Below are 141685 nucleotides of genomic sequence, written 5' to 3' on the forward strand. Positions count from 1 at the left end.
TCTGTTGGATGTCCATGAATTCTAGTGTTATGAGAGAGGGAGAAAAGCTCTTATCTACTCTCTCTAATTTTATAAACTTCTATCATGTTGCCTCTTACTCGTCTTTTCTCTAAACTAAAAGGTCCAAAATGTTGCAACCTTTCCGCATAGGGGTGTCGCCCCCTTCCCTTGACCATTTCGGGTGCGCTTTTCTGAACAATATACTATTTCGAAAAGCTAGCCTGCAGTTTCTTGGAGAAGGCAGATCACACTTAACTCACTACTAGGCTTTGCGATTTTTATTCCAATGTTAACTAAACCAAAACTTCAGTGTGCTAAATTCTGTCAGTGAGCAATGCCTGAGGCTACCTCATAAATTCGTGTGTGTGTGAGAGGGGGAATAAATGCATTTCATGACAACGGGGAGAAAACAAGCAGGGATGTTGTAGCTTCAATGACTTAAGCTTCACTGGTGTGTCTTCAAGTGAGATACGAGTCAAGCCAGCATAAGGGTTGATGACAATCAAGTGGTGTGTGTGTGTGTGTGTGTGTGTGTGCGCGCAGCTCTTAAACCTCAATTTTAAAAGAAAAACAGAAAGAAGTTGTCATGACTGGTTGATAAGGAATCTATAAAAGTGCAGGCGGAAAAGAAAATACCCGAGCAGGCAAGTGAAAAAAACACACACGTTTTATATGCAATACAGTACAAATAAGGTAAGACTGACCATGTGGACACACTTTTAATAAGGCTCTGAAAACTAGTCCAAAAACATTTTGCAAGTGTGGATGAAGAAGAGGGTCCCAAGCATGAGGCTTGAGGCTTGAGCCCATTTCCCCTGCTGAGCTGCGACAGGCAGAAATGGTGGTTTGGTACAATTTAGGCATCACTCGTGTGTCAGTCTCCATCTCTCTCTCCCTCAGTATGCACACATATATACAAGCACAGCATGGTCAATCGGTCTTCCTTGTGAATTAAGACACACTCTGCCCCGTCCCCCATCAAGGAAATATTACGAAACCCGGAAAGGGGGGGTGGGTAGGTGGTGGGGGAAGTAAATGGAAAATAAAAATATCAGAACTCCCAGGGGCTAGATGTCCATGCATCACTGCTTTCCATCTAGAACAATTAAGACCACTTCTGGGCCTGGCTTCTGAAAGGAAGGAGGAGGAGATGGAGAGAAAGGCAGGCTTCTCTATAAAGCACTCACAACGGCAGACTGAATTATTACTGTTAACTCTTTACCTTGGGAAAGAATAAGATTGTTCAGCGCCACATTTCGCCTCTTTAAAAAGAAAGACCCAGGGCTGTTCACTGGATCCAAAGCCAGCACGAAGGTAGACCCAGAAGGAACCTCAACGGCCCCCACTCCCATAGCCCCAGCTGGAAAACCTTGCCAATTTCGCAGGCTCCCTCTCCTGCCTTCCCCGGAACAGCAAATTGAGATAGTATAGTAGGACCACCAAATTTACAGCTCTCTGTTACAAAAGGGAAAATGAACTTCTCACACCCTTCCAAAATGCTAAAGCTCCCCCCCCCCCCCGCCCGACGGTTGTGCAGGACCATTATCATTTTTCAAAGCTCTTTTGGATATGTGTCAGAAGGTCTAAGGAAGCGTTTGTGCATTGCTCCCCACTCCAAAGAAAAAGGCAGGCAAGTGGGGGGGGCGGGGAGACTCTGCCTCCACTCGCACCAAAGTCTCACTTGAGCTCCTGGGCGACTGGGTCAATCTGGCAGGGTTGAAAACTAGGGCTTCCCCTCCACCAGAGAAAGTGGTCCAAAATAAATCAAGTTATTCCCGAGAATAATTCACTATGATTAATTATCAGGGGCCCATCTTAATATGTTGGAAGTGAAGTCTTAAACAAAAGCAAAACAAAACAAAAGAGGAGGGCATTGTTTTTTTGATAACAGGCTGAATAAGTGCCTCTCTCCCCATACCCACCCCAAACCTCAGGCTTTTAGAAAGGGATTTTGCAGGCTGTTCAATCCTGGGGGGCATATCTACTAAGTGCCAGAGGAAGCCAAGGGCTACTGGAAACAGAAAACCCTGCAAGTTCACAAAAGACCTCTGCCAGGGAGCCGAACACCTGCCTCGCTGAAAGAGCAGATCTAGAAATGAAGGTCGCAGGAGAGGAGGTGGGGGAGATCTCATGCTGCAGCAAGCCGACCCTTCTTCCTCTGCAGGGGGAAACGGAGAGGTGCAGCCTTGAAACCGCTCAACGCTCCACCTCTGTTGCACTAGGCCAGAAGCTCTCCTCCGAAGAACAGCTCTCTCTCTCTCTCTCCTGCAGCGCAAGTGTGTGAGGGGGCCAAGGCCCTTCAGAATGGAGTCCCACCTCCAGGAAGGTGGCTGGGCGGCTGGCTGGTCTTTTTGAAGTCCACCTTTCTTGGAATGCCCAGCCAGAGCCCAAACTCATCTCCCTACACCCCAGTTACTTCTGCTGCTGGCGCGGTTGTCGAAAAACATTAGTGTCCAAGGAGACCGGTACCTGGAGAGTAAATGGAAGGGGGAGGGGGGAATTTGGAAAGGCGGGGGGAGAAAGCTTAGAAGAGAGCAAAACACGGTGGCAGGTAAAAATAAGGCTGGAGGGAAGAGAAAACAAAGCCTACCTTTAAATCCCTCTTCGGGCATGCAGACTGCAAAGGAAAGCAAACAGGTCAAGGCACATTCTGAGGTGTGGAGGAGGTTAGGGCCTTGTACAGTTAGACCCCTGGCCCTTCTAGTTCAATATTGCCTACAGTGGCTCTCCAGGTTTTCAGGCAAGGAGACTCTCCCAGTCCCAACTGGAGATGACGACTGAATGCTGGGTACTTCGACATGCCAAGCAGATGCTCTACTGAGCTACAGCTCCCCACAAGCTTCAATAACGTCTTCTTGGCAGCTTTCCCTGACACTTGGGGGGGGCACCAAGGTCTCGTTCCCACCCCTTGACAACCATGTGAGTCAGTCTCAGACTGGACCCTTTGCTCCAGTTACCTCCTCCTGCCTCCCCACTCCAATAGGTAAAAATGACTGGGCGGGAAGAAGCAGGGATTATTCCAGAGGAGCGTGTGTGTGCAAACTCCTCCTTACCTTGCATTACATCATCTATTGCTGCATAGTCCACAATTGGTTCATCTGCCTGTCGGAAGAAGGGAGAAAGGGAGACATGAGAAGAAGAGCCCTGTTAAGCCAATTTGGATTATGTGCTTTCAAAAGAGAGACAAGGCCTCCTGCTCCATGTCACCAGACGACATTCCCAGGCCAAACACTCCAGATCCAGAATAAAAGCAAAGAAACAAGGCGGTTCGTCCCCTTTTGGGAACCTGGCTTGAACTGTTCACAGCTGTGGCAAGGAGGGCTTTAGGGTGGCTTATCCCTACTGACTTTTTATAAAGGTGTCTGCAATAGCTTCAGACAGGAAAGGGGCTGGTCCACTTAATTATCTCTGTCAACAGGAGTTCCAGCAGTTGACCACTAGCCAGCCATCTTTTCTTCCCAGAAGTCAAAACCAGCACTTACTTCCAGTGGCTCTTCTTCAACCATTGTTTTTTGCCTTGAAGTTAAAGATCCAAATGAGTTACAGACCGGGGCGGGGGGGGGGGGGGAGATGACAAGTTAAGGTAGTGTGTTCTTGGCTTCCTTTTTGCGGGGGAAGGGGGGATCTGAGCACAGGCCAAAATAAGGCCTCAGGTGGGCACTATGACCAGTCAGGGATGGATGAATGAATGAATGAATGAATGCAGGAAGGGGTAACTGGTGACCCCAAAAGTGTTGTTGGTCTACAAATCCCATCAGCCCCTGCTCAGCCAACATGAAAGCATAAAAACAGCCCTGCTGGATCAAGCCACTAGCCCATTTTGCCCAGTATCCTGCTCTCACAATGGCTGACTAGATGCCCCAATGGGAAACATACAAGCAGAACCCGAGTGCAACAGAAACGCTCTCCTCCTGTGATTCCCAGTAACTAATATTCTGAAGCACTGTTGCCTCCAGTAGTTGAGACAGAGCATTGCTATTGTGGATAGTAGCCATTGATATGGTCCCTGCCCCTGAACTTCCTAGTGAAAAGTAGGTAGGCTGGAAGTTTTGGGCACAGAGGGAGCCAGATTGCATTGCAGAACAGAACCACTGGCCTTGCTACAAATATCTTGGTGGGAGGAGAGCCACACCTAGCGGCAAGCAACTCTCCCGGCTTACCTTTAATAAAACAACGGACTCCGGAGTGACTCCGAGGCTGCCAAGCGTCGCCGAGTCGTCGGTGAGTATTGCCCCATCGATCGACAGGTTCTGGTCAAAAGGAGCAACGGAGAAGGCGTGCATGATCTGTGTGCCAAAATGAGGGGCAGGAAGCGCAACAGTTGCAGGAAGCAATACAAACACAGGTGGCTTTTAAGAAATACGACACCCAAGTGCTTCTCCTCACGACACCCAAGTGCTTCTCCTCCGTTTCTCTCCCTCTCTTGCCCCAATCTGTCACCTCCGCTTTGTCCCTTTCAGCCCCAACCCACAGCCAATGGGGCACTCCTCTGCTTCCCCCCCCTCACTTCAGGGGGGGGGGAGGAGGATACAATATCTTAAAATAAGATCACAGATCTTAAAAGAGTGATCAGAACCATCAAGGTGAGCATCACCCTTTCTCTTTTCCCACTGGACGGCCATCTGTCAGGGATGCTTTAGCTGCAATCCCTTGGAAGTCACTTCCAACTCTACAATTCTATGATTCTACGGATTCCCAAATATAGCTTTGGGGGAGGAAGGAGGCCTCAGGACTCAGGCAAGCCACCTCCAGGGCTCAGGGCAAAGTCCGCCTCACCTGAATTTTCAGGTCTTTCAACGTCTGGTTCGCCGACACCAGGAGGGCTTTCTCCCCGCGGACCTTCCTGTGCCGCGTGCTCCGGCGGATCCCCTGCTTTTGGTAAACTATGTAGTTTGGGTGCGACATTTTCTGCCGTTTCGTGTTGCTGTTGGCCTGGAAGCAGGAAGGCAGCTCATTGGACTTGACGGCCAGAGCGGCAGGTTTGTTTCCTGACTTAGCAAACAAAATCCCTACTCCCGCCCCCCATGTTATTATCTAAGAGGCTCTAATGAACTGCAGTACCAGACCTGGGGAACCTGTGTGTAGCTCTTGAGATTCTGTCTGACTTCCAAGTCCCATGAACCTTCAGCCAGCTGGAATTGGCCACACATTTTTAAGAACTGAAGAGCCCTGCAACTGGATCCCGCCAAAGCGGACCCAGCTAGTCCAGCTTCCTGTTCTCAGCGTGGCCAACCAGGTGCCCATTATGGGAAGCCGGGAAGCCGGAACCAAGCACAAGAGCCCTCTCCCCTCCCCAGGTTTCCAGCATCTAGTCTTCAGAAGCATTGCTGCTTCTGACTGCGGAGGCCACCCAAGTTGGTGGTCATCCCTGCCACCTGTGGGAGAGAGTTCCGCAGTTTAAGCACATGCTTTTAAGTCTGGCCTCAAATCGTGTGCTTCGACCACTTGCTTTCAGCGGTTCCAGGGTGCAGAGATGAGGAGCAAGTTCACAATCCACAGAGGCCCAGGAGGAGGAGGAGAAACAAATGATCTTAAAACAAAAAAAATGGTGACCAAGGACATACCTGGTTAAAATCTGGATCCTGCTCCCCTTCCAGGCGGGCCTCCTCTCGCTCCTCCTCTGCCTCAGAGCTGCTCATGTTCAGCTCTGGGGCAGCATCCTTCATGACCTGGACATGACATCAGAAGCAAGGGGAAAACAAAAGAAAGGAAAACAGCACACCTGTGAGTCACCTTTAGAAAAAAGGAAAAGGCACCCGAAGTCAGAGGTTGTCAGGAGTTCACCACAGCCACAGAAGGCTCAAAAACACGAGAGTGGCGTCATAAGGCTGCTGGTAGATGCTGGTCTCTACCTCAAGATTGGGCAAGGAGAAATCTGTGTATATGTCTGAGTTTCTCTCTCTCTCTCTCTCTCTCTCTCTGTGTGTGTGTGTGTGTGTGTCTGAGTGAAATAGAGAGGATTTGACTAAGTGACGTGGGTTGTGCTGTGGTCTAAACCACAGAGCCTGGGGCTTGCCGATCAGAAGGTCGGTGGTTTGAATCCCCACGATGGGGTGAGCTCCCATTGCTCGGTCCCTGCTCCTGCCAACCTAGCAGTTTGAAAGCATGTTAAAGTGCAAGTAGATAAATAGGCACCGCTTGAGCGGGAAGGTAAACGGAGTTTCTGTGCGATGCTCTGGTTCACAAGAAGTGGCTTAGTCATGCTGGCCACTTGATACGGAAGCTGTACACTGGCTCCCTTGGCCTATAGAGCGAGATGAGCATGCAACCCCAGAGTCATCCGCGCCCGGGTCTAATGGTCAGGGGTACCTTTACCTTTTATGTATTTGACTACAAAATGTGAAGCCTAATCAGCTTTGGGGACTTGCTTTGAGATAAGATCTTGCAACACCAAAGGCCCATAAACGCACCTAATCTTCTAGCAATGGCCTGTTCACCCAAATTGACTGCTTTGCTATTGCCCTCCATTGCTTCCACTGTCACTGTCTTTCAATTCTCTCCCCACTCCCTAGGTGTTAAAAATACAGGACACAAATGGCATGGAAGCCTAGATCGGATCTTCCCTGCCAAGAGCGACCCTTGGCAAGAACCAGCCCGACTGCAGCCGTTCTGTTATGCTGGCCAAGGTGATGCTGTTTGCCCTTCAACATGCTCTGTTCCCCGACACAAACAAACCCCTCTGCCCTTTTGCAACAGCAGCAGCTGCAAAGGAAGAAGATCCTGCATGCAGCCTCTCCAGAAACCTGCTCAACAGGATCTTGTGACCTTCCCACACTAGGACTTAATATTCTGCTGTGATCAGCTGGTTCCCAGCACCTTGGCGGAAACACCAGGACATATGTCAGAAGAGGGGAGAGTCATCATGTATTCCTGAGGTGGGTGGGCATCTTTCAGCAGCTCCCTGAAGTTCCCCCAGGACCATATAAAGCTGGGGAAGGGCTGAGCCTCAGTGTCCCGGGTTCAAACCCTGACAGCATCTCCCATTGAGGCTGGGAAAGACCCTGGAGAGTCATTGCTGCCAGTCAGTGTAGACAATGCTGACCTAGATGACCCCAACGATCTGGCTCAGCATAAGGTATAAGGAAATTTCCTATTCAAACCAGCCCTTTACTCAGAACCATGAGGACTAGAAATCTGGCTTTGTTTACAAGAGGAGTGCTTTGCATGCAGAAGGCCCCAGAGAAAACTCTCCCCACGTTCTTATAGCTTGAGACTCCATCTCTAACCAAGGAAGCACACAAGCTTGATAAACACCTTTTGTTTGCTTCCCCCTGCTCCCCTGCTCAGCTGTTCAGAGATATACTGCCATTGGCCATGGAGGTTCCATTGCAGCTCAACAGTCCCTCCCCAACGTTTCACCTAAGAAGTTCCTGAAGTCCATATGCAAGTGGCCCCAACAGGATTGTGCTGTAACAGAGAACTCAATGAAGGCTGGGATATCCCAGTTGGTAGAGCATGAGACTCTTAATCTCAGGTTAACTGGTTCAAGCCCCACATTGGGCAAGATTCCTGCATTGGACTAGAGGATTATCGTGGCCCCTTCCAACTATGATTCTATGAAGGCCAGAGAAGGAAGGAGGGATTAGGCCAGAACTATGAAGCAGATGGCGCTGTGGGTTAAACCACAGAGCCTAGGACTTGCTGATCAGAAGGTCAGCAGTTCGAATCCCCGTGACGGGGTGAGCTCCCGTTGCTTGGTCCCTGCTCCTGCTAACCTAGCAGTTCGAAAGCACATCAAAGTGCAAGTAAATAAATAGGTACCGTTCCAGCGGGAAGGTAAACGGTGTTTCTGTGCGCTGCTCTGGTTCGCCAGAAGCGGCTTAGTCATGCTGGCCACATGACCTGGAAGCTGTACACCGGCTCCCTCGGCCAATAAAGCGAGATGAGCGCCACAACCCCAGAGTCGGCCACAACTGGACCTAATGGTCAGGGGTCCCTTTACCTTTACCTTATGAAGCAGAGAGAGACAGAGAGAGAGAGAGAGAGTGCACAAAGGAGAATACACAGGGGTGGGGTGGACAGAGTCTCTCTACCTTTTTGTTGTCCACCACTTTCCGCACGTAGATGGTGGCCTGGGCATATTCCCTCAGGTCCCTCTGCTGCTGGCACAAGAGCCCTTCTCTGCATTCTGAGCACAGCTCTGGAAGGTTGGGGAGCAAAGAAAGGAAAAAGGCCGATGAACTACCAGCGGGGTCTGTTTCTACAAAGACCAAGCACTTTGGGCAATGTCACTAAACCAAGAACAACCACAAGCCTTTATTTATTTACTTACACACACACACACACAAAAGTACAGATCTTTCAGAGGTAATCTTCATTTCTTCTTCATGTACAGTGGTACCTTGGGTTACATACGCTTCAGGTTACAGACGCTTCAGGTTACAGACTCCGCTAACCCAGAAATAGTACCTCAGGTTAAGAACTTTGCTTCAGGATGAGAATAGAAATTGTGCTCTGGCAGCGTGGCGGCAGCAGGAGGCCCCATTAGCTAAAGTGGTGCTTCAGGTTAAGAACAGTTTCAGGTTAAGAATGGACCTCCGGAACGAATTAAGTACTTAACCTAAGGTACCACTGTAATTCTTTTTACAGTGGTACCTCTGGATGCGAACAGGATCTGCTCCGGAGCCCCGTTCACATCCTGAAGCGAACGTAACACGCACATGACGTCATTTTGAGTGTCTGCGCATGCGCGAGCGCTGAAACCTGGAAGTAACACGCTCCGTTACTTCCGGGTTGCCACGGAGCGCAACCCAAAAATGTTTTTCCTGAAGTGTATTCATCCCGAGGTATGACTGTATTTATTTCTTTTTTCTTTTGATAAAAGTAATAATCATAAATAAATAGGAATAAAAATGTGCACCCCACCGCAATCCATTCCATTGTAACTATCCAACCTCCCAAAATTTCAACACCTCTTGTGATGGTTTGACCCCTTCCCGTTTTAACAGTACCAATTCTACAAACACTTTCCATAATTTCTCCTGCGTATTCCCCATCTTACCTTAGTGGCACATGCTAATTTATCATTAATAGCTACATCCCACACCTCTTTATACCATTATTCCATTTTATATTCTGCTTGCCCCTTCCACTTCCTAGTTATCATAATTTTTGTAGCTGTCAATAAATTTGTGAGCAAGTCCTTCACAGCCTGTGAACCTTCCACTCCATTGTGAATTGATAATAATGCTACCTCAATATGGCTTACAACACAGACCAATACCAAAATCCTACAGCATACAGTATGTTCTGTATTGTATAAATTCATATTCATGTTATTATTATCCATTACCCATTTGATTCCTGTAATAAAGGAAGTAGAAAAACAACTAATAACGAAATAGCTGCAATAACAGGAAACCAGCATATTATAATATATTGTATTTTTCGTTCTATAAGACGCACCAGACCACAAGACGCACCTAGTTTTTGGAGGAGGAAAACAAGAAAAAAAATATTCTGAATCTCAGAAGCCAGAACAGCAAGAGGGATCACTGCGCAGTGAAAGCAGCAATCCCTCTTGCTGTTCTGGCTTCTGGGATAGCTGTGCAGCCTGCATTCACTCCATAAGACGCACACACATTTCCCCTTACTTTTTAGGAGGGAAAAAGTGACTCTTATAGAGCAAAAAATACGGTACCTGGTTCAAATCTGAAGTGGGTTTGGGGTACATGCAGAAATCCCTTTATGACGTCTTGTCATCCTATATTTCATCGATTCTGAATTTGCTTTTCGTTATACTTATTTGCATTTTAACGTGTCTTTTGTATTGTTAGTCGCACCAAAAGCTCAAAGAAAAATCACTATAAAAAATAAAATTCTAAAGCCACTAGAAATTTCACAAAAAAACCCTGCTTGAAATAGGAACCAGCCGCAAAAATATATATACTCTGGCTCTACGAAAATGTCTTTGTTCCATCTCCAAAGCACAGGGGTTGGGCGGGAGAAGCTGTCATCTCTGAAGCACAGCAGCTGCCTGAAATAATTTTTGGCCCAACGCTCACATAATGCAAGTTAATGGTCTTGTGCACAACCTCAGCATGGAACACAGCCCAGGCAGTCGGGCATGTCTGCAGGTCATCTAAAAATAAAAGTGGAATACCTGAGCTTGCAGCCACCTGCAGAAAAAGCGAATGCCAGAACCGAGTGGGAAGAGAAGAACATAGTGTGGAGTTCGCACAAGCCAGTGCTTTTTTTAACGTTTATTTTTTGAGGTGGGGGAGACAGAGGAAACTTGCTTGCTTACTCACCAGGTTCGGTGATGAAGAGCGGTGCTTCGGGGCTGGCGTCCGCGGGCTGCCTCCTGATGACTCGAATGGCGTAGTCCACCACGAACAGCTTTTGGATCTTCTCCCACTCGCTGGGCCATATCAGAGCTATACTGTGCAAAGAAGCAGAACATGCTGCCTTACTTGGAAAGGGGAGGGCGGCCTCACTCTTCCCGCAACACTCCAGACCACGTGCACCGAAAGCAGCAGGCAAGGGGATCCCAGTTAAAGAAGTACTTTTGAAAAGCCTAAACAAACACCACCCTGGTTGGTTGGTTGGTTGAATGAATGAATGAATGAATGCAGGCTGCTTGCCCACGTGAGTCTTCATTCCAGAGGTGGCTGCTTGCTATTTAAATTTATTCAGAATCATGAGGACTAGAAACTTGCTTTGTTTTTAAGATCGGCAGCAGAGCACCTGCCTCACAGGTCCCAAGTCCTTGCCTCAGACAAGGATAACCTTGCCTGCCAGTGCAGACAATACCGAGCTAGACAGGTCAAGGGATCTGACTCGGTAGAGATGGCAGCTCCCTGAGTTCCTATGCTGGGCAGCCGCGCACTGAACCCATGCAAATCCACCTCACTGCCTGCACGCCTTACCACCACCCCCCAAAAAAACCTGAAAAAGATGCAACTACTGAACGGAAGCAACTCACAGTTTAGAATCGTCTTTGGTCATGGAGGCAAACGTGAACATCAGGCCGCCATGTGGACAGAGAAGATCCCGGTTCCCGACCGAGGAGACGGGGCTGCAGCGTGTAGGCCGCCTGGTTGAAGGTCAGAAGAAGAGGCAGAGATGGCAGGCATTGCATAGCAAAAGCCATTCTGACAAGCAAGAAAGTAGGGTTGCTACTTTCAATTTATTTTAACCAGACTAGAAAGAGGGAGAACGTGTCAGCTCTAATAAAAGGGGGAAGGGTCTCTAAGCTCAGTGGCAGAGACCCTGTTTGCATGCAGAAGGCCCCTGTTTTCAAGGACTAGCAAGAGCGATCTGGGGCTATGAAACAGAAGCTGTTTCACCCAGTAGTCATAATGACACCTGGCTGGGCATGTGGGCCTTTGGTCTGGCCCAGCAGCCAGACTCACTCTCCCTTTGTCTTCTCACCTCACGAATTTCCGCCATTCTTCCACGAAGAACTTTGAGACGACGTACAGCTCGTCCACCTCCTGAAAGACAGTTTGCCAACTTTTGTGAAATTCAGACTTTCAGAGAATTCCTTGTTCCCCTGCAGAACGTTATGTGGAGGGCATGAAAAGAGGAAGACTTCAAGGGCTGCTTCCAATAGCAGCCTTTCCCCTGCCGATTTAAAGTTCTGTCCCCGAAACCATTGGTTAAACGTTGCTGCCCAGAGGAAAGTTTTCAGAAAAAGCCACGCAGCATTCATCAGACTTCCTGAGAAGGCTGTAAACAATCACTTGTAACCACGGCCTGTAGTTTGGTTTTGTGGGTTTACTTAGGAGGGGCTGAATGCATGCCGCCTCTGGGCATTCAAATAGACTAGTCTTACATGCCCTGGAGTCCTCCAAGAGTTCTCAACTACAGCTTCCATCAACCCAGCCAGGGCTGATGGGGGTTGCAGACCAAAATATATTAGGGACAAGCTACTTAACCTAGGGCCTCTCTTAACCTAGGGCTATATTAGGGACAAGCTACTTAACCTAGGACAGCGTATTCAAGGACAGTCACAAACTGTCGATTAATGATCTTCACCACGGGCACTACTGCCCAGACGCAGAAATAGAGAACTGGTTTGGAGGCTGCTGACTGGATCTCAACAATGCAGCTGAGAAGCAGCTCTCAGGAAAAAACCCTTCAGCGCCACAGACAGAGGTGGCACCCCTGACTGATATACACGCATCCCCCATGGGGGGTACATTCCTGGACTCTGCACACAGAATTTATTTCATGGTGGTGCACATAAATGCAGTTGCGCACGAGTGGATGCACATAACTGGGGCATGCCTGTATATTATACAGTGGTACCTTGGGTTACATACGCTTCAGGTTACAGACTCTGCTAACCCAGAAATAGTGCTTCAGGTTAAGAACAGAAATCGTGCTCCAGCGGCATGGCAGCAGCAGGAGGCCCCATTAGCTAAAGTGGTGCTTCAGGTTAAGAATAGTTTCAGGTTAAGAACGGAGCTCCAGAAGGAATTAAGTACTTAACCTGAGGTACCACTGTATGTAGTTTTTAAGTTGATTTAGGTGGTTTTATTTGGTTCCAAACTGCATTGTTTCGCGTCATCTGCAAGCCACCCTAGGAACTTTTGAGTGAACGGCAAATTATAAACCTAAATAATGTTGTATTGTTATGGGTTGTATTCAGCTAAGTCCTACTCACAGTAGACCCCCTGAAGTTAATGAACATGAGCCGTGTCCATTAAACCAGATATATTTGTAATAATATTTGCAAACCACTGCATCTAACTGTGGGGGGGTGGGGAGTGGTTTACAGCACTAAAAAGCATAAAACCATACAATAAAAAGCCACACTAAGAAACAGAACTCAGTTAACCATTGTGGATGACTTCTTAATTGCCTGCATTGGCCTGGCAGGATAGAAGTGGTTTCAGCAGGCATTTAAAAGTGGACACAGAAGGCGGAAGGCACCCGCTGGATCTCTGGAGGCAGAGAGTTCCACAGGACTGGGCTGGTCTGAGTACAGCTAGCAACGGAAACAATCCATCATCTACCAGTCGCCATCGTGAAAGCACTTAAGAGGCTTTTGATGATTACCATATTTTTTGCTCCATAAGACTCACTTTTTCCCTCCTAAAAAGTAAGGGGAAATGTGTGTGCGTCTTATGGAGCGAATGCAGGCTGCGCAGCTATCCCAGAAGCCAGAGCAGCAAGAGGGATTGCTGCTTTCACTGCGCAGCGATCCCTCTTGCTGTTCTGGCTTCTGAGATTCAGAATATTTTTTTTCTTGTTTTCCTCCTCCAAAAACTAGGTGCGTCTTGTGGTCTGGTGCGTCTTATAGAGTGAAAAATACGGTAAGCAGTCTACATACAACATATATATGTGTGTACATGCATATATTGACAAGAAGGCGACCATAAGTAACCTCTGCCCCTGCAACTATATGCACTCATTCTGAGACACGCACACAAGCTACCATGAACTACTGGACTTCCTACCTCTGGCCAGCTGCTGAGGCAAGGCCGGTTTTTGTCCTGGAAGAGGTTTGGGAGAGATGCCTTCTGCTCGCCAGCCATCATTTTGTGCAGGGCCTCATTCTCTTCCCCTTCCCGTTCCAGAATCTGCAGAAAAACACACACGGGAGTCACTCCCCATCCTGAAACTGGGGGTGGGGGAGCTATGTTTTTTGCTTTACAGCATTGATTCCCTATCTTTTTATTGGGGGGAGGGGGGTCCCTGGTTCCATAAACTCATCCCCAGTGCTGCCTACCCTATAAAAAATCATTACTCAGAACAGCGGTTGGCACGACCCGCTAAGGAACCATTAATTGCACGTCCATTCAAAATCCAGCTAAAACTATTTCGTTTAAGGAAATCAACAAAACTGATGGACCTGCTGCGGAGATACCAGTCCGATAGTCATATCCATAGCCAACGTATCCCTGCTGCGCCCTTGCCTCTCGCCGACCCCCTAGAAAATCCCAGCACCCCCAAAGAGGCGGTACCACCCACTTTGGGAAGCGCGGCTTGAAGTCAAGGGTTGTGGCAACGGTGCCTGCGATTCTTTGGCTGCAGGGACTGTGCCGTGGGGAGCAGTCTTAGGAAATATTGAGCTAGATTGAATCAACTCCGTAGTTTCTTATGCTCACATCTAAATCAGCTCTTGCTTTATTTCTAAGCACTATAGTTCAGTGGCAGAGGACCTGCAGAAGGCCTGAGGTTCAGTCCCTGGCATCTCCAGGGAGAAAAGCCCTGGATACTGCCAGTCAGTGTTGACAATACTGAGGTAGATGAACCAACGAGTCTGCTTAGGGTTGCTTCCTACATAGCACAAACAAACCCAGAACTGTCCTGCAGGCATTGGGCAAACCTCCCTTGCCCCCTCTACGGCTCATTTGCCAGCAAAATTTCCTAGTGTTTGGGTTTCTGGGGCATTCTCGGACACAGAGCACACTCCGCCTGAGGCAGGGAAAATGCAACCCAGACACCTTATAGAATCACAGAATTGAAGAGTTGGCAGGGACCCCCCGGGGTCAGCTAGTCCTACCCCCTACAATGCAGGAATCTCAACTAAAGCATCAATGACAGGTGGCTGTCCAGCCTCTCCTTAAAAACCTCCAATGAAGAGGAGTCCGCCACCTTGCACTGAGAACAGGAGTCTTTGCTGTTTGGGAACTCAGGGGCATTCCGGAAGTAGCGCTGCAGCTTCTCCCAGGCTTCTCCGGAGACCACCCTCCTCTCGTTCTCCGATATGCACAGGTTGCCTGCGGGAGGGGAGAAAACCGCCAGAGAAATGCAGTTGACTCGAGCAAAAAGAGGCACATCTCAATTCGAGGCTCCCCCCCCCCTTTAAAACTCCCCTGGGTTAGCCACCAAAAAAGAGTCCGAAGGAGCCAAACGGTCCCTAATGGACGTTGCTTTTTAATATGGAACAATTGTGAGGTTCCCTTTTGAGCAGCTTTCGGGTGCATGCTTCCTAGTTCATGGATCTGGCAGGAATCCCGGGGCAGGCGGGTGAGAACACTTCAGGTCCAAATTGCTCCATTAAAAGACCAAGCACCCCGGAGACCAGTTTTCAAAGCATTAACCCTTCCCACACATACTTTTTGACAAGCCCCCCAGGAGGAGGAATTAGTTGCCGGAGAGCAGTGGGGCAGGAGAGGAAACCAGAGAAGCTGCTGTCAGTCAGTGTAGACCAGTGTTTCCCAACGCGGGTCTCCAGCTGTTTCCAGACTACAATTCCCATCATCCCTGATAGCTAGGGATGAGGGGAGTTGCAGTCCAAAAACAGCTGGAAACCCAAGTTTGGGGAACACTGGCGTAGACAAAAACAGACAGCTTGTTTTGCTCCTTTAAAAACCAGTCCTTTCTCAGTACCACGAGGGACTGTAATCTTCCTTTGGAAAGCTTTCCTGCCTGAAACCCATGAGAAGCTGCTGCCGGTCTGTGTAGACAACACTCGGCTAAGGTGGGCCAATGGTCTGATTCAGTATAAGGCTGCTCCTTGTGGTTTTTAAGGGAAAGTAGCGCCAAAGCAGAAAGCCAGGGCCATCTAACAAAGTTGGTATTTAGGAAATTCAAGACAGATGAAAGGAAGGCCTTCTCACACACCAAGTAAGTTCACTATGGAACTCACTGCCGCAAGACGCCGCGATGGCCACCAACTTGAATGACTTATAAATCAGAGGATCAGGCAAATTCGTGGAGGATGGGGTTATCAATGGCTGTCAGCCACAGTGGCTATGCTCTGCCCTCCACAGCCAGAGGCATCAATGCTTCTGAATGCCAGCTCCTGGAAAACACACAGGAGGGGAGAGTTGCTCTTGTGGCCCTTGGGGTCCTGCTTGTGAGCTTCCCAGAATGGGCATTTGGTTGGCCACTGTGTGAGAAGAGGATGCTGGACTAGATGGGACCCCTTTGGCCTGATCCAGCCTATTCCTAGGTATCCCTTCCCACCCGGCTCTTATTCTAACCAGAAAACACATCAGCATCCGAGGCTCACAGAGGAAGGAACCACCACATGAAGCCGCTGGATGCAAGCCAAGACTAGCCTCCCCCTCTTCCTGCCCCCCAGGACTCCTTGCAGAGCACACCTATTCCTGCCTCCATTGCAGAGCAGAGAGCCTGCAAAAAAAAAAAGGCCCATTGCACATTAATAATTTGCTATGTGCTTGGTAAGGAGCCACATCATCTCAAGAAGGCCTTCCACTTTCCAGCACAGCTCCTTTCTGTGCAGTCTCTAAGGTTACAGGGCAATTAGGGAGACGTAGCTGGCAATTAAGGCGGAGGAGGAGAATACGCTTTTGTTTTACCTCCTGCTCCAGGGGCGACCCAAGCATCAGGAAATGGGTGTGCGCCAAACGCAGGGGCCAACGCAGTCGCTGAGCCGGCAATTGCTTGAGATCTGGGAGAGGAGCACACTAAGGGCTTCCTTAGGCTTTGCTAATTGCCAGAAGCAATGGCATATGCGGAGGCGGGCATATGCGCCTTGACTTCTTAAAGCAAATTGCCTTTCTGAAGGGCATCCTCCAAAACAAACACTCGCACTGAGATTATGTCTTGTTCAACGCAACCCAGCTATAAAAGCAGTAAGGGAGTAGGAGGCATTTGTATGTGAGATTCTCTCATTTTACAGCCACAGAAAATGGCCTGGGCCTACACGAACATCCCTGGCTGCTAGCATCCTTGGGGGAGCACCTTCTCTCAACAGAACATGAGCCTTCTGGATCCGGCCAGTGGCCCATCTAGTCCAGCATCCTGTTCCTGCAGTGGCCAACCAGATGCCTGTGGGGAAACTAGCACACAAGACTGGAGCACAATAGCACTCTCCTGGGATACAGGAGCATTGCTGCCACCAACTGAGGTAGCAGAGACGAGCCATCGTGGCCTTGAATCTGTCTAATCTGATCTGGGTGTTATCAGTAAAATCCAGGATTCTGCATTCCTGGTGTCAGGGGGATGGGGCAGCCCAGGATGCGAACTGGAAGTCCTCTCACTCCTTTCTGAACACTAAGAATCGGCTCACCCCCCACCCTGCTGAAACACATGGGTATTTTAGGGAGGCCGGTTTTAACCTTACAGGAAAGCCCTGGAGATTTCCTACCCCACTGGAAACTGTTGTTGTATTGGACTAAGTAGGGTGTAGCGGTTCAAGCAGTAGGGCTAGAAATAGGGAAGGGCCTAGGTTCAAATTTGCACTTAGCCGTAGGAAAGCTCATTGTGTTTCCTTGGGGCAGTCTCTTTCTTTCAGCCAGACCTGCCTTGCAGGGCAGTGGTGATGAGAACATTGCTAAGAGGTGGGTGGAGAACTACACATGCCACCCAAAGCTTATCTGAGGAAAGGTAGGGAATAAATACAGTACATAGTGGGGCATATATGTTAAGCCGAGTTTGCTGAAATTTCAGCAGCTGGCACTTGCTTTGTATTTTTTATTTTAGAAGTGGGGGTTTTTTAATTGCATTTTCATGCTGTCCACTGCTCTGCGCTCCCATCAGAGTAAGGGCAATACAGAAACGGAATCAATCATTCAAACAGACATTTGAAAAGCAGCCCCAGCCCTCACCATGGGGGCAGATGATGTCCTCGTTGAACTTCAGGTCCTCTTCCTCCCGCTTCTCGGCGATGGATTCATCTGGAAAGCAAGGAGAGGATGCCACAGAGTGAGAACAGGGAAAAAACCAGGCCTCTTCTGCAATGATTCTGTATTCCGTGGAATACTCTTCCTAGAGAGGTTCGCCTGCCGCCTTCATTACAGATCTTTAGTGTCCAGACGAAAACATCCCTCTTCAAACATGCTTTTGGGCTGTTAAGCAATCTAAGGCCTTGGGGGGGGGCTTTACTGTTTTTTATTATTCTTATGCATTTTGTGTTTTTATGTTGTAAATCACCCTGTGATCTTTGGATGAAGAGCAATATATAAATTTAATTAACAACAACAGCACGCAACAGCAGATGCTGAGGTTTACATTACTGTGTGCTCCCAATGGCCTCCTCAGCTGAAAGGAATGGATTCAGGTGAACAGGGTTTGCTTCCTGGTGTTTAGAGACCTTTGCCACACAACTCCTGAGACACAGGTGGCCACTCAACTGCTCCTGTCTCTGAACTGTCTCTACTCCGGCTGGTCATTTTGGTGCCTCCGGTTCGTGCATTTCCCCTTTTCCCTCCCTGTCCCTTTATCCTTTTGTGCCATGTCTCTTAGAATGTACTTGTGATGCTGAGGGCCAACTTCTTTGTTATCAGTCTTGTGAAAGAGGTGAAGAGATTTGATATCCACAGTGAGTCATGCATTAGGGGACCGATCATGGAACTGACTTTACAATCCTATTTAGGCCATGCATAAGAACCACAGTTTTTGTTTCTTTCCATAAAATTTTATTGAAACTTTTTCACTGTAAAAAAACCAAACTAATCTGAATAAAAATTAAAAAGAGGAGGGAGGAAAGGAAGGAAGGAAGGAAAAAAGTATATACTTGAGACTGACCCAGAAACTCCAGCGGGTGCAGAATGCCGTGGCGAGACTCCTTATGGGGTCTTCGCTGCGAGATCACATTCATCCGGTACTATACCAGCTGCACTGGCTCCCAGGGGAGTACAGGATCAGGTTTAAGGTGCTGGTTTTAACCTTTAAAGCCCTATACAGCCTAGGACCCTCGTACCTACGGGACAGCCTCTCCTGGTATGTCCGACAGAGGAACTTACGGTCTGCAAATAAAAACATCTTGAAGATCCCAGGCCACAGAGAGGTTAGGCTGGCCTCAACTAGAGCCAGGGCCTTTTCGGCCGCGGCTCCAATCTGGTGGAATGCTCTGTCACAAGAGACTAGGGCCCTGCGGGACTTGACATCTTTCCGCAGGGCCTGCAAAACAGAGCTGTTCCACCAGGCCTTTGGTCAGGGCGCAGCCTGACCCCCCTCCTCTGGCAATCTGCACAGAATTTTGCTTATTGGTTGCCATAAATTTGATTTTAATTAATTTTTATAATGAAATGTTTTTAGAATCGTTGGATTATTTTGATTGTTGTTAGCCGCCCTGAGCCCAGCTTCGGCTGGGGAGGGCGGGATATAAATAAAATTTATTATTATTATTATTATTACAAAGTCCTCTTTCAAATTAGATATTTTTTTCTTTTTTTATTAAGGCTTATCTAAATGAAAACAAAAAGAGAAAAATAAAATAAAGCAAAGTCCTCTCTCAAAGGTTGATCTTAACTCTTGTGTCACACAGAAAGGGGGCAAAGTAAAAATAATTGCTGGACAACAATGCTTAGAGAAGGGGTAGGCAACCTAAGGCCCAGGGGCTGGATGCGGCCCAATCGCCTTCTTAATCCAGCCCATGGACGGTCCGGGAATCAGCGTGTTTTTACATGAGTAGAATGTGTCCTTTTCTTTAAAATGCATCTCTGAGTTATTTGTGGGGCCTGCCTGGTGTTTTTACATGAGTAGAATGTGTCCTTTTCTTTAAAATGCATCTCTGAGTTATTTGTGGGGCCTGCCTGGTGTTTTTACATGAGTAGAATGTGTGCTTTTATTTAAAATGCATCTCTGGGTTGTCTGTGGGGTAGAGAAATTCGTTCTTTTTTTTCCTCTTCAAAATATAGTCCAGCCCACCACATGGTCTGAGGGACGGTGGACCGGCCCACAGCTGAAAAAGGTTGCTGACCCCTGGCTTAGTGTGTTGGGACTATGAGCTGGGAAGAGGCCACACTTAAATCCCTAACTTGGCCATGGAACTCATGGGCGGGACCTTGAGCCATTTGCTGCCACTCAGCCTAACTCAGGGCTGCTGGGAGAATGAAATGCGGACAGCGTGGGGAGAACCATGTATGGCACCTTGAAGCTCCTCACAGAGAAGGGTGGGATATAAACGCAATAAAATAAAATACAGTGGGCCTAAATCCAGGGATCTGTGCTCAAAGGCAAAATTAGGCAAAGTCAGAATGACCCCTGGAACCACCCCTGCAGCCTCAGGTCTTGTGAGATTTCTTAACTGTTCTGCAAGATATTGCCGGAACATACGGCAGGGCCTTGTGCGATTGTCCAAGAGCCCTGTAAAGCAAGGCAAATGGCTTCAAAAGCTGCTTCTGCAAAGGAAAATCCTTTGGGTGGCTCCGCAAGATCTTGCAAAAGGCTCCAGAGCCAAGCAAGCAAGGGTCTCCACTATCTATCTACCTATTTATTTATTTGCAATCTGGCTAAAGTTGCAATCAAATAAGAATAATATGTGTAACTTATGGGCCTAGTGTAAATAATAATTCATAGAATCACAGAGCTGGAAAGAACCACGAGGATCATCTAAGTCCAAACATCTGCAGCGCAGGAATCTTCCACCCAAAATGGGCCTTGAACCCGTGACCCTGTGATTAAGAGTTTCATGCTCTACCAATAATAATAATGATTCGTCCTTGAGGGGGATCCACATTCCAGATTTCACCAGCTCAAGAGTACAGGATCAACTGTGGAGCCCCTCGTGCGCTGAGGCCGTTAACAGTGTCGGAGTCCAGCCATCATCCCACTGTGATGGAAAGGCAGGCAGGACTTTGCCCCAATGCTAGGCATGGAGGCTGCAAAGACATGTGTGTCCGTATAAAGGGGAGTGGGGAGGCAGAGACAGGAGGCTACCTTTGCTTTTGGCATCACCGTTCATCCTGCCGTTGCTCTGATCGGCATCCTCGTCTGGGTCATCCAGCTGCTCCAGGGCCAGCTGGCGCCAACTTCGCAGTGACGATTTCCCAACCCAAAACCCGTCATTCCTGAAAGGAGACAAAGAGGCAACACACTGTGAAGATCTTTTTCTTTTATACAAACTTCATTGAAATTTTTAAAAACAATTACCAAGCACAAAGTGTTCAAGCACGTATGCAGTCATCTGCTTGACACCAAAACAGACTTGGGAAATCTTTTACATTACAGGTTGAGCTCCCATCCACTGGGATAATTTCTCCATAGTGGCCATTGTGACTGAGACGGAAGGGAGTTTACTGTACTATTGTACAAAACCCCGCTATAAATCAAAGCCATACCGAGTCAAACTCATATTTCATTTTTATTCCACTTATCATAACTGGACTTTCTGGTTTTGCGGCTGTGTGTCTGGCATGGCACCAATGGCTGGAATGTCAAACCACCACTGAGAAGGACTGGAGTTCAAATCTTGCACATGAAGAAATTATCTATTACAGTGGTACCTCTGGTTGTGAACGGGATCTGTTCCGGAGGCCCGTTCGCAACATGAAAAGAGTGCAACCTGCAGCGGCACATCTGCACACACGCGGGTTGCGATTCGCTGCTTCTGCTCATGCAGCGAAACCCGGAAGTAACCCTTTCCAGTACTTCCAGGTTGCCGCGGGACATAACCTGAAAGAATGTACCAGTGGTACCTCGGGGTACATACGCTTCAGGTTACAGACTCCGCTAACCCAGAAATAGTACCTCAGGTTAAGAACTTTGCTTCAGGATGAGAACAGAAATTGTACTTCGGTGGCGTGGCAGCAGCAGGAGGCCCCATTAGCTAAAGTGGTCTTCAGGTTAAGAACAGTTTCAGGTTAAGAACGGACCTCTGGAACGAATTAAGTACTTAACCCGAGGTACCACTGTAACATGAAGCGGATGTAACATGAGGTATGACTGTAGTTGCTTCAGAGGTCTTGCAAAGACATTTAATTTCCCCCAGCTACATTTAAATATTAAACAGCCTAGAAATGCTTTTAAATAAAATGAATGCAGCTATTGATTTCCAAGCCACTTGCTCTCTTTACAAAAATGTCTCCAGCAAAGTACGCCCCCCCCCCGCCCACTCTCAGCCACACTCTGCACACTTGAAAAGGGGACTTGCTTACCCTTTGACGGTCACCTTCAGCAAGTTGGAGACAGTTTTGTAGTCCTCGTTCAGCTGGTTCTTCAGCCGCAGAACTCGGCACCTCTCCACCACACAGTCCCTGCAGAGTGCTTTGACTGAGGAGGAAGACACGAGCAAAAATACCGCCATCATCCTCTGTACAATATCCCTTGCTGTGCATTCTGGACAAGGTGTCCTTCCATAGGGCAGGGCTTAGATCTAAAGCAGCTGAGACAATGATGCAGCTTTCCTCCACCCAAAGACCTGCTTCATCCAGCTACCTTTCCCCTCTTTAGGCTGCCATCGGGGCATGTTAATCAGACCCTTTAAAATTCCCTGATTGTATCAAGCAGTTAATTTTTCTCCTGCCTGTAGAACGGGAGACATAGGGACACAGGAAGCTGCCCTATACCAAGCCAGACCATTGCTCCATCTAGCTCAGTACTGTCTACACTGACTGGCAGCAGTGGCTCTCTGGGGCGTTTGGCAGAGTGTCTCTCCAAGCCCTACCTAGAGATGGGGATTGAACATGGGCCGCCTTCTTGCCTGGCAGATGCTCCACCACTGAGTTGTGGCCCTTCACAGCTACCAGTGCCCCTTCCACATCCCACAGAGAAGAACTCTGTTTATGACTACCCAAACTAAGGCTTTCAGCGTAGCAGCACCAGCACTTGGGAACATTGTAGGCAAGCACGTCTAGTGTCAATATTTTGACGTTTGCTGCAAAGCTTGTATTGCCAAGTGCGGTTAGAGAGTTAGTCTGATTCTGCGTGGGTCATTTTTTCCTGTTATCTCTGGGGTACCTCCAACTAAGTTTTACTCCAGGCAAACCTATCGAAATGAATGGACCTAACTTAGCTGTAGCCATTAATGTCAGTGGCTCTACGTAAAATAGGACTAACACTGGACAGAACTCTTTGAGATGCTTTAACACTCTTGCATGCAATTTAAAAAAAAAAACAAGTTGGCAGCTTATAAATGCTATTATAACTAAGTGGCAATTAAAGACACGCACACCAGACAGTTCCTGTCTGGAGGAGAGGGATGGCAAAGCGCTTTATGGAAAGGGGAAACCTCAGTCTGAAAGTGTCAGCTTCACTCTCAGCCTTTGCGAATCAGCTTCTCTTGGGTTTAACAGCTTTCATCTCGAGATCCAGCCCTGAGAACAGCAGCTGGCAGGAACGAACTTGGGAGGGGGAGAAGCATAATTGAGAGGAAGGTGAGTTTACCAGCCAGGGCAGCAAAGAGCTCTCTCAGCTGCAGAAAGGCATGGGACCAGAAGAGAGTGTGGAGTAAGCATTTGGAGGTTAACACATGTGCTGCAAAATAGATTTTGCTGGCACTCTGCCACTTGGAAGGCAGTATCAAGAGGAGGAGGTTTCAAGGGTGTGTGGTGGTGGTTGTTGTTGTTAACCCGTCCATTCACCTCCTCTCTTTCCAAATAGTATGCACTTTTTATCACTTGGTTTAATTTGCCCTATTTAAACACTGTTGTTTTGCCCCAGCCACAGGATAAGATTCCATAAGGAACAAGTGGCTCCCGTTGCTCACATCTCCTTTCCAGGAAACACTGTGCTCCTTGGCAGATGCCTGCTAAGCTAAGGAAATGGCAACAGCCGGTGGAGTGGTTCGAATGTGGGAATAGCAGGACCTTGGAGGAGAGGGTTCAAATCCCGCCCCTCAGCCATGAAACTTACTGGGTGAGCTCTGGGGCCAGTCACTGCCTCTCAGCCTAATCTACCTCACGTGGTGGAGATAAAATGCCACCTTGAGCTCCATGGACAAAATGGTGGGATATAAATTCAATAAACAAACAAACAAAGGTTATGTAACTCTAGCGAGAGCATAAAAGCCCTGCTGGATGAAGCCAAGTCCAGTCCAGTCTCTTATTCTCAACCAGGTGCTCGTTATTGGAGACCTGCAAGGAGAAGAATTCTCCCCTCCTGCAGCTTCCAGCAACTGGCACTGAGATGGATTTACTGCCTCCAACCGTGAAGACAGAGCAGAGCCGTCGTGACTGGTAGCTCCTCTAACAAGGCAGGGTGGTCCAACCATCACAAGATGATGCAGGAGGCAAAGGTTGCAAGGAGCTAAGCCATGGGTAGGCAAACTAAGGCCTGGGGACCAGATCCGACCCAATCGCTTTCTAAATCCGGCCTGCGGACGGTCTGGGAATCAGCATGTTTTTACATGAGTCGAATGTGTCCCTTTATTCAAAATGCATCTCTGGGTTTATTTGTGGGGCTTGCCTGGTGTTTTAACATGAGTCGAATGTGTGCTTTTATTTCAAATGCATCTCTGGGTTATTTGTGGGGCACAGAAATTCGTTCATATTTTTTTTTCAAAATATAGTCCAGCCCCCCCACAAGGTCTGAGGGACTGCTGAAAAAGTTTGCTGACCCCTGAGCTAAGCTCTCTTGGGACATGATCCCTTCTGGGGTTTGACTTACCTGTCAGCCTGGGTCCTCCTCCATATCTCTTGTAGAAGTAGTCAGCGACATATTCAGAGACCCTTTTGACGGTGGGTATTTTGTCCGGGTGCAACTTTCCATGAGAGCACAGGCAGGCCGTGTTATCGATGGGCTTGGGGGGAGTCGACTCATCCAGCCACTGCTGCAGCCATTCAAGAGACACGAAGTCATAGGGGCAGCCTGGAAGGAGGAGGAGGAGGACAGGAGGGCTGGGGTGGGGCATCAGCGCCACAAGCCCTGTTTGCTTGGGCTCACCAAAAGCGTCTGCCTTGACCGGTGAAGCTTCATGATCATACATTCCACCCCCTGGCCAACAAAACTCAAAATCTAAACAATCTAATCTTCAACTTGGCAAGAAACAAACAAACTGGGTTGTATCCAAGTCTGCCCTACTCAGAGTAGACCCACTGAAATAATTTATAGTTGTGATTCCTGGATTGGAGGGGGTTGGACTAGATGAACCTTGGGGTCCCTTTCCGACTGTACAATTCTATGAGTCTATTAATTTATATCCCTCCCTCTCTCCCTAGGTAGTCTAGGGTAGAAAACAGATGTACCACTTGAAACAAAAGCATAGCAAGAACTTTGAAAACAGAATAAAGCAACATTAAAAACTATTACAGATAACATCTAAAATAAGTAACTTTTTAAAAAACCCTAAAAGCAATTTGAAACAGTTAAGAACATCCTTTCATCCAATGATCCAAGGGTTGCCTGGAATAGTATTATGCAGCCATGGAACACACCTGGGTAAACAGGAATGTTTTAAAATTCCTCCTGGAAGGGAGTAATGTTGGAGGCAGGCACACCTTGCTAGGGAGGGAGCTGCACAACTGGGGAGCCACCACTAAAAAGGCCATATTGTGGGTCAGCACCAACCAGGCAGCTCTGGAAATTAGTGGACCCAAGTTAGTCTTGTCAGTTAATTTCTACGGGCCTCCTCTGCTTAACGCTAACACAGACTGTGAAAGCATAACACTTGTAAAATAGGACAACAACCTGAACTTCAGAAAATTAACTCCAGCACCCCACCCTCAGAAGGCCCTCCAGCTATTTGGGGGGGGTAAAGCAAGAAAGGGGCTTAGGCCACTGAAAATGTAGCTGCATGGTGATGTGTTGTTGTTTTTTCCTCTCTCTCTCTCTCTCTCTCTCTCTCTCTCACACACACCCACACACACACACCCAGAGCAAAACAGAGGCTCCATCAGCCCACCCACATCCCAGCTGCTCATTTTCTCCCCTGCACTGAGCCAAAATGAGGATGAACAACCTCAGCCCATGGATGCATGAAGGAGCAAGTCATGCGTGTGACTGCTCCCTTAATGTAAGGTAACTCCATGCAGGTGCAAAACTAGTGCAATTACAGTGAAGGCTGGGCTAGACACACTCTATCCAATATACTCGGTCCTGGTTTGTGCTTTTTTAAGAGTCATTTGTACAAGGGAAGCGTTAAAGGACACCAACACCACCCCAGCCTTGCCCACAGTGGAACAGTTCGTTCTGCCACATGTCATCATTTATCTCCTTTCATTTATAGCCTACCTATCTCTCCCAGAAGCTCAAGGTGGCAATGCATAGTGCTCCCCCTTTCCATTTTCTCCCCACAACAACCCCGCAAGGTAGGGCTGGGCTGAGAGGCACCCAGTGAGCACCCACCCATGGCTGAAGGGGGCAGGGATTTGAACCCTGGTCTCTCCCAGGTCCTACTCTGACACTCTAACTACTATACCACACTGGCTCTCAATAAAGTAAAGTAAAATTATCTGAAGTCGTGTGGCATGCGCACGAAAGCTTATACCCAGAACAAATTTAGTTGGTCTTTAAGGTGCCACTGGATAATTACTTTTTTTATTTTATTTATTATGACTGAGTCAGACCAACACCTGAATCTAAAATTATTTAGTTATTTATTTTACATCCTGCCATTCCTGATAAAGCAGCCCAGAGCAGCAAACACGTCAGTGAACAGAGGAGTGGCCATGTTTCTTAATATTTTAAGTCACTGCAGATCGTAAAGCACCCTAGGTTGACAGAAGAACAGGTAGACAAATATCTTGGGGCCCAGCAGCAGTTAAGTTGTACTGTACAGAACATTAGACTATCCGGAAAAACCAAAAAGGAAACTTGGCTGGCACCCAATGTCCACGCAACACGTTGTTCCAATATTTCCTCTTGGGACTTAAGACTAAGGCGGCTGGCCAACTGCTTCTAAGTGTTGCCAGGAGTGATTATCTTTACCAAGAGATGCAGAAACGACTTTAATTTTTCAGGCCGGAACTGGACGCCACAGGATTTGATAAAAGTGATATAAATATTGCTAATTAGGAAGGCTTCATTAGAGATCCAAACAATGGGAGCGGGGTGAATGCAAGGCAAATTTTAAATGCTTTCACATGTTTAGATGTTTTTAGACATGCCCGAGAGAGAGAGAGAGAGCACAGCTGATGTGAATTTGGGAAGATAATTCTTCAAAGCTTCCACTGATGTCTGCTTGCACTGTGTGGGTGCGAGGCAGAGATGGAAGGCACTTGGATGGAGCCTCAGGAGGCTTACTCGTCACCCCACCCTCCAAACCTCGCCTACAACAGTCCTATCCTTAACATGCAATACTGCAAATATTTATTTTTTTAAAAGACAAATGGAAGATCTTACAGACCAGCTTTGGCAGGCAACTTCTGGTAGAGCTCCTTCACCTCCTCGTGCTTGATCTTGCCCCTGGCCACGCTCTGCTTGCGCATCTCGGCCATCTCTGTGCACCACTCCTCAAACTTGCTGTTGTCCCTCTCTACGAGCTCTTGCAAAAAAGCTGGCCAATTGGGGGGAGGGGGACAAGCAACAGAATTAGGACTGAGAACGGAGCCCGGCCCTCATGCCACACAAAAGAAAGAGGAAGCCCTTTGCTACACCCCTAAAGGCCTTGACTGAGAGTCATTCCCACAGACATCCATTCACCCCAGGGGAAACATCTTGTTTCATCAAATTCATATGTTGCTTGATTCCAAAAGAAACCAAAAAAGCAGTTTAACAAAACAGATTTTAAAAATCAAACTATAAATAAGGATTCACAACAGTAATTGCAGACTTTTGAACAAACGTTCATAGAACTATAGAATAAAAACAGATTAAAACCTGCACCAACTCTCTAAACATCTGGGTAGGCTTTCTCTTAACAGAGATGTTTTTTGCAGGTGCCAAAAATAGTACAGTGAAGGCACCTCTCCGATATCAATAGGCAGGGAGTTCCAGAGTGCAGGTGCTCCCACAATGAAATATTGAGTTCTTATAAATGCAGAACAGATATTACGTTGCACCTGCAGTAGTGCCTGTTCTCCTGACCGAGGGAGTCAAGTGGCTGTATATGGGGTTGGAGACCCCCCCCTTTGAGAGGAGACCCCCAAAATAAGAATGTCAGAAGAGTCTGGCCGCAGCTGGAGCAAGCCAAAATGGATCCACCTCTTCCATCATCCTGGTGGCACGGTGGCCAACACAAAATTATTATTATTTATTATTTATTCGTTTTATACACCGCCCCATACCTGGAGGCCTATGCCCTATGCCCTTATGGGACCCATGTGCAACAGTACGCTCTCCACTTATGAGCCACGGCAAATGGCATTCAGAGGCAATTTGCCCCCAATAATAACGCCCCCCCCGAGCCAATGTTTTCTTGAGACTAATTTACAGGTTTCCACCAAAGGAGGATTAAGCTCATGTAAGGTTTCTGATGAAACCACCAAGCTGACTTGCCACCTCCTCAACCAATATAAAACATCTCTTTGGGCGAACCATGTGTAGAGGACATTTGCCATTACTTACTACAACATCCACCCAAGAAACTGATTCATAACAGCCCTTTTCACACAAAGGAAACAAATCTAACCAGGGTGGTCAGTGTGAAATAGCTGCTGAGTGATATTGATGACTCTGTTACTTATAAGGTGGCTCTCTATGCCCTAACAGCTAGGAAGAAAGAACTGGATGGGCAAGTGATCAACTGAAATGGGGACTCAGATAAATTTATACAGTGGACGCTTGGGTTGTGAACATAATCTCTGCGGGAGGCACATTCGCAACCCGCAGTGTTCGCAACCTGCAGCACTGCGTCTGCGCACACGTGGGTTGCGATTTGGCGCTTCTGCGCATGCACCGAAACCCGGAAGTAACCCGTTCCGGTACTTCTGGATTCGGCGCACTGTGCAACCCAAAAACACGCAACCTGAAAGACTGTAACCCGAGGTATAAAACACACCCAGCATTCCCCCTTTGACTCAGCAAGCTACCTATTTGGGGGAAGAAAGAAAACATCACCACCTGTGCCCAACATTTGCTGAGTGGACACAAGGTGGCTTGCTTAGCTTAACATGTGCCCCACAACAGGTTTGCCTGCACACACACACGCGCCAGGCAATTGCCACACCCTGGGTGCACAGAGGGGGAAAGAATGGACAACACACAAGGACACAAAACTCCAACTCCAGCCTTACCTGGAATTTCAACACTCAGCGATTTCTCCCGGGTCTGCAGCCTGTACACCAGCATGTAGGCGTTCCGAGAGCGGTAAACCCCCTTCCCGCATTTGAGCTTCCGAGTCTGAGATTTAGAAGGCTCTAGTGGGGAGAGAGAAGCCAAGCACAAGAGAAGCCCTGAGACATCTGCTCGCTCTCTCTCTCCTGTCAGGGAAGAAGAACCTGGAACGCTCTTCTCCCTAGCTCTCCCCTCTCAACTCACTGATCTGTGACTGGGCCTTTTCAGTGGTGGCTCCTGGGTTGCTGAGCGTTCCATCCTAGCAAGGCATTGCCCTGCATCTCATCCCATCCAGACCCTCCCACCCCACTTGTGCAGCTTTGCCAGAGTGCCAAATTTATTTGGGTTGGTCCCCATGTGCCCCCTATTAACATGTTTATTTCTACATTCTATTTAAGGGATGCCCCATTCACATCACCTGCCAAGCACATGAGGAAGGAAGACAGCCCAGAGCAAGGAGCCAAGACTGAAGGTGGTTACCTCCAAAGGGCCTCACGAGAGCCAGCAATTTGGAGCTATCAGATACACACTGCTTAGCACACATAAGCCTCACCAAACGTGGGTTGCGTAAACATGTTAATGGAGCCGTTTCTTCTGGGGATAATTATGCCAAGGCACAAGAAGCTTTATTGCTGATGGAAATGGCAACTGACTAGTTAACCTTTTGCTGGTCCCAATACACCAGGCATACCCAGCTTTTGGCCCTTTGGATGTTACTGAAACTACAACTCCCATCAGCCTGGGTCGGCACATCTAGGAATGATGGGAGTTGTAATTCAGCAATATCCGAAGGGCCAAAGGATCCCCACAGTGTGTCAATCCAGGAGTGCTCACAGGACAGAGACAGGCAGTCTTCTCTATCCTGTGGCCCTCTAGATGGTGCTGAGCGACGATTCTCTCAATTCCCTGGCCTTGGGGAGTCATTAAATTCGTCATCTAATACAAAATGCCTCTAGGCACCTTACACACACACCATTAAAAATGACCATCGGGTCTAATTCAATAACATCCAAAGAAGATATAACACATAAACATAATCACGTTCTCTCAAATACCTCAGAGAGCAGTTATGCTGAAACCACATTAATAATGGCAAAAGGCAGGCTGTACTAGGGAGAGAATTCCAAAGACCAAAAAGAGGGGCCCGTAACCAAAAAGGCCCTGTCGCTTTCTGACACCCTGCAAACCATTCTCGGGGAAGTGCCTAAGGCAATGAACGCAGGACCCAGGCAAATGCAAGCCAGGACACAGACATCAAGGCCCTGCGCTTTATGGACTGAATCTGGAATTTGGTGAACTGAGCCTGAAAGCATAGAGGCAGTCAGGGCAACTGCACCAGATTTGGACACTTGGAGGGACAGAAAGTGTCTCCCCCATGGCTGCTCCAAATGGTTTGACTCCTAACTGCTTATAGGAGCCAGGGCCTCGTCTGCGTGTTTTCGGTGAGGTCTTACCTAGGTCTTCTTCTGCCCCCAGCTGCAGCTTCTTGCCCTCCATCTTCTCTATCTCTTCATCGTTGAACCGGTACCACTCTCCCGTCTGAGGGTCCTTCACGTGGGCAATGTAGTGGCCGGAGTAGGCGCTCACGCCACGGTGGATGAGGACTGCACTCAGCTCATAGACAAAGATGCTGGCTGGAAGGAGGGTCACAGAATCAGAGAACTGTAGCATTGGAAGGGACCCACGGGTCATCTAGTCCAACCCCCTGCAACGCATAGGGTTGGCGGAGAGAATAGCCCCTACAGCGTTTATGGCGTTACCGGCTTTGTCATTGTAATCTTCTGGGAGGCAGAGATCAGCCTTTTTGTCCCCAACCCCTTGGGCCATGGTTGGTGTACATTGGGATTGGCAGGATAGAAAGCAGGGAGCTCAACAGCAGGGTGGTGCCAGAGTGACCTACTTTTGCCTCTGCCCTCCTCCTTTTTGAGTTCTAGATGGGGAAATACTGAGTTTGAGGATGCTGACAGCAAGTGCCACAAACCTGGACTTGTGGTAAGTAAGAAGGCAGGCAAGGCAGGGTCTGGTGAAGGGCAGTGCCCTGTTTGCCCTAATGGACCAGCCCCAACTGCCACCCCTTCATGCCCAATCACAAGCTGCTACTTGGCTACGTAAGATCATAACCTCACCTTTGTCTTCCATGTAGGGCTCCATGTCCAGCAATTCTGAGAACTCGATGTAGGCGTTCAGCTTCTTCTTGTGGCCTGTTTGCCTAAGGAAGTAAGGAAAGAAATAGCAAACGGTAAGGCTGAGTTTGGCAACTCACAACGCACCTGCGGCACCCCACTTGTCACCTTTTTCCAGGATGACGAGGAACCGTTAGTGAGCTTCGGGTTAAGTCAATCAACCAGCTACAAATCCACCGAACAGTTATCTTGTCCCGTTCAGTTTGATCTGCGGCACTGTTACAGGCGCCGCATAATATCCATTCTGCCTTGGTAAGAAATCGATCTTTTCATGTGGCAGCACCTATACTGACAGCAGGCAGGAGCCTTTTCTGTCCTCTTTTTAGCAACTGCTGAAACCATTTTTGTTTAGGCAAGCCTTCCCAGATGTTTACAAAGCTGATGCAAGTTTTAATCCCTTGCTATTTCCCTTGTTATTTTTTCTTACTGATATTTTTCTTATTGATAATTTCGTTTGTTTTATCTTCTTTTGTAAACTGCTCTGAAGTGCTTGTTGTATTTTGTGAAATAAAATGGGGGTGTAAGCATAGGCCTGCCTCCTTCCAGTATGGAGGGATCCGACCACAGTAGCTCTGAAGGCTCCCACCCTGGGGTGCTGGAACAAGAAGAGATGCTTGCCTGTCAAACACGAAGCGCATGAGCTGCAGGTTGAGGGTGCATGGGAGGCTGAGGAGACGGATCCTGCGGGTGGCATTCTGCTTGCTCTGGCAGGTCTCACAGAAGTAGCGGTTGTCCCCTTCCAACTTTTCTTCCTAGCCAAGCAAGAGACAAATGGAACAAAAGTCACCTGGATGCCCCTGAGGCAGGCTAGAATTTCACCTAGGTGGAAACAGACATCAAATCCACTCTTCAGCTCCTGAATCCATGCATGGAAAGAGTGTCAAGGACGCCTATGGGTCTTCCTTCAGTGGTACTCTGGGAACAGCTTCTATGGCAGGAGACCAGAATTTGGGGGCTGTCACTTGATACGCAGAAGCTGAAACCAAACTGTCTACATCTGGAGACAGTAAACAAAGCAGGACCCTTCTTAATCTCCTTTTTCAGAAAATATCCTAATCAATTTATTCTCTTTGCATATGGCTTTGAGGCTTTTTTAAAATAATCAAGCAGTGCAGAAATCTCATAAAATAAACTTTTTATATGTTAAAAAAAACCCTCAAAACAAAAAATAAACATCCATTTATTAATAATCACATTTGAACCTATTAAAATAGTATTTATAATGTTGCTAATTTGACAGAGACCACACTTAAGATTATCCTTCTGAGGCAGCCTGTTGGAATTAATTTTTATAAAAGCTCCATAGGCACAAAAATCCCCAAAGGACCAGCAAACTAAACGACATATTCAAAAATTAGGGCCAACTAGGACCAATCTCCTCTATTCAGATCCCACCCTTGAGATAAAGCAAAGAGCAGCCAAAAGGAAATTGGCCTCAAACCATAATAGGCTGGAGGATGAAAGTGACAAGGAGAAAACTCCCAAGGAAGAGTTGATACCTTCAGAAACTCTGTGATACAGTCCGACAGTTGCTTGTGGCCCTGGATGTTCAACTCAAGCTCATAAAATTTTGATATAAGTTTGGACTCTCTGCCACACTGGTTGCAGCTGGGGAAGAGGGAAAAAACACAACTGGAGACTACCTCAAGAAGAATTACTTCTTCAGAAATCACAGATATCATTATTTATTAAATCTATTAGTCACTTTTTTCTCACGGTAGCTCAAAGAAACTTACAGTATTTTAAGCAAACACCAAACATTCATATATTATATCTAGTATTGTTTTCCAAAAACTACTATAAAAACATCCTATCCACGCAAAAAGGCCATATATATCGTTATAACACAAAGGCCTGATGAAAAAGGAATGTTTTTGCATGGAGCCTAAAACGGTGGTGCCAGGCAAGCTTCCCTGGGGAAAGCATTCCACAAATGGGGAGCCACCACGGAAAAGGGCCTGATTTTATGTTGCCACCCTCTGGACCTCCCATGGAGGGGGCACATGGAGAAGGGCCTAGGAAGATGATAGTAGGGTCTTGGTTGGTTGGGGAGATGGTCCTTGAGGTACTGGGGTCCTAAGCCACATTAATAATAATAATAATAATCTGGTGGGAGGGCGTTCCACAGGGCGGGTGCCACTACCGAGAAGGCCCTCTGCCTGGTTCCCTGTAACTTGGCTTCTCGCAGCAAGGGAACCGCCAGAAGGCCCTCGGCGCTGGACCTCAGTGTCCAGGCAGAACGATGGAGGTGGAGACGCTCTTCCAGCTATACTGGACCGAGGCCGTTTAGGATTTATAGATCAAAATCAGCACTTTGAATTGGGAATACACAAAGCTAAAGCACCAAAAGACTAAGAAGAGGAGAAACTTACACTGTAACGTAGGCATACTCTCCACAAAACTGCTTTTGGACAATGTCTCGCACATCTGGGTTTTTCTGTGAGGTTAGGGTATCCTCCAACAGGGACATGAACAGCTTGGAAAACTCCTGAGCATCCTAGGAGAACAGTACAGTTGCAAAGGCAGCATTGATAACACAGGTAAATTAACAAACTAACAAAATAAATGAAGAGGGTGCTTAGCTCTTTTGTTATACGTTATAGCTCTTTTGAAGAGGAGGCAAAGCAACCACCACCACCCCTCATTGCATCGATTCGGGGATGGCACTGCACCTCAGCCATGTACAAGGAAATTAAGAATGGAATAGGGCCATCCTCTTCAGTGGCAAAACATCCCTGGTTCACCTCAGCTCAGGGAACTGTGGCTTAGCATTACAGAGGGCAAGTGGATTGATGTGCAGCTGCTTCCACAGAAAGAGCAAGGCAAAACACGCGCTCACACGCACGCACCCGAACGTTACCTGTTGCTGACCTGTGTCCAAACCCAGCGCTTTAACAAACCCTGATGGATCGATATAGCGCCTCTTGCTGTTCTGCAGCAAAGCAAACAAGTACTGGAGGTGCTCACAAATCGTCTGAGGCTCATAATCTATCAAAAGGCAAGAGGATTCCTTCAGAGATTGACCCACCATGACGCATATACTCATATTGGCAATGGTCACCCCCCTCTGCACACACTCTGTTATAAAAGACCTCCCCCTGCCCCACTTTGCTACACATTGGGAGGGATATACACAGCATATCATCTGCTGGCAACTGAAAAACTAACAAGATGTGCCATTCTGAATAACAATTTAAAAAACCAAACCCTTTCAGAAAGGGAAGGTTTCCTCTTCATTTAGATTTCCTTTCTGTCAAGGTTTGTTTGCGACTTTGCTGCTGCTTAGATACTGTGCTGCCCATGAGAATCCACTGTGGTCTCTAGAGGCTGATTCACTGCCTCAGGATATACAGCATTACCTTCAGCAAAACTCTCCTCTCTCAATCTCTATCTGTAAAATGGGAACAAGTACCCAAGCAGCACTGCTAGATTGAGAGGACCACAAAAGCCAATAGCTGTGTAGGGGGATAAAACATCAGGACACAGTAGCAGCCTCCAAGCAGACGGAGCCTTGTCAGAGCAAATCAAAAGCCACCGGCCCATGTGCTAGTGGGCAGTGGGAAAAGTCTGACCAACATACCCTTGTTTGATGCGGTGCCCTCTGCTGTCACGTACTCAGGGCGGGCAATTGGACACAAGTAGAGCGCCTGGCGGAGCTCCAAATTCAAGAACCACATCTGCAGAAAAGTGTTGACGTAGCAGGTGGCACCCAGGTTTGTGAGGCCCACAAAGGCATTCTGTGAAGGGAAGGGGAAACACACAACAGAGGTACAGCGGTACCTCAGGTTACATACGCTTCAGGTTACATACGCTTCAGGTTACAGACTCCGCTAACCCAGAAATAGTGTTTCAGGTTAAGAACTTTGCTTCAGGATGAGAACAGATATTGTGCTCCAGCGGCACGGCAGCAGCAGGAGGCCCCATTAGCTAAAGTGGTGCTTCAGGTTAAGAACAGTTTCAGGTTAAGTACGGACCTCCGGAAGGAATTAAGTACTTAACCTGAGGTACCACTGTATCACCAAGCAGGTCACAAGGGCAGCCCTTTGCCAACCTGGTGCTCTCCAGATGTTTTGGACTGATGGCCAACTCCCATCAGTCCCAGCATCACACAGCCAACACTGGCTGGAGTCAATGGGAGTTGTGGTCTAAAACATCTGGACGGCGCCCAGCAGGCAAACCACCAAGAGGTTACCTCCACAACGTTAACCAAGAGCCTCCAGAAGATGATAGCAGGAAGGTCCTTTCAAGACAATATATCCTGCCTTTAGTGCACTTGACCTGTGTAATAGTTTTTTGTTTTTGGGGTTGAATTTGTAGGACTTCACAGCAGGGATGGGGAACATCTGTGGTCCCCCAACAGCCGCAGTAAGCATAGCCAGTCGTCAGAGATGACTGGAGTTGGGAGTCCAACTACAGTATGGTAGGCAAACTAAGGCCCGGATGCGGGCCAATCGCCTTCTAAATCCAGCCCGTGGAGGGTCCGGGAATCAGTGTGTTTTTACATGAGTAGAATGTGTCCTTTTATTTAAAATGCATCTCTGGGTTATTTGTGGGGCATAGGAATTCATTCATTTTATTTATTTTTTCAAAATATAGTCCGGCCCTCCACAAGGTTTGAGGGACCATGGACCAGCCCCCTGCTGAAAAAGTTTGCTGACCCCTGAACTACAGGCTCCCCAACCTTGGTTTACAGGGAGGTTCAATGTTCCTCTTTATTTAACTATTACATTTTTAACATGTTTCTCCCCGACTTTCCGAAAAATGCCAATATGTCTAACATTTAAACAAACATAGCAGAATAAAAAAAAAGTCAATAAAATCCAAACAATGTAACTATTAAAAAAAAACTAATGAGGAAGAAATACCAAAATATTTTTACAAGCTTCCTGGTACATGGGAGGGATCATCCAAGGGTATTTTTCTCTGCAACAGAATAGATTGAGATGAAACAGTCAGATAAAGCTCTGCTTGCAGTACTCGGTCCCTCTTATTGACAGCTACTTCACGGAACTGGCAAAGGAACTTTACAGCTACCACTAAGAAACCTCTATCAGTTCTGACAAAACAGCCAGGACCACAAAGAAAATTTCAAGCCTTCCAATTCTATAAACCAGAATCAAGTTGAGGATGCATCTTGGGGGAAATAATCATCCTTCACACAGGCTTCAGGGCCAGCACATGAACCCTGGAGTGCCAGGAGACCATAGTAGCGTTACCTTTTTTCTCCTCTCGAAATTTGGATCGTCAATATTGTGAAAGGTGTTTTCATCTATCTCCCCCAGCCAGATGTGCTCACCAATTCCTACCAGGCAGTTTGGGTTTCCTCGGCAGTTTCGCCTGCAAAAGCAAAAAGCAGCAGGATCTGAACCCAATATTCTGACCTCATCACATTGCTATCAACCAAGACCACTTATGTCCTGATGACACCTGTGTGACTTCCAGCACACCTCTCCAGCAATTCGTTGCAAGCGCAGCTTACAAGCCCCACCAACCACAGAGGAGTCCTGAGGTAACTGCAGATAAGAGTGCCAGTGTTGATGATGCTCCCTGACATGTTTCCTCCTTCCCCCTACAAATTTCAACAAAAAGGACAACTTCTGCACATTCCCCGCATTGTCTAGCTGTCAGTTTCTGTGCTGCTTTTGCTGAAAAGTGCTTGTAAATCAGAATTGCTAAAAGGGGTTATCATTTCTAGCATTTCTATCATGTCTTTTCTCCAGAGAACTCAAAGTGGTGTAAATGGTTCTCTCTATCCTCTTTGGTCCCCACAACAACCCTGTGAGGTAAGTTGAGCTGAAAGGAACGGACTGGCCCCCAAGGCCACCTGGTGAGCTTCATGAATGAGTGGGGATTTGAACCCTGGTCCCTCAGGTCTTAGTTTGACATAGTACTATACCACACAGGTTTAAATGACACGGAGGTTGCAAGCATATAAGTTTCAGATGAAACCACTTGCCTCCTGTATCAGGCAAAAGAGGTTTACGGGCACAACAAGCCCCTTCCATAACAACCTTCCATAAACATCTGACTTGTGCTTTTTATTTAAATTAGCATGGAAGTTAAAGACAAACCATGTGTAACTGTACCTCCTTCCATCCCCATCTAGTCACCCTGATGCTTAATAGATCATCTCCTTTTACTTATATGGTGCACATGAACTTACACAAAAGACAAAAGCCCCACCCTTGAGTTCACAATTGAAAACAGGGGAAAGGAGGGATTAGAGGAGAGGAAAGAGTTCAGAATAGGTACAGTGTTGGGGTTCCTCACACACCAACAATCTCAGTGAGGGTCCCTGACAATGAAGAAGCAGAAAATGAGAACTATACAGCTCAGTATTGCCTACTCTGACTGGCTGCAACGGCTCCCCAGGGTTTCAGTCTTTTCCCATGTTCTACTGGGGTGGCAACTGAACCCAGAACTTTCTACGTGCAAAGCAGGTGTTTCACCACTGAGCTGCACTGCCCTTCCTAAGAACTTCTAGAATACCCAGAGAGTCGCTTTGAGTAGCCACGGCAAAAAAGCAACTAATATATTTAATAAAAACAAATAAAACGGTGGGTGGGGGAGAACAGGTGGGGCTTGTGTGCCATAGGGAGCTGCCTTCTCTCGAGTCGCCACGTTGGTCCACCTACCTCAATACTGCCTACACTGACTGGCAGCAGTGGCTCTCCAGGGTTTCAGTTAGGGAGCCTCTTTTTAGCCCTATTTAGCGGGTATTGAACCTGGGGGCTCCTGCATGCTGTGCAGGTGCCCTGCCATTGACTTGCAGTACAAAAGGCTGATTTCCAGGGCGACGCCGACGCCGCCCTGTGGTTCCCCCGGGGCCCCAGCCCCAGCCCAGCCTGCCGGCCCCTGAGGCTTACCTGCAGGCTCCGCGCTGACAGGGCTCCAGGCCGACGCGGTAGGCCGCCTCGATGTGCTCCTGGGTCACGGCCTCGGGGGGCACCGTCTCCGTCCAGCGCCAGGCCGCCTTCTCCAGTTGCAGCCGAGGAGCCATCCCAGGCGCGGCTCCACGACCCCTGAGAGGGGGGCGGAAAAAGGAGAGGCAAGAGGGAGGGAGGGAGGGAAAGAGGGAGGGCGACCAGGAAGCGGAAGCGGACTGGACGCCCTAGGAAGTGGAACCGGCCTCTCCCTGAGCGACGCGAAAGGCCCAAAGCAGGGCGGGGTGCCGGGAAAACTGTTAGCCGCGCCTCGGCGCTTGGCTGTGACGTCAGACGCAGACGCGACGGCATCGCCGCGCCGCAACAAAGGGGTGGAGTGGGGGGGGAAGCGGCGCAGCTTCGCGGGGATTGGCTACTTCCAATCCGGTCGGGGGCGGGGTTACTTTCTTTGATTGATCTCCCTCTTGCTCCTCCCCGTCGCTTCCTTTTCTTGGCTCCGCCCACTTTTCGAGGCGGGGTTTCTGTCCCCCAATCGACCTCGTAGTAACAAGCAGTGACGTAGGCACGAGGAGCAGGGGAGCGGCTTTTTAAAAAACAACAACGAAGGAAAATACACACACACACATACGATCGAAGGCCGTTGATTTTTCCGCGCGTGCGCAGTCGCGTCCCTCTCACCGGGACGACCTATTAATAATACCCACAATGCATTGCGGTTTCCTCAGAAAGCCCTGGCTCCCTTTGAAGGGATTAAAAGGAAGAAAGCAAAATGACAATAAAAACCACACTCTTGTGCAAGGGAAAATAAGAAAAAAAAGAGAATACTGGAAATTCCTGAAGGAAACAGTGAACCATTCCCCAAAACAAACCACCACCATGATGGCAGCCATTTTGGTCCTCTTCTCCTTTCCAGGACCTATTGGCCATTTAGCGTCACTCGATTCCTTCCTGCATCCCACACAGCTGATGACAGTTAGACGCAAATTTGGGGTTGGCTTTTGCATCTCAAACACGCACCAAGGGATTTGGTGTCCCTGTTGGAGAAATTTGCCCTAGGGATCTTCCCCAGAGGTAGCCAATTCCTCTGTGAGCAGAAGGGAATCTGGACACCAAGATCAGGCAAAACCACAAGTTGTTTATTCTCAAGACAGCGCTGCACGGGCAACTCCCAGCTCATGCTGCAAAGAGTTTACAAAAAGTTATAAAAAAAAATACCCTAAAGCCCATCCAAATTCCCTTCCTACAATCTCCTATTGGTTAGGAAATTGCAGTTTACAGGTCCTCCTATTACAGTGGTGCCCCACAAGAATGCCTCGCAAGACGGAAAACTCACTAGACGAAAGAGTTTTCCGTTTTGGAGGCGCTTCGCAAAACAAATTTCCTATGGGCTTGCTTCGCAAGACGAAAATGTCTTGCTAGTTCCTGCGGGGTTTTTTTCCTCCCCCCCCCCCCCTTTTCTAAGCCGCTAAGCTGCTAAAAGCCGCTAAACCGCTAATAGCGCTAATCCGCTAATCCGTCAATGGGCTTGCTTCGCAAGACGAAAAAACCGCTAGACAAAGAGACTCGCGGAACGGATTCTTTTCGTCTTGCGAGGCACCACTGTACATATGTACCCCCACTGTAAACCCCATGTTCATGCTGATTAGCTTTAGCTCCACCCGGGGCAGTTTGACTAATATTCATAGCCCTTTTAAGCATGTGCAATAGCTTTCTAACTGTTCTCCATTTTCCCTCGTGATTCTGAGTCACCTCCACACTAATCCCTTATAGGGCATTAACTTTTGGCTACTCAGTAATTTGTATACTTAACATATTACGTATTACCACAAGTTTCCTTTTTCTTTGCAATGCAAGCAGTTACAACAGCAAGGCGAGGCATGGTCGTTTCTGCTAAGCTTTTTCTTATCCATTTATCCCACATCTCCCAAGTCTGTTATTGTTCAGAGAAGAATTAATGGAGGCAGGAACCAGTAGAAGAACATGGTACCCCAAGAGTGTCTCTCATTGTGCCTCTCAGCAAGCTTGGGTGCAAAGCAGCAGTCAGTCACAGCTCCGGGTCTCTCAGTGCAGCCTCCTGCCGCCATCACCGCATGGAGTTTGGCCTACTTCCTCGTATCCAGAACACCTTTTGATTTCAAAAAGGACACATTTTCCTGTCCACTCTTTGGAGCAGAGCAGAAGGATAGCTTTCTGCATTTCCAATTGACGTTCATAGCCCCCGTTGCAGACCCTTCAAGTGCCCCTAATTTCCCGCTGTTACCAGAGAATTGGCCATTATGTTGTTACAGTGGTACCTTGGTTCTCAAACTTAATCCATTCCAGAAGTCCGTTCCAAAACCAAAGCCTTCCCAAAACAAGGTGCATTTTCCCATAGAAAGTACAGTCATATCTCGGGTTGAATGTGCTTCGGGATGAGCGCGTTCGAGTTGCGCTCCGCGGCAACCCGGAAGTAACGTAGCATGTTACTTCCGGGTTTCGCTGCTTGCGCATGCGCAGGTGCTCAAAATGACGTCACGCGCATGTGCAGAAGCGGCAAAAAGCGACGCGTGCGTGCGCAGACGTGCCGTGGCTGGTTACGTTTGCTTCTAGATGCGAACGGGGCTCCGGAACGGATCCCGTTCACATCTAGAGGTACCACTGTAATGCAAAATGGATGAATCCATTCCAGACTTTTAAAAACCCCTAAAACAGCAATTTAACATGAATCTTACTATCTAACTAGACCATTGATGCATAAAATGAAAGCAATAAACAATGTACTGTGGTCACACAACCAATCAGTAGCTGAACTGGGTTCCACACAGTCACAAAAACAAAACAGGGAAAAAAACGCAAAAACAAAAACGCAAAATAAATAGCAATAACAGACAGACATCAGCGTAACACTCAAAACAGAAGAGTGGCACTCAAATCGGAAGTGTGGCACTCAAAATGGAAGTGTGGCACTCAAAGTGGAAGTGTGTCACTCAAAACGGAGCACGTTTGACTTCCAAAAAAAGTTCGCAAACCAGAACACTTACTTCTGGGTTTGCAGTGTTTGGGTTCCAAGTAGGTTTGCAAACTTTACCTTGGTCTAAGAATGGAATCCAAATGGTGGAAGAGCACCAGCGGTGGCAGGCCTCATTAGGGAAAGCTCGCCTCAGTTTAAGAACGGTTTTGGTTTAAGAACAGACTTCTGGAACGGTTAAGTTTGTAAACCGAGGTACCACTGTACTTGCCAGACTGTATTTGCAGGGAGGTGAAAGCCCCTACAATCCAAAGACAATTGGAAAACTTTCCCCATTTCCTTCCTCCTTGCAGAGTGAAATAAATGGAAAAAGAGGGTCCCGGTAAAAGGGTTCAGCTTCTTAAGGAAGACTGGACCTTCGGAGAGAGCGCATTTGAAGGCTCTAGCCCAGGGGTCAGCAAGGTTTACTGTAGCACCCTGCTTGTGGTTAACGCTTAGCTGGAATGAAATATTCAACGCAGCAATAGAGAAATTAAAATAATAATTTATTTGTCAGACAAATAAATGATAGGCACAGTGGTATATGGTTACCAAAGCTCTGCCCCCTCCAGCCCTGATGGCCAGCACTTATAGTTCCTCAGCCCAGCCCCCTTGCTCCTCCTTTGGCTGCCTCTGTCCAATCAGCCTGGTTGAAATTCCTATTGGCTGTTTGCTAGAACCAATCATAAAAGATACACCCATTTCCTATTACCTTTTATGGGAGACAAAGAGTTATATTTCCTTCTATCCATAAATGGCAGACAAGTAGCCATATATCTTACATTTGCCTCACAAGGCACCTTAATTACCAGATCACCTTTTGCCCCTGTTGCCCCTGCATTCCAAAGCAAATGGCTAAAACAAATGGCTCATGGTATTAAATTATATCTAAACAGAGATCTTGGGTTCACATTCTCACACACCATCAATGAAATAAGAATCTAACATAAGAATCTAACATTTCTTACTTTCTAAATCCTTTGCATAATTACATTAAGCCAACAAATCTCATACATAACATAGATAGCTTTTTAGAAGAAAAGGCCTTTGCAAAGTAAAAAAGGAACTCAGTTAAAAACAGCTTCAAAAGAAGCCTCTTCAGTTTACACCCCCCTTTCCCAGCCAGCTGCTTTTCCCATTAGCTCTTCCCAAAATTTATTGCCCTTTAACTCTCTCAGTATACCTTAAACCTTAGGAAAATATGGCTAGAGTCTGATGGGAGGCACATGGTATTATTTTCTGTTAAACAATAAATCTTACTATTTACCAACTCTTAATTAGTGTTATTGCAGCTTGATTGTATTCTGTAATATGTAGGGTCAGTGTAACATTTGCTCCCAGCCTGTAATTCCCTTTTACAACTTTGAGAAACTTGTCTCCTGCTACTGCTATAAATCAGGGGGGCCCTTGTTCAGGAGAGCAGGAAGATAAACAACTGCCAAAGTACTTAGCCAGCTGGTTTCTGCCTGGCATGAAACATACAAACATTTGCAAATATATCTTTAAGCTCATTTTAAAATACAGGCCTTGATCAGATGCCTCATTACCTCGCCTGGGCTTGTTCACTCCCATGGAGATCGCTCCGTGGGCTGGATCACATCTGTGCAGACATGATTTCCGGCACCACAGAAACAAGTCCCCGCTCCACGCTGCACTGGTATAGTGCAGCGCGCGGGAACTTGCTGAGGGGGCGGCTCGGTTCGGGGGCAGCTTGTGGGACATTTAAACGACCCCCATGGGCAGCTTGTGGCCCATGGGCCGCAGGTTGCCGACCTCTGCTCTAGCTGGTAGGGGTTGAGAGACAGAGACCAGACCAGGATTTATGAAAAGCAAAGCAGCTATAAGCCTGACCTTTATTACAAAATAAAGACTGTTGCCAATAGGGTTCCCACTCATGTAACAGGCGACGGAGGAGAACCCAGAACAAAAGAAGATTCTTACATTTATAACTTTTAATTTCCATACAGAACAATGAAAAACTAGAGATGTCAGACGAGGCGCGGCATGAGGGATTAATCAGGGGGTTGTTTCCTGCTTGGCAGGGGGTTGGACTCGATGGCCCTTGTGGTCTCTTCCAACTCTATGATTCTATGATTCTAGGTAACTGGTATGTTGGAAAGGCTAATCTCTGTTAATCATTGTGTTTGTCGACACTTATTTTGTGTCACTGTTTGGCAGGCAGTGTACACAAAGGTTTTGGGCTGGTTCCTGTTTTTCCAGCAATTTTGTTAATGGCCATGTATTTCCTTTATTTACAGGAATACTTCGGCACTACCTGGAGCGGATCAATAAAGGGAATTTAAGACAGGATTTGGAAAAGACAGGATTTGGGTATTTTCCTGCCTTTCACATAGGTGTGACAGAATAGTCTTGTATGTGCTTTTATTTGAATAAAAGCATTTGCTTAAATTGTATATTTGTGTGTCTTCATTGTAGACTCAGTAGGTGGCGCTGGGTGACTTTCTGACAGGTTTTGCATTCTTATAAAGTCCTAAAATATGACTTTTTCACAGTATAAAACATAACTAAAATATAACATAACAATACTTGGCAACCAATAAAAATACAGTCATGCCTTGTGTTGCGTTAGGTTCATGTTGCATCTTTTTGGCTTGCGAAAGCAGCAAACCCGGAAGTGTAAACTTCCAGGTTTTGCCATACATGTACGTGCAGAAGCGTTCTGTGCGCTTCGCACATGCGCAGAAGCGCTTTATCACGCCATGTGCGTTCGCAGAAGTGGTGCTCTAGTTACGGACTTTGTGGGGTGTGAATGGCACCCCAGAACGGATTGAGTCTGTAACTGGAGGTACCACTGTACACATAAGAAATACATTGGCATACGAGAAAGGTGAATATCGATACTGAAGTTCAGCAGCCAATACAAAGACACAAAAGAAACATCAGATACAAAGAAACAATGAGAGGAAATAAAAATACATAGTTGCTATAAAAGTATAAATCAGGTCACAACGTTTACAACGTAGGATAAAGACAGGTACAGTAGTACCTCTAGTTACGAACTTAATTCGTTCTGGAGGTCTGTTCTTAACCTGACACTGTTCTTAACTAGAGGTGTGCTTTCGCTAATGGGGCCTCTTGCTGCCGCTGCACCGCCAGCACACAATTTCCGTTCTCATCCTGGGGCAAGTTCTCAACTCGAGGTAACGCTTCCAGGTTAGCGGAGTTTGTAACCTGAGGCGTTTGTAACTTGAGGTGTTTGTAACTCGAGGTACCGCTGTACTAGGAACTGGGAGCTTTATTTGCAGTTTTATTATGCCCGTAACAATCATCCCCTCATTGGTGGTTTATTTTTCATATAACAAGAGAAGTATTTGAGGTCAATTTGGGAGAGTCAAAATGGCTTCAGGATTGCTCTCCTGTACTATTTCAGACACGTGGTTTATATACTTGTGTATGTGTTTGACTTCTACATTTATGAACATTGATTCTACATTTGAGACCTTGGAATTCTTATAATAATGTGTACCACCCCCTCTGGTTCTAAGGCGTCACATCAATAAAATAAATGTTCATAAATGAACTGGGTGCACACACGCATAGGTACATAAACCATATTCTAAAATGGTATAGATGAGCAATCCTGAAGCCATTTTGAGTCTCTTAAATGACCTAAAATTATTTCACTGAAGTAGAAGGAAGGAGAGGGGGGAAATACGTTTCCATAATTATATTTTCACTTGTAAAGTAGTAGATTTTTGAAACTGAAACTGCTTGAAATTTAGGGGTTTACCCCTCCCTGTGAAACCAAACTGGCAGGTACCTGTTAAACTGAGCAGACTGTCATTAGAGCATCTTCTTCTGTGTAACAATAGGTGTGAGTTTGTAAAAGGGGACCAAGGTAATTACAAAAAGTGAGGCAATCTGCAAACATTTCCATATATCTTGGCCAATGGGATAAAAGCCACATCCTCTTATTTCTGTTGGAGACCTCCTCTTTCTGTGACATATGTATGATGCCTTTCGGTGGTCCTCAGCTAAGGGGCTGGGCAAACTCTTCAAGAGTCTTTAAAAATCCTTGCAAATATTTGTTCTGGGTCTCTCTCACCTCCTTGCAAGGAGGGGGAAGGCACCTGTTGCAACAGAAAAATAAAGATCTGCCTTGCTCTCACTGGATCCTACCTATTCTCTGACCAAACACAAACTTGGGGGACCCTGGGGGCCACCAGGTGGCACGTTGGAAGATGGTCGACAATAACATCTCTCTGACCCATACGAGGTAATTAAGGGGCTGCTATGTGAAGTATGCAGTCTTCCTACCCCCCAGGAGACGGGGGGCGCTGCCTTGCCAGCGGTGTTCACAATGCACCCCCTGATCCGAGAGATGGGGGTGCTGAACACTTGGCACGACCCCTCGATGAAGTCAGATCTTCCTGACGCCGATTCCAATTAGCGCGTGCTGGTTAGCTTCAGCTCAGAATTATAATTGGAAACATATTATTGGAATGAAGCTAAAGCACATACATCAAGTAATGTTCAAGAGATAAGACTGCTGATTAATGGATCTCTGTGACCGGGAGTGACGGATGGATAAGTAAATCTTCTGATGAATCACCACTAGGAGACTGTATGTTTGGAATGAAGGGGGGTGGGGTGGAGGAAAAACCTTTTTTTTTTCTTTGCACGATGTGATATTAATAACCCTTCACCCCAGATAGAAGTAAGATCGTTGCGTTTTTATTAATCACAAGCAGGAATTCAAGAACTGTGTGGGATGGATTATAACAGCAGAGAGGATTGGTGAACGGTGAGAAAGAGGAAAATTTTTATGACGCAGTTAAAAAAATGGCGTCTCGCCAAGACAGGCTTGCCGGAGAAAGAAGGACAGGGGGAGGAGAATCAGGATCGTTCGAAAGAGAAGGAATGTTGGAACGCAAGCTTGACCTGACAGAGCCTCCTGATTCATTTGATTTATTTGGCAAGCCCAATTTCCGTTCTACTCATGGGTTGTTGTTTAAAATCCAATTATCCACAAGAAAAAGTCAGCGCTCTCCAGCAACGGCTATGCAGCTTCGCTCCGTGGAAGAAGCAGTTGACTCACAGCACCGCGCCGCTTACCCCGTTCCGCTCCGAAGCCTGTAAATGGGTTTCTTTGCGAGTTGGGGGGGTGCAAAGGGTGCCCGCCGAGTCCCACGTTCACAGGCTTCACCCGTCTGTGATTTCTGTAGGGTCCCCGCCTCGCCGTAGCGGTATAGACCCAATTTCCGCGGAGCTAGTCCCTCCGAATCGGAGGGAATCCGCCATTAGCTGATGGCGCTAACCCGGAAGCCCTCAACCATTACTTTTGCTATAAAAAGAAAGCCAGCTCCTTTTCCCTTATGGGTTATCCATGAGCCTGTATAGAGTCCTTAAGTGGGTCCCTATTGGTAGAAGAAAATAACACAGGCCAACCAGAGAATATTGAGAAGCTAACTCTTTGCAACAGGGTCTTCATTCACCACTTGCAGGAGGGAGGAAGAACCCAGAACAATTGTGTGCAAGCCCTTATATAGACTTTTGAAATTGCCCACCCTGTAGCTCAAGACCACCCCCCAAAAACATTATACATACATCACAGACTTTAATTGCTCCCCTGTACTTACGTATGTGTTTGGCTTGAACGTTTATTTTATATTTGACACCTTAGAATTCTTATAACACCTAGATCTCTATTTTTGGAGAGAGGGTGTTATGGGGTTGGGGGCAGAGGAGATGGAGCAGCTTGGCAGTGGGTGTGTCGTATGCAGAAAGCCTCCCCTTAAATACCCACGACCGACCTTCTTCAGTTACTAGTTACTTGGGTTTGGGGCTAAGTCCATTATGAGTCAGAGAAAAATGTGTGTAGGCAGGAACCAGTCAAAGCAAGGCTTGCATGCAGCTCACCTGTGCGCAGCTCACCTGATGATCAACCCCTAGTCTTGTGCCTTCACTTCAGGGGCTAATTGCATGATGGGTCAGAGAAAAATGAGCGGCGGCAGGAACCAGTCAAAGCAAGGCAGATCTTAATTTTACTGTTGTGACGGAGTTTCTCACCTTACATGTTGCATGTAGGTGAGGAGCCAAGACAAGTGTGTGTAACAACTTTTAAAGACTTGAGAAATTGCTAATAATAATAAATATATATATATTTTTATACCCCACCCATCTGGCTGGGTTTCCCTTAGCCCAGAGGTTTTTGACTTTTTTGAGTCCACGGCTCCCTTGACCAACTATATTCTTTCTGTAGCAGCCCTGTGAGGCTCCGGAGCCCAGCTATGTCACCCCTTGCCAGCAGAGTTGGCAGCCTCTCGTTCTTTTTCTGACTCCTTCCCTTGTGGAGTGTCCCCTCTTCTCCTCTCCCCTCTCCTTCGGAGTCCTCTGGACAGCCGCAGCTGCCGCCCCTTCCCTAAAGAGAGGTGCCTCCTCATGCTGCCCCACAGGAGCCTGGGAAGCACCCCCTGGCCAGCTCCAGAGCCACCGTTCGCCTGGGGAGCTTGTAGCCAGGGGTGCTGCAACAAATAGCTGTGCAAACCTTTGGGAGGCAGAGATGCAAGAAGGCATGGGGGGGGGAGAAAGAGGGACAGAGGCCAGTGTTGCTCCCAGCACCCTTGACCATCATTCAAGGCACCAAAGGGTGCCACAGCACCCTGGTTTGAAAACCACTGCCCACCCAACAAGCATCAGACATGCATCACAGAAAGAGGCAGCCTTGTCTCCCGGCTTGTCTCTTGTCATGATACCTGACAATGTTTGCTGGTTGCCCTTTCCTGACCAGTCCGAGCCATTCCCTTGAAATGGTAAAGATTCAACAGTTCTTGAATCTATTGTCACAGATCTACCCTATTTATGTGAGATGTTTATAGTTTGGAAGAATTTGTAAGTGAAAAGAACTATTGGGAAAGGTTTTTCCTTCAACTGCAGAGTAAATATCTGGGGTCATTATGAGGGTCAAGATGGCTTCAGGATTGCTCTCAAAGAACTCAAAGGAAGTGTCTTTTTTTCAGGGAATGTTTTATAATTTTTCAATGGTGAAGGATTGTTTTTTCTCTAGAAATTAGTTTTTATTCAAGATTTTTTGTGATACGAAAAATAAAATAAAATAAATGAGCAAGGAAAGGTACATGGAGTATCCACTTTCAATTCATAGTCTGTTTTGTATGGAACAGTAGCAACGTCTTCAGGCGCAAGGAGAGCCCGGGCGATTTCAAATGTCTCTTCTCCGCAGACGCTGAAGAATATTGCCCTCTTCTTGGCATCATCGGTGACCCCTTTGGCTTCTAGGAGGAAGGTGAAATGGGAGGCGTACGCTTCCCAGTCTCCAGATGCTGGGTTGAACGGCGAGAAGCTGCTGTCGGTTGCCATTCTGAGTTCCTTGTGTCCCGGAGCTGAAGCCTGGATACACGGTGCCAGGCAGCGGTGCGGCAGGTGGCAATGCTGCGGTGCTGTGTGTGGCAGTCAGCTCAGTGGGATCCCACCTTCGTCGCCAGTGAAATATACTCAGAGTCGCAAAGTGATTTCATGCTCTTTATTCAGCTCATGGTGGTGAGGAGGAATGAATGAATGTCCCCTCAAAGTATCTGCTTTATATACATTATTTACACAATGTGCTGCACATGATTGGCTAATTCCGGAATTCTACTGTAAGCCAATCAGGTTGTGGATTCACTTCAATCTGGAGCATGATTGGGTGGTTCCTGCCAACCAATCATACTGCTGCATTGTTCTAGGACCAATCAGACTGCTGCATTCTGAATCCTATTGTTCTAGGACCAATCAGACTGCTGCCTTTTGGATCCTATTGTTCTAGGACCAATCAGACTGTTGCAGTTTGGATCCTATTCGACTCAGTACATAACATAGTCTTTTTCACAGTCCGTTTTTCACAGACGCTATTGTCCTAGACATTGAAGGAGGGGGGGGGGGAGAGGTTGTTTAGGGAGGATTATTGATCTTTCCATTCTGTTGCATAGTGTCTTTGCATCAGCGTCCTCTGGGTCAGTCCTTTATTTATAATTTGTTTGTATTGGCCCTGTGAGAGATGGGAAGGTTCGTTGTGTTCAGTTGACGGCACGCAAATCAAGATGGGTTACCCTGACCCAACAACCTGCTCCTCTACAAACAAGCCGTGCTGCCCTTTTTATTTATAGCACTTTTTTACTCTGTTCCTTGGCTTGGCGCCTCTGGACCTGGAAAAAACTGCAGCTTAAATTACCCTCTCTTTTAAAAAATATGTGTGTGTTGGGGGGGGGGGTGGAATTTATTTAAAAACGATGCAAGGAATGTGGAATACGCGACTGGTGTTCTTGGGCCCTCCTGGTCCCCATGTTGTTGTTGTTTAGTCGTTTAGTCGTGTCCGACTCTTCGTGACCCCCTGGACCAGAGAACGCCAGGCACTCCTGTCCTCCACTGCCCCCCGCAGCTTGGTCAGACTCATGCTGGTAACCTCGAAAACACTATCCAACCATCTTGTCCTCTGTCGCCCCCTTCTCCTTGTGCCCTCCATCTTTCCCAACATCAGGGTCTTCTCCAGGGAGTCTTCTCTTCTCATGAGGTGGCCAAAGTACTGGAGCCTCAGCTTCACGATCTGTCCTTCCAGTGAGCACTCAGGGCTGATTTCCTTCAGAATGGAGAGGTTTGATCTTCTTGCAGTCCATGGGACTCTCAAGAGTCTCCTCCAGCACCAGAATTCAAAAGCATCAATTCTTCGGCGATCAGCCTTCTTTATGGTCCAGCTCTCACTTCCATACATCACTACTGGGAAAACCATAGCTTTAACTATACGGACCTTTGTCAGCAAGGTGATGTCTCTGCTTTTTAAGATGCTGTCTAGGTTTGTCATTGCTTTTCTCCCAAGAAGCAGGTGTCTTTTAATTTCGTGGCTGCTGTCACCATCTGCAGTGATCATGGAGCCCAAGAAAGTAAAATCTCTCACTGCCTCCATTTCTTCCCCTTCTATTTGCCAGGAGGTGATGGGACCGGTAGCCATGATCTTCGTTTTTTTGATGTTGAGCTTCAGACCATATTTTGCACTCTCCTCTTTCACCCTCAATAAAAGGTTCTTTAATTCCTCCTCACTTTCTGCCATCAAGGTTGTGTCATCTGCATATCTGAGGTTGTTGATATTTCTTCCGGCAATCTTAATTCCGGCTAGGGATTCATCCAGCCCAGCCTTTCGCATGATGAATTCTGCATATAAGTTAAATAAGCAGGGAGACAAAATGCAGCCTTGTCGTACTCCTTTCCCAATTTTGATCCAGTCAGTTGTTCCATATCCAGTTCTAACTGTAGCTTCTTGTCCCACATAGAGATTTCTCAGGAGACAGATGAGGTGATCAGGCACTCCCATTTCTTTAAGAACTTGCCATAGTTTGCCATGGTCGACACAGTCAAAGGCAAACCAGGGGAAAACCTGGGGAGGAACCGCCACTTGAGCCCCTGAGGGGAGGAACTACGACTCCCAGCAGCCTTTGCGCTAGGCCCCGCCCCTCCAGCTGGCCGGCCCCGGACCATCAGCTGCAGCTGCTTCGCGCTGGCGGGCAGCGCGCGGGAAGGAGGCGGCTGCCGCTGCGGCGCTGCTCCACTTCCACTTCCTCCTCGTGGAGGGGGGCCATGAGCTCAGGTGAGCCTCCCGGCGAGGCGGGGAAGGAAGGGAGGGGTCTCACCCTTTCCCTGGGATTCAAGGGGGCTCCCGGGGGGGGGGGGCGCCACGGAAGGGAGCAGGTGCTCCTTGCAAGGTCGGCCCAGGAAGGGACAGCTGCTGCTGCTGCTGCTGTTGAGGGGGTCGGGGGGCTGAGCGGAGAGGGCCGCCCGAGCCGAGAAGGGGGGCACATGGTGGGCAGACACAGACGTGCCCCCCACCCCCGGACCAGCTTGGGCTGCCCCACGTCCTCCCACGTTCCCCGAAACTGCTGACTTTCCTCTTTCTTTCATTTTCTTTCGCCTCAGTGAGCGATTTTATTTTCTTTGAGGGGGAGGGGGAGAAAGGGAAAGTTTCTGAAGTTACGCAAAGTGGGGCTTCCAGGGAGCCAAGGACTGAACCGCGGGGGGGGGGCGAGTTTATAAAGGATGAAGGTTTAAAAAAATAATGTATAGTTTTTCTGTTGGGAGGAGGAGGTTTACAGTTGGGAGCACAGAGAGCGGCTGGATCAGGCCCAAGGGCCCCCCTCTAGTCTGGTGGTGGTTATATGCTTTTTGTGTTTTATGCCCCACGTTGAGTAAAAGATTCCTACATTGTTGGGGGTTGGACTAGATGACGCCTGTGATCTTTGGACCAAAGGTGGTATATAAATTTAATAAATAATAATTCAGTAATTGTGTTCCCGCTGTGGCCATTCAGATGCCCCAGTGGCGAATGGGGGTTGGACTAGATGACGCCTGTGATCTTTGGACCAAAGGTGGTATATAAATTTAATAAATAATAATTCAGTAATTGTGTTCCCGCTGTGGCCATTCAGATGCCCCAGTGGCGAATGGGGGTTGGACTAGATGACGCCTGTGATCTTTGGACCAAAGGTGGTATATAAATTTAATAAATAATAATTCAGTAATTGTGTTCCCGCTGTGGCCATTCAGATGCCCCAGTGGCGAATGGCAGGGCCTGAGCATCATCTCCCCACCACCACACACACACAGGCTCCCAAATCAGTCTTCTTTAATGGGGAGTCCCCAGTTGCCATTCTGAAGGTGGGAGTGGACACCACAGAGAGTCTTGCTGAGGCAATGGCAAGTTGGCGTTTGGGGCTTTGGCCCCTCCAATTCCCACCCAGAAGGGCCTCTGGGACAGTCCCTGCAGGATAGACATGAGAGAGACTGATTTGTGGACCGTTCTGGGCCATCTTATGCCTTGAGCGGGGTGGAAAGTGGGTCTTATGACTGGGATTGTATAAGGCTGCATAGCAGAGAATGTCACGGACCATCTTGGCTTGAGGGAGAAAGGGGGAAAGAAAGTTGTTTGTGTTGGGCCCAGCTGTGTGTTACAAACTCTGTCCTGGAAAAGAAAATGTGTTGAGCAAATGCCGTTGCCAAAACTGGATGTCTAGTTGCCATTTTTGACCAAGACGGCTCTAAAGTCTTGTTTTTCAAATGATGGGCTGTCTGTGAATGATTCTCAGTTAAATGTCTGGCTAGTTCAGATGAGATCCTTAAGCTAGGTTAAGAGCTTTGAAGTTTGAAAGAAGAAAAGTCACTTGATCCAGGGACAGCCCACATATCTATTGGCCTGTTCTGACCTCTTTTTCTTAATGGTGACTGCTCCTGCTCAGGCGGCACAGAAAAAGCATTTTGGTTCCAGAAATTCATTCCAATTGTGCAAATAAAATATAGAATTCTACAGGATGGGGTATTAGTGTGTGAAAACAGTCCAGCTCCAATGGTCCTCAGATAGTGGAGATATCTGGTGCCATCCTGGCTCCCTGGCATTTTCACTTGGCCGCAAGTGGTCAAGAGCCAGGTGCAAAATGCGCCTGGCTAATTTCAAACACTGCTGCTCACTAAGAACTTTCTGTCGCCTCTAAAACTGCTGGAGACCCCATAAAGGCCCTTTGCACCAACTCCTGCGATTCCAGCAATGATTGATGCTACCCTTTCAAGCAAATCATGAGGGCTAGGAACATGCTCTTTCAAAAGGGGCAGCTGCTTTTTGCAGGAAGCCATATTCAGTGGGCTGTCAGTGCTTCCCTGCCCTCCTCCTCCCTAACAGGCATGGTGACAGTAATGAAAGAAGGAGCTAACTTCATTCAGCCCACCGTCCAGGGTCTCAGGAATCTGCCACCAGCAATGAGCAAACCAGTTTCTCCTTCAGCTGTGGTTTTCCCCATCAATAATATTCATAGCTATTAAAGCAGCACATGGTCCTCACTGAACAACATGCAGAACACCCAGATTTCCAATGGGAAATTCAAATTTTGATGTGGCCCTTCAAAACTAAGAACCTCACATTCTCAGTGTTTTAGACTCTGTGCCTCTGAAACAGTTTGACTGGCATCAAATGTGGGAACTCAGTTTTGAATGAATGTCTAAATATCCAAGACAGAGATACCTTCAGGTATCCAAAGTACTGTAGTTTGAGATAGGTCTGAATAAAGGCAGTCTACTAGCAAAAGGGTACAGCTTCCTGGCAAGGCATCTTCAGCAAACAAGTCCCCAGCCCCAGACCCCTTTTCTGCACCCTGTCACAGCTTTTGTAGGAGGGGGGAGAGGGGCTGGGGACCTAGCAGGCAGACAACACCATGGTGGCTCTCCAGCTCACCTCCCTTTTGAAGCTGAGCCATGCATTTCCTGGTCCGATTCAACTCTGTTGTCTTGAACTCTTGCTGCCTTGAAGTGCAGCAATTTCATGCAGTGATTGTGGATGCAAGGACCAGGTTGCCTCTGATAAGTTTAGGAAGCCAGATCTGCATGATGGAGGCTGCAGAACCGTGGGAAGGTTTTGTCAGGTAGTTTTAGAACATCATTTGGGATGGGGGTAGGGAGGTTTATATATAAATATATATATATTGGCCTCTATGTTCTAGGGATGCAGGTGTCGCTGTGGGTTAAACCACAGAGCCTAGGACTTGCTGATCAGAAGGTCGGCGGTTCAAATCCCCACAATGGGATGAGCTCCCGTTGCTCGGTCCCTACTCCTGCCAACCTAGCAGTTCGAAAGCACATCAAAGTGCAAGTAGATAAACAGGTACCACTCTGGCGGGGAAGGTAAACGGCGTTTCCGTGCGCTGCTCTGGTTCACCAGAAGCGGCTTAGTCATGCTGGCCACATGACACGGAAGCTGTACGCCGGCTCCCTCGGCCAATAAAGTGAGATGAGCGCCGCAACCCCAGAGTCTGTCACGACTGGACCTAATGGTCAGGGGTCCCTTTTCCTTTACCTATGTTCTAGAAAGCTGACGGAGAATTTTTTTCCCACTGAGCTGTAGTGCCAGATGAGGAGGAGCCTGGTGGTTGTTTTCCTTTTTCAGGTCTGATCTAGCAGTCAAACTGAGTCCATTTCTGTGTTGTGTCCTGTTAGGCATCTCAGAGCTTGCCTGAAGCTGGGGATGAGCCACGTAGAAAAAGGATTTAGAAGAAGAGGTGGTGGCAGTTGTTTATCCTGGGGCTGCAAGCTGGCAAGGGGCATTTTGAGAATGGGACAGACCTTTGGGTGGTTGGTGTGCGGGACCACAGCACACACAGTCACAGAAAAATCTGCTGGTTTTTTAATGGTTTATGAGCCTCTTGTGAAACGGATACCTGTCTCCCCATCTGTTGGAATACTTACTTAGTGAAGAGTAGTTGGGAGAAGGGAAGACTTATAAGCCTTTTTATCTGCTTATGCTGATTCCTACCTATGACCAATTTGCCAGCAAAAAAAAAACTTGACATGTTCATGGTTCTTTGGCAAGAAATCATGGGGAAACTGAAAAACCGGGTAATCTATTTACTGCTCAGCGGACTTTCCTCCACCTTCATCGTCATATTTTTTTTTGGATGCTATGCTCAAGGTGGCTTACAACATAAAAATATTTACATAATCACGCAAGTTAAGAATGGATAAATATAAAGAAATCTGGAAGGATTACTTAAGAAATAAGGCAGAAAGTGGTGGGAAGTAGGGGGAGGAGAGGTGGGGAAATATTATTAAAAAGGTGTAGTTATAGGTATATCAGTACTCAAATCCGAATCGTTAAATTTTGTTATTGTGGTTTTTGTTGTATGTGTTTTTTGTGGTTGCTGTTTGTATTGAAAAAGTGATTAAATAATAAAAAAAGATTTACATATTCACAAACATAAAAGAAGTAGTGATAAACAACAAATGAAACAGACAAAAAGGTACATAACCAAATTGAACAGTTTCTACATTAAATCATAAGAACTAAAAATTAATATCAACAACAGCAACAACCCCCCCCCCCCCCGAATAATAGTTTAAAGGATTCAGGAGAGGGGAGGAATTGGAGGGAGAGATGTCCTCTGACCATGTTTCGGGAGAATGTTGCTTTTAAAAAATGATTTCCACCCAAATCTATATTGTGGACATCCCTGTGAATGTGAATCTGCAGCGAGTCTTTGCTTCCACCTAAAAGATAACAAATGTTAACAAAAAGTATAAAGACTGGAGCCAAGCTTCTGGATAATAATTATTTATTAATTTAGGAATCTCCTAAAAGGTAACAGCAACCCAAAGTAATTTAAAACCCAGTACAAAAGACAACCAAATGTAGGTTTTAAAACAATAGCAAAGAGAGAGAGAGAGAGAGAGAGCGCGCGCAGCTACACCAGAGACTTTTTCACTTAGCTGGAAAAGCTTGTTGAACCAACAACGTCTTCAATTGTTTCCAGAAAGTACAAATAGTGGACACCTGCTGCAGCTCAGCAGGGATTCATGATGTTTTAATAAGATTAATTGGCTGGTAAACAGGCTCGTGTGTACGGAGAATCTTCCTGGCTCCGCTTGCCTTTGCAGTTCTGCCCCCTGCCCTTATGGCTGGTTGCCTCCTTTTGCCCCAGAGTAGTGTTTCCCAAACTTTGGGGCGTCAGCTGTTTTGGGGCTACAGTTCCCATAATCCCAGACTGCTGGTCCTGTTAGCTAGGGGGTGATGGGAGTTGTAGTCCCCAAATAGCTGGAGACCCACATTTGGAGAAACATGGCTCTGGAGGGATTTTAGTGCTGAGGAAGAAAAAGACTGTGACAAGCATGGGGCTACTTCAGTCCCCTGTTGTGTTCCCACACACCACCAAATTCTGGAGGTGCCCCTGCCCCTGCCAAAGACTCTCCTCCAAACCCTTCCTACCTGCTCTTTCCTCTCTCCCCCCGGGTACACATCACTGCTTTGCAAATAACACTGTCTGCCCATTTTGCTCATTTGGAAAATTCCACCTGATGAAACCGGTTTGGTCACTGGTGGCATATATGGGGCTGGCTGGGGGCGTCGTGCCCGGTCAACCGTGTGGCTTTTGACCTGAGCTTCCTGCTCTGTGGGTGTGTCAGGTGTGCAAGCTTCCTTAGCAGGGCAAGCCAGCCAGCCGGCTGTCGACAGCAAATGGCACAGATAATCTGCGGAGCAACTTGGAGCTCCCCTGGTCTGGTGCCAGCCTGCTGCTTCCTGCAACCGTGTTTGGGAAAGGGGTGGGGCTGGTGGCGGATAGGTAGCACAGCCTCAGGTGCAGTTCGGCCACGTCTTCCCTTGGAATAATAGGACAGAACCCCAGGAGAAACAAGTAAGCAGGGATTTGGGGTGGGAGCAGGTCAGCCCCCAAGGAAGGTAAGAGCATCCCTGTATCCCAACAGCCTTTTTGTGAGAGGATGAGAGCTGGTGAAAGGCGGAGGTCTGCTGGGTCAAGACTGGCTGGAAGGCCAGGCAGCTTCACTCAAGCTCTTCCGCCTTTGTCCCAAGACCCCACCTTCTGAAATAAGGAGTAATAGTCAATGAAGGAATTGGAGAAAATGTGGACTATGGCAGATGAAGATGATGGACTTTTTGGAGCTAGCCGACCCGACCAGAAGAGTCCGCGACCAGAAGGAGGAGGAGTACCAGGAGGAATGGATGAAATTTAAAGAATATTTAGTTAAATATGTTAAGATTTGCAAATAGAAATACTTGCAAATACCAGATTGGCTTAGGATTTAAATATGTGATGTTATAGAATAATATGTTTAAAGTTAATATGAAAAGTAAGAAAGATGTTAATTGATTAAGTAAATTTTATGAGAAATTAGCTTTGGAAAACTGTTACAATGATATACTGTATTTTTCGCTCTATAAGATGCACCAGACCATAAGACGCACCTAGTTTTTGGAGGAGGAAAACAAGAAAAAAAAGATTCTGAATCACAGAAGCCAGAACAAGAAGAGGGATCGCTGCACAGCGATCCCTCTTGCTGTTCTGGCTTCTGGGATAGCTGTGCAGCCTGCTTTCACTCCATAAGACGCACACACATTTCCCCTTACTTTTTAGTCTTACAGAGTAAAAAATTTGGTACATTGAAATTCAGCCAGGGGGATTCGAGGAAGTCACTTAGCAATGTTAATAATAGCAGAATAATTATAGTTAGGATTTATGTTTGTTTGTTCGTTTATAAATTTGGAAAATAAATACAAAAATTTGAAAAAAAGAAAAGAAAATGTGGACTAGCATTGGCTTTGCTGCAAGTTCTCTGAGTAACAGAGTGTCTTTGCAAGAGCAGAGTATATGAATAAATGTGGACTAGCATTGGCTTTGCAAGACCTTGGCTGCTCTCCAAGCTAATTGAAACGGGGCTTTCAAGATCTTTGCTCTTCTCCCTGTTCAATCAGACCCACTCATTCTCCTTCATAACTCAATTATTTTACAGCTCTCCCGAGACCTTGGTTCCTTTACCAGGGAGAGGGAGCAGGGGCAGCTTTCAATAAACAAGCAAGCAGGCAGGCAAAAATTACATACCACTTACCAGAATGAGAAGGATGCGGGTGGCACTGTGGGTTAAACCACAGAGCCTAGGACTTGCCGATCAGAAGGTCGGCGGTTCAAATCCCCGTGACAGGGTGAGCTCCTGTTGCTCGGTCCCTGCTCCTGACAACCTAGCAGTTCGAAAGCACCTCAAAGTGCAAGTAGATAAATAGGTACCACTCCGGCGGGAAGGTAAATGGTGTTTCCGTGTGCTGCTCTGGTTTGCCAGAAGTGGCTTTGTCATGCTGGCCGCATGACCCGGAAGCTGTACGCTGACTCTCTCTGCCAATAAAGCGAGATGAGCACTGCAACCTCAGAGTCGGTCATGACTGGACCTAGTGATCAGGGGTCCCTTTACCCTTTACCTTTACCAGAATGAAAGACCCCAGAGCAGTCCTGGCTGGGATTTCAACCTACTCTTTGGTCCATAGCCACAGCAGGATGAAGCACCTTTATGCCTCTGTCCCGCGTTTAGGAACATGATCTCATTCTCTTTCTGATTGCAGACACCAAGAGGCTGCTGGGAGGCCGGCGACTCGGCTACTGTACCCTCAACCAGAGCCCCCCTAATGCCTGCATGGTAGGTACAGGGTGTGTGTGTGTGTGGGGGGGGTGAGGCCTGTCGGTTATGGGAGAGAGAATCAAGGGCAGAGCTCATTTGCCTCTGCTGCGTCATTCTTAAAGGTCCTTAAACCCTGTCTGGAGGCGGTTGGAGGATGGATGGTGGCTAACAGATTGAAGTTGAATCCTGACAAGACAGAAGTACTGTTTTGGGGGGACAGGAGGCGGGCGGGTGTGGAGGACTCCCTGGTCCTGAATGGGGTAACTGTGCCCCTGAAGGACCAGGTGCGCAGCCTGGGAGTCATTCTGGACTCACAGCTGTCCATGGAGGCGCAGGTCAATTCTGTGTCCAGGGCAGCTGTTTATCAGCTCCATCTGGTATGCTGGCTGAGACCCTACCTGCCCGCAGACTCTCGCCAGAGTGGTGCATGCTCTAGTTATATCTCACTTGGACTACTGCAATGCGCTCTATGTGGGGCTACCTTTGAAGGTGACCTGGAAACTACAACTAATCCAGAATGCTGCAGCTAGATTGGTGACTGGGAGTGACCTCCGAGACCACATAACACCGGTCTTGAAAGACCTACACTGGCTCCCAGTACGTTTCCGAGCACAATTCAAAGTGTTGGTGGTGACCTTTAAAGCCCTAAATGGCCTCTGTTCAGTATACCTGAAGGAGTGTCTCCACCTCCATCGTTCTCCCCAGACACTGAGGTCCAGCGCCGAGGGCCTTCTGGCGGTTCGCTCGCTGCGAGAAGCCAAGTTACAGGGAACCAGGCAGAGGGCCTTCTCGGTAGTGGCACCCGCCCTGTGGAACGCCCTCCCACCAGATGTTAAAGAGAAAAATAACTACCAAACTTTTAGAAGACACCTGTTTAGGGAAGCTTTTAATGTTTAATAGGTGATTGCATTTTAGTGTTTTGTTGGAAGCCGCCCAGAGTGGCTGGGGAAACCCAGCCAGATGGGCGGGGTATAAATAATAAATTATTATTATTATTATTATCATCACCATCATCATTATCATTATCATTATGATCAACAACAAAGTTTCCTGGAAAGCCACGTGGATAAGTGAGGGAAGGAGATGGGGCGGGGGCAAGTGTAGTATACCTGGTCCTTCCCCAAATGAGGTTTTGTTGCCATGGGAACCGCTTTGCTCTTTTGCCATCAGGCTAGCAACCTGGACAGTCAATTCACATCCCATCAGGTGGCCAGATTTGGCCTGAGGGCCTCCAGTTGCCAACCCTTGTGCTAGGTTACAGTAGAATTCTTTGTGAGCTGCTATCATCACTGCAATGTAACCAAGATACCATTTAATTGGGCGAGAGAAGTCATTCCCCATCTGAGGAGGAGGTTGCTGGGGTCTCTCTCAAATGCACCTGTAATGGTTATAAGGGGTTGCTTGTGCGTAAGTTACCGTCGCTGCTGGCTAGATTGCCTGGTTAACCTTGTCTCGGCTGACAGCCCTTCACTCCGTGGCCGTTCAATCGCTTGCAGAATCCGTCAGTGGGCGTTTCTTGAATCTCTTCCAGCAAAGAAGTTGTTTGACGCCAAGTCTCCTCCTACTCTCCCTGTGCGGAAATCTTCTGCGCAGGGAAGGAGTGGGCAGAGGTGTGCCCGTGCTCTCCCCGCTAGTTTCGGGTGAAGAGTCTTGGAGACCCCTCTCCGAATCCCCCATCTGCCCCCCTTCTCTACTGGCGTTGCGCTGATTTCCTTCCCCAGGCGATGAGCTTACTCTCTCCCTGCTGGGCCCCTCTCCTGCATCGCTCGAGAGCCTTGACTCCGATGTCAGTTCCCTGACAGCACCTTTCTAAATTGCAAGGGTTCCACCCCCCCTTGTGTGTGTGTTTGTGGAGGTCATAATTGGCATGGGCCTAAAACGCCTGTTTTTGTTCCACCCCCAGGAAGTCACAGGCTACCAAAGCAAAACATGGAAGATCATCCTCTGCCACTTTTTCTCTCTGCTGATGGTGGGAATCCCACTGATAGTTTTCCACTGGAAGCCACACTTCAAAGTCCGGGCCAAATGCAGCCGCTGCCCTCTCCACCAAGCTGACTGGGTGGTCATCCGTGTGAGTGGAATTGGTGGGTGGCGAGGGGAGAAGGCTGGGGAAAGAAGGGGTGGTGCAATGAAGCAGGTGTGCAGGCACACTTTTGCCATTTGTACCCCTAATGTCACATTTTCAGAAATGACCAAGGGTCCTGGTTATAGGGGAATTAAATATATGAATCGCTGTGGACTCAAGTGTGGGGGTAAATGACAAAATAATTGGCTGGGTGCCTAGATTCAAAACATGGGGCTAGCACACAGAAAGCCCCAGCAGAGTTTAAAATCAAGTCACAACTTGTGCAGCAGTACCATATCAGGAATATAGGTTGTTGGACCCTTTTATCCCATTCATGATGCTCCGCTCTTTCTACCCCCCTTTCAAGGAACAGACCACACACTAAGTAAGTTTAAAATGTCTTACTTACAGATTCAAAGGTCTGATACATGTGTTGTTCCATGCAGCTTCAAGGAGAACACCAGCAAAATACTCTTGAGTAGAAAACACAGAATATGGCTCCAAACATGTGCTCTAAGCTTGGGAGCAAACTTACACATGTTCTCCTTCATTGGTTACATGGTGCAGAAAGAGAGAGAAAGGAAGTACAAAGCTTCATTTCTGAGGGCGCGTGACCTAGTTGAGTCTAGGAATGCAGCTCTATTGTCTTAACCCCTTCATATACTAACTAGCCCTATACTTGCTAGTTATGCTTGACTGCAGTTTCCCACACTGGTGGCATGCTGCAGATTGAGCCTTTCGTTCCACGGCGAGACAATAACATCCTTTTTGAGGGTCACATTTGAAAAGAAACCCTGAAGCCTCAAGGCAGTTCAGTCAGGCTTGTCCAAGTCTTGACCCCGCTCCATGCGGAATGTGGCCCTTGAGGGGCTCAACAATTCTGAGCTTCCTTTGTTTGAGGGAGTTGTACCCTGCCTTTCAATAAAAAAACCGAAATTTAAAATGCACAATAAAGCAGATTTACCATATTTTTCGCTCTATAACACGCATCTGACCATAACACGCACGTAGTTTTTAGAGGAGGAAAACAAGAAAAAAATATTCTGAACGAAACAGTGGGTGCATGATTTTTATGGTTCATGCTGTGCTGTGGCCACAGACATGTGATCTGATGGTGAGTTTGGGGTAGCCCAATGCAAAAATCCTGAGGATCCATGTGGATCCGTGCTTTGTAACCACGTTTTAAGTGGGGAGGGAAGCTGAGACTCGGGGATTTGCGAAGTTTTCCCCTCTCCCTCATCCCCAGCCTTTTTTCTTCAACTTCCTGGTTTTCACTGCGTGGCTCAGAGCTCGAGGTTGGTTTTATTTTGCTGCTGGTTGCTTAAATTTTATCTTTCCTGCCGTTCCTCTGCAGCCTCATTGCTCTGTTTAGAGAGCGCACGGACCTTTGCTAGCGTCTGTCCCTCCTCCTGTGTAAGCGGCTGCTGCCCGCTTTGCTGCCATGGCTCTCCTTCCCTCCCTCCTCCCCGGCTCCAGGTCGCTTTAAAGCAAGCAAAGCGAGAGCCTCGTAGAGTGTGTAAGCGGCTCCCGCTTTGCTTGACTGACGGCAGCCATGGCTCCGATCCGTGCATTCGCTCCTTAACACGCACAGGCATTTTCCCTTACTTTCTAGGAGCAAAAAAGTGCGTGTTTTGGAGCGAAAACTACGGTAATCCATGCAATTCAAAAATATTCAAAAAGGTACCAAAACCCGTAACACCCCCCCCCCCCACATTACAAGCAATTCTTTGCTGCCTGTCTGGAAACTGAAGAATTTTTTTGTGGGGAGGGGGTATCAACACTCTGTACATGTCCTGTGAGCTGTGTTTGGTTTGGTGAGTTGCAGATTGATGCCCTCCAACATGGGGTTGGACTAAATGACCTTTGAGGTCCCTTCCAACTCTTCCATTCTATGATTTCAGGTGTCTGGGAGGTTTAAAGCTGCAGGTTTCAAGCCCCCCAGGAAAGAACTGGCTAGCTGTTTGATCAGGATTAGGGCCAGCACCTCAGTCCTGTTCTCCTTTCTTTGATTCTGTGAACCAAACTCTTTCCCCACAGCTGAACCAAGTGCCCTCTGTGCTTCTCTTCCAGGACCAATTTGGCCAGTATTTCACAGCCTGTGTCCGAACAGAGCAGATGGTAGAAGGCAGGTGAGTGGAGGCGTTGGGGGCCACTCTCTCTTGGTCTTGAATTTGCAGAAGATATGAATGAATCAGAAAGGGGCTGGGGGACATGCAAACTGTTTGTGGGTCAGAGGTGTGCCCCACAATAAGTGTCCAAACTCTGGGCCTTTGGCCTTGCAGATGAGGACCTGAAACGTATAAATGGCATTGCAGCAGTTCCAACTTTCAGTGGGTTCACCCCACCCTGTAAAAGACCCTCTCCATAGTGTTAGAAACTCACATATATCATCTAATCGCCAAATGGCACCTTTAACCTAGGTTATGGTTGCCACAATGGAATGTCTAGTTCAGGCGTCGGCAAACTTTTTCAGCAGGGGGCCGGTCCACTATCCCTCAGACCTTGTGGGGGGCTCGACTATAGGGGGGGGGGAATGAATGAATTCCTATGCCCCATAAATAACCCATAGATGCATTTTTTTAAAAAGGACACATTCTACTCATGTAAAAACACGCTGATTCCTGGACCATCCGCGGGCTGGATTTAGAAGGCAATTGGGCCTTAGTTTGCCTAGTTCTCCCCCCCACCCCCCGGGATATCATCATCATCATCATTTCTATACCACTTTCTATTTTAAAGAACTAATCTCAAAGTGGTTTAAAACAAGCAAGGATAAAACAAATTCACGCGTCAAGGAAAATATTTCAGATCCTTGATTAAGTGATGTTTTGCTTTCCCCAGTTGGCAACCTGGCATCTGTAGGATGTGAAACACAAGAGCAGTCAAGTACAACATTCCTAGAGTGAACATGTTTACACATGGGGTGGGATGTTTGTCCAGCCAGCAGGTAAACTTCCTGTTTCCTTCTGGGCTGGGACAGACTTCCTCTGCATGTGACTAGAGGTGGGTGTGGTCTCACCTGTGCAGGTAATGACAAAAGCACAGGGCAGGGCAGCCATCTCTCACTCTTTCACCACATGCATCGAAGAAACAACATCTACTGAGTCAAAGATGCCCTCTTTGCTTCCAGCCAAGAGAGGACAAAGGGACTGTCTTCTTAAGAGATAGATTCCAAGTGTATGCTACTTCATTAAGCTAAGTCTGCCTTCTGGGATCTGATTGTGAACAGAATGTCAGTAAACTCTTTTTATACTTTTGTAGAAGACTGTGTCGTCTCTTTTATTTTATGAGGGAATAAGGGGAAAATACCAGAACAGTTATTATAGAGGCTTTACCGAGCCTGAGCAAAACGCATCCGTTGCAAACTTAAAATTAAGGGGAATGTTACTCTGCTGAAATTGTGGAACTTGTTAACACAAGTTGGATAAGGATATAATCAGACAATATATCCTCTCCTGCATCCCTGAAAATTCCCACAGCATCCAGAGATCTCCACGTGGTTGCAGTTGGACCCGTGCCAGTTGCAAATCGTGCCTGGAGCCTGGCTAATTTCTAACACTGCCTCTCCATTGAAACCCACCCCCAATGCCTTGTTTACATTGATAACGCAGAGTCCAGATCAAGGTTGAAGTCATTCAGCCCATACTGAGAGAGGCAGACTCTCTTTTGTTACGGCTTTGCATGCTTCAGCATGACTTGGACTTACTCAGGAGGAAATGCATTTGGAGGCTAAACCCTCCTCTTCCAAGAGGATGAGATTCAAACTGAGGTCTAAGCTCTGTGCTGTCTTCCTTTGCCTCTTTCCCTCCCTCTTCCTGCAAAGCCTCGAGTACGGAAGAGACGGTGGAGGAGACAGCATCGCTGTGGGTGTGTTTGAGGATGAAGATGAAAGTCGAGACACGATTGGACTCCATCGGAAGGAGGAGGTCAGTTCAGCCCCTTGCACCCCATGAACCCAGAACCTCTCGGTCTGCCTGACCCAGCTGCATAGGTCCCTGGAAAACCTCCAAGTATTCTCCCACGTTTTCCTGGAACCCCACCCTGCGCCGCCTCACAGGCATGCTGTGAGCCAAAAAACTCAGATGGGCTTCCAAGTGCCTCTAGGTTTTATATTTAAATATGCCCTTATCTCAGCTTGAACCCTGCAAGGTAGTCTGAGAGCAGCAGTGGGGAACAAGAGAGACTTGCCCAAGGCTGCCCCCTGAGATGCCAAAGCTCTCTCAAGGCAACCGCAGTGTTAGAAACTGGGATAGAAAAGCTAGGAGCCAAATGGCTCCTGGGACCTGGGTTGTGGGTGCCAAATCAGAACGCCTAAAAATATATATACCGTATTTTTCGCTCTATAGGATGCACCAGACGATAAGACGCACCTAGTTTTTTTTTTTGGGGGGGGGGGGGGAGGAAACAAGAAAAAAAAAATTCTGAATCCCAGAAGCCAGAACAGCAAGAGGGATCTGGCTTCTGGGATAGCCTCTTGCTGTTCTGGCTTCTGGGATAGCTGCTGAAGCCTCTCCCGGGCAGCGGGACGAAGGCTCCCCCTGCCCGGAAGAGGCTGCTCGCGGGTAAGCTGCCCTCTGTCCCTTCCCCCATCTCCCGCAAGAACTGCATGCTCTTTAAAGGGAGCGTGGTTCTTGGGGGCTTTTCTGGGAGGTGGGGGAAGGGACAGAGTCGCACACTCTGTCCCTTCCCCCCACTTCCCGCAAAAGCCGTGCAAAGCCTCCGCAGGACAGCTGGGAGCCTTTGTCCCGCTGCCCTACGGAGGCTTCGCGGGGGCTATCCAAAAGCCAGAACAGCAAGACGGAGCGCTGCACAGTGCTCCCTCTAGCTGGTCTAGCTTTGTGCGAAGCCTCCACAGGGCACGGGGATGAAGGCTTCCTGTGCCCTGCGGAGGCTTTGTGGGCTGTCCCAGAAGCCAGAACAGCGAGATGGAGTGCTGCGCAGCGCTCCAGCTCACTGTTCTAGCTTTGGGCTCAGCTGCGCAAAGCCTCCACAGGGCAGTGGGGTGCCTTCATCCTGCTGCTCTGCAGAGGCTTTGCGCAGCTAAGCCAGAAGCTAGAACATCGAGACGGAGCGCTGCACAGCGCTCCCTCTCCCTGTTCTGGCTTCTGGCTCAGCCCCGCAGCCTGCATTTGCTCCATAAGATGCACACACATTTTCCCTTACTTTTTAGGAGGGAAAAAGTGCGTCTTATAGAGTGAAAAATATGGTTTTGTTTTTTGCTGCCGGGTGAATCAGGGAGTCTCAACAGCTGATTCATACGTCAGCATGGCAGCAAAAAAGACGTGTCAGATCAGCCGACTGCAGCCAGGAAGGTGGAGATGCTTCGCACCAAGGGTCGTGCCTGGACATCTTCATCCAATCGCAAAAGGCTGGTTGCCAGTCGCAAAATGCAACAGGTGCCCGGCTAATTTCAAACGCTGCTCAGAGCTCCCTGCAGCTGGCAGCTGTGACTCTTGACCTGCTTTCTCCTATGTGCCAGTGTATATGCCCCCTTAACCCATCCACTGCCTTTGCATCTATCTCTCTCTTCCGGGTTCCATTCAGAAAATAGGGAACAATGACACCCCACTCATACATTGCTAAGGAGACCAGAAGAGCATAAAATGAAGTTTTTATTTTATTTTATTTTATTTTATTTTTTTTTTATTTTTTTTATTTTATTCACATAATATACATTCTTTACAACAAACAACTCCAAAATAAGCAGACAATTCCATAAAATCACGAAGGGGACAGGTTACCCCACCTAGGTCTCTGTAGTCACCACGCCCCCTTCCAGGCCTCAAGACTTTTCAAATTGCTTTCTCATTTAGCTTTTCTCACAGATGCTGCTGCATAAGCAAAGCGTTCTTTTTATCAGTGCAAGAAAGCTTCAGAAGCTAATGAATGGCTCTGTCAATGCCAAGCAGAAGCAGGCCTGAGAACTGAGTCTTATCTTACCCAGTTGCAACAAATCTTGGACACGCTGATACACAGGCTTCTCAACCCCCTTTTTCCTGGGAAGGGCGCCAGGAGTCCCAAGACAGGAGTTTCTGTTCATGCTCAGGAAAACTCATGAGGCAGGGCTCCTGAGGAGGGGGAGAAAGGGCGGGGGGCCTGGAGGGAATATATGCTGCGTGCAATGGCTGTAAAAGTTGTGCTTGTGAATTATCACGCTAGCTCCTTCTGCTACCCGGAAGGCAGAATAAATAGCTCTTTCTCTGGATTAACCCTTCGGTGTCTGTTTGACTCCTTCTCTCCCCCGGGTGCAATGCTCTTTCCATCCGCGAGAAAGGCCTAAAAAGGCTACAATCATATGTAGCAAAACCATAAGTCTCATGTTTTCATTTACACGGATCTCCTCTCCGATACCTTTACTTGATATTTCTTGAAGTTTTTTTTTTTTTTTTAAATAAAATATTTTTTTAAAAATAATATTTATTGAGTTTTTAAAGGTTACACATGAAACAGAAAAACACCAAATTAAACAAAAAACAAAACAATGTATCACAATAAAAAAGAATACAATAAAAATAAATAATAATAAAAAAATTAAGAAAAAAGAAAAGCAAAAAACACGTCAAACCTTCACATAATTTATCTTTCATTTGCTTGTTTCCTTGACCTCCTCCCACCTCCCTTTTTTGTATTCTAATTAAGTTAGATATTTCAGCAAATCCTTTCCCTCTTTATTTTGTCCTTATAATCTATCTTAATCAACTTCCGGGTTGGGGCCATCGCCGAATGGCGGACTCCCTCCGAGCTCCGGAGGGAGCCTGCTCGGCAGGGGCTGGGTTCTACCGCGTCAGCGTCGCGGGGACCCTCAAAAACCATGGGCGCTGAAACCCATGGGCATGGTGACTCGGCGGGCACCGTTTGCGCCCCCCCGACCCGCGAAGGAGCCTTTTTAAAGGCTACGGAGCGGGTGCCGGGGGTGTGTGTGTGGTGCTATGAGTCCTCCGCTTCCCCTACTGAGCGAAGCCGCAGGCCATTTGGCGGAGAGCGCTGACTTTCTCCATTGAAAATTCGGATTAAAAAGAACAACCCGTGAGTAATTGGAAACTGGACTTAAAAAGGGGGAAAAAATTTAAATTTGGAGCGAGCGGGGGAGGTGCAAAAGGGAAGTCCGTCTCCCCCCTGTCGTAGAGGATTTAAAGCAAAGGATTTAACAACTAAGATCGAGTGTTACCTTATCTTGATAAAGTCACTAATTTCACGCATCTGTTCGGCCACTTCACGATGGAAAATTATAAGACTGGGCTGGAGGAGAAAAGTAGAATGTGAGCTAAAATGCAACCCCCCCCCCCAGGAACCGGGAGCGATCCGCGAGAGCGCCGGGAGAGGAGAAATAGTGGCTTTGACAGCTGTTAAAGGAGCTGTCAAAGCTGAAGAATAAAAAAGAGAATTTTGTTATGAGGACTTTGCCGGTTACATTTGTTACAAATTGGATATAAATTGTTTAAAACAAGGAATAACAAGGTATTTTGACTGTTGGGTGCGATCTGGAAGGAAACTGAGTTACTATAATCCCTCTAGAGGGGTTGTGGGACACTACAAGTATTGCTGGTACGGAATTTGAATTGGACTTTTTATCTCCTGGGAAACTGCAGAAATGGAACACTATTTTGTCTACAGAGGTCTCTACACTAAAGGAGACAATAGATTTATCTATTGAAGAATGGAAGGGACTTGATGTAAAGTTTCGTTCCTGAATAACAAAGCCTCTGTAGGGGATTTAGAAGCTTTTGGAATTGGAACATTCTTGCAGGAGAGCAGGAAAAGAAACTAGAAGAAAGTGAGGAGATAGAATAATAAGAACAACATGAATAACAAGAATTGGACAAAGCTGGAAGTGGGAACATTTGGGACATCCAGATTTGAAAGGTCTAAAGAAATAAAATTGGAGTTTTTACTCTTAAATATAGAGATCTGGATGGAAAAAATGGACCTTTTTGAGACAGAGCTTTTCCAAGATTGGACGCTTGAAACTAAAGATGATCAAAAAGATGGCAAAGACTATTAAAAAGACGGCAAAGTGGATTTGTGAAGGATTTCGGCCTAGACGTGGGATCTCCAGGATGACAACAGGCATTGATGGACATTGGGGAATGCAACCGGGAAAGGGGGGAGGGAAATTTGGAATCCAAAGGGTGTTAAATTATACTTTATTCTTTGTTTTATTTTTTTAAATTATTTTAATCTGTTCTGCATATTAAAGAGGGGAACTCGTGGAAGGGAGCGGGGTCGATTTTAGGGGATGGAAAAACATTCTTAACACTGGGTTAACCATAATAAGTTTAAAATGACTAGGGTCATAAAAATTTCTTGAAGTTTTTAACGGTAGTAGTAAAACATTAAAAAAAATCTTTTCAGAAGAACGTCCTTCGCTACTACCAGTTTGAAGGTTTGCGCTATATCTGGATTGAGAAGTGGGGTGCCTTCTGCAAGGCCAGGTAAGCCTCTGCCTTTGGGGTACACTAAGCTGGGACTTTGCTCCCCCTTCTGCTGCCAGCAGCCGAAATTGTATAGTTTGCATGGGTCTGTGCAAATTTTCCTTGCCCCAAATTTGATTCCTGCAATTTGTATGTAGTAGTTTGTTCTAGCTTTTCATTTTGCTTCTAGCATGTTCTGTCCCATGACTGGTTGTTTGCCGTTGGTTGCCAGAATGCTCTGGAATGTATCCAGCTCAGCAATACAGTGATACCTCGGGTTACAGACGCTTCAGGTTACAGACTCTGCTAACCCAGAAATAGTACCTCGGGTTAAGAACTTTGCTTCAGAATGAGAACAGAAATTGTGCTCTGGCGCCACCACGGCTCCATGTGCTGCTCTGGCTCGTCAGAAGCGGCTTAGTCATGCTGGCCACATGACCCAGAAGCTGTACGCCGGCTCCCTCGGCCAATAAAGCGAGATAAACGCCACAACTCCAGAGTCGGTCACACCTGGACTTAATGGTCAGGGGTCCCTTTACCTTTACCTTTACCACTGTACTTTGATTAGACCCATTGGAATTATAGAACCTAAATTAGTTGTGTCTTCAGCGAGTCTGATCTGAGAGAGCCAAGCATTGAATGCAACCCTCTGTGACATCACAGCAACTTAGCCAATGGAAGCTCAGGGCTCTGAAATAAGGAAATGCCTGTTTTTAACCTGTTGCTGGCAGATACAGGCTGTCTCTTTGTCTCTCTCTTCTGTGTATTTTGCAGTGTGTTGGATGAAAGCTGGACTTTCTCTGATATCCACCTCTCCCTCTGTGGACTAAGCGCTGAAGAACAAGCTGTCAGGTGAGCATGAACAGCACTGATGCCTATCAAAAGGTCATAAAGCTGCCCCTAGGCTGCCACCTGTCTTTCGTTTGCCAAGCGTCTCTGATTTTTGCACCACAGAAATCTAGATTTTACTCTTAATTTTGCACAACTGAGGATCCTGAGAAAAGAGCAGATTCTGCCAAAAGGTTCAGAGGCTGTTGGTTCAAATGCCCGCATTCTCTTTTTGCTCCCCCACCAGCAATGAAATGAAAGGGATGGTTAGAGGGATCAATTAATAAAGGCTGATTTATCTTGGCTTGAGTAACACTAATTATTTCTTTGAAATCCCTCCTTAAATCTATGAAATAAGCAATTCACACTTAATGCTCTACAGTGGTACCTCGGGTTATATACGCTTCAGGTTACAGACTCCGCTAACCCAGAAATAGTACCTCGGGTTAAGAACTTTGCTTCAGGATAAGAACAGAAATCATGTCTTTTGGAGTGGCGGCAGCAGGAGACCCCATTAGCTAAAGTGGTGCTTCAGGTTAAGAACAGTTTCAGGTTAAGAACAGACCTCCGGAACGAATTAAGTACTTAACCCGAGGTACCACAGTAATTTAAACACAGGGGCTTTATTTTGCTTTATAGATGTATATTCCACCATGGGATGGGCGGGGGGGTGTGTGTTATAAAAATGGCTTACAAAATGTCTAAAACTGACACAAGCTGTAGTCACAATAAAACACCAACTAACTGAACATTTGTCGGCACATGCAGTAAAACTCAGCAGAAAAAAAGGCTTTCTAATTTCAGGTGTTTTCAGAATGTTCAGAATGGGTGCTGTGGTGGATTTCGGCATTTGAGGGGCTGTTGTCCAGAACTGTTGGATTAAATCTCGCTTTGGGTTTTTCAGCCTTCACAAGATGCGATGCAATGTGTGTGTGTTCTCCGTGAGTGCCAACCCAAGCTGCTACCTCCATCAGAAGGGCTGCAAAATCTATTTGATCTGGTTCTCTGTGGCAAGGCCTGAGCTAGGAAGGGGTGTAGATTAGTTTTTTTGGTTTGCTCTTCCATGTTTTTTTAAAAGCAGTGCTTTATATCTCTTTGATGTTGATGTTTTCTTGGGGCCTCTCAGCTCCCCCAGCCAGTTTGGGTTGGCTAGAAATGCAAACGGATGCAACCCTCAGCCCCTGTCACAGAACATCTGGTGATATTTTGGATCCTGTGCCAAAACTGACCTGTGCATTCTCTTCTCTCCTCACTCTCTGCTTGGACAGGAGAAAGATTTACGGGCGGAACCTGATTGATGTACCTGTAAATTCTTACTTCAGGCTGCTGAGAGATGAGGTTTGCCTTTATGGAAATAATAATAATAATAATAATAATAATAATAATAATAATAATAATAATAATATAATATTTATACCCCGCCCATCTGGCTGGGTTTCCCCAGCCACTCTGGGCGGCTTTCAACAAAACACTAAAATACAAAACCTATTAAACATTCAAAGCTTCCCTAAACAGGGCTGCCTTCAGATGTCTTCTAAAAGTTTGGTAGTTGTTCTTCTCTTTGACATCTGGTGGGAGGATGTTCCACAGGGCAGGCGCCACTACCGAGAAGGCCCTCTGCCTGGTTCCCTGTAACTTGGCTTCTCGCAGTGAGGGAACTGCCAGAAGGCCCTTAGCGCTGGACCTCAGTGTCCGGGCAGAACGATGGAGGTGGAGATGCTCCTTCAGGTATACTGGACCGAGGCCGTTTCACCCTGGTTTGCTGGGCATGGGGAGGGGAAGAGCTTTTCCTTCCCTGGGAAAATGGGTCCCTAGACAAGACAAGCTGGCAGTGCCCATTTGGATGTACTTTTCTGGTCTGTGGGGGTCATTTGATAGAGAACGGCCTCCCCTGCCCTCACAGAACACACTTCAGTGGGGCAGAAGCTTAGGTTTTGAGGAAGCTGAGCTCCAATGTGGTCCACAAAATGCTTTTAGCTGGGGACCACCTGGGGAGGGTTTCCCCCCTGTGCTGACAGCCACCAGCTCACAGACCGCCCCCCCCCCAGCTTCCTGCAAGTGGCCTTTCATCTTCTGATAAACGTTTTATTAACTCTTCCCTCACCTTCTGCTGTCCTCCCCACTCCAGGTCTTGAACCCGTTTTACATCTTCCAGATTTTCAGCATCGTCTTGTGGAGCTTCGACGAGTACTATTATTATGCTACCTGCATCTTCCTCATTTCTGCGGTCTCCATCGGGATTTCTCTCTACGAGACGAGGAAGGTGGGCTCAGCCTTGGTTGCACAAAGGCAGCGGGGCTGGTGGCCTTGAGTAGGGTTGCCATATTTCAAATCCGGACACAAAGCATTGTTGAGCTTCTTTTTGGACAAAGTTGTTGGCAAAATTGATGTTTTTTGAGCTGTTTTTAAGGAAAACCGTTCCCGTACGTCAAGATTTTCCCAGACGTCTTGCGGTTTTCTGCCCAGACACTGTCTGGGAAATTCTGGTTGTATGGCAACCCTACAGGCAGCCTCAACCCTCAAGCACGGCCCCCTGCAGTGTGGGGGCTGCCGGGCACCTTTGAATGCAGCCTCACCCACCAGTGCCTCTCAGGTGTGGTGTTCCAGTGCTGTAGCTTCCTTGGCTACAAATTCCCTTGGCATTAAAATAGGCCGGGCACTTCTTGGGCACGTGGGCAGAGCAGGGGAGGGGACTCCCGTTGAGCTCCAGAGTGAGGTCTGGCGGCTGGTACTAGTTCTGCCCCTCCTGACACTTTTACCGTCACGCTTGGTCCCTGCAGCAAAGCATCACCTTACAGAAGATGGTGAAGATGGCAGTCAACCTGCAAATCCGCAGAGCCTCTGGAGGTAAGCGAGCAGCCGCTGACAGCTTCCCCCGTCCTTGAGGCTGTTCCCTCTTGGGAAGGGAATTCTCCCATGTTTTGCTCTCTCTCCTTAGCCTTGACCACCCACTTCCTTTGCTCATCTCGCCCCGTAACGAGTTTTGCCGTTCGTTCTGCTTTCCTTGGGTTGCCTCTGTCGCATATTTGGTTGAGTTCCTCTCTGTCTCATCGCAGAATCGTTTCATTCCTCAGCAACCTTTTAATCTGATGTTTGCTCTTGGGTTTTTCCATCTCTTGGGATGACTTCTGGTGGTTCCCTCCCTGTGAGAAGTGAGATTACAGGGAACCAGGCAGAGGGCCTTCTCGGTAGTGGCGCCCACCCTGTGGAACGCCCTCCCAGCAGATGTCAAGGAAATAAACAACTACTTGACTTTTAGAAGACATCTGATCTCAGCCCTGTTTAAGGGAGTTTTTGATGTTTGATGCTTTATCACTTATTATTATTATTATTATTATTATTATTATTATTATTATTTCTTTTGGGAGCCACCCAGAGTGGCAGAGGAAACCCAGCCAGATGGGTGGGGTATCAATAATAATAATAATAATAATAATGCCAATGGCGAAAAAGCAGGGGTGCACCTGACCTTTCTAGAAATTACCGTATTTTTCGCTCTGTCGCTAGGACGCACCTGACCATAAGACGCACCCAGTTTTAGAGGAGGAGAACAAGAAAAAAAATTCTCTCCCTCTCTGCACAGTGCCCTTCAGCGAAGTAGCAGGACAAATGGAGCCCCTTCCATTTCTCCTCCCGCTTCGCAGAAGGGGCGCTGCGCAGAGAGGGAAAGCTGTGCAGCGCTTCTCCAGCGAAGCAAAGCCTGGAGAGCAAGAGGGATCAGTGTGCACCAACCCCTCTTGCTCTCCAGGCTTCAGCAAAAGCAACGCGAAGCCTCCGGAGGCTTCGGGCTGCTATCCCTGAAGCCAGGAGCTCCTACTGCGCTCCGGAGGCTTTGCGTTGCTTTTGCTGAAGCCATGGAGCCTGTATTCACTCCATAAGACGCACACACATTTCACCTTAATTTTTGGAGGGGGAAAAGTGCGTCTTATAGAGCGAAAAATACGGTATCCCTTTAGCTCTAGTTGCAGCCTCCCCGCCTGCTTTTTTTCCCTTTTAAAAACTTCTGAGAACACTTGCCTTATTCCTTCCCGGAGAGGTGTGACCCGTTTTCTCTTTTGGTGGCTGGTGGTGTTGAACAGAGATAGTGACAGTGAGCTCCATGGACCTGGTGCCAGGCGACTGCATTGTCGTGCCCGTGGATGGACTTCAGGTCCCGTGCGATGCCGCCTTGCTGACGGGCGAGTGCCTGGTGAACGAGAGCATGTTGACCGGTGAGGACAGAGCAGGGTGCTGGCTGGGGGGTGAGCTGCTTTAGGGCTTACCACTGGGCTTGGCTGGCTGTTGGCCATTCATCCTCAGTGGGCCTCTTTCCCTCCAGGCGAGAGCATCCCAGTGATGAAGACCTCTTTGCCCGAAGGCCCCCAAGCGACCAGCACCGTCTATTCCCCTGAGGAACACAAGCGCCACACGCTGTTCTGCGGAACGCAGGTCATCCAGGCAAGACCCTACGTGGGCCCTGAGGTTCTGGCAGTGGTCACTCGCACAGGTCAGCTTAATGAAGCACAGAGTGCATTTGATTTAAATCAAATCAAATTAAATCAAATTGATTTAAAACACTGTTAGGTTGTGGGTGAACATATCAGACGACACAGCAATTCTCAAACAGCTCTTGTTTATTCACAGGCCAGAACTGAACTGAACTGAAGGGTTCAGTCAGCCTGCTTATATAGAGCTCCAGTACAACGTAACTGTAGCAATTTTCTAAAACTATCCAATCACTGAACGTCACTTTCGATGCCTTATTTGCATAACTATCTACAGTATCCCCCTGCTGGCCCAGGGTGAGAACTTCAGTACATAACAAACACAATTTAAATCACTAGTCAGTAAGACTTGATTAATTTATTTATTTTTTTACAGAAAGATTCATTCTCGCTGGTATAATCTTAATACGGTCATACCTCGTGTTGCGTTAGGTTCCTGTTCCGTCTTTTCGGCTTGCGAATGCAGCAAACCCAGAAGTGTATACTTCTGGGTTTCGGTGCACGCGCAGAAGTGTTCTGTGCGCTTTGCACATGCACAGAAGCACCTTATCATTCTCCGCGCTTGCGCAGAAGCGCCACTCTAGTTGTGGACTTTTCGGAGTGCAAACAGCACCCTGGAACGGATCGTGTCCGTAACTAGAGGTACCACTGTATTTACAACCAGAGGAAGATTTCATTTTTGGAATAATAAACAATTTTCAGAGTAGTTTTTACAGTCCTATCAAAAATTTCTAATTTGGGTATACTGTTAGAAGTACATGGACAGAAAATAATGAAATTATTGTGAGGTTTAATAAGTTAACATTTGGACAACTTTTCTGCTGTATTTTATTGGAAGGAGAAAAACAATCATTTCCTTAATAATAATTTAAACAATTTATTTAACTAAAACAATAACACTATGGCATATGTATCCATGTTTGTTAACTGATGTGGTTAAACCATTTTTTAAAAAAACCACAGCCTTAGACTTAAACTTAAAACTTAAAACAAAGGCTTATTTCCTGATGAATAGCCTTTGGACTGTACTGTAACTTAAATAGAAAACTATATTTAGAAAGATTTTTCCTCCAAAAGCATTTTATTTTTATTTTTATTTATTTTAATATATAATCTTTATTGATTTAAAATATCTTCTCACAAATACATTACAAATGGTTATAGCAAAGAATGAGGAAAATAAAAAGAACAAAAAAGAGTTGATAATAAGAAAAGAATATCAGTTATAGCATCATAATAAAAATAAAGCAATTTATTTTAAAAATCCGATCTAAATAAAAAAAATCTGATTTAAATAAAAAAAAATCGATTTTTAAAAAATAAAATAAAAACCTGTTGTTGTTTTTTTAAAAAAACTATTGATTTTTATCCACCCTCATGAAGCGAGATGTGCGTCCCGTCCCACCCCCAGTTTTAGTCCCTTGGCTGAAGGTGCTGAGTGTCTTCTGGAGAGCAAACTGCTCAGTGTTCCTGGAGTGCCCTTACTCTCCTGTGGTTGAGATGGCATTTTCTGAAACTGCAGCCTCATGGTCCCTGCCCCCTGCACACTCACAAGGTGCCCCCCAGGGCAAAGCGATTCTGAGCCTGCAGTGAGGGCCTCCTGCCCATGGGTTGGCTCTGCTGCCTGCCAAAGACCTGGGACTGTGGCTGCTGCATTGATCCCTCGAGGTTTGCTGCTGCTGCTGCTGCTGCTGCTGCGGCACTTTGAACTTTTCCCTCGGCGCGTTTTTGGGTTCTGCCTGCCTCACCCCCTTCGCCTCCTCTCTCGCCAGGCTTCTACACGGCCAAAGGAGACCTCATCAGTTCCATCCTTCACCCCAAGCCACTCAGCTTTCGGTTTTATAAAGACGCATGGAAGTTTGTTGGTTTTCTCACAGTTCTGGGTAAGTTTGCGAAGATGTCAGCCCGCGGTTCGGCAGCCATGGAAAGGGCAAACTTCATGCGTCCAGGGATCATGAGGCGGGAAAAAACTGAAAACAAAACTGCTAGTGTCATAATGCCACAAATCTATGGTGTGGTCGCCTTGCGAGTCCTGTGTGCAGTTATGGTCACCGCACCTCACAAAGGATATAATAATAATAATAAATAATAAATAATTTATTATTATTATTATTATTAATTTATTTATATCCTGGCCAGAGATGGGCTCAGGGCGGCTAACACCAGTCAAATTACAGTAAAAACATAAAGGGGGGGAACCAATTTAAAATACAGTGGTGCCTCGCAAGACGAAATTAATCCGTTCCGTGGGGCTCTTCGTATAGCGGTTTTTTCGTCTTGCGAAGAAAGCCCATTGACAGCTTAGCGGATTAGCGCTATTAGCGGTGTAGCGGCTTTTAGCGATCAGCTGTTAAGCGGCTTATCAGCGGATCAGCTGATAAGCGGCTTAGCAGCTTAGGAAAAGGGGGGGAAAGGGGGGAAAAAACCTCAGGAACTCGCAAGACATTTTCGTCTTGCGAAGCAAGCCCATAGGGAAATTCGTTTTGCGAAGCGCCTCCAAAACGGAAAACCCTTTCGTCTAGCGGGTTTTCCGTCTTGTGAGGCGTTCGTCTTGTGGGGCACCACTGTACAGGTTAAAAATACAATTTTAAATTCAGCCTCATTTTAATAGTAGCCCATAGAGCAAAACCATAAGGGGAGGGAAACATAAGGGTCAGACTGAGTCCAAACAAAGGCCAGGCAGAACAGCTCTGTTTTGCAGGCCCTGCAGAAAGATGTCAAGTCCCACAGGGCCCTAGTCGCTTGTGACAGAGAATTCCACCTACTGAAAAGGCCCTGGCCCTAGTTGATACTGTACTGTTGGGAAAGGTTCCGCAAAAGGACAACTAAAGCAATCAAAGGGGTGTTCTGGCTCCCCTATGGGGAAAGGTTGCGATGTTTGGGGACTTCTTAGTTTAGGGGAAAGGTGAGTAAGAGGTGTTGTGATAGAAATTTATAAAATTATGCACAGCATAGTATTGGGAAATGATACATAATGAATTGAAAAGAATGTTCAAAAGTACTTTCTCAAAAAACAAAAACAAAAAAACACAACCCAGAGTCCTTTCTGTTGGGGATAATCCAGACTGAAATTCCCAGGTGTCAGAAAAGGTTATTTATGTATGCCACTACTGCGGCCTGTGTTTTGTTAGCCCCAAAATGGAAAACGAGCGAGGTCCGAACCTAAGAAGAATGGCAACTGGAGTTGACGGAATATGTGCAGCTTTCAGACTTAACATATAGAATAAGAGAACAAGAAGAACATACATTTAGAGAAGACTGGAGAACGTTTATTGAATATATGGGAAATAGCTGAAAACGCTGGCAGCATTAAGATAAATTCAACAGTGCAAATAAGTTTTGATGGATGCAATAATGGAATACTGAATGGTATGGTTTTTGTAAAATATGCAGGGATTTATGATATGCAAAATGAACCATGGAAAGAGAAGAAGGGAGGTCATTGATATCTTAATGATGTAAAAATGAGTACTTTAAATTGTATAACAGAAAATCTAATAAGAATTATATAAACAAACAATCAAACAAACAAGCAAACACATAAATAAATGATAAAATTATGTCCAGCATGCAGAAATGTGAATAGGAAAAAGTTTTCCTCCCTCCCATAATGCTAGAATTCAGGGTTACTGTGAGATTATTCCCCATTGTGGGATTGTGACAGTCAAATCTCCTTTCTCTCTCCTTTGTCCTCCAGCGGCTATTGGTACTGGCTACAGCATCTACATCTTGTATCGAAACAAGGTCAGTGAAGTTCCACGGGGGGCGGTGAGGGTTCTTCTTCGTCCTGCACCCCCATCTCCCAAATTGAGAGGTGCTTCTCACAACTTAAGAGAGGTGCAGTGGCGTAGCGTGGGTTGTCATCACCTGGGGCAAGGCAAGTAATTTGCGCCCCCTAACCCATGGATTTGCGCCCCCTAACCCGTGGATTTGCGCCCCCTAACCCTAACCCCTAGATGTTGCGCCCGGTGCGGCCGGCCCCCCCTGAATCCCCCACGCTACGCCACTGGAGAGGTGCACCTGACGGTTGCGCCAGAGCAAGCCACCGCCCATGGAGGCCTACTGGACCCCACACCCCCTTGCACTTTGTACCCAGCTTTTCCGGCTGGCCTGCCAGGAAAGGCACCCTTTGGGTGTTTTGCTTTGCTTGTCTTAGCTGCAGTTTTGCTGTGCACCTTAGCCCAACGAGGGGATTAAGGCAGCTCCCAGGAACTCAGGAAAACCTCCCCAAACATGGGGAGGAGGAGCCACGGGGAATACCAGCCGAGCACAACCAAGCAAGTCGTTGGCTCATTTATTATTTTTTATACCCCGACCATCTGGCTGGGCCTCCCCAGCCGCTCTGGGCGGCTTCCAACAAAATATTAAAATACCGTGATACATCAGACTTTAAAAGCTTCCCTAAACAGGGCTGCCTTCAGATGTCTTCTAAAAGTCTGGTAGTTGTTCTTTTTGACATCTGGTGGGAGGGCATTCCACAGGGTGGGTGCCACTACCGAGAAGGCCCTCTGCCTGGTTCCCTGCAACTTGGCTTCTCGCAGAAGGCCCTCGACGCTGGACCTCAGTGTCTGGGCAGAACGATGGGGGTGGAGACGCTCCTTCAGATATACTGGACCGAGGCCAGCAGCAAGGCAGTGAAATTTAAAAATTCCAGGGCACCAGGTGAAGGAGCCTGGCGTAATGAAACTTTGCAAACCTGGGGAGAGAACCAGGAAGGAAATGAAGAAACGGTACACCACGGAGAGCTCTCCAAGCAAGAGGAAGTGACATCACTTGGGGGGGTCACAAAGGCTCTGGCAGCGCCTCCAATGACAAGGGGAGACCCTGGGAGGGGTCAGACAGGAAGAGGCGGAACCCCATTCCTAGAGTGTTAATAGGGCTGCCAGTATCGCGCCCAACACTCTGAATTGTTGGTGGTTGAGAATGAGACTCCCCATGGGAAGAATGCTTGGGCATGGGATGGTTCCCTCCAAGGTGTTCCCAGGAGTCCTTCCATCTTGTCTGGCCAAACACACACACACACACACACACACACACACACACACACTTCAGGAAGAGGAGAATAGTCTCCTTGGATGTCTCAGAACCAGGCAGACCCTTTCGTGGAGCAGGGTCATGCCATGTCCATGGAGCTGACGTAGCATTTCAGATATTGCAGGGAACCCTTCAGATGTGGAGAACTTGGCTGCTGGTGAACCATGGGGGCTTCTTGAGGATAGGCTGTGGCTGCAGAAGGCGTTGCCTGCAGAAGGCCGCCGGTTCAATTCCCAGCAGCATCTCCAAGTAGGGCTTCCTCTGCCTGGAGGGCCGCTGCTGCCAGCCAGTGTAGGAAGTACTGAGCTAGGTGGCCAAGGGGCTGACCCAGCTCCCCCGTGACTCCCTGCATCCTTCGCCCCAACAGGAAACACTCCGGCAGATCATTCTGCGTGCCCTGGATGTCGTGACGGTGATTGTGCCCCCGGCTTTGCCGGCTGCGATGACGGTGGGCACCATTTATGCCCAGAACAGGCTGAAGCAGCAAGGGATCTTCTGCATCAGCCCCCCACGGATCAACCTCTGTGGGAAGGTGCGCCTGGTCTGCTTTGATAAGGTGAGGGTCCTAGGGCAGGGTGTGAGGGGGCTGCTAAGCTCACCTGCCTGTTGCCTTGCCCATGCTCTGACTTAGCCTGTGTCTCCCCTAGACAGGGACCCTCACGGAGGACGGCCTGGACATTTGGGGCGTGGTTCCCCTGGAGAACGGTTCTTTCTTGCCCCTCGTCCATGAGCTGCGCTGCTTGGACAGCGGTCCGCTGCTCTGCTGCTTGGCCACTTGCCACACCCTCTCTTGGCTTGGGGAGCAGCTCATTGGAGACCCTGTGGACCTCAAGCTGCTGGAATCCACTGGATGGGTGAGAGAGAGGCAGAGGCGGGGAGGAGAACCAATCCGAGCTCTGCTCTGCTGAGGAAACGGCACTGAGTTTCTGGCTACACCAAGCCATGTTTGCAAGAGCCAAAGGAGGGGCTGGATCTTGTCACACTGGGTGAGGAAAAGAGGAACGGGAGGCCGCAGCTCAGCTGGAGGAGACAGAAGGGAGGCCAGCCCCAACGCTGGGATACGCAGCCATTGTGGCGAATGACGATGATTCTAGGCCCGTTTCCAGTCTGGCGTCTTTCATGGTTGCTGTTTTAAAGGAAACTTGGATTGTAGAGGTGGAGGAAGACCTCTCTGTCCATTCAGACCTTGGGGAACCAGAGCTGATGTCAGGAGTTCGGACCTTCTTAGTCTCCTCCTGCCTCCTGTTAGACCTCTTTCCTTTGTGGTTGCCTCCCTTTGTTGAAATTTAGAGGGTGATCTCCCTGGGGGGCAGCGGCCCTGTTATAGTGGCGGTGGTGATAACAGGGGTCTAGATGGTCTGACAATGCAAGGTGGGCACCCCAGGCTGGGGGCAATGGAGGGGGAGCCTCTGCTTCCTCTAATGCCTTCCTTCCTTCCAGAGCCAGGAGGAAACTGAAGGGGACGCAGCAGAGGCACAAGCGACCCAGCTTTTTGGGACCAGAGCCCTGGCGGTGATGAGGCCTCCACCAGTGGGAGAGCAGCTTCATGGCAAGGTGAGGCTGTGGGGCATTTGCCTGCAAGTAGTTGTAGGTTAAACCACAGAGCCTAGGACTTGCCGATCAGAAGGTCGGCGGTTCAAATCCCTGTGACGGGGTGAGCTGCTGTTTCTCAGTCCCTGCTCCTGCCAACCTAGCAGTTCGAAAGCACGTCAAAGTGCAAGTAGATAAATAGGTACCGCTCCGGCGGGAAGGTAAACGGCATTTCTGTGCACTGCTCTGGTTCGCCAGAAGCGGCTTAGTCATGCTGGCCACATGACCCGGAAGCTGTACACCGGCTCCCTCGGCCAGTAAAGCGAGATGAGCGCCGCAACCCCAGAGCCGGCCACGACTGGACCTAATGGTCAGGGGTCCCTTTACCTTTTAGTTGTAGAGTGTTGTGGAACAGTGCTTGAGGGTGTTTGGTCCCATGGGAGAACAGGACCTGGGCCCCTTTCCCTCATCAGCCCTCCCTTCCCAATGCATGCTGGGATGGCAACACTAAAAAGTGAGCTTGCAGGGTGGAAGACTCTGGCTTCTCTACCCTCCCTCTTGCCAAGAGGCCATTCTGCCATTCTGTGTCCGACTCAGGAGCACCCGGCGCCCGTGGCTATTCTCCGCCGCTTCCCGTTTTCCTCAGCCCTACAGCGAATGAGTGTTCTGGTGAAGCCCACCGGCGGGGGGCCTTCACAGGCGTACATGAAGGGGTCTCCAGAGATGGTGGCAAGCCACTGCGATAAGGAATCAGGTCAGTCTACACATCCTTTCTGGTACTGGCTAACGTGGCTCTTCCTTCCCACCAGGTGTAACTACCTACCTGCTCTCTACTAACCCGCACACAGTACTTGGTTTCTCTTCTGCCTGGGTGTCGTGCCACTTCTATTTTTGCTGGAGCCATTGGGGGTCCAGGGAGGGGTGTGTTGGGCCCAGGAAAACCCAGGAACATCTCCTGAGTAGCTGAGCAGTGATGGGGTTTTTGGCATCACTTTGATGATGGAGGAAGGTGTAGGAATAACGGAGGATGACAGGAGGTTGAAAAAAAGAGGAAACACATTGTATAGTTTGCAGTAAGCTGGGCAAAGATATGGCAGCAAATAATGAGTCTAATGTCCCTGGTTGTTCAGACTCGAGAGGGCTGATGTTGTCTGGCGGCAGCAAGGGCTTTGGTGTCACCCCAAGTGACTAGACGTGGTTCTTTCCTGGTCTGCACTTGGTGGCACTATGTCTCCCTCGGGTGGTGCTTTACTGGTATCTCCTGCAGGGTTAGTTGGAAGTTTGGAGTTGGATTGGTCAGGTCCTGATGCCAGGCCATGCTGGACAGCGGATTGGACTGCTGACCGCACACACGGAACTGGAACTCACAACGGACCTGTAGGGGTAAAAAATAATAGCCTAGCCCTGCCCCCAGGCGATCAGGGCCACGCCACTCCAGATCCGGGAGCTGTTGACAAAATAGTCCTTGGATTGGCAGATGTGCCTGTTTGCTGCTGCAAGTTGATCTGAATTAGAAGCAAGATGGTTAATTGAAAACAACAAAGTGTTTAATTTACACTGAAATTGCCTAGGGTCCTGCAGAAGGAGAAGGGGATCCTCCAAGGGGTGGGTAAAGGAACCCTCAGCAGCCATCTTTGGCATGTGGGGCTGTTGGGAGAGGTCTTCCTTTTGTAGCAATGTATTTCCTCTGTATTCTTTCACGAGAGCCAGTGTGGTGTAGTGGTTAAGAGCGGTGGACTCGTAATCTGGTGAACCGGGTTCGCATCTCTGCTCCTCCACCTGCAGCTGCTGGGTGACCTTGGACCAGTCACACTTCTCTGAAGTCTCTCAGCCCCACTCACCTCACAGAGTGTTTCTTGTGGGGGAGGAAGGGAAAGGAGAATGTTAGCTGCTTTGAGACTCCTTCGGGTAGTGATAAAGCGGGATATCAAATCCCAACTCTTCTCTTCCTAAACCAACCAACCCCCTCTCTTGGCATTGCAGTCCCTGCGGATTTCACCCAGACTTTGCGCCATTTCACCAGCGACGGGTTCCGGGTCCTTGGTCTGGCTTTCAAGCCCCTCGCTGCCATTGGGACATTCGAAGAGGCCCAGGACATGACAAGGTGCCTGGGGACCTGGCAGCGGCTTCCTCTCTGGCCTGGGCTCCCCTGCTCTGCCCAGAGGCCCACTGATAACGGGGGTTTCTCCTTGGGCCGGCAGGGACGATGTGGAGAGCGGGATGGTCTTCCTGGGGTTCCTGGTGATGAAGAACGTTCTTAAGCCCGAGACTGCTCCAGTGATCCACTTATTGCACAATGCAGACATCCGAACTGTGATGGTCACAGGTATCAGATGGGGAGGAGGGCGGGGGATGCCCGTTTCTCTCTGTGTTTCACATTTGTTGCCATCTAGGTGTGGTGACGTGGGTGGCACTGTGGGTTAAACCACAGAGCCTAGGACTTGCCGATCAGCAGGTCGGCGGTTCGAATCCCCGCGATGGGGTGAGCTCCTGTTGCTCGGTCCCTGCTCCTGCCAACCTAGCAGTTTGAAAGCACATCAAGTGCAAGTAGATAAATAGGTACCACTCTGGCGGGAAGGTAAACGGCGTTTCCGTACGCTGCTCTGGTTCGCCAGAAGCGGCTTAGTCATGCTGGCCACATGAGCTGTATGCCGGCTCCCTGGGCTAATAAAGCGAGATGAGCGCCACAACCCCAGAGTTGGTCATGACTGGACCTAATGGTCAGGGGTCCCTTTACCTTTACCTTAGGTGTGGTGAAGTCCAGCACCTCTGTTCCTCTCCCTCTCTTCTTTTCCCCACCACCAGGAGACAACATGCTGACTGCTGTGAATGTGGCCAGGAGCTGCCAGATGGTGAATGCCAAGGAGCGGGTTCTCTTTGTCCACGCCGCCCCTCCTCGTGGCCGGGATGAGCCGGCTGCCCTCAGATTTGTCCCTTCCGAGCATCACCTGGAGCAGCCCAATGCAAGTCCTTCCCTACCCAAACTTCCTCTGTGGGCAGCCTGGCACAGCAAGTGCCCTTGTGGCTTCCAGGGAGGTGGCACGCCCAGGCTGCTTCTAGGATTTGGGAGGGGGAGAGGCGGGGAATGCCACCTTAAAGGCTCCTGGGGCATCTTGCCCAATGTGGTCACCCTGGACCAGCTCTGCCCCTGTCCATGAAAAGAGCTGAGCTTGACCACTAATGGGGCACCTGATGCCAGTTTTCCTTAGAGAGACCTCGCTCCACTTTGCTCCCTTCCTGGTTGCTGGCCTGCTGTGCATCTTGCAGTCAGTGGGGTAGCAGTGCCCACCTCCTCCCTCTCTGTGCCAGCTGCAACCTTTCCGTCACATTCCTGCCTGGCCTTGAGACCAGCCCAGGCACTGGGGCGAGGCTTGGGAAGGTAGGGGCATTGGGAAGAGGCCTGAATATCAACTGCTGGGCTTTTGCAGGGTTCGTACCAACGGGAGAGCTACTTCCTGGAGCAGCAGCACCCGTACCACTTGGCCGTCAACGGGCAATCCTTCGCGGTGCTTTGCGATCACTTTCCGGACCTCCTGCCGAAGGTAAGGCTGGATGCAGGAGCTCAGCAGGATGAGAAGCAGAGACGCCTGCCGCTGCTGCCCAGCTGTCCATCCCCCCAGACCTCACCACATCCTCACCCCAGACCTCACCCCATCCTCTGGCAAAGGGCTTTCTCTGCTCACAGACACCAGATGCACTGAACAGATGCAAGTCTGTAGGGGAAAGACTGCATAGCTCAGTGGTTAGAGCACCTGCTCAGGTCTCAGATTCAATCTCCAACTAGCATGTAGGGCTGGGAGCAGTGGGGTGCAGTGAAATTTTTGTAGGGGAACAGCTTGCGAGGGCAACTGGTTGTGTGTGTGTGTGTGTGTGTGTGTGTGTGTGTGTGTGTGTGTGTGATATCCTGCATGCTAGCATCAGGCCTCCCTCACTAAGCCAGGCAGAAGCTTCCCAGGGTTTTGGAAGGAGTTGCTGAATCTGACAGGATGCTGGAGCTCTGCTGCCTCCTTCCCAAAGTTGGGCAGGCTTTGGGGAGGTGGAAGGAGGGCTTTTGGACCCTGTCAAAGCCTTGCTGCTCCCTCCCTAAGCCGGGCTGAAGCTTCCCAGGCTTCGGGAAGGAGGCACCAGGCTTTAATACTTTAATACTCTCATTTATTGGGAACATTAAGGGGGCTAGCTTAGTCCCCCTAGTCCAATGCCCACACACCACTGGCTGGGAGGGACCCCTGCCTAAAACCCTGGAGGGAGCCACTACCAGTCAGTGTAGGCAGTATTGAGCCAGATGGACCCAGTGGTCTGATGTGGTATAAGGCAGCTTTCTTTGTTCCTGTGTAAGTCCTCAAAGATCTGACTGACGGCATCAGAATGGAAGCTGCTGGCTTGCTTTTTTCTAGAGCCCAATGCTGTCTTTTGAGGGAGGGAGGAGAGGGTTGCCCTGCAGAAGCCCCAAGGGACAATCGCCAGTGGAAAAGGGTCTGGTAGCAGGAGGAGGCGAAGACCCCTCCTCTGCCCCAATGCACCCACCCAGAGCCACGGCCGCGGGAGCCGGTTCAAAAGTCCTGTCCCTGCTCTGCACCTCATGGGGGCGTCTCTTCAAAGCTGGCACGATTGCTTGCTATTATTGATGATCATTCGTCAGTAAGGTGATTGGTTGGCTTCTTGTGCACCTCTTAGAGCTGATGAATGTTTGCAGGGATGTTAAATGGTGCTACATTCACCAGACTCTTATGTGGCATCATGTGCAATGCTGCTGCAAGGAGTAACATTGCTCCCCAAAGTCAGATGCCCCAGAACTTTCCCCTGGCTGGGGAGGAGGAGAGGGGTGTTGAACAAAATTGGCCAGAAATCCACTTGTGTCAATTAAAGATGGCCAATGCTTTGCGCCACAAGCGCCCCCTAGCCCAGGAAACAAGGAAGGTGCCCTATTCCAAGTCTATCCAGCCTCTGGGTCCCATCAGCCTCTGCCAGCCCATCCAGTGGCCAAGGATGATGGAAACTGTAGTCAGCATCTTGTGGAGGGTTTCAAGTTCCCCAACCCTGGTTCAGCATCTCCCCAGTAGGGAGGGGAATTTCCCAGCCTCACCTGCAGGTGTTGCTAAGGAACTTTTGCACCCAAAGCCCAAGAGCCGCAGGCCTCGGCTGTGGCTGCCGTTCCTCGGAGGAGGCCCTGCCATCCCACTAAGTGATCCCCCCTCCTTCTGTGAGCTGCCTTGGACGTATTGTGATTCTCGAGGCAGTGGCAGCTCTGAAACAGATTCTAGAGAGCCAGTGTGGTGTAGTGGTTAAGAGTGATGGACTCATAATCGGGTGAACCGGGTTCGCGTCTCTGCTCTTCCACCTGCAGCTGCTGGGTGACCTTGGGCTAGTCACACTTCTCTGAAGTCTCTCAGCCCCACTCACCTCACAGAGTGTTTGTTGTGGGGGAGGAAGGGAAAGGAAAATGTTAGCCGCTTTGAGACTCCTTCGGGTAGTGATAAAGCGGGATGTTGTTTAGTCGTTTAGTTGTGTCCGACTCTTCGTGACCCCCTGGACCGGAGCACGCCAGGCACTCCTGTCTTCCACTGCCTCCCGCAGTTTGGTCAAACTCATGCTGGTCGCTTTGAGAACACTGTCCAACCATCCCGTCCTCTGTCGTCCCCTTCTCCTTGTGCCCTCCATCTTTCCCAGCATCAGGGTCTTTTCCAGGGAGTCTTCTCTTCTCATGAGGTGGCCAAAGTATTGGAGCCTCAGCTTCAGGATCTGTTCTTCCAGTGAGCACTCAGGGCTGATTTCCTTAAAGCGGGATACCAAATCCAAACTCCTCTTCTTCTCTCTCTGCCTTCTGCAGATATTGGTCCGGGCCACCATTTTTGCCCGGATGTCGCCCGACCAGAAAACTCTCCTGGTCCAGAACTTGCGAGACCTGAAGTAAGTCTGTGGCGTTTTTAGGGGGGACGCTCCACCACCCACCCCCACCCCACTGCCAGGATATTGTGTGGGGAGTTGCAAAGGTGTGTGATGGGTGAGGGATTTGTTCCAGAACCACAGGAAGAGATGGCTTTCTCACTTCTGTGGGCAAGAGCAATGAAAATCCTTACGGACAGGGGAAAGAACCTTGAATTGTGGCTGCGGGGCTGCCATTGGTCCATGGCTTTCCTCTTTGATAAAGTTGGAGAGAAGGTGGTGGGTTTGGTGGGGCGTAGGGGGTGTTGGGCAGAATTGACATCAGGGCCTTCCAGCATGTTGGCCCCTGGTGGAAGCGGGGAAATGAGGCTCCAACTCACCCCTCCCATGTGTTGGTTCACAGCTACTGCGTGGGGATGTGTGGAGACGGTGCCAACGACTGTGGAGCTCTGAAGGCAGCCGATGTGGGCATCTCGCTCTCCGAAGCGGAAGCCTCCGTGGCCTCGCCATTCACTTCCAAGATAGCCAACATCGAGTGTGTCCCCATCGCCATCCGGTAGGTCTGGGGAGAATCGACCTTTCTGGGAGGCTGAGCTTGCAGTAGATGGTCCTCTTTCCCACCATCATCTCAAAAATGGAGCTCTTCCTCTTTAATTGTAACTAGAAATCTTTCAGGGGGCTCCTCTAAAAAAACAGGGAACGCGGGTGGCGCTGTGGTCTAAACCACTGATCGGAAGGTCAGCGGTTCGAATCCCCGCGGCGGGGTGAGCTCCCGTTGCTCAGTCCCAGCTCCTGCCAACCTGGCAGTTCGAAAGCACGCCAAAGTGCAAGTAGATAAATAGGTACCACTCTGGCGGGAGGGTAAATGGCGTTTCTGTGCGCTGCTCTGGTTTTGCGAGAAGCGGCTTAGTCATGTTGGCCACATGACTTGGAAAAACTGTCTGTGGACAAACATCTGTTCCCTCTGCTAGTAAAGCGAGATGAGCGCCGCAACCCGAGTCGTCCGCGCCTGGACTTAACTGTCAGGGGTCCTTTACCTTTACCTTTTACCTAAAAGAGCAAGAGAGGTGCTTTTGGATAATCATTTATTTCCCTTTAAAAAAAAAAAAGTTGTGAACTTAGTGGCATGGACTTCACACATGCTAGCCACTATGGTAAATTTTGATGAAAATACCTTGGAAGAACAGCAGTTGGCAGAAAGGGAAAAGTTTGTCCCTTACAGAAGCAAACCCTTCCGAGTCTTCCTGCCCATGTGCATCACTACCTCCTTAAAACACAAAAGAAAGCTCAGGGTGGGTGTCCCAAGTTTTGGGGCCCTGGTTTGTGTGGGATCTCATTAGAATTGATGTGCATGCAGTATTGGGGGGCACCCTTTATATCTAAGTAAGGTGGCGCTGTGGTTTAAACCACAGAACCTAGGACTTGCCAATCAGAAGGTCGGTGGTTCGAATCCCCGCGACGGGGTAAGCTCCCGTTGCTCGGTCCCTGCTCCTGCCAACCTAGCAGTTTGAAAGCACATCAAAGTGCAAGTAGATAAATAGGTACCACTTTGGTGGGAAGGTAAACGGCGTTTCCATGCGCTGCTCTGGTTCGCCAGAAGCGGCTTAGTCATGCTGGCCACATGACCCGGAAGCTGTACGCTGGCTCCCTCGGCCAATAAAGCGAGATGAGCGCCGCAACCTCAGAGTTGTCCACGACTGGACCTAATGGTCAGGGGTCCCTCTACCTTTAAGGAAATGCAGGCAGGGGAAGAAGCTGAAGCCACAACAGGGCACGTTAGAATGCTCTTTTCTTTTAGGGAAAAACAAACAAACTGTTTCCGATGCCTAGTTGTGCTTACTTTGGAATGATCCCAGTGTAGATTGTTGATGAGCAACGTTTCTTAAGTTTCACTGGGTCTTCCCCACCCTGACACATTGCCTGATGTTAATTTTTCCTGGGAATCTTGGCCCTTTAGGGAAGGGAGATGTTCTCTGGTCACCTCCTTTGCGGTCTTCAAATATATGGCACTCTACAGCCTGGTGCAGTTTGTCTCTGTGCTCCTGCTCTACACGGTAAGGATTGCGAGAAAAAGAAAAGCCTTTGCCTTGAGTTTCCTTCCTGCTCTCGTGTTTCCATGCTCATTGCTGCTGTCAGCACCTTGAGGGTCAAGACATGGATGCTGGTGGTTCTACTGAAGTTCCACTATTGTGCATTTGCAAGTTTGATGGGGCTCCTGAGCACTTTCTGGTTGTATTTTGCAGCCACCAGTGAGAGATGTTTGCACAGTTATAGGCCCATATGCCAAAGACAGCACGGTGGACTTCAAGACGGATGGGATCCTGTATTTGATAGATCCCTCTGGATTCGGAATACTAAATACTCGCTCATATGATCACAGTTGATTATTTCTTCAAGCTCTTCTCCCTTTTGTGGTGGGGAGGCCCGTCCTCCTCTCCAACTGCTTCTAATCTTTAGCATAAACCTGTGCATGCCATTGGGCCACTGCAGCATCCCGTGGCAATGAGTCCCACAGGTTAGGATGTGCATAGCAATTGCAACGCAAAAGCTCTGACCCATCCAGCCCATTTTCCTGTCCCAGGAGAGGCTCATACTGTGCCGCTGTAATCTCAAATGGGAGGGGGGTGTACATGGCAGAATTAAAGGTAGACTGCTCCTGAACCGTGGAGGCTCTGTTTCTTGAAAGTGGGCACATGGATCGTCTTACCACCCCAACCCAGATCAACACCAATCTGAGCGATCTGCAGTTTTTGTTCTTTGACCTGATCATCACCACCACGGTGGCTGCTCTGATGGGCAGGACGGCGCCGGCGAAGGATCTGGGCCCCAAGCGCCCGCAAGGAGCCCTCATCAACATCATTGTCCTGAGCAGCCTCGCCCTCCAGACCAGCCTCTTCATCGCCATCCAGGTCACCAGCTACTACATCACTGTCTCTCAGCTGTGGTAAGCAATGGGCGCAGGGGGTGAAACCAGCATGATGGGAAGTTGAGGAGGAGGAGGAGGTGTCGGCCGTGGCAAGCTCTCAGGCTGGCATTTTCCAGTTTGATTTGGCTGCCCTGCCAGTTCCAACCTGCTGGTCAAAGAGGACCCCTTTTCTCCGGCCATCAAGGCCCAGGGATGGGTGGTTGAGTCTTGTTGTGTCTCCTACCTCTGCCCCAGGTACGTCCCCTTGAACAGTACGGTGGCAGCCCCTCAGAACCTCCCGAATTACGAAAACACCGTCATCTTCTGTATTTCCGGGTTCCAGTACCTCATCCTGGCAGTAGCCATGTCCAAAGGGCAACCCTTCCGCAAGCCCCTCTACACGAACGGTAAGTCTGGCCCCTCCCCAGGGGATTCCTTGACACCGTCCTCCATCTTCACTGCCAAACCTTAGGGAGAAGTGAATCTCAGTCCGTCCCCCACTCTTCTTTCTCTTCCTGTTTGGGCTTCTCCCTCTTCCCCAAGCAGCCATTGACTCTTGTGAGCTTCCCATGGATTTTCGCTTCCATTTGCAGAAGCTGCCCAGCTCGTGCCCATTCTGATGCTGGTACTTTTATTTATTTTTATTATTTGTGAGTCGAGGACCCGCCACCCGCATAGGAGTATAATAAGACACAAAGACACATTATTTTAGGTTAATGGGCAAAATTCGGCCACAACTTTTATTGGTTACAGCATGTGAGTAGTATTGGCTTAGGCATTGGATGAAACAGCAATACCAGACTCCTCCCCGCACAGCCAGGAGTCATACAGTGGTGCCCCGCAAGACGAATGCTTCGCAAGACGGAAAACCCGCTAGACGAAAGGGTTTTCCGTTTTGGAGGTGCTTCGCAAAACAAACTTCCTATGGGCTTGCTTCGCAAGACGAAAATGTCTTGCGAGTTCCTGCGGGTTTTTTTCCCTTTCCCCCCCTTTTTCTAAGCCGCTAAGCCGCTTATCAGCTGATCCGCTAAATCGCTTATCAGCTGATCCGCTAAGCCGCTTAACAGCTGATCCGCTAAGTCGCTTAGCAGCTGATCCGCTAAGCCGCTTATCAGCTGATCCCCTAAGCCGCTAAGCCGCTTAACAGTTGATCCGCTAAGCCGCTTATCAGCTGATCCGCTAAGCCGCTTAACAGTTGATCCGCTAAGCCGCTTATCAGCTGATCCGCTAAGCTGCTTAACAGCTGATCCGCTAAGCCGCTAAGCCACTTAACAGCTGATCCGCTAAGCCGCTAAGCCACTTATCAGCTGATCCACTAAGCCCCTAAGCCGCTAATAGCGCTAATCCGCTAAGCCGCTAATGGGCTTGCTTCGCAAGACGAAAAAACCGCAAGACGAAGAGACTCGCGGAACGGATTCTTTTGGTCTTGCGAGGCACCACTGTATTAGGGTTAACAATGAATGGGAGGAGCTTGTTGATGCAAATACAACTGGAAGCTCCCCCATGACGTCACCGGGGGTCGTGCCATGGCCCTAGCCACCAGCAGGGCATCGGACAGGATCCACGACTGCCGGATTCCTTTAACGGAATACCCAAAAGAGGAGGGGTAGATGATGGCGCATACCCAATCCTCCAACACAGCACACATATTCCAATGCCTCAATGCCAATATCGGAAAGTTGTGATGAATTGCTACGAGGTAGGCGAAAAAACCAAGAGGCTGGTGCCAATTTGCCAAATGGATAAAAAAGTCCTACCAGGCCCCTTGGGCAACCAAGGCAACCAACCGAAGTCCATAGCAAGGTCAATATGCAAAAGAAGCTGACCTAAGAGGGAGGGAGGGCAGGAGATCCGAAGAAAACAGGGACAGGCTGGGAGCAGAGCGCTGCCGCGGCCGTTTAAATGCAGCTAGCCCCGCCCACCAGCTGGCCCTATTGGTCGGCTGGGAGGCTTGGCCGCGGCGCAGAAGCAATCAGGAGCAGGGAGCCGAAAACGCATCCCTGCCCCAGCGGGAGGCTGCTCCCGCTCACAACCCCTCCCCTCTGGGAGGAGGAGAGGCCTTCCTTCACAAAATCTGTTACCTAGCCTTCACTCTAAGGTTGCAGTTAGAACAAGGTAATATGAATCCCCGCAATGGGGTGAGCTCCTGTTGCTCAGTCCCAGCTCCTGCCAACCTAGCAGCTTGACAGCACGTCAAAGTGCAAGTAGATAAATAGGTACTGCTCCAGAGGGAAGGTAAACGGCGTTTCCGTGCGCTGCTCTGGTTCGCCAGAAGCGGCTTAGTCATGCTGGCCACATGACCCGGAAGCTGTACGCCGGCTCCCTCAGCCAGTAAAGCGAGATGAGCACCGCAACCCCAGAGTTGGCCATGACTGGACCTAATGGTCAGGGGTCCCTTTACCCTTTATAAAACCAGAGTAAGCAGTTTTAAAAAAACCACACATAGGTAAAAACCATTCCAAGCAGAAGAGAGCACCAAACACGAGCCCCTTCCCTGCCAGAGGCCGTGGGTGAAGCGGGGCATCTTCTTGGTCCTGATAGTCTGAGCTGGAGGGGTTGGAATACGCCTATGGGGCTGTCTGTGGCTTGTGGAAGGGTGAGACCCACAAGGGCCCATGCTCTTGAAAGTGCCCCTTTTTACGTCGTAAGCCTTAGAACAAAGCTTTCCAAACTGTGCGTCGTGACACATTAGTGTGTAGGTGTGTCTCACGAATGCTCCCCAGGGTTGGGAAGGCGGTAGCTTAACCTCCAGTTGGCTAGCAAAAGGGAATTACTGTCTTGCAAAATGTCTGAAAAGCAGGTCAGTTTGGAAAGCTCTGCCTTAAGAATCACAGAATTGTAGAGTCTGGAGGGACCACGAGAGACATCTAGTCCAACCCTCTGTAATCCAGGAATATTTTGCCCAACATGGGACTTGAACCCTGAGCCTGAGACGTAAGAGTCTCGCGCTCTTACCAACTGAGCCATCCAATTAGACTTGCGGCGTATGTGTCTGCCTGCCTGCCTGCCTGCCTCCCAGCATGTTGTAAGTGCTCATCCTTTTCCTTGCTTCTCAATACTTTCTCTTTGTTCCCCTCCGCCCCGCAGTGGTGTTCTTGATAGCCTTAATCATCCTTTTCGGCCTCATGATCTGGTTAACCCTTTACCCGCTGGGCTTCATGAGATACCTCTTGAAACTGAAGGCCATCGACGACCTGAACTTCAAGCTCGCTCTGCTGGGGATGGCTGCTCTCCACTTCTTCACAGCCTTCATGCTGGAGGTATTGGGTGGGCAGGGGGAGAGAGTTACAAGTCATGGCCAAAAGGGAGGCCGGGGACATGGTGTCTGAGAAAAGGATGGAGGGGGGAGGGACAGGGAGAAGGGAGCTTGCTCCTCTTCCTTTTCCTCCTCCTGCTCCCCTTCCCTAAACACTTGAGTAAAAACAACAACTACAAATTATTATTTATACCCCGCCCATCTGGCTGGGTTTCCCCAGCCACTCTGAGTGGCTTCAAACAAACATTAAAAATACATTAGAACATTAAAAGCTTCCCTAAACAGGGCTGCCTTCAGATGTCTTCTAAACGTCAAATAGTTGTTTATTTCCTTGACATCTGATGGGAGGGCGTTCCACAGGGCAGGTGCCACTACCGAGAAGGCCCTCTGCCTGGTTCCCTGTAACTTTATCAGGGTTAACATTTTAAAAACACATTACTATCACATTACAGTGATAGAAATATTAAAAAAAAACCCATAATGACAGACAGCCTAATAGTAAAATAATCACCATAATTATTTCACAGGCCATAGATTATTTAATAGCCATAGGCCTGGGTGAAGAGTAATGTTTTTGCCTGGCACCTGAAGACGTGTAGTGATGGCGCCTGGCGGGGAGAGCATTCCACATTCAGGGAGCCACCACAGAAAAGGCCCGTTCTCTTGTTGCCACCCTCCGAACCTCTCTGGGATGGGAGAGAAGCGCCTCAGATGATGATAATGATAATGATAATGATAATGATAATAATAATTTATACCCCGCCCATCTGGCTGGGTTTCCCCAGACACTCTGGGCGGCTTCCAACAAAACACTAAAATACAGTAACCTATTAAACATTAAAAGCTTCCCTAAACAGGGCTGCCTTCAGATGTCTTCTAAAAGTTTGGTAGTTATTTTTCTCTTTGACATCTGGTGGGAGGGCGTTCCATGGGACGGGTGCCACTACCAAGAAGGCCCTCTGCCTGGTTCCCTGTAACTTGGCTTCTCGCAGCGAGGGAACCGCCAGAAGGCCCTCAGTGCTGGATCTCCATGTCTGGGCAGAACGATGGAGGTGGAGACACTCCATCAGGTATACTGGACTGAGGCCGTTTAGGGCTTTAAAGGTCAACACCAACACTTTGAATTGTGCTTGGAAATGTACAGGGTGCCAGTGTAGGTCTTTTAAGACCGGTGTTACATGATCTCGGCAGCCGCTCCCAGTCACCAGTCTAGCTGCCGCATTCTGGATTAGTTGTAGTTTCTGGGTCCCCTTCAAAGGTAGCCCCACGTAGAGCGCATTGCAGTAGTCCAAGCGAGAGATACCCAGAGCATGCACCACTCTGGCGAGACAGTCTGCGGGCAGGGAGAGTCTCAGTGTGTACCAGATGGAGCTGGTAAACAGCCGCCCTAGACACAGAATTGACCTGCACCTCCATGGACAGCTGTGAGTCCAGAATGACTCCCAGGCTGCGCACCTGGTCCTTCAGATGACAAGCAATGGCTCCTGATGAAAATTGGCATTCTAAAAAGGGTTAGGCAAATCTGAGGTTGTGGGTATATGAGAGGAAGGGCCCACCTGCAGCTAATAACCATGGCCCTTGAGTGAAACCTGCATGTTAAGGGGCAGTCTACCCCTGTGTGCCAGGTTGGGAGCAGACCACAGAGAGGGAGCTGCTGCCTTCCAGCCTCGCCAGAGAAGCCTCTGTCGTGGGAGCTGCTGTTGGGTGCAGTGGGCTTGGCAGGGCGGCCAGCCTCTCAGGGTCTCTCTCTCTCTCCCGCCCTCTCCAGACCTGCCTGGACTACGGGCTTCTCAACGGCCTCCGGAACCTGTGTGGGAAAAAGTCGTCGAAGAAGCTCTTCAAAAGGCTGGAGAAGGAGCTGAGCCAGCAGCAGCCCTTGTGGCCTCCGCTCCACGAACCCATCTTTGCCACCGCTGCTGCCACCCAAATCACCCCTGTCATGAGGTGACGCTGGGCGCAGACACACATGATGCCTGTGTGGACATGAAAGACGGAGGCGCCTCTTCTGCGCCTTCCCTTGGTACGGGACCATTTTATTTATTTCCACTGGTCGCTACACTGTCCTTCATTCCGCTGCTGCCCGCTTGGCAAAAGACCCCGGAAACGACACTCTTCCTCCTCCATTTAAAGCCCTTGTGTTACCTGCTGCCCCACTTGCCAAGGTGGAGGCAGGAGGCGATCAGGTCCCCCTCCATAGCAAGAGAAGCCCCCCGCCAGCTGTCAGCTCTAAAATCTGAGATCTGTCTGGGAGTGGGAAGAGTTGTACCTCACCCGAGTTGAAAGCTTGCAGACGGGCTAGATTTGGCTTGGTCCGTCTCCTGGCGCGAGATGGGGGCAGGCTATGCCACATTGCCATGAAGGGACCGACGTATTTCCTGCCAGCCATTCTGGGCTTTGTTTTTGAGCCTGGTTGGCAACTGGATTCCGGCTGAGGTTCCTTGCAGCTCTGGAAGAATTCCAAAGAGGAAGCCTTGACTGGTACAATTTTTGTGGGGGCGCGAACCAGGCAACCCTAGCCCAGCCCTCCTGCGTCAGCCAGGTGGGCAGACAGTTCAGCGTGGCTCTGCTTTGCCCCAGTAGAGGTGGGGTCACTCCAGCAGCGTGGGTTGCCCCTTCGCCTGGCACGCATGTGCCCCCTGCCCATCCGGTGCACAAACACAGACCGTCCCGGGTGCCAGAAACCCAACGCTACACCACTGGTCCCTCTTGAAGCACTGAGACCCCCCACTAGTGCCCTGGAGTGTCTTCCTGTGGAGGGGGTGGGTGGGGTGTTAGGAATCAGGCAGCTCTTTCCCTCTTTGATTGGCCCAGATGTGCTGGTCCCATTTCCTCTGTTGAAAAGAGAGCAATGTACTTGCCCAAGTGACTGTATTTCCTGTGGAGAGAGTTGCAAGGAGAATGGAGCCCCCTGTGATTTGGACGCTGTCGTGTGTCCCTCCTCCATGCCAGAATTACTGGAAATTGTAGCAATTTGCACCAGCCTCAAAATGAGAAAGCTCATCAGGGCTGTGTGTGTGTGTGTATGTGTATGTGTGTGGTTTCCAATAGGGCTATCTCCCCCACCCTTATCCCAAGATCACCCACTCCGCAAGAAAAATGTAAAAGGTTACGTGAAAGGATGGATGTGCTGAGAGTGAGAGAACCCAGTTCTGTATGGCTATGAACGAGTCTCACAATAAACAGATGATATTTTCTGGGCAATTCTGTTCTTCCTTTTAACAGATACATATCCTGCTTTGTGATTAGTTCACAGTCTTTCGGAGGGAAGCTAATAACTTAAAGTCACCCTTGGGAAAAGCATAATGTGCAGCTTGCACCCACAATGCTTGAAAGCAGCGGAACAGTGGGGAAGAAAGCTAAATTTGGCTATAAAACTGCGAAAAGAAAACCCAGCTCCAGAGTCAAAGAACTGAGGAAGGAAAGAGTTGCTCTGTTGGGCTCAGCCGGGTCTCTGCTTTCCTGGGAATCACGTGGGGTTGGTACAAAGCAAGGTGAAAGAGTTTGCTTCAGCGAAGCACCTGAGAGGGGCGGCAGCTGGAGGCTGATTAGAAGCTGCCACCACACCCACCTGCCCTTGGGCTCTCATCCTGGCTCTCTTGTGCCTTCCTGGAGGGTCTTCCATTTTGAAAATCAGTGTTTTATGATTTCTGCTCCCTCCGAGGAACAAGAGGATAGGAGGAGGGGGTGATGTCAGGGCAGGGTGAAGTTGTAACAGCACAGTATTCAAAACGGAGCCCTGGAAAGAAGGGTGCATGGCAGAATTGCTTGCTTTGTAGAAGTGGCCGAGGGACAGAGGCATTGGGGGGGGGTTGGCTCAGGTTCTGGGGTGGCGTCTCAGGCAGCTGCAAATCAAGGACAGGCATGTACCAGAAAGGGAATAATAATAATAATAATAATAATAATAATAATAATAATAATAATAAATAATAATAATAATAATAATAATAATAATAATAATAATAATAAACAATAAATATTTATACCCCGCCCATCTGGCTGGGTTTCCCCAGCCACTCTGGGCGGCTTCCAACAGAACACTAAAATACAATAACCTATTAAATATTAAAAGCTTCCCTAAACAGGGCTGCTTTCAGATGTCTTCTAAAAGTTTGGTAGTTATTTTTCTCTTTGGCATCTGGTGGGAGGGCCTTCCACAGGGCGAGTGCCACTACCGACAAGGCCCTCTGCCTTTTTCTCTGTAACTTGGCTTCTCGTAGCAAGGGAACCACCAGAAGGCCCTTGGAGCTGGACCTCAGTGTCTGGGCAGAACGGTGAGCAGCGGTGAGCTGAGGCAAGGATAGCCCCCCACCCCACCCTGTGCCCCCACAACCAAGAGCGGCCCAAGACATTTTGCCACTAGAGGCAAAGGCCAACTCCCAAGAGACTGCAATCTACTTTCACAATTAAAATCTGGCAGTGATCTACCCCATTTTTAAGGGGTTCAGCAGCTCAAATTTGTTTAACTTTTTTTGGGGAAAAATTCCTGTTTTGGGGGGAGTTAAGGGGCAGACTTTTTGGGGAGGGGACTTCCGTTTTTGAGGGGGAAGGAAGGCAAGGGAAATTGGGGTTAAGTCATTCACGAAAACATCGCTATGGATGAAAACAGCCACACAGAGTCTTCCTTTCCTGAGTTCAAACAATGGAGGGCACGACGAGGGGGCGGGACAGGAGTCTGATTTACCAGCGCAGAGGAAAGGGAGCCAGAGATCGACCGCGGTCTACCAAAATTGCAGGGATCTACCAGTAGATCGCAATCGACCTGTTGGACATCCCTGGGATGTTGCATTCCCCCTTCTGCACAAAATCGTGACTAAACAGGGTCCTACATCACACCCTGAGGGCAGCAAGGGAGCTTAGGGGCTGCAGGGCAGGGAAGGTGACACACATTTTGAGTCACTTTCCGCCCCTCGGAATTTGCTGCCTCGTGGAAGGGTTGGTTGTGCCCAAAACAAGGATGGGGTAAAAAAAGAAAAATGTGTGTGAATGCAACAGGGGCCAGCCTCCTCCATATTTCCCTGGCTTGCCTCATTTAAGCACCAGCCACCCGCTCCTGTCCACTTAAAAAGAATGGGAAGCACCCTAAATGCAACAGACAGAATTGTAAAAGAAAAGAGTCCCAGAAAAAAAAGTTAAAAACACCCAGAAGTGATTTCACACTTTTTTTTTCATAATTTCACGTTCTTCTACACCTGTGGGTCACAATTTCACATGTTCGAAGTGTTTTCCAGAATGTTGCTTTCTCCTGACTTGCGGGTCACGATTTCCACATTATGTATGTCAGCGGCTAATTACCCCTAAATGGAATCTCTTATGGAGGTACAGGAAGGCAACTTGATTCTTAAGGCTGGGATCTTCAGCTCTTGAGCATAAAATCCCTTAAAAGTGGTGGAATTGACTCTGAAAGATATGTGAAAGCAGGCTGCAAGTCTCTCAAGGCCACGTTCTGTTCTGACGACCACAACCTATTAGTACAAAAGAAAAGACAACTTCTGCACCTCAGCCTGGTTTAATCACTGTGAAGAATTATTGAAGTGTATCTCCTTATCTCTCATCTTTTTCTTAACAGATAGCCAAAGTGTAGAACTTTCATCCATTCAACTGTGTGTGTGTGTGTGTGTGTGTGTGTGTGTGTGTATGCTAGATATTTCAAATTCGCCTCCTCTTGTTCCCTGGTAGTACGCATGCCCCCACCATCAGCAGAATACACTCCTCAGGTGTGGTTATAAAAGGCAGGCCCCCTTATAAATGGAACTGCAATTCTTTAACTGCCTTGTTTTTTTGGAGACTCTACACAACTGAAGATTCCTCCCTAATTCAGATCTTTGCATGCTTACTGTTGCATAAGCCCACTGAAGTCAATGAGCCAAACTCTATAAATGTGATTAGGATCGTACTCTCAGCTACAATCACACAGTGCTTTATGTAAAACCAGATACCATAGTGCAGGCATGGGCAGACTTAAGATTTGATTTTTTTAAAATCTAGGGCTCCAAGATCTAACCAGAACCAGGTGCAAAAGTCATACAGTTAGAACAATGCAACTGAGCACATTTTGAAATAAAGAATTGGTTTTTAGTACTAGAACTGAACTGAACAGTTCACTATTAGCTTTCTTAATTTCAGAAGCCTTATTTTAGTGCAAAAATCATTGCCCCTATTATTGGAAGACGGAGACCTTGCCCATCTGCAAAACAGCCAGAGCTCTACCAGCAGATCTCAATCTTCCTTCTGCCCGCCTTTGCCATAGTGCATAGCACTCCAGTATTATTCAAAAAGAGTTGTGCAACAGAGAATGCTTAATTCACAATGCCATATAGCAGCCCTTGCCAATGTAGGGCCCTCCAGATGTTCTGTACTACAACTTCCATCAGCCCCAGCCAGCCAGAAGTTGCGTCTCCTGAAAACCTTATTTCAGCAAGCCTATCCAGGCATAGTATAGTTCATATTTGTTATTAAAAGTTTTATCAACGTTATTGCATTTAAGAGTTCTGGTATTAAAGTTGCAGCCTAAAACATCTGGCAGACCTCAGGCTGGTAAGGTAAAAGGTAAAGGGACCCCTGACCATTAGGTCCAGTCGTGACCGACTCTGGGGTTGCGGCACTCATTTCGCTTTATTGGCCAAGGGAGCCGGCGTACAGCTTCCGGGTCATGTGGCTAGCATGACTAAGCCGCTTCTGGCGAACCAGAGCATCGCACAGAAACGCCGTTTACCTTCCCGCCAGAGCAGTACCTATTTATCTACTTGCACTTTGACATGCTTTCGAACTGCTAGGTTGGCAGGAGCTGGGACCGAACAACGGGAGTTCACCCCGTCACGGGGATTCGAACCGCCGACGTTCTATTGGCAAGTCCTAGGCTCTGTGGTTTAACCCACCACGCCACCTGCGTCCCCAGTATAGTTCATATTTGTTATTAAAAGTTTTATCAACCTTATTGCATTTAAGAGTTCTGGAATTAAAGTTGCAACCTAAAACATCTGGCAGACCTCAGGCTGGTAAAGGCAGAGCTTCTCCTGCAACATACTATTTGATCAGCATATTCTAAACTAGACAGTGCTTTAAAGGCACAGATGACCCCTGTAGGTTACTCTCCCTCTGGCACCTCAGTGAACTTGATTTCTTAAATTTGATCCATTCAATTCTAATACATTTATTTCATAGTGCTTTGTATGATCACGTTTTTCAATGGGAAGACTAGGACAGTAGATAGAGGAGCAGAGAATGAGGTGTGAGATGGAGAAAAGGGCAAACGCTTTTAGACTCCACTCTTCCACCGCTAATACTGCATGTATGTCTAAGTGCTGGATATTAGCAATATCACTCATGTACAAATTTGTCTTTCGCAAATCGGGTGCAATGCTTAGCACCATTTCTTTATTGGCAAGTCAAGTGAATTTGTAAAGTGCTATCAAAAAGGGGTGATAACAGATCTGTTATCTGTTCAAATTTTCTTTAGATACTTTAAAAAATAGTGGATATATGCCAGGCCATGAAATCAACTCTGGACAAGTGAACAGTACCAAACCAGGGCTCTTACATACATGTACATGTATGTACACAGGGGGTCCAACTTTTGAAAAGCAAACCTTCCTTATCCCCCACATGTCCCAAGTTTTCCTGCTGCATCATCAAGTTGTGTTTTCCAAACAGGCTCCAGCACCGGCAGAATTACTTGTGGTATCTTTTCAGTGCCCCAATCAAAATGTCTCACAGGAGTGTTGTATTCCCACCCGCCCCCTATTTTTGAAGGTCGGGGAAGGGTAAATAGGCAAGCCTGTGTTGTGAAGAAGGAACAACTTAGGTCCCACAGTTACGGGGTAAAAGGGAAATACGTTGGGTTTCACGTTTGGAATACAAACTGACACAAAAATGGGGTAAAGCAATATGCAGTCAAAAGCAGAGGTCGCTAACCTGTGGCTCTGCAGCCCTGGATCAACTACAGCTCCCATCGTTCCTGGCCATGGGATGTCCTGGCTGGAGCTGATGGGAGTTGGAGTCTAACAACACCTAGAGACCACTGGTTAGCCACTCCCTGATCTGAAATGCAGCCTGGGGTGGATTCAGTCAAATACAGCCCCCACTCTGCCACTGAATTTGGGCATCACCATGCCTTCAAGCCAAACTGAACTGCTTTGTTGGAAGGGACCCCTCAGCCAGAATGTCCTAGGCAAACAAACAACAGGTTTTTCTTGTCCAATGAGCGCTGGCTGAGAAGTCCCTTGAAGAACAGTTTCCCCTAAACACAGTGATGTCAATTTGCAAAGATGTCCTTGGCTGAATCCACCTCAGAGCGCTGCCCTGCTCCCCTCTCCATAATAAAGCCAGTGAAACTGAAAAATACATATATCTCGGGAATAATAAATATTGAAATATTCTTGCCCCCCCCCCCGATTTAACTTAAAACTTATTTAAATAAATGAAATGCTTAAAAGAAAGTGCCAGTAGTCATGTGTTTGATAATGCCAAGCGGGTCCCGACCCCTACACTGGCATTCATGTTCGGGTTTTGACGGGGATGGTCTGCTTGCAAACCGTGGTGCTGCCATGTGCTTCGGGCAACCCAACGGAATACTCAGTTGTGGCTATGAGCAGCATGTCCAAAGTGGTCTCGGTGCATTTGGCAATGAAACGGATGAAGGGTCTGACGTCGCCTTCGTTGGCCACTTCCAAGACGTGGTAGTACTCTGCCCGCTGCTCCTTGCGGATGGTGATGGGCGGGTAGCCCGCCTGCATGAGGATGAGGTTCATCAAGAGGCGGGAAGTCCTGCCGTTGCCGTCCACGAAGGGGTGGATGTAGACCAGTTTGTAATGGGCCAAGGCGGCAAATTCAACCGGGTGCAGGCTCATGGCGTCTTCGGAGTTGATCCACTGTACAAACTCAAGCACTTGCTTTTCGACGTCGCAAGGGTGCGGGGGGATGTGGTGCCCTACAAAGACCTGGGTAGTCCGAAACCTCCCAGCCTCCACTGGGTCCACGTAGCCAAGCACTCTCCTGTGAATCTCCAAGATGTCCGTGAGGGTCACAGACCCAATTCTGGACACCAGTGTGGTGTTGACGTACTTCATGGCGGCATGCATGCCGATGACCTCGTTCTGCTCCACCAGACTCTTGCCGGGAACGGCGTACCGCGTCTCGATTATGTGCCGTATTTCAGAAAGCGTCAAGGTGTTCCCTTCGATGGCCACCGTGTGGTAGATGTGGTGGTAGTAAGACTCTTCCATCACCCTGCGGAGAGCCGAGCTGCCTTTCGGGATGGACATGACCTTTTGGACTTTGCTGTCAATGATGCTGAAGTACCTCTGGTCAATCTCTTCAACGAGGGGCAATGTCCGGTCGCGATTGATCAGAGCCTTCTCGTTATGGGGGGAGATGGTCAGGGCTTTGGAATACAAGTAGTCAGCCTGAATTATGTCCTTCTCTTCTTCAGAGAAGAGGCCAAACTCAGTCAAGGCATCAACGTAATCGGGGTCCATCTTGAGGGCGTGCAAGAAAAGCTTGTGGGCTTTTTCCCGTTTACCTTGCCTCTTCATCTCCAGCGCCTGGTTCAGGGCTGCTCTGGCTTCTAACCTGACCTCTGAAACGAAGCAACCAGGGTTAGCATTGCAGCAAGGTGTGCTATGGAGCAGAGGTAGGGAACCCATGGCTCTTGCAGCTCCTATTTGCCTCCAGCTCCTATCAGTGCCAACCAGAATGGCCAACAGTTAAGGAAGATGAGAGCTGTGATAAAGGAATTCCAGCCTGCTACATTACCCTCCTGTCTACCTGGTTATTCAAAGACTCAGCTCTTTTTGTATGGAAGTATGGATGCTGGAACTGCTGTTCTTTATGTGATGTCTGATTCTTGGATTAATGCAAGAGCCTTCTTGTCTTAGCATCTGATGTACTCTCTTTCAACTCACTCCAACTTCCTTAACCTCTGTGGGGCGAAGTTGTATTTTGAAGTTGCACTATACTATTAACGCATGAGCTATTGCTTTTCAAATACAGTATCAAATGCAGGGATAGAAATATACCACAGAATATTACAATTAAAACACCTTGCTTGTGGGATTTGCACTGGCTGTCAATTCCAGGCCAAGTTCAAGGTGCTGTTTTAAGTCCCTATATAGCTCGGGACCAGGTTACTTATCCCTTACACACCCAGGAGATCACTGTGAGTGTTTCTTTTGCAAGTTCCTAAGAACTCAGAAGCCCACTTCACAGGACCTTTAGTGCAGTGGCCCCTGATCTGTAGAACAGCATTCCTGTTGAGATATGACAGGCACCTGCTTCAGAAAGAGTTGAAAGGCATTTTTGTTCCCGCTGGATAAAGGGGTCTTTACCATGAATGTCCATTTGTTACCTTGAGCCTTATTTTAAATGCATTGTTTTTAAACTGTTCTTAATTATTTTATATGTAAATCACCTTGAGATACAGTGGAACCTCAGTTTTCAAACGTAATCCGTTCCAGAAGACCGACTTCCGAAACGTTCAAAAACCGAAAACTCAATACAGAAGCATCAATACAATAGGGCAACTCAAAATGGAAGCCACGCAGCACATTCAGCTTCCGAAAATCGTTTGAAAACCGGAGCAGTTACTTCCGGGTTTTTGGCGTTTGAAAGCCGATATGCTTGACTATGGAGGCATTCAACAATCGAGGTTCCACTGTAGCAGTTTAGGAGGTGATTAATAAAATAATTGTCATAATAATAATAAGTAGTAGTAGTAAGGTTAAAAAAAAAGGGTAAAGGACCCCTGGATGGTTAGGTCCAGTCAAAGGTGCCTGTGGGGTTGTGGCGCTCATTTTGCTTTCAGGCCAAGGGAGTCGGCGTTTGTCCACAGACAGCTTCCTGGGTCACGTGGCCAGCAGGACTAAACCGCTTCTGGCGCAACGGGACAGCATGACGGAAACCAGAGCGCATGGAAACACCGTTGACCTTCCTGCCGCAGCGGTACCTATTTATCTACTTGCGCTGGTATGCTTTCAAACTGCTAGGTTGGCAGGAGCCGGGATAGAGCAACAGGAGCTCACCCTGTTGTGTGGACTTGAACTGCTATCAACATAGAGATTTATTGGAGCCATAAACTCCCCTTCCCCCTCCCATACCTTGGGAGGCTTTGGGCTTCAACACCAGCAGCTGCAATCCACCGGAGGTCACACTGAGGTCCGTCGTCTGCCCTGTGTATGTGGTGATCCCTGTGTAGCCCAATCCCAACTTGCTCTTCAGCAACGACAAGCTCTTGTAAAAGGCATGGTACTGGTCTTCCACGGACGTCAACGGGAGCAGCAACATGAGGAGTGCAGCCAGCAGAACCACCAGCACCGCCGCCCAGCGGACACGGAGCCACAGGGACACCCATTTCAGCTCCGGCTCTGCCACTGCCACCACAGCTGCCATCGATACAAGGTTCATCTGGCCTCAGGGAAGGGCAAGAGGCACATTCCTTCTCTTGTGGGCCTCACCTAGGAATGGAAATGGGTAAGTTGCCAAAGAAGCATCATGCGGGTGGCCCTTTTGCTACCCCCTTTCTCTCTGAACCCAAATTACCATCCTTCAGCATGACTCTATTCATACCCCAAGATCATCCCCCAGAGTTTTCCCTCAGAAAGAGGCTCAGAGGAAATAATAAAGGAAGAGGACCTTTTTGGTTGTGGGTCCTCACCTGTAGGACTCTCTCCAAAGTGAAGCTTGTCTGACATGAACACGGACCAGGTTAAACATTTCTCCTCTCCCTGATATTTGACTGAATATGATCCTATTGTGTCATAGCTTCATTAGTGTTATTTTGAGTGATTGCTTGTTTTTTTTCTCTGTTTTCTGTGGAGTCTGTGGTTGTTGCCATTGGTTTTGGGTTTTTTTTTTTTTTAAAATATGTTTTTAAACCTGATTGTAAGTCACTTTGACACCAGCAAGGTTGATTCCTTCAAACTCTACAATTCGATGATTCTACAACCTGCTAGGCAAATTACAAATTAAAACCGATCGCCACCTGCCTTGTCCAGCCATTCGAATCCCCCTTTTCCCATTTTCCTAGGCTGTAGTGTCTGATGTTCATGGCACTTTTAGAGTAGGCCTACCCATGTACAATAATGAGGTGGTAGAATGGATTGTAGCACACCTGGGGTACTGTGTCCAGTTCTGGGCTCCACAATATAAGAAGTATACTGACAAGCTGGGAAATCTGCAGAGAAGGGTGACCAAGATGGTCAAGGGTCTGGAAACCAAGCCTTATGAGGAACAGTTAATAATAATAATAATAATAATAATAATAATAATAATAATAAATTTTATTTATACCCTGCCCTCCCCGGCCAGAGCCGGGCTCAGGGCAGCTAACACCAGTAAAATTACAGTAAAAACATAATGGAGCGGGGGGGGGGGGGGGTGTAACCAAATTTAAAATACAGGTTAAAATGCAATTTAAAATGCAGCCTCATTTTAAAATAGCCCATAAGTCAAAACCATATGGGGAGGGAAACATAAGCGTCAGACTGAGTCCAAACCAAAGGCCAGGCGGAACAGCTCTGTCTTGCAGGCCCTGCGGAAAGATGTCAAGTCCCGCAGGGCCCTAGTCTCTTGTGACAGAGCGTTCCACCAAGTTGGAGCCAGTACTGAAAAGGCCCTGGCCCTAGTTGAGACCAATCTAACCACGTTGCGACTTGGGACCTCCAAAATGTTGTCATTTGCGGACCTTAAGGTCCTCCACGGGGCATACCAGGAGAGGCGGTCCCGTAGGTACATGGGTCCCAGGCCGCATAGGGCTTAAAAGGTCAAAACCAGCACCTTAAACCTGACCCTGCACTCCACCGGGAGCCAGTGCAGTTGGTAAAGCACTGGATGAATGTGATCCCGCGGCCTTGGGTATGTTTAGCCTGGAGAAGATGAGACTGAGAGGACATAGGATAGCTATCTTCAGGTATCTAAAGGTCTGCCACATGGAAGACGGGGCAAGATTCTTTTCTCCTGCTCCGGAGGGTAAAACCCAAAACAATGGATTCAAGTTGGACCAGATGACCCCTGAGACCCCTTCCAACTCTACAATTCTCAGTTGCAAACATCTAAGAATATACAGAACTTTATGATGATATGAACTGTTTGACAGGGAAATGGACTCCCATAAGTCATGGTGGACTCTCCTTATTTGGAGATTTTTAAGCAGAGGTTGTAAGGCCATCTGTCGTGGATGCTTTAGATGAGATTCCTGCATTGCAGGGGTTTGGACTAGTTGACTATGATTATCTGGCACAGAGCTCTTTAATAATAGTAATAATAATTTTTATTTATACCCCGCCCTCCCCAGCCAAGGCCGGGCTCAGGGCAGCTAACAAGCAATAATAAAAACAAATTGAATGAATACAACTTAAAAACAAGATTAAAATACAACATTAAAATATTGAAACATTAAAATACAGTGGTGCCTCGCAAGACGAAAAGAATCCATTCTGCGATTCTCTTCGTCTAGCGGTTTTTTCGTCTTGCAAAGCAAGCCCATTGACGGCTTAACGGATTAGCGCTATTAGCGGCTTAGCGGCTTTTAGCGGCTTATCGGATCAGCTGATAAGCGGCTTAAAGGTAAAGGTAAAGGTACCCCTGCCCGTACGGGCCAGTCTTGACAGACTCTGGGGTTGTGCGCCCATCTCACTTAAGAGGCCAGGGGCCAGCGCTGTCCGGAGACACTTCCAGGTCACGTGGCCAGCGTGACAAAGCTGCATCTGGCGAGCCAGAGCCGCACACGGAAACGCCGTTTACCTTCCCGCTGGTAAGCGGTCCCTATTTATCTACTTGCACCCGGAGGTGCTTTCGAACTGCTAGGTTGGCAGGCGCTGGAACCGAGCAGCGGGAGCGCACCCCGCCGCAGGGATTCGAACCGCCGACTTTTCGATCGGCAAGTCCTAGGCGCTGAGGCTTTAACCCACAGCGCCACCTGCGTCCTGATAAGCGGCTTAGCGGCTTAGAAAAAGGGGGGAAGGGAAAAAACCCCGCAGGAACTCGCAAGACATTTTCGTCTTGCGAAGCAAGCCCATAGGGAAATTCGTTTTGCGAAGCGCCTCCAAAACGGAAAACCCTTTCGTCTAGCGGGTTTTCCGCCTTGCGAGGCATTCGTCTTGCGGGGCACCACTGTATTTAAATGCAGCCTCATCACAGGAGGAGAAAGGAAAAAGAGGGGGAGGGAATCTAGACAGGGGAGCATTTTAAAATGAACCGAAGTGGTAGAGTCCAGTCTACCACTTCAGGACTTTCATACCTAAACATGCAAAGCAGGTCTCATCCTCTAGAGGCCGTCCAATGCCAGCTGTCCCTGCTTGTGACAGGTCAGCCTTAACTCAGCTCGGCGAGCAAACCCACAGAAGTTGTACGGTTTACTTGCCCACCTGAACAGCATATGAGCCTGCTCACCTGGAAGCCACTCTGCTTCTCTGCAGGCAGGAAGTCTGAAGGCAAACCAGCCCAGCGGCAAATTTATAAAGTGTTCAGTTCAAAACAACAACACCAAACACATTTATCCATCCAATCAACTGTGAACATCAAGCTAAGGCAGAGTCACCAAGAACAACCCTCGATCTCTCTACTGTGATGTAGAGATCTTTCGCCTCCTGTGATGAGGCTGAATTTTAATATTTTAACGTTTCAATATTTTAATGTTGTATTTTAATCTAGTTTTTAAGTTGTATTCATTCAACTTGTTTTTATTATTGCTTGTTAGCCGCCCTGAGCCCGGCCTTGGCTGGGGAGGGCAGGGTATAAATAAAAATTATTATTATTAGAGTTGCAAGGGATCCCCAGGGTCATCTAGCCCAACCCTCTCCAATGCAGGAACCGCAGCCGAAGCATCCATGAGAGATGGCCTGATCTCTCTCTTCTCTTCACCTCCAACCTTCCCCTTCTCCACCAACTTCACCCACCTATTTACCCACCACTAGAGACACCCCCCCCCCAAAAATACAGTAATCTTCCCTCTTTTGACCTTCTCAACCAAGACCCGGCCTGGTGTCCCCCCCAAAATACTTCTCCCAGTTCTGCCCCCTTCCTACCTTTCCCTCCAACACGCCCCACTTTACCTTCTCCCAAACGAATGGGGGACCCCCCCCCACCAGCGAGGCCCGAGGCCCCCTCCCTCCCTCCCTCTTCCCCTCAAACGAGACGATTCGCCCCACACAACACTCTCTTCCCTTTCCTGACCCCCAACCCTGCCCCCACTTTCTCCCCCCCCCCACGACACACAAATAGGGGCAGCCCCACTGTTCACCCCCATATTTTTTTAATAACTATTTTAACCCCCTTCCCCAAATCCCCTTCCCACATCTCGACCCCTTCCCCCCCAAACCCCAAATATTATCCCCCCCCAAGCCCCCCTCTTCCCCCAAGGCCCCCCCCCCGCACCCATCCCGCCTCCTACCTCCCTCCTGTCGCCCCTGGCGCATCGCTTCCTCTCCCTCCAATCCAACCTCCAGTTCCTCTACTTCGTCTCCGCCCATTGGAAGGCCAGGCCGTCCCTTACCCTCCTCCCTCCTCTCTTATTGGTTCCTGCTCACGCCCCTCTCCCTCTGTCCCGCCTCCGCGGACAAGGCCTTCAGTTCATCTGCTCTTCTTCCATTGGCTATCCCGCCCCGCCAATCTGTTTGTAAGTCCCCGCCAACCTTCCCTCCGCTGGAGAGGGCGGGCAAGGAGGGATGAGAAGCTCCGTGTTCGTGGACGGATGCGATTGGTCCAAGTCTCCGTCCGTCCAGAAAGCCGGGTTTGGCCAATGGAGAGGTTTCGAGGGCGGGGACAAGAAGCGCCCGGGGAAGATGGCGGCCTGGTTGCCTGGGCGACGGGCGACATCAGGCCCGGGCCGGTTAATGGCTCTCGCATTTGCAAAAGCAGACGGCAGCAAAAGCCTTCAATTTTTGTCCGATCGATTTTAGTGGTGCCCTTTTCAAATACCAAAGCATTTTATATATATAAAAAACATGCTGTAGTACTTAAGGAGTTGAAATTATGTGTTCTGAAGCTACACACACCCTTTCAATGTTTTTTATTGTTAACAAAAAGTGCAAACATTGCAAAAAGAAAGGAAACTTAGGGGTGGGTGGGAAATAACTATAAAACGTTACAGCCTGGAAAGACACGTGCGAAATTACAGCACAGTTCCAAAAGAATAATAATATATTAACTCAAATAAAATCTAATTTACAATTTTATTTTTTAAAAACACACAATATTTTTCACTTGCGAATTTCGTCCTTATGAAGAATAAATAAAGTCTTAAATGAGCTAGGTACTTAAAGCGCTGAATGACCACGTGCCTCAATATTTGTTTGAGAAATAATACCATATAGAATCATAATTGTACAGTTGGAAGGGACACCCAGGGTCATCTAGTCCAACCCCCTGCCATGCAGGAATCTCAGCTAAAGCAGCCATGACAGATTATTATTTTTTAATGGAATGCTTTTTATTGTTAGCAGGCACTAGACTAGGAAATGCTATACGTAATAAAATCCTTGTTTTAATTTTAAACCCTTTAAAATAAACACAAGGCTCCAAGCAGATTAAAAATACAAATTCTAGAGGGGTAGTTGGGGCAGATGGGGCTTGCTCACCTGAGAAAGTAGCCCATTTAGGAGAAGGTAAACTAAAGCACTGCTGTCTTGCAGGATATATTTAGGAGAAGAAAAAGCTAAGGCGTAAACTACAGAGCCTAGGACTTGCTGATCAGAAGGTTGGCGGTTCGAATCCCTGCGATGGGGTGAGCTCCCGTTGCTCCGTCCCTGCTCCTGCCAACCTAGCAGTTCGAAAGCACGTCAAAGTGCAAGTAGATAAATAGGTACCGCTCCGGCGGGAAGGTAAATGGCGTTTCTGTGCACTGCTGTTGTTCGCCAGAAGTGGCTTAGTCATGCTGGCCACATGACCCGGAAAAACTGTCTGTGGACAGTAAAGCGAGATGAGCGCCGTAACCCCAGAGTTGGCCACGACTAGACCTAATGGTCACAGGTCCCTTTACCTTTACCTTTAAACCCTAAATCCAGAGTGGAGTCCCTAAGGCGGTTGGATGGCGCCTTGTACAGTGGTACCTCTGGTTACGTACTTAATTCATTCTGGAGGTCTGCTCTTAACCTGAAACTGTTCTTAACCTGAAGCACCACTTTAGCTAATGGGGCCTCTTGCTGCCGCCGTGCGATTTCTGTTCTCATCCTGAAGCAAAGTTCTTAACCTGAAGCACTATTTCTGGGTTAGCGGAGTCTGTAACCTGAAGTGTCTGTAACCTGAAGCGTATGTAACCCGAAGTACCACTATATGCCTCCTTCCAGCAACGCCTGCAGCCAAACTGGTGCCAAATGTATTGCTCTGCTTTCCTTTAGACCCCTATCAGCAAGGCCACAAGCAGGGTGTTGTCGCCTGGGCAAACCGGGACCCCCATACACACTGCTCAGGCTTGTGCCCCGGGGGAGGTCACTTCAGTTTGACTTCATCCCTGGATGTGCATTGTCTCTCGAGACAAACAGATGGCAACAACAGTTTGAGACAGGACATTGGCAGAACATCTGCCTTGATTGCAGAAATTACAGGTAGCCATCATTAGGTTATGAACACTGGGCATTTACAAAAATAAAAATAAAAATTTATTGATAATGTAGACTTCTAGTATGCCAATTAGCACATGTAGTGTGATTTAAAAGCCCATTGTCCTGCTTCAATCCACACATGATAGCACTGAACTATTGGAGGAACTGTAATTCATTGGTTTCATAGTGCAATCTCTGTTGCAGGATGGTCAGATCTAAGGAGAGTTACAGTGTAGTCTGGGAATTTAAAAGTGTTGTCCTGTTCCACCATTTTTGGGGTACTGCCATTTCTAATGTGATGTTAGACTTGTATCCATTTAATTTTTTTGCACAACAGGTATCATGTTTGACCTGCGTAGAATGCAGAAGGGCATTTCTGGCAGATGTTGGCACCTTATAAAATTGGAGGGTGAGTAGGTGAATACAACATCCTGATATTGTAAATGACCGTGTTAGGTCCTTTATTGATGTTGCCGTAACAAACACAGAGGCAGAGTTGGCACCTGGGTGTGCTGGAGAGACGGGTCCCTGGCTACCTATCTCTGTTATGTGACCTATTCAATTAACCACAGTAATTCAGTAAGCTGGTGCCATGAGTTAAGGTGAGACGGAGGTCTGACGTTGCAATCCTGTACATGTCTACTCCAAAGTAAGAACGTCAGGAGAGTCTTGCTGGATCAGACCCAAAGAGTAAGCAGGGAGATATGCTTAAAAGAGCAAAGAAAATTAAAAAGAAAATTAAAAACTCAACTCACGATGCGGAAATTTTTCTCTTTCTCCTGCCAATAGAGGGCAGCAAGTGATTTTGTTTCATGTTGAATTAGTTCATAGAAATCTATTCTTGACTTTGTCAGTTATGCATTCTGACATTGTAGTAATAATGAAAAATGAACTCTGAGAGAGAGGTCCCTTCTGTACATGATCAGAGCTGGAAGGGACCTACAAGTCAGCTGCTCTGGGTAATCTCAGGGACAATTAAATCTAATTTGAATTTATTGTCAGATGTATTTATTGCGACAAATCTCTCCTTCTGAATTAGTCATGATGCTTTAGTCATGATAGTAAAATGGAGCCAGAATGTGCAGGTGCAGTCTATCTCTGAGTATCAGATGCTGGGGGGGGGCTCAGTTACCATTATTATTATTATTATTATTATTATTATTATTATTGGCCTGTTTTATGTATTTCCTCCATCTTTAGCACATGAGTGCTCTCAGGGCAGCTCAGTTTAAAAACAAAAATAAAATACAGGCAAACATAAAGCCACATAAAACCAAGAAAACAGTAGCAGCAAGTAAACAGTACATGTGAAAAGCATCTTGGGGCCTTAGTGGACCACAGGCTTAACCGTGTGATGCAGCAGCTGCATCAACAGAAGTCTAGTGTCCAGATCAAGGAAGGTGATAGTACCACTCTATTCTGTCTTGGTCAGAGCACACCTGGAACACTGTGTCCAGTTTTGGGCATCACAGTTTAAGAAGGCTAATGACAAGCTGGAACGTGTGCAGAGGAGGGTGACCAAGATGACCATTGGGTTTAGAATCCAAGCCTTAGGAGGAACAGATGAGAGAGTTGTGTATGTTTAGCATGGAAAAGAGGAGACTGAGAGGAGATAGGAGAGCCATCTTCAAATATCTTAAGGGTTGTCTCATGGAAGATGGAGCAAGCTTGTTTTCTCGTGGTCTAGAGGTTTGGACTTGAACTAATGGCTTCAAGTTACGAGAAAGGAGATTCCAATTAAACATCAGGAGGAACTTTCTGACGGTAAGAGCTGTTTGGCCATGGAAGAGACTCCCATGGGAGGTTGTGGACTCTCCTTCCTTGGAAGTTGTTCAGGCCGCCTGTCGTGTATGATCTAGTTGAGATTTGTGCATTGCAGGGGGTTGGACTACATGACCCTTGGGGTCCTTTGCAACTCTACAATTCTAGGATTCTAAGTTATGTTGGGTTTTTTAATGCCCTTTAAAAACACAGCGCGGGTGGTGCTGTGGGTTAAACCACAGAGCCTAGGACTTGCCGATCAGAAGGTTGGCGGTTCGAATCCCCACAACGGGGTGAGCTCCCGTTGCTTGGTCCCTGCTCCTGCCAACCTAGCAGTTCGAAAGCACGTCAAAGTGCAAGTAGATAAATAGGTACCACTCCGGTGGGAAGGTAAACGCCGTTTCCATGCGCTGCTCTGGTTCACCAGAAGCGGCTTAGTCATGCTGGCCACATGACCCAGAAGCTGTACGCCAGCTCCCTCGGCCAATAAAGTGAGATGAGCGCCACAACCCCAGAGTTGGCCATGACTGGACCGAATGGTCAGGGATCCCCTTACCTTTACCTTTACTTAAGAACAATTGTGTTGAGGTATGTGTGTGTGCGCACACACACACACACATACATGCATGTGTATGTAAACACACATGTATGTAAACATGGGTGTGTGTATGCCAAACTGAGTTGTTGACCCAGGTGGAAGAAAGCCTAGTTTCACCCCTGCCTCCAGACTTCATGGTCTTAAAGCTTGCATACCCTGAAGGTCCATTGCCCTCTACAGGTAACATCCCTGGACTTGGTTGGAGCAAGTTGCTAAGAGCTTTCCATGGATGCTTACTGCTTGCTACCAAGGTCAGAGCAGGGCCACGTTTGTCAGCAGTCAGTGTAAAGCTGCATTCCATCACCTGATGCCCAGTGGTCAAAGATGATGGGATAGGGAGTCAACCAGCTTGGGGGAAGTTTGGTGTAAACAATGCAGGGCTGGATGCACTGATGGGCTGACTGGGTCTAAGACAGATTCCTACATTCTTAGATAGAGCACGGTTTCGTAAGAGGTAACCGAGAGTTAGTTTGGCTACACGGTGGATGTGCAATTTCTGAAAGTGTCCGGTTTGAATGTTTAATTGTGTGTGAAAATACAGAAGTGAGCCTCTCTGCCTTGGCACACAACTCCTCCCTGAATTTTACTCCCCAAGGGAAAGGCAGCCAGGTCCCTTGACCGCCAAGCTGCCCGATATCAGAGCCATCCCAGATAGCAGCTTGGGAGGTCGGCTCCTGCCAGCCTCTGATTTAATGTTTGTCAGGTGCTGGAAATTTTCTGAGCCAATTGATCATTGCACTCTTCATTGACCCATCCATCCATCAGGGCGAGCGGCTCATTTCCTGAGCACTAGTACCTTGTCACTCAAGAATTATAGATCCGCTTGGCCGAGGCGTGTAGAAAATAATTGTTTTGGGTGCTTCAGAGGCCTGAGAAATTCAAAAACTGAAATGGGATTCTCTGGCCTGCCTCTCACTTGCTTGATTTGCATCATGGTGCTGACTTGTCAGATGAAAAGACAACAACTGTTTTTGAATCTCAGTGTGGCCAAATGTATATCTTTGGAGCCCTCTTCTCCCCTTACATATCCCTGGAGAACTAATCGATTCAAGATCAGACCCCCAGTGTAATGGGATCAGTTCAAGCAGAATGTGAGAAGAGCAAGTGACTTTGAAGGCACGGGAGGCACCCAACTTGCTAAAGGCGGTGGGGTCTTGTCACTGTCTGGAAGGAGTTCTGCCTGGCTGATGCCCCCTGGGGTTTCATAATGGAAGAAAATAAAGCAATGAATACATTTTCCTCTTTTGTATGGATTGTGTTAGATGCTCAGATCTGGAGAAGCGCAAAAGCAGCTTGGGGTATGATCCACCCTGAAAAGTGAGATCATTGTTCTTATTCATTTCAATGATTTTCCATCCTTTTCAATGTTTGACTTAGATCCAGGGTGGCTAACCTTTTGCAAGAGCCAGTGTGGTATAGTGGCTAAGAGCAGTGGACTTGTAATCTGGTGAACCGGGTTCGATTCCCCACTCCTCCACATGCAGCTGCTGGGTGACCTTGGGCTAGTCACACTTCTCTGAAGTCTCTCAGCCTCACTCACCTCACAGAGTATTTGTTGTGGGGGAGGAAGGGAAAGGAGATTGTTAGCCGCTTAGAGACCCCTTAGGGTAGTGATAAAGCGGGATATCAAATCCAAACTCTTCAAGAAATCTCTTCTCCCAGTCCAGAGCTTTGGTGGGGAGATTGGGGCTTGGGGACCCACTTCAAATGGCTCTGCAAGAATGATCTGGGTCACAGCTTGAGGGTTTGCCACCCATGGCTTGACTGTTCGTGGCATTTCAGATCTTCATTGCTGTTTCCTGAGCTGCCTGCTGAACTTTCCCAGCTTCTAAAACAGTTTTTGGAAGATGCCCCCAGTTTCCAAAAGAGCTGTCCATTTTTATATCTATGTTTTGGTCTCGGTCTTTGTCTAAGATTATCTTTCTTTGTAAAGCATTAACAGCACTTCAGACATCCTAGAAGGATGCAGTTAAACACTAAACCATACCTTTATGGCAGTGACTAATAAAACAGAGATATTGAAGTCTTAAAGCAAACCATTTCTTCTTGTGCTTTCTTCAGCTTCTCTTAATGTTTGCGTGCTTGGCTTAAAAATAGACATAAAATCTAGCATCCAATTAATTAGGGGCTTCTTTTTAGCCAACTAAGGCATTGTTAAATTGCTTAACCAGTTAAGCAGCCTTCCTGTCGGGAGTTATCCACAGGCTATATAAGAAAAGCTATGCTGAATCTTCTCAGGCCTGAGAACTGGTACAAAGAGTTTCAGCACCTTGGATAGTGACCATGGCCAATGGAAGATGGAAGCCTTGTAGGAGGAACCAAAGCCACTCAAATTCCTTTGCCATGGTGAGGATTGCATGTTTAAGTAACCTTTCTTCTAAAACCCCCCACGCTACCACTTCTGGGATCCTGTTACAATGGAAGCCTTAAAACTGCACAATTTATGGAAGGAGCAGGCAATTCCTTGCCGGAGTTGTGTAGGACTTTATGCCTGGTAAAATTTGATGCATTGTCATAAATTACTTTTTGGCTGCAGGTGCTGTTAGATATAAAGCAAAGGTAATTGTTCTGCTGGCCCCTCCCAACCCAGCTGGTGGCTTTGCTCCAGATGCCTGTTTTAGATAGTAAATGTGGCTTCTGGAAAGCACACGTCCTTGGCTTTTTCCCATTCTGCCTGTAAAACACACAGACACATTCCCCTACTCACATGGTGGCAGCCATATAAGAATTAGAGAAACGGAACAGCCTCCCCCTTAGTCTATAACTTTAAAAGTCTTCACTTCAAAAGGTACCAGTTTTTAAAGTGAAAAACCAAGAATGCTTCATTTTAATCCTCTTGTGCTTTTAGGAAAACTGGAATCTGCCGTACTGTGGTCCATCTAACTCAGCAAAAAAACAGGGGGGCATGATTTACCTACCAACACACAGAGCCTTCCTGTCACTAGCAACCTCAGGAAGGAGGGTGTCTAAGTAAATTAAAGACCCTCCTGGTAACTAGCACAGAACAAAGGGAACTTATACCCCAGCCAACAGTCTGGGCACTGGACTTTGAAATTGGACTTCCCTACCAAGAACTCAAGGGTGGCGCTGTGGGTTAAACCACTGTGCTGCTTGGGCTTGCCGATCGGAAGGTCGGCGGTTCGAATCCCCACGACGGGGTGAGCTCCCGTTGCTCGGTCCCAGTTCCTGCCAACCTAGCAGTTCGAAAGCACATCAAAGTGCAACTAGATAAATAGGTACTGCTCCAGCGGGAAGGTAAATGGCATTTCCGTGCGCTGCTCTGGTTCGCCAGAAGCGGCTTAGTCATGCTGGCCACATGACCCAGAAGCTGTACGCCAGCTTCCTCGGCCAATAAAGTGAGATGAATGCCGCAATCCCAGAGTTGTCTGCGACTGGACTTAACGGTCAGAGGTCCCTTTACCTTTACCAAGAACTCAACACTGCTTTAAAAGAACAAAACTTTTATTTGGAAAATAAACACACAACGAGGGTCCATTTTTATGTCATGAACTGCCCTGAGATCTGCAGGTGAGGGTGGTATGCAAATAAATAAATAATCGGTTGGCATCCGTCTGTCTCAGGGGACAATGGAGGAGTGGAATTTCTTCTCTTTGTGTTCTTCCAAGCCATCATTTCTCCTGGTCACTGCTGTGGATACACAACTTGACTGCCTGTCTCCAGGCACTGAGACTGCAGACAAAATGAGTGCACTGGTGGGTTTTTTTTTGGGTGGTGTTGGTGCGGAACCCAAAGTTTGTAGAAGTACAAAAATAGAATAAGAGGAAACATCCCGACAGTAAACTCCCCGAAACATCTGTCAGAAGACTGAGCATGCACAGTTAATGGAATGTTGTCTATCAACTGGGAAAGTAGGGGGACTAGAGTAACCAAATGGATGCCTGGAGCCCTAAACAGAAGCACTCTTATGGGGGGAGGCAGATGGCATGCTGCAACATTTTGTTGCAGTCCCGATGGTCCCTTAAACCTCACTGTCCATCCCTGATTTATTGCCATGTGGGAAACGGTGTGGCTGTTGATTTGGAGAGCTGGGAGCTGATTGCCTTTTGGTATTTATGACTTCCAAGTGCTGGACATTTAATCAGCAAACATTTGTTGTTCCTCCACCTCCTTCTCCTCTCAGGCACTGAAAGGAGAGCAGTAAAGAATTTTGAAAGCCTTGACTTTAAAAAAAATCACCCCCCCCCGAAAAAACCCCACTTTTAAAATGTGCCCATACTATAATATGGGTTGTGAGCCAGGTGTCAAAAAAGACCATCCAATATCCGCATAGTATAGTCTCCATGTCACATTTATATACATTTTTGTAACCCAGTTGGTCTGCCAATTGGCCTGGTGTTAGAAGCTGGCTCCCCATAGACCATGGGTAGGCACACTAAGGCCCGGGGGCCGGATCCAGCCCAATCGCTTTCTAAATCTGGCCCGTGGACGGTCCGGGAATCAGCATGTTTTTACATGAGTAGAATGTGTCCTTTTATTTAAAATACATCTCTGGGCTATTTGTAGGCCATAGGAATTCGTTCATTCCCCCCCCTGAACCAGCCCCCTGCTGAAAAAGTTTGCTGACCCCTGCCATAGAGCATGTCTTTGAGGATCCTGCCATTTTCCATTCTGAGGATGTGACCAAGTCAGTGTAAATGTCGCTGAGACAGAGTGCAAACATGCTGGGAATGTGGACTTGGGAGAGAACATCTTTCTTTGAATTTCTGTTCTGCTGTGTGATGCCCCAAATCCTTCTGATGAAGCTTAGGTGATGAGGGGCCGCCTGTGGCAGGTATAAGTCACCCACGACTCAATTCCATAAAGCAGCGTGCTCAACGTGCAGTTGATGAGTCTCTGTAGAGCTTCCTTGGAAGTGGGCCGACAAGGCTGCGTCATCTGCAAACAGCATCTCTCGGATAAGGGTCCTCTGTACTATTGGCATGGGGACGTGCCAGGTTGAACAGACCTCCATCGCTCCTTGAATGGATGCATACACACCACCTTCAGATATCTGAAGATAGCTATCACAACACCTCTCAGTCTTCTCTTTCTCCAGACTAAACATCCCCAACTCATTTAACCGTCAGAGCAAAGAAACTGGGTCATGCAAAAGGAATGTGTGCATAGGGCATGGTTGAATTGGTAGGCACTAGAGGTGGGGAGCATGGGACGCGGGTGGCGCTGTGGGTTAAACCACTGAGCCTAGGAGCCTAGGGCGGCGGTTTGAATCCCCGCGACGGGGTGAGCTCCTGTTCCTCGGTCCCAGCTCCTGCCAACCTAGCAGTTCAAAAGCAAGTCAAAGTGCAAGTAGATAAATAGGTACCGCTCCGGCGGGAAGGTAAATGGAGTTTCTGTGTGCTGCTCTAGTTTGCCAGAAGCGGCTTAGTCATGCTGGCCACACGACCTGGAAGCTGTACGCCGGCTCCTTCGGCCAATAAAGCGAGATGAGCGCCGCAACCCCAGAGTCGGCCGCGACTGGACCTAAGAGTCAGGGGTCCCTTTACCTTTAGAGGTGGGGAGCAGAAAGACCACCAAGGCACCTAGAACCATCAAATCAGAAGGGAGACCAGGGGACATTTAGTCCAACCCCCTGCAATATAGGAATCACAGCTAATGGGTTAATGTTGTAAAATACAGTGGTACCTCGGGTTAAGAACTTAATTCGTTCTGGAGGTCCATTTTTAACCTGAAACTGTTCTTAACCTGAGGCACCATTTAGGTAATGAGGCTTCTCGCTGCCGCCATGCCACCGCCCCACGATTTCTGTTCTCTTCCTGAAGCAAAGTTCTTAACCCCAGGTACTATTTCTGGGTTAGCAGAGTCTGTAACCTGAAGCGTCTGTAACCCGAGGTACCACTGTACTGAGAAATCTTCCTGGTGGATGCTATTTTCCCTCTCCCTCCTTCGCACACCTTGTATTTGGAAAGCTGAAATGAAATGAAGCAACAGGCTTCTGCCAAGACATTATCCAATCACTCCTTCCTGAGCATCCTCAAGGCGTGGAATTGATTTGGCTCTTGCAGTTCTGATCAAATAAAGCAGGAGATCAAATTAGCCTGCAGATGAATTATGAAGCAGCAGGCTGAGAAGCCCCCAGATCTCAAGGAAAACAAGATACCCTCAGCAGAGAAGGTGAATATCAGAAGTGACAGTTCTCTTCGGATGGTAGATTTTCTGCCCTGCCTATGGATGCTGTTCCACACTTACCGCAGAAACCTTTGTAGAGATGGCTGTTGTTCATGGAGGTCTGTAGCCATGGGCGATGCCCGCAGTCTTTTGAAGATCTACAGGAGGTCACTGCCATAGATATATGAGGATCTCAGGCAGGTGTGTTGATATAGATTTCTAGAGGGTACTGAGTGCAAGTTCACAGCGTCCCGGTTATTGGAACCAGGTCAAGATGTTTGTAGCTTGCATCTATGACTGTCTCAAATGTGACAACTGTTGTGTGGAGACTCTTTTAGCTGCAGCCAGAGGAAGCCTGAGCCCAGGCCTCAAATTTCTGCAAGCAGTTTTTAAAGTTGCTGACCAACCCTGGAGCCTTTGAAATTCTTTTGTTACGTTGATACTCCTGCCTTTCCTTCAAGGAGCCTTCCATTTTCAGAGAGCTGTGGAGCTGGAAGGGATCCTAAGGATCATCTCATCCAACCCCCCGCAATTAAGGAATCCCAACTGAAGCATCCATCTAACCTCTGCTTAAAAATCTCCAAGGAAGGAAAGTCAACAACCTCCCAAGGGAAACCATTCTACTGTCGAACAGCTCTTACTGTCAGAAAGTCCTTGTTGAAATCTCCTTTCTTGGAATTTGAATCCATGGGTTATAGGTTCTGGCCTTTGGAGCAGCAGAAAAGAAGCTCGCTCCATCTTCCATGGGACAGCACTTTTGATATTTGAAGATGTCTCTCATATGACCTCTCAGTGGTATTTTCTCCTCACAACAACCCTGAGACGTGGGCTAGTGTCAGCATCCATCCCTGCAAGAATCCTCTCCCCTTCTGTGGTTTCCAGCAACTGGTATTCAGAAGTATTGGTTCCTCCAAGCATGGAGACACAGCATAGCCGCTAGTAGTCTTGTCCTCCATGAATCCTCTTTTAACCATCAAAGTTGGTGACCATCACTGCCTCCTGTGGCAGAGAGTTCCATAGATTAACTAGGCACTGCATAAAGAAGCACTTCCTTTTATCTGTCCCAAATCTTCCAACATTCAGCCTCATTTGATGCCCACAAATTATTGTTGCTGCACTGTGCTCTTTCACAGAAGAGCTCTCTCTCTCTCTGGGGTATTGATCAAAACCACTCACCAAGACCCTGCCTAGTTGCTCCTCTCTTGAGGATGTCCTTCCAGTGGGATTAAAAGCAACTTCACAGCTACAAAGTTTATTGAGGTGGGGAATGGCCTGTTCCTTCCCCATCTGGGAGCCATCTGTTGTTCTTTGGCTTGTGGCTCTGTCCCCATCTCCACTATCATTTTGTTGTTGTTTTTTTAAATGATATTTATTAAGATTTTCCAACAAGAAAAAAGGTTACAGAAATAGTAAAAAAAGAATACAAAAAATGCAAAACCAGAAAAGAAAAAATAATAAAGAAAAATAAAAACCGTTAAAAATAGATCCCTCTTTCTCTTATCTTACCACTCATTTACTTATTTTCATGACTTCCTCACACCTCCCTTTTTTGTATTCCATTTAATAATTAGTTCAGCAAATCCATACCCTCTTTGTTTACCCTTAATTTCTTATCTTCACATATTATAACTTCAAATTTTCATCTAGTATCAATCCATTTTTACATATTCCTTTTGCCTTATTGCTAAAACTACTTCCTTTCATTCCAACATCATTAACATTCAATAATTTTGCAGTGTTTCTGTAAATAGTCTTTAAATTTCTTCCAGTCTTCTTCCACCAACTCTTCTCCTTGGTCTCGGATTCTGCCCGTCATTTCCGCCAATTCCATATAGTCCATTACTTTCATCTGCCATTCTTCCAAGGTGGGTAGATCTTGTATCTTCCAGTACTTTGCGATGAGTATTCTTGCTGCTGTTGTAGCATACATAAAGAAAGTTCTATCCTTCTTTGGCACCAATTGGCCGACGATGCCCAAGAGAAAGCCCTCTGGTTTCTTCAGGAAGGTATATTTAAATACCTTTTCCCACTATCATTTTGGCACAACGGAATTGACTGGTGCATCCACAGCAAGCATCAGGGACATCTCGCAGTCCCGTATCAACTGCTTCACCTAACTTGCACCAGTGATAGGGGAAATCTGGAGCACAATCCTCTGGGGTTCTGCTCCCCTCCTTGCCACATTTTCTTCCTGCAGAGTATTAAGTCAGTGCCAGATGAGAATATGAGTTTTCAGAGTGGTGGCTGCTAAAATGTGTTATCTGGGGGCCAAGGGAATCTCATTAGTGCCAGCACTGTATCAGGCGATGGAGAATACAGAATGCAATTTAGCCTTGCAGGCAGGCCTCGGAGAGGCAGGGAGGGCCATGATGTCCCCAGATTCTGCTCCACAGACTGAATGGTGAAGCCCAGCGGAGAAAGGAGTTGTGTCACTGGCCTGATCCAGTAGGTTCTTCTTATGTTCTTGCAGTGGCGTAATGTGGGGGTGCAGGGGAGGCCGGCCGCACCGGGCGCAACATCTGGGGGGGCACGCTCGCCGCCTCTGGAGTCACCAAAGAGCCTCGGGCGCAGGCTGTAGCAGAGCCCCATGTCTCGCGGAACCGACGAGCTGTCCGCGCGTCCGGGCTGAAGGCGTCCGGCAGGCAGCGGCTCTCAGCGCTGGCCGCGGTCCCATCCATCAGGGCCGCGGAGGGCGCGCCAGGCAGCCCCTCCTCACAGCCCCGCCTCAGATCACCTGACACGGACCCACCGCCACCGCCGTGGCTACCTTACCGTAAATACCCCAGCCCAGGCAGCAGCAAGAAGAAGCTGGCAGCGGCGGCAGGTTAGGGGTTAGGGGCGCAAATTACTTGCCTTGCCCCGGGTGCTGACAACCCACACTACGCCACTGTGTTCTTGTAAGTTGAACTGGGATGGGGGTAGGAGGACAGACAGGGAGAGAGAGAGGTTGCCCTCAGGGTGTCCCAGGCAGAGGCCATTTTGGAACCCCGAGTACCTTGAAGTTCTTACTAGGGCTGCAACCTGGTAAAAAAAAAATTCATCACTTTGGTGCCATGAGTTTTAGAAGATTATTATGTGGGGCTTCTCTTGCACTTGATCCAGAAGCCGCCGTTAGTACAGAATGCTGCGGCCTGATTGCTGACAAGAGTGAGACCCCTTCCGCATATAACACCTGTGCTCAGAGATCTGCACTGATTACCGATTTGCTGCTGGGACAAGTCCAAGGTGTTACGTTTTGTATATAATAAGGCTGCCATACATCCGGACGTAGCCGACCATATGAAATTGTGTCCAGGCAGAAATCGCAGAAATTGAAAATGAAATACTTTATTGTCACTTGTACAACTTGTATACAGTGAGATTACACGAGCACACCCCCCCCAGCTCTCTTAGTCTTAATTCCCCTTGTTTACTGACGCAAACCCACCAAACCCGAAAGTGAGTTGCCCTGTTGTTATCTTTTCATTCAGCAGCCTAACAGCCCACGGATAGAAGCTGTTCTTTACCCCGTTGGTGTGACTAATCATGCTTCTATATCTTCTGCCCGAGGGCAGGAGATCAAGAAAGTGCTGGCCAGGGTGTGAATCATCCCTGAGAATTTTCCTCACTCTCCTGAGGCAATGTTCTTCCTCTATTTCATCCAGTGGATTCACGGAACAGCCCATAATATCTTGTGCTGTATTCACCACCCTCTGTAGGCACTTCCTATCAGATGATGTCAAACCAGCGTACCACACCGTGATGCAGTATGAAAGGACACTTTCTATTGTTGACCGGTAGAAGGAGATCATCAAATGTTGATTGACATTATTCTTCTGCAATACTCTGAGGAGATGAAGTCTCTGTTGGGCTTTCTTAACCACCTGGGTTGTATTGATTTTACAAGTAAGGTCTTCACTGAGATAAACTCCTAGGAATTTAAAGGAAGAGACTCTCTCCACACAGCCCTCTCTGATGTACAGCGGGGCTAGTTCTCCTCTCTTCCTCCAAAAGTCCAACACCATCTCCTTTGTCTTGCTGATATTAAGGTGCAAGTTGTTCCCTAGGCACCGTGTAGATATTTTCTGGACCTCCCCTCTATACGCTGATTCATCTCCACCTGTTATTAAACTCATTATGGTGGTGCCATCTGGTTGTATTTATTTTCCAAGTAAGATTTTGGAAAAAAATGTCCTGGAAAGTCCGGACGTACTGCGAATTTCCTTAAAAGTATCTGATAAACAGATCAACTTTTGGGAAAAGTAAAAACAAAAACAAAAAAACTCAACATCTTTTGTGTCCGGATTTTCCCCTTTTGAAATATGGCAACACTAGTATATAAGGCCCTTAACAACTTGGGACCAGTTTAGCTGGCACTCTTTACAGCTGCCACATAATAATAATAATAATAATAATAATAATAATAATATTTTTTATTTATACCCCGCCCTCCCCAGCCAAGGCCGGGCTCAGAGCGGCTTACAAACAATAATAAAAACAAGAAGAATGATTACAACTTAAAAACAAAAATAAAATACAACATTAAAATAATGGAACATTAAAATATTAAAATGTAGCCTCATCGCAGGAGGAGAAGGAAAAGAAAGAAGAAAAAAAAAGAGAGAGAGGGAGGGAGGGAGGGAGGGAATCAAATTGGCTCCAAGCCAAAGGCCAGGAGGAACAACTCTGTCTTACAGGCCCTGCGGAAAGAAATCAGATCCTGCAGGGCCCTGGTCTCCTGAGGCAGAGCGTTCCACCAGGCCGGAGCCAGAGTTGAAAAGGCCCTGGCTCTGGTTGAAGCCAATCTAACTTCCTGAGGGCCCGGGACCCTAAGGAGTTTACATAATACCACCTTTGTAAGAAATCAGTCTTCTAGTCTGACAGCACCCACACTTTGGAACTCCCTGCCTATTGCCATCAGGCAGGCACTTTCGCTGTATTATTTTTGGCCCCTGCTAAAAACATTCTTTTTTAGACAAGACTGTCCAGATATGTGGAATGTTGATATGTGTTTTAATCTGTTTGTGGCTTCTTGTTGATCCTAATTATTTTCTGGGTTTCAAATAGTTTTCCAAAACTGCTTTTATTTTATGTAATTGTTTTATTCTTTTTGTAGACTGCTTTGAGGGTGTGTGTGTTTTCAAGTGGTATGTAATTAAGGTTAGGCATGGCAATTTAGTCTTGCCGTGCATTTGTGTTTTCAATTATCTTACGTGTAAACAGCCTTGAGATGGTAATAACAAAATAAATGTAATAATAAGAGCTGTGTTGGGTTGGACAGAGGCTCCATCTCAATCAGCATCCACATGGGCCAATCAGAAGCCCACAAGCAGGGCCGTCTCCTGCTGTTGCCCCTAGCAACTGGTACCCAGAGGGTTATTGTCATTGTCTCCAATAGCTGGCATCTTTCATCCATCCTTTATAAGAGCCACCTGAGCCAGTGACCGTCATGTGGCAATGAGGAAACCTCTTCTTGTGGAAAATTGGGAAACTGAGTGGGAGGGGGCTCAGCACTGAATTTTGCATGTTTTCAAGAAAGGAGAGTCTGACTAAACATTAGGAAGGGGTTTCTGACTGTAAGAGGTGCTGTTCAACAGTGGAATGGACTCCCCCAGAAGGTGTTGGACTCTCCTTCACTGAAGGGTTTGAAACAGTGATTGTATGGCTGTCTGCCAGAGATATTTTTTTTAAAGCTATGATTGCAGGGGGTTAGACTAGATAACCCTTGTAGGTCTCTTCCAACTCTACAGTCCTTATGATTCTATGAAATCTTCCTTTTTCCTGTAGACTGACACCGCAAAAAAAAAAAAAAAGTTCACCCGTGTGAGAAGGAATGAATAAATTGAGCAAATCCCACACATTTTTAAAATAAAAAAGGTCCTTGTTTCCATGGCAACTGAAGTGACGCTCTGTCACTTAAGGAGGCATCTGCGGGGGAGTGGAAAAGTATCTTCAGGAGAGCGGTGATCTCGCATTGGGTGCCACTTCCAAATTTTGCTTCTGAGCTCAAACCTCAAAAGTTGGGGGCAGGTTTGGTTTGTGAATTCCCTCCACTTACCTCCTGGATGCTAGTTAATCAGTTACTCTCTCTGTGCAAGGAATTTCTTTATTTTTCATATTCCCTCGGAAATGGTGGTTCTTATGCAAATTCACAGAGGTGGGATTTGCAAGGCAGGGCAGTATTGCTTGCCCATCATTTGAATATAGTATTGCTTAATGTAGAATTGATTTTAGAATACTGGTTTTAGAATGCTGTGTTACTTTTATCGCTGTTAGCCGCTCTGAGCCCATCTTCGGCTGGGGAGGGTGGGATATAAATAAAATTTTATTATTATTATTATTATTATGAATGCTTCCAGAATGCAGGATGTGGCCCCAGGCACCCTGAGAATCTTAGATGCTCTTTTTTTAGGTCACACACACAGAGTAAATCAAGTTTCTAGTACTCTTAGAATCATAGAATCATAGAATCATAGAGTTGGAAGAGACCACAAGGGCCATCGAGTCCAACCCCCTGCCAAGCAGGAAACACCATCAGAGCACTCCTGACATATGGTTGTCAAGCCTCTGCTTAAAGACCTCCAAAGAAGGAGACTCCACCACACTCCTTGGCAGCAAATTCCACTGTCGAACGAACAGCTCTTACTGTTAGGAAGTTCTTCCTAATGTTTAGGTGGAATCTTCTTTCTTGTAGTTTGGAACCATTGCACCGTGTCCGCTTCTCTGGAGCAGCAGAAAACAACCTTTCTCCCTCCTCTATGTGACATCCTTTTATATATTTGAACATGGCTATCATATCACCCCTTAATCATATCACCCTCTTGCCGATTGCAAGCTATGAGATATGTGTGTCTCAGCCTGGAGCCTCCATCAGTCAGTCTTCAGCCTCCTACTCCCTCCACAAACCAGACAGATTAATAATAGAACCACAGAATTGCAGAGTTTGAAGGGATTCCAAGGGCCATTTAGTCTAACCCCCTGCAATACAGGAATCACAGCTAAACATAGTCTGTTTCACTGGGATGCGCTTGATCCATAGATTAGGCTGTATGGATTAAGGACAGACACAAACATCCAAGCTGCAATTCCAGCCTGAATACAGAACATGGTCAGCTTACTCCACAGGCCAATGGTGAGACAATGGACATTACAAAAACCCGCACAGCTAAGTCAGCTACTGAGTCTGAGCAACCTTTTCACTAAAGCTAAATTCACAGCATACGTTCGAAGTACAGTGGTACCTCGGGTTAAGAACTTAATTCGATCTGGAGGACTGTTCTTAACCTGAAACTGTTCTTAACCTGAAGCACCACTTTAGCTAATGGGGCCTGCTGCTGCTCCTACGCCGCCGGAGCACAATTTCTGTTCTCATCCTGAAACAAAGTTCTTAACCTGAGGTACTATTTCTGGGTTAGCGGAGTCTGTAACCTGAAGCGTCTGTAACCTGAAGCGTCTGTAACCCGAGGTACCACTGTACTATGATACCATTTTAAGCAGCCATGCATTTTCCAAAATTATTATGGGAACTAGTTTGCTAAGGGTGCTGAGATCCCATCTCATCTCAGAGCTATAATTCCCGGCGTGTTTTAACAGCCAATCTCTTTCCCAAGGGAACTCTGGGGATCATAGCTTGTGAGGGTGGGGGAGGCCTCTGAACAACTCGCAGCACCGTTAACAAACTACGTCTCCCAGACTTCAAGGTCACTCAGTGAGCTGCATGGTTGTGTGGGGATTTGAACCCTGGTCTCCCCTAGTCCAAAATTGTAACCGTTATAGAAGACTACCACTTAAAAATGTGCACCAAACTCAATCTTTGAGCAATCTTTTGTGTAAACTGGCTGAGTCAATGCAGAGCCTTTCCGTGTGCAAATTCCCAGCAGCTTTTGTGGAGTCCTTTCATGTCTTCCTAAGACCCCTGTGCAAGAATCTGGTTTCAGACTCAAAGCAAAAATTTGTGGAAAAATGGGATGGTTATAGAAGATATTTTCAAAAATACAATAATAGTTTTGACTCCGTGCTAGCATTCGAGTGACAAAGGAACTAAAAGGAGGTGGACAACAATTAAGTATTTATTATGTTTTCAGAATGTATTAGAAAAATTATATAGAAAGGTTTATTGTTTTGTGTACATTCAAATGTAAGATAAAATATATGCAAAGGGACTTGACAGGAAGTCAAAGTTGAAGAAAATATTTTGGAAGATAAAAGGGGCAAAAATATTTACTTTCATTATTATCATTTTGTGTGCGGGTGTGGGTGTGTGGGTGTCTGCACATATGTGTGTTGTTGTGTGCAATGTTTGGGAGGAAATAAGACGGTAAATAACAAATAACAAACTAAATATTGATGTATGTAATTTTTATTTCTTAATTATATTTAGTGGTAAGGTAAAGGTAAAGGTACCCCTGCCCGTACGGGCCAGTCTTGACAGACTCTGGGGTTGTGCGCCCATCTCACTTAAGAGGCCAGGGGCCAGCGCTGTCCGGAGACACTTCCGGGTCACGTGGCCAGCGTGACATCGCTGCTCTGGCGAGCCAGAGCCGCACACGGAAACGCCGTTTACCTTCCCGCTGGTAAGCGGTCCCTATTTATCTACTTGCACCTGGAGGTGCTTTCGAACTGCTAGGTTGGCAGGCGCTGGGACCGAGCAGCGGGAGCGCACCCCGCCGCAGGGATTCGAACCGCCGACCTTTCGATCGGCAAGTCCTAGGCGCTGAGGCTTTAACCCACAGCGCCACCTGCGTCCCTATATTTAGTGGTAGTATGGCTGTATTGCTTTTTGTAACATAAAATCATTCAGTAAAAATTATTTTTTAAAAAAGAAAAAGAATCTGGTTTCAGAAACCTTTGGAACGCCAGCCCAGCCGCATCCATCCATCCCAGCTCCTGCCAGCCACATCTGTCATAATAATCAGACCCCCAAATTCATGCCCTGACTCCTGACGGCCACTGATGAGGAACTGCCAGGCAGAAACTCATTTTTATCCATTGATGAACAAGCCAGGGGAGCGTTCAGGGAAGCTGCGTTGCACTCGGCAAAGATGACAGACGGGCTGGATAGAAAGAAGCAGCAACAGCCGATGCTATTTATTTTGCTAAATGAGAAGGAAATAACACCTGCATTTTAAGGGGATTTTATTCCCCCTCCCCACCCATTCCCAACACGCATTAATTGCTTTGCTTTTTATGTAGGAGAGCACTAGGTACCTTATTGTTGTGTGTATCCCGATCTCCAAGTGACAAGGGTGCCTGGGCTTTCGCAGGGCTGGGTTTCCTTGGGATGAAGGTCTGTGGAGAGACTGTGGTGTCTTGCGGATAAATGGTTTTATTTATGCAAATATACAAGCTGAGCAGAGGATGAAGAGGCTAACGGCATTAATACCCTGGTTCCCCAGCAGATCTTGCCTCATTGGGGTTCCAGAGAAGCCCCAGGCCCTACAGCAGCAGCAAGAATACTCATTGCAAAGCATTGGAAGACACAAGACCTACCCACCTTGGAAGAATGGCAGATGCAAGTAATGGACTACATGGAATTGGTGGAAATGACTGGCAGAATCCGAGACCAGGGAGAAGAGTCGGTGGAAGAAGATTGGAAGAATTTTAAAATCTATCTACAGAAACACTGTAAAATTATTGAATGTTAATGACGTTGGAATGAAACGAAGTGGTTCTAGCAATAAGGCAAAATAAGAATATGCAAGAAGGGATTGATATCAGATGAAAAGTTGAAGTTAGAATATGTGAGGATAAACAACTAAGGGTAAATTAAGAGGGTATGAATTTGCTGAACAAAATTTTAAATGGAATACAAAAAAGGGAGGTGTGAGGAAGTCAGGAAAATAAGTAAATGATTGTAAGATATCAGAAAGAGGGATTTTTATTTTTATTTTTTTATTTTTACGTTAAATCTTGGTTTTTGTATTCTTTTTGTGTGTTCTTTGTTTATTGTTTACTGTTTTGTAATCGTTTTTTTTGTTAAAAACTTAATAAATATTATTAAACAAAAAACAAAAAGCAGAGAAGCCCCAGGCCCACAGCCCACAGAAATACAGTGGTACGTCAGGTTAAGAACTTAATTCGTCCTGGAGGTCTGTTCTTAACCTGAAACTGTTCTTAACCCGAAGCACCACTTTAGCTAATGGGGCCTCCTGCTGCTGCTGTACCGCCGGAGCACGATTTCTGTTCTCATCCTGAAGCAAAGTTCTTAACCTGAGGTAATATTTCTGGATTAGTGGAGTCTGTAACCTGAAGCGTATGTAACCTGAAGTGTATGTAACCTGAGGTACCACTGTACATGCCTATGTCTCCGCAGCATCCAGAACAGGGGTCAGCAAACTTTTTCAGCAGGGGGCCGGTCCACTGTCCCACAGACCTTGTGAGGGGCCGGACTATTTTTTGGGGGGGGGGGATGAACGAATTCCTATGCCCCACAAATAACCCAGAGATGCATTTTAAATAAAAAACACACATTCTACTCATGTAAAAACACCAGGCAAGCCCCACAAATAACTCAAAGATACATTTTAAATAAAAGGACACATTCTACGCATGTAAAAACACACTGATTCCCGGACCGTCCGTGGGCTGGATTTAGAAGGCGTCGGGCCGGATCGGGCCCCCGGGCCTTAGTTTGCCTACCCATGATCCAGAATCAGCCAAAGCTCACTCTCTTACATAGCCCCCTTTTCTCGGTTCTCTCTCTTTGGGTGATGTGGCATCAAGCCAGGGGAGGCGGGAAAAGGCCCACCCATTTGTTTCTATAGCAACAAAGCAACCTCTTTGGATATAGTAAACGGCAGTACTTAACTGGCCAGCGAGAGCCATTACCTTAACAAAGGAACTGGCTGTGAGATTTTAACCAGCTTTGGCCCATCTGAAGCTGAGGCTGATACAGGCTCGTCTTATCTGGAGCCCAAGCAGAGCGTCGTCACACACACAGTGGAAGGATAAGCAGTATGTGCCACATTCTTAACTTTATTTACACTTCTATGCTGAGAGAATACAAACATGCATCTTGCCTCTGCGAGTGCAGAGAAGCTACTCCTCTTGGAAACAAAGAACACCGAGAGAACAGTGTAAAACAGGAAACCAGTGAACGTCACATCCAGTCTCCCATTCCCGTGGGAACCCAACAGTAACTCTGACTGTGGAATGCAAAACAAAGCATTGTGACTGCATTTGCTGCTCAGTGAGGGAAATAGAAACCAACACTGGCTTGACTGGTTCAGTAGCCTCTTCAAGATCCTAAGGATCTAGGGTATCATTCAGACTGACACCTCCCTCCCCCAAAATCATACGTTGAGTTTTCCCTCATTCTGAATCACTATGAAGCATCCTTGCGCAACAGAAGTTTACCTTGGCAGGGCAGGAAATAGATTGCGGCTATTTCCTTCCTGCTCTAACCAGGATCTCAATTAACAGTCAATCTCTTTTCACACGGAACTCTGGGAACTGTAGCGCTGTCAGGGGAACAGGGTCCTGCTAACAATCTTCAGCACCCTTCACAAATTGCAGCTCCCAGGATTCTCTGGGGGAAACCATGTCTATTCTTATTCTTATTCTTATGCCGCCCTGTACCTGAGTTTCTCAGGGCGGTTCACATAATAAAATCAAGATATAAAACCATATAATAAAAATAAAAACGACAACCCAATAGCCCCCCCCCAAAAAAACCCCCACAGTTTGAAAGGGCATAGGGTGTAAATCAGATCAACCAAAGGCCTGGTTAAAAAGGAACGTTTTTGCCTGGCGCCTAAAGGTGTATAATAAAGGCACCAGGCGAACTTCCCTGGGGAGAGTGTTATGTACTGAAGTTCTCACCCTGGGCCAGCAGAGGGATACTGTAGATAGTTTTCACTCAGGTCCACGTCAGTTATTTTAGGCGGGAAACCCTGGGTTGTTGTTGCTACAATGTTGACAGCCGGCTGCCTATAAAAGCAGGCCGGCTGAGCTGTTTGCTGTTCAGTTCTGCCAGCGTACAAATAAAGAGCTGCTCTGGAGAAATTGCTGTGTCGTCTGCTATGTTCGCCCACAACTTAACAGAGAGCATTCCACAGATGGGGAGCCACTGCAGAGAAGGCCCCGTTCTCGTGTTGCCACCCTCCGAACCTCTCGAGGAAGCGTCACACAAAGGAGGGCATCAGAAGATGATCTCAGGGTCTGAGTAGGTTCATATGGAAAAAGGCGGTCCTTGAGGTGTATGGAAGTGAGAGCTGGACCATAAAGAAGGCTGATCGCCGAAGAATTGATGCTTTTGAATTATGGTGCTGGAGGAGACTCTTGAGAGTCCCATGGACTGCAAGAAGACCAAACCTATCCATTCTGAAGGAAATCAGCCCTGAGTGCTCACTGGAAGGACAGATACTGAAGCTGAGGCTTCAATACTTTGGCCACCTCATGAGAAGAGAAGACTCCCTGGAAAAGACCCTGATGTTGGGAAAGATGGAGGGCACAAGGAGAAGGGGACGACAGAGGGCGAGATGGTGGGACAGTGTTCTCGAAGCTACCAGCATGAGTTTGACCAAACTGTGGGAGGCCGTGGAAGACAGGAGTGCCTGGTGTGCTCTGGTCCATGGGGTCACGCAGAGTCGGACACAACTAAACGACTAAACAACAACAACAAATCACTTGTATGGTGTGAATGTGGGACTCCCTTGGTGTCCCACCAAGCTTTGCTACCCACCACCAGCAGTACAAGGTCACCAACCTCTTTCTCCCAAGGGAATGTGGCCCTCGAAATCAAAAGGTTGTGCACCCCTGGTCTATATGGACTCAGAGCTTTCTGGCTGGCTGGCACCTGGCTGATCCAGAAACGGCGTTTATCCAGGCTGCCGGATGGCATCCAACATTGCCAGGATAAATTTATGGAGTTGAGCAGAGAGGTCAGTCTGTGCTGTGGTGGTACTTGACCTCATACAATCCACTAACTGGGCTTCTTCCTCCCCTTGGCCCCTGCAGCTCAGCTAGAACTAATTCATTCACTAGCAAAAATTGATTTTGCTCCACAGCCCTGGTCAGCAACTGCCGAGGTTCGCTCAAAGAGCCAGCCAAGCGTTTTGCTCGCTTACATCCTGTAGCCATTAAATCGAGACACAAACATTTGCAGCTGGGGTGGGGGTGGTGAGGAAACCCTGTGAGTTTTTAAGGTTACAATAAAGAGAGCATCAACAAAAGTTCTCTGCATTTCTGATCTCAGCTTAAGCAGGAACTTAGGTGTTTTGCTTAAGGCACAAAATAAAATAAAAGGAAGTACTTCTTCATGCGGGACGCGGGTGGCGCTGTGGGTTAAACCACAGAGCCTAGGACTTGCCGATCAGAAGGTCGGAGTTCGAATCCCCACCAGGGGGTGAGCTCCCGTTGCTCGGTCCCTGCTCCTGCCCACCTAGCAGTTCGAAAGCACGTCAAAGTGCAAGTAAATAAATAGGTACCGCTCCGGCGGGAAGGTAAACAGCGTTTCCGTGTGCTGCTCTGGTTCGCCAGAAGTGGCTTAGTCATGCTAGCCACATGACCCAGAAGCTGTACGCCGGCTCCCTTGGCCAATAAAGCGAGATGAGCGCCGCAACCCCAGAGCCGGCCACGACTGGACCTAATGGTCAGGGGTCCCTTTACCTTTACCTTACTTCTTCATGCAAGTTAAACTATGGAGCTCATTGGCCACAGGTGGTAGGAATGGCCACCCCAACTTGAGTGGCTTCAGAAGAGGATTGGACAAGTTCTCAGAGGTGAGATGGCTACTAGGCATGATGGCCAAACTGTCTCTACAGTTGGAGGCAGCAAAGCTTCTGAATACCAGTTGCTGGAAGGGGACCAGTGGTTCTGTCTATCTGTCTATCTGATCTATCTGTTAAATAGTGGAAAAGATGAACGAAGGACACAGCTCTGTTGGATTCACAGCTCTTTATTAAAGCAGTTAGAACTGCTCCTGGAATCAGACTGACTGCAGCCTAGCTGGCTGCTTTATATAATACTAAGTAACCTGAAACAGTAACAACTCACAACTAGCTAACCAATCAGGAGCGACAGTTTTCAATCCTTCATTTACATACTGGTGGCCCTGAGTGAGAACTGCAACTAACCTTAATACATAACACCATCTCTCTCTCTCTCTCTCTCTCTCTCTATCTCTATCTCTCTATCTCCCTATCTCTCTATCTCTCTGTCTCTCTAATCTATCTCTCTGTCTAATCTATCTAAATCAAATAATTGTGGGTTTTTAAAAATTATTTTATTTTGTTACATAACAATACAACACAAATGTTTGAGAGATACAGAAACGAACCATGGTTTTCCTGTTTGACACCATCGGGTCCATAACTTAAGGAAAAAAAGGATGCAGAGTGGAGTAATGATTAATCCAGAGAGATTAAAAACAATGCTATGAATAATAAGATCATGATTCCATGCAAGCAAAATGGAGTGGTCAATAAGAAGTCCTGGAATACAATCAAATCCATGCTTTGCAGGCATCTGCCAGCCATACATTTGTCGTTTCACATGTGAATGACCACCATGCTGCAGAGTCCATAGGCTTTGCCCCATAGGTCAATCCTGGAAACTCCTGGAAATGAGTGGGTTTTTCAGATATTGCAGTACCTAAACCTGGTATCGGGGGAAGGAGGGCTGAAGCTACCCTCTAGCAACACCCCTTCACCTTGGGTGACTTTATAGCTCATATTCATCAACTGCTGAAGAATTAAGTTCAAAGCAATCTCCCAATAAGCAGGCCTCTGTGAGTTGGTAGATAAAGCACACCACAGGGCTTGTGTGTCTTGACTGCTGTGCCGTAAACCCACAATCACCCTGACCTGCTTCTAGACGAAATGTAATGGATCCTTCAAGAGGCTAATCCTCACCTGGAACTGTTATAAGAAAAACCTGCTCTTTTTCCTTTATGGGGTATCCAAGAGCCTGTACGGAGTCCTTAAGTGGGTTCCCTATCAGTAGGAGAAAATAACAGAGGCCAACCAGAGAATATTGAGAAGCAAAGCAGCTAGTAAGCCTGATCTTTATTCAACTGTTGCAACAGGGTCCTCACTCACCACATGCAGGACGGAGGAGGAACCCAGAACAATGGTGTGCAAACTCTTATATAGACTTTTGAAATTGCCCACCCTGTAGCTCAAGACCACTCCCAAAAAACATCATATATCACAGAAGGAGGCGGGCAACAGCAGAAATACATCACAAGAGGCTGTCTCCAGCAGAAATCCTGTTGGCCAGGATATCTGTTAATGGTCACTGACTGCTTTACCTGGGCAGCCTGGCCATTCTTTTGTGATGGTAAATACTTTACTTCCTGAACAGGTCACAGGCTCACCCTATTCATACACAAATACGCCTTTAAGACAGGTAAGCAAAAGACAATGGAGAGGCTTTCCCATTTCCTCCCTCCTTTCAGAGAAATATTTGAGGTCAATTTGGTTTGGGAAAGTCAAAATGGCTTTAGGATTGCTCTCCTGTACTATTTCAGACATGTGGTTTATGCACTTATTTATGTGTTTGTCTTGTACATTTCTGAACGTTTCTTTTATATTTGGGACCTTAAAATTCTTATAACAGAACCTTCTGAACTCTGGATTAGTAACATCTTAGGAATCTTCCAGTATGGCTGATTCTATTGCTGGGAAGGACTCAGTGACCTTTGGTGGGGGTTTAAGGGTGTCTCTCCTCTGGCCTCCTGGGTCTCATTCTATAATTTGAGAGTTGATTGAGAAAGCACAGAGCTCTAAGTAGGAGATTAGTGTGGCTCAGTGTAACTGAAACCAGGCAAACAGCTGTTGGCTGATAAGTCCATCTCTATCTGGCTTTACAATGTCTTTGCTCAGCATCCTTCCTGGGTAAGGGCACTGAGCAGAGAAAATGACACTTTTAATCCAGGCGCCCAGGTGACGCTGTGGGGATGCCAGAAGCAAAAAGGGGACAGGGGTGGCTTTAATTATTTCGCTCTTATCCCAGCTCCAGCGGGGAACAAGTCCCACAGGTTCCAGAGGGACCTTTGGTCTCCTGCAGCATAAAGGGTTAAAGAAAACCATGGCACACAAATCTATCAGCAGCTATTAGAGAGCCATCAGTCTGGATGTTGTCCAGAGTCCCTTCCAGATCTTGGGGTCCTGTGGCCAAGGAAGCTTGGAATCTAAGGGAGGAGGTTGCTAGGTTTCTTTGTGAGACAATGGAACCTAGCAACCTAGCTGGCCACTTATGTGTCCTCATCAGTATCCCCAAAGAATGAGCCAGGTTGCAAGAGCTTAAACTAAGTGATGGTGTGACGTTAATATATGATAGTGCTGGAGGTGAAATAGTTAAACAGGTTACCCAATCAGGACCCAGGGGGTGGAGTCAGAGGGACTATAAAATCAGTTCTGGGAGGGGCGAAGGGAGGAGTTCGTTGGGAGGTTGGTTGGAATGGGGGTGAATTGGGACAGAGTCTGTGGGTAGGTTGAGTTAGTGTAGTGAAATAAGCTGAGTCAGGAATAGTTAGGGGCTAGGAAGACAAGTGAATATCTGAGAGGTGGTTTAGTGAGTGAGAGCAGGTAGCGGAAGTTATAGGTCTGGATAGGCTCCCCATGATTGTAATTGACCGATACCGTTTATGAAACCACATGCTTGTTAAACTTCAATAAATAAACAGAAGTTTATGTTCCAATTTAACCCTGACTGGACTCAGTATTGTACCAAGTAGGGCCTGGGTGGTGGCAGCGAGAAATAAAGTGGTGGCACAGGGATCAATAGACGGTGAAACGTCCGGGGCCCTGTGTGATCGCCACAGATGGGACCCTGCAGGCTAAGGAGTGGGCCTTTCCTCTACCCCCTCGCCTAGTAGGAGAACAAGAGCCAGTGGGGTATGTGTGAACTGAGCTGGGAGCAGGCTGGAAGCTGGAGACACAGAGTCTCCACTGCACTGTGCTGGATCCAAAGTTGTGGCTAATGGAGAACCAAGATCTGTTGGGGTGTTGCGGCTGTGAGCCCCTCCTGAAGGCACTTTGCCAACTTTCACTCCAAGGAAACTGAACCTAAGTAAACAGCTGGAACCTCTGGAGCCTCTCACTGTCTCTACTGTCATCTGACTCTCCAAGGGCAAGAGACTCTGGAGAGTCCTGTGTTTTTCCAGGGTTCAGTTTCCTTTGAATGAAAGTCAGTGGAGACTGTGGTTCTGTTTTGTTTTAAATTGCCTTGTTTTAACATGTTGACATGGGACGCAGGTGGCGCTGTGGGTTAAAGCCTCAGCGCCTAGGGCTTGCCGATCGAAAGGTCGGCGGTTCGAATCCCTGCAGCGGGGTGCGCTCCCGCTGCTCGGTCCCAGCGCCTGCCAACCTAGCAGTTCGAAAGCACCTCCGGGTGCAAGTAGATAAATAGGGACCACTTACCAGCGGGAAGGTAAACGGCGTGGTTTTAGCAGTAATGTTATAAAGGAGTATTTAAAGATGGATTATTAACAGGTGAGAATGTAAAGTTATAATATATTAAGAGAAATTATTAAGATAAAAGTAAAAATGGAAAGGATTTCCTGAAATAACTAGAATACAAAAAAGGGAGGTGTGAGGAGGTCAGGGAAACAAGCAAATGAAAGTTAAGACATGGAAAGGTTGACTTGTTTTTAATCGTTTTTACTTTTTTGTATTTTGTATTTTTTGTTTCTTTTCTTTTCTCTGTTTTTATTCTTGAAACTTTTTTTTTTTGAAACTTTAATAAACATTATTTTTTAAAAAAAGAAAAAAGAAGCAGCTGTCCATGATTTCAGGTAGGGAACATTCCCAGCCCCACCTTACAATTTTCTGGACTCATGAACAATTCAGGAAGGTCTAAGTCCGCCCCTTGTCCTCTTCCCGAGCTCCCGCTGCCGCTAAAAGCAGCCCGTAGCCCCACCCTAGCTGAACTGACGCTGGGTTCTGCCTGGGCCCTTCAATTCAGCTCTATTGATTTATAAAGCCTTTTCATTACTGAATTCTCCTTGGCGTTGGCAGTTGGTGGAGTCGCCGTACGTGAGCCTCATGCTTTATGGACTCCTGCAGACTTCCGGAAGGGTCTGGCTCAGGTGAAGAAGGCATTCTCAGATTGATGAAGGCCCCAGATAGTGAGGAATGCCTATGCAAGGTTTATTAAAAAGGAAACCTTAAACTCATTAGCGGGAAGGACCAGATATAAAGAAAGGAGATGAGGGTAGGGGGGGGGGGACAGGGTGTTTGTGTGGGAGAGAAAGATCAGTGGGAAGAGGGAGAGGGAATACAGTTACTGCCATGAAAATAATTTATGGAGCAATTTTAAATTCACAGGAAGGCAATTTGGGGTCTCGTATTGACTTCTCTCTGCCTTTCTCTCCCTTCTCTCCTTCTCCCTTTTGTTTTGCAAGTACGGCTTGGATGATTTCTGAGCAGGAAAATAAATAAATAAGCAAACACCACCGCAGACTGGAAAGAGAAACCGTGCCTTGAGATCTTCCGTGATTTAGGATGCCTCGCAGGGCTGCAATTCTAGATCACATTGCCAGCCGCTGCCGACTTGAGAGTCAGGAGTTGTCAAGGTACGAGGAGGGGGCCCAGGGGTGGGCGAACCATTAAGTGAAATAAGCACATGCTGAGGACAGAAATTTCCCATGGCTGGATTTTTAGTATCAATGGTCACAAATTGCTCAGCCATGTGTTCATTTTCTCAGTTGAAGTATATTAAAGAACACTTATGCAACAAGGCAATCTGGATGCCTTATCTCTGCTTAGAAGCAGTTGTGTTACATAAGATAAGTTTTGAGGATCTGATCAAAGACTTTGCAATTGGAAAAAGCAGGAGTCACCCCCCCCCCAATATAAATAAAGTAGAAGTACAGTGGTACCTTGGTTCTCAAATGCCTTGGTACTCAAAAGCCTTGGTTCCCAAACGCCGAAAACCTGGCAGCAAGTGTTCTGGTTTTTGAATGTTTTTCAGAAACTGAATGTCCGATGCGGCTGTCGGCTATTGTTTTCAGGGCGCCTGCACCAATCAGAAGCTGCACCTTGGTTTTCAAACATTCTGGATATCAAATGGACTTCCGGAAAAGATTAAGTTTGATGCTTTTGTTTTTGCTATTTATTTTGTGTTTTTGTTTTTGAGGCTTTTTCGGTTTATTTGTTTTTGTGACCGTGTGGAACCCACTTCAGCTACTGATTGATTGATTGATTGATTGATTGATTGTGTGACTGCGGAAATGGATAAAAGCCCCCCAGTGCAGGTAAGAAAAAAAAATTAATGTTAATTTTTATCATCTACAATACTGTCTTATATATTTTATAGTACGGTACATTGATTATTGCTTTCATTTTATGGATCAATAGTCTCATTAATAAAATTCATGCTAAATTGCTGTTTTAGGGCTTGATTTTAAAAGTCTGGAACGGATTAATCCGTTTTGCATTACTTTCTATGGGAAAGCGTGCCTTGGTTTTGGAACGCTTTGGTTTTGGAACAGTCTTCTGGAACGGATTAAGTTTGAGAACCAAGGTACCACTGTATATAAAAATAAACATTATTTTCCATTTGTTGTATTGCTTTTGCTGTGCCGCTGTTTGCTTGGACACAAAGGGAAGCAGACATGTTTTTCCTTTGTTCCTGATGCTGAATAAAAAGGTAAAGGTAAAGGGACCCCTGACCATTAGGTCGAGTCGTGGCCGACTCTGGGGTTGCGGCGCTCATCTCGCTTTACTGGCAGAGGGAGCTGGCGTACAGCTTCCAGGTCATGTGGCCAGCATGACTAAGCAGCTTCTGGAGAACCAGAGCAGCGCACGGTAACGCCGTTTACTTGCACTTTGACATGCTTTCGAACTGCTAGGTTGGCAGGAGCAGGGACCGAGCAACGGGAGCTCACCCCGTCGCAGGGATTCGAACCGCCGACCTTTTGATCGGCAAGTCCTAGGCTCTGTGGTTCAACCCACAGTGCCACCGGTGTCCCTTTGTTCCTTTTTCCTTTGTTCCTGATGCTGAATAAACACCTGTAAATAATGCTTACACATGTCTCTGTCCGCCACTTCTGTTGTGAAGATTTATTCACTCTGCTGATAAGAGTGTGCTCAGTCTCTCAAGGCTTCTGAGGCTAGAGTCGCTGATTGATGCTGTTCAGAGAACCGGAGATCGCCCGGCTACCGGCCGGGGGCTGGAGCCAGCTGGGGGTCTGCCAAGTGCCCCCGTCTCCCCGGACGCATCCCAACAGGCAGGAGAGGGAAATATCCTTCCTAACTTGCGCTAGCAAGTTCCTTTACTTAGCAGAGTTTACATTCCCCTTCTCTCACACAGCAGAAATCTGGTTGCAGGCTCGTTAGAACCTCTTGTTGTTGTTTAGTCGCTTAGGCGTGTCCGACTCTTCGTGACCCCCTGGACCAGAGCATGCCAGGCATTCCTGTCTTCCACTGCCTCCCGCAATTTGGTCAAACTCATGCTGGTAGCTTCGAGAACACTGTCCAACCATTTTGTCCTCTGTCGTCCCCTTCTCCTTGTGCCCTCCATCTTTCCCAACATCAGGGTCTTTTCCAGGGAGTCTCCTCTTCTCATGAGGTGGCCAAAGTACTGGAGCCTCAGCTTCAGGATCTGTCCTTCCAGGGACCCCTCAGGGCTGATTTCCTTCAGAATGGAGAGGTTTGATCTTCTTGCAGTCCATGGGACTCTCAAGAGTCTCCTCCAGTACCATAATTCAAAAGCATCTATTCTTCGGCGATCAGCCTTCTTTATGCTCCAGCTCTCACTTCCAGACATCACTACTGGGAAAACCATAGCTTTAACTATACGGACCTTTGTTGGCAAGGTGACGTCTCTGCTTTTTAAGATGCTGTCTAGGTTTGTCATTGCTTTTCTCCCAAGAAGCAGGCGTCTTTTAATTTTGTGGCTGCTGTCACCATCTGCAATGATCATGGAGCCCAAGAAAGTAAAATCTCTCACTGCCTCCATTTCTTCCCCTTCTATTTGCCAGGAGGTCATGGGAGCAGTTGCCATGATCTTCGTTTTTTTGATGTTGAGCTTCAGACCATATTTTGCACTCTCCTCTTTCACCCTCATTAAAATGTTCTTTAATTCCTCCTCACTTTCTGCCATCAAGGTTGTGTCATCTGCATATCTGAGGTTGTTGATATTTCTTCCGGTGATCTTAATTCCGGCTTGGGATTCATCCAGCCCAGCCTTTCGCATGATGAATTCTGCATATAAGTTAAATAAGCAGGGAAACAATATACAACCATGTCGTACTCTTTTCCCAATTTTGAACCAATCAGTTGTTCCATATCCAGTTCTAACTGTAGCTTCTTGTCCCACATCGAGATTTCTCAGGAGAACCTCTTACTATTATGCAATTTAATCTCCCTCAGACTGAATTGTATGTTCCTGGTAAGATCCCCTTTTAAATCTAAAAGAATAAAGGCACCACAGTCTTATTCATGAGCAATAAAAAGAAAGTTTACTCACGATCAGGCAGAGCACAGTGTGATCCCTGAAGGCAGGCTTGAGGCTTAATGTTACCAACTTATACTAACAGGTTTATCCCATAAGGGAGATGACCTGGCGGACTGCTTAGCTGGCAGGCAGCAGTTCATTCCAAGAAGTTCGCAGGACGAAAAGAAGATGGAAAAGAAAAAGAGTGGAAACACGCCTTGTCCTTTTACCAGGTCTGGAAAGGTCACGCCCACCCATTAGTCACATGCAAGGAAGGATGCTCTAGGCCAGGAGGAACAGGAAGTTTCAACTGGCTGCACCAAACATTCCCTCGCATGTCCACTCTAGGAAAACAAGGAATGTTGTACTTGACTGCTCTCAGTGGATTACATCCCACAGGCATCCGGTTGGCCACTGTGAGAACAGGATGCTGGACTCGACGGGCCATTGGCCTCATCCAACAAGCTCTTCCCACATTCTTTATATCCAAAAGGCCAGTGAGTTTTTCGGAATGAAATAATGCCATTTCACAAAACCCCAGCGCTCCCCTGCCCCTTGTGAAAGAATATATGGCCTGTTTCTACCTTGGCCGCTAATAGCCCCTTTAACTCTTTTAGGAAAAGGCCCTGCCTTTCTGCTGCCTCATCAGGATTTTCTGCTTCTCGTGGCTTCTACTGTGAAAAAAAAAGAAAATAATTGATGCTGACTCAGCTCACTGCTTGCTTTCAGCTTAACTTCCAGGAGCCCAGCGCTGCAGCCTTTGAATGCCAAACATTTCTGAGGCCAGATTTGTTCCAACAGCTCCCTTTCATCCAAGTTTTATTTTTTCTTTTGCAAAACTACCCCCTGCTCCATGAATTTGGCTAACCCTCTTTTAAAGCTGGGACGCAGGTGGCGCTGTGGGTTAAAGCCTCAGCGCCTAGGGCTTGCCGATCGAAAGGTCGGCGGTTCGAATCCCTGCGGCGGGGTGCGCTCCCGCTGCTCGGTCCCAGCGCCTGCCAACCTAGCAGTTCGAAAGCACCTCCGGGTGCAAGTAGATAAATAGGGACCGCTTACCAGCGGGAAGGTAAACGGCGTTTCCGTGTGTGGCTCTGGCTCTGGCTCTGGCTCTGGCTCTGGCTCTGGCCAGAGCAGCGATGTCACGCTGGCCACGTGACCCGGAACTGTCTCCGGACAGCGCTGGCCCCTGGCCTCTTAAGTGAGATGGGCGCACAACCCCAGAGTCTGTCAAGACTGGCCCGTACGGGCAGGGGTACCTTTACCTTTTACCTTTTAAAGCTATCTAAGCTATCTTCCCAGGGACGCAGCTGGCGCTGTTGGTTAAAGCCTCAGCGCCTAGGGCTTGCCGATCGAAAGGTCGGCAGTTTGAATCCCTGCGGCGGGGTGCGCTCCCGCTGCTCGGTCCCAGCGCCTGCCAACCTAGCAGTTCGAAAGCACCTCCGGGTGCAAGTAGATAAATAGGGACCGCTTACCGGCGGGAAGGTAAACGGCGTTTCCGTGTGCGGCTCTGGCTCGCCAGAGCAGCGATGTCACGCTGGCCACGTGACCCGGAAGTGTCTCCGGACAGCGCTGGCCCCTGGCCTCTTAAGTGAGATGGGCGCACAACCCCAGAGTCTGTCAAGACTGGCCCGTACGGGCAGGGGTACCTTTACCTTTTTAAGCTATCTTCCCACATTCAGCTTCCTTGCATGTCCACAAGATCCAGTGAAGGAATGGGTTTCTGCGCAGTCAGTCTGAAATGAGACCCAAAATCTACATTTTTCCTCCTCCAAAGGGAGCATTCCTAAAATGCATTAAGCTTTTGAGTCAATGTATAAACAGAAAGCCAACTGTATAAACAAGTGCTCAAAGCCCTCTCCTTTATCAATCCTTGATGGCAATGGATGACCTTGCCAAGTTCCGTGAACTTGTGTGTATGAGCTGATGTGATTGGATTCCTGGGGAAGGGGGGAGAGGGTGCCTGGAGGATATATATATACTGCATGAAATTTCTTTGGACTTGCTGTGGACTGACCACGCAAGTGCCTTCTGCTATCCGGAGAGCAGAATAAACTCTCTGAATCAACCTCGGTGTCATTTGACTTCCTTCCTCCCTCCCGGGAGCAACACAGACCCCACCAGTCGGTAAAGTCTAATAAGGCTACACCAGTGTTATGAGAGAGAAAAAATTACGTTAAGGAGT

At 47.7% G+C, this 141685-nt stretch overlaps 3 protein-coding genes across 9 annotated transcripts; 1 reads left to right on the forward strand and 2 right to left on the reverse strand.

The window, feature by feature from the left end:
* Positions 1 to 649: 649 nt before the first annotated feature.
* On the reverse strand, positions 650 to 37994 carry USP48 (ubiquitin specific peptidase 48). 5 transcript variants are annotated; one of them, XM_079986817.1, is made up of 27 exons: positions 37787 to 37991; positions 36137 to 36257; positions 34501 to 34657; positions 33781 to 33908; positions 33293 to 33417; positions 32420 to 32528; positions 31539 to 31672; positions 30864 to 30946; positions 30192 to 30371; positions 28698 to 28820; positions 26870 to 27019; positions 24193 to 24393; positions 21744 to 21858; positions 20527 to 20657; positions 17472 to 17540; positions 14548 to 14672; positions 13407 to 13529; positions 11374 to 11435; positions 10925 to 11035; positions 10251 to 10381; positions 8034 to 8140; positions 5565 to 5669; positions 4777 to 4932; positions 4161 to 4286; positions 3054 to 3102; positions 2591 to 2617; positions 650 to 2469 (listed from the first exon to the last, which is right to left on the reverse strand). In XM_079986817.1, exons 1-27 carry the CDS (start codon positions 37918 to 37920, stop codon positions 2447 to 2449), a joined length of 3105 nt encoding a protein of 1034 aa, XP_079842943.1. In that variant the 5' UTR covers positions 37921 to 37991; the 3' UTR covers positions 650 to 2446. The 5 variants fall into 5 exon arrangements, 4 of the variants coding, with proteins under 4 accessions (XP_079842943.1, XP_079842942.1, XP_079842944.1 ...); XM_079986816.1 differs by having other exon boundaries at positions 14524 to 14672; positions 37787 to 37946; XM_079986818.1 differs by lacking the exons at positions 36137 to 36257; positions 37787 to 37991 and having other exon boundaries at positions 14524 to 14672; positions 33792 to 33908; positions 34501 to 34642.
* Positions 37995 to 50268: 12274 nt separating this feature from the next.
* On the forward strand, positions 50269 to 95328 carry ATP13A2 (ATPase cation transporting 13A2). The gene is made up of 29 exons (XM_079987395.1): positions 50269 to 50385; positions 57676 to 57749; positions 59635 to 59802; positions 61867 to 61925; positions 63620 to 63722; positions 68149 to 68228; positions 68982 to 69059; positions 70304 to 70373; positions 71164 to 71298; positions 71816 to 71882; positions 73115 to 73246; positions 73354 to 73521; positions 75292 to 75402; positions 77217 to 77263; positions 78921 to 79109; positions 79201 to 79407; positions 79994 to 80107; positions 80681 to 80837; positions 82067 to 82187; positions 82285 to 82409; positions 82889 to 83046; positions 83512 to 83625; positions 85911 to 85990; positions 86370 to 86522; positions 87924 to 88020; positions 88687 to 88910; positions 89127 to 89278; positions 91959 to 92131; positions 93896 to 95328. The coding sequence occupies exons 1-29, from the start codon at positions 50376 to 50378 to the stop codon at positions 94073 to 94075; spliced, it is 3546 nt and encodes a 1181-aa protein (XP_079843521.1). The 5' UTR covers positions 50269 to 50375; the 3' UTR covers positions 94076 to 95328.
* Positions 95329 to 99459: 4131 nt separating this feature from the next.
* FICD (FIC domain protein adenylyltransferase) lies at positions 99460 to 107611 on the reverse strand. 3 transcript variants are annotated; one of them, XM_079987080.1, is made up of 3 exons: positions 107510 to 107611; positions 103218 to 103574; positions 99460 to 101701 (listed from the first exon to the last, which is right to left on the reverse strand). In XM_079987080.1, the coding sequence occupies exons 2-3, from the start codon at positions 103522 to 103524 to the stop codon at positions 100620 to 100622; spliced, it is 1389 nt and encodes a 462-aa protein (XP_079843206.1). In that variant the 5' UTR covers positions 103525 to 103574; positions 107510 to 107611; the 3' UTR covers positions 99460 to 100619. The 3 variants fall into 3 exon arrangements, with proteins under 3 accessions (XP_079843206.1, XP_079843208.1, XP_079843207.1); XM_079987082.1 differs by lacking the exon at positions 107510 to 107611 and adding an exon at positions 107172 to 107206; XM_079987081.1 differs by lacking the exon at positions 107510 to 107611 and adding an exon at positions 103775 to 103983.
* Between the last annotated feature and the right edge of the window lie 34074 nt (positions 107612 to 141685).

This window comes from Podarcis cretensis (genome assembly GCF_951804945.1).
Source record: "Podarcis cretensis genome assembly, chromosome: 8".
NCBI lineage: Eukaryota > Metazoa > Chordata > Lepidosauria > Squamata > Lacertidae > Podarcis > Podarcis cretensis.

What these genes read in the sequence shown, in the direction of transcription:
- FICD (XM_079987080.1), bottom strand. Translation starts at nt 103,524, where the DNA reads ATGAACCTTGTATCGATGGCAGCTGTGGTGGCAGTGGCAGAGCCGGAG. An exon ending in GAAGCCCAAAGCCTCCCAAG is followed by an intron (nt 101,702 to 103,217) that starts GTATGGGAGGGG and finishes GCTTCGTTTCAG; the next exon opens with AGGTCAGGTTAGAAGCCAGA.
- ATP13A2 (XM_079987395.1), top strand. An exon ending in GCCCCCCTAATGCCTGCATG is followed by an intron (nt 57,750 to 59,634) that starts GTAGGTACAGGG and finishes TTCCACCCCCAG; the next exon opens with GAAGTCACAGGCTACCAAAG. An exon ending in TCAGGCTGCTGAGAGATGAG is followed by an intron (nt 70,374 to 71,163) that starts GTTTGCCTTTAT and finishes TCCCCACTCCAG; the next exon opens with GTCTTGAACCCGTTTTACAT.
- USP48 (XM_079986816.1), bottom strand. Translation starts at nt 37,920, where the DNA reads ATGGCTCCTCGGCTGCAACTGGAGAAGGCGGCCTGGCGCTGGACGGAG. An exon ending in ATTTCGAGAGGAGAAAAAAG is followed by an intron (nt 34,658 to 36,136) that starts GTAACGCTACTA and finishes TTCCCTTCACAG; the next exon opens with AATGCCTTTGTGGGCCTCAC. An exon ending in CGGTGATGCCAAAAGCAAAG is followed by an intron (nt 17,541 to 20,526) that starts GTAGCCTCCTGT and finishes CTTGCTTTCCAG; the next exon opens with ATGAATCCATCGCCGAGAAG.